This window comes from Cupressus sempervirens, chromosome 4 (assembly GCF_028749045.1).
Source record: "Cupressus sempervirens isolate cs-2001-9-10 chromosome 4, ASM2874904v1, whole genome shotgun sequence".
Taxonomy (NCBI): domain Eukaryota; kingdom Viridiplantae; phylum Streptophyta; class Pinopsida; order Cupressales; family Cupressaceae; genus Cupressus; species Cupressus sempervirens.
The window spans coordinates 335,013,074-335,157,252 of record NC_143121.1 but is presented as its reverse complement, the minus strand read 5'-3'; the positions used below and the strand labels follow the sequence as shown (position 1 = coordinate 335,157,252).

General features: G+C 36.0%; 1 long non-coding RNA gene and 1 pseudogene across 4 annotated transcripts; one reads left to right on the top strand and one right to left on the bottom strand.

The window, feature by feature from the left end:
- Positions 1 to 49,298: 49,298 nt before the first annotated feature.
- Positions 49,299 to 92,934, bottom strand: LOC149561389 (uncharacterized). Of its 4 annotated transcripts, none has more exons than XR_016363810.1 (3): positions 92,541 to 92,934; positions 91,279 to 91,376; positions 49,299 to 49,703 (listed from the first exon to the last, which is right to left on the bottom strand). It is a non-coding gene; the product is annotated as an uncharacterized LOC149561389 (long non-coding RNA). The 4 variants fall into 4 exon arrangements; XR_016363809.1 differs by lacking the exon at positions 49,299 to 49,703 and adding an exon at positions 59,424 to 59,701; XR_016363808.1 differs by lacking the exon at positions 49,299 to 49,703 and adding an exon at positions 88,562 to 89,717 and having other exon boundaries at positions 92,541 to 92,931.
- On the top strand, positions 74,934 to 81,933 carry LOC149561390 (uncharacterized; annotated as a pseudogene).
- Positions 92,935 to 144,179: the final 51,245 nt, after the last annotated feature.

The window sequence follows — 144,179 nt, the reverse complement described above, 5'->3', positions numbered from 1 at the left end:
AAGAGAACTATGTTTGTTATGTCTCTTACAATAGCAATTGATTCCAAATAATGGCACTCAAAGAGACTAAAGCTTCAATCCCATAAAATGGTAGTTAAACAATTATTAAATTGCATGAAAAAAAGAGTTTCCACTAGTTTCTTGAAAAAATGGACTATATATAGAGCATTTAGTTTCTTTCAATATTCCAAGTAGATTAATTTAAGCTTTTAAGAAAATTGGGAAAAGAGGATAGAGCGGCCTCCTATGAACAACATGAGAATATTAAAACTTGTGGAGGCAAGCCATGTAAAATAAGTGTGAAGCACTTTTAAAAATTGGTACTTGGGAGTTTGTTCGTCTTCTACTTGATTCTAAACCTACATGGCTACTATTGAATCTGAAGAAACAGACATAAAATATATGGTACATTAGAAAAAAAATAAATTGTGGCTTGTTTAAAACATTATGGTAAAATAGAGAGCATATATTATTATTGAACTTTTGAACCTATAATAAAATGGACTGCCCTTTGTGCTTTGTTGGTTCTTGTAGAAAAAAATGGGTAAAAAGTTAATCACATCAATACCAAATATCATTTGAATTGACACCACATAAAATATGGCAGTATATAACTTAAATATTATCCCTTAATATTTATGTGTAAATCACCAGAGCCCTTAATATTAGATTTTTTTCCTGTTTCTGTAAGTTTCTTTCAAAAAAATTGTCAATTGTTTTGTCGTTTCCTTTAATATCTAAGGGCTTGTTTGGTAGTAGGAATTGGGTGGGAATAGGAAAATTCGACCACTAGAATTCAAAAATTAAGTGTTGGGTTGTAAACATGAAAAGTAGAATTAGAATTAATTAATTTTAATTATAACCCAAAATGGGCATGGCAAATTTCCTACTTAAAAGGTGGAATAGGAATAGCCTATTCCTATTCCATTTTTTTAAAACCAAATTTTATATCTCATAGGGTTTGGCCCTGGACTCATAAGCCAAATTATTGGAGGGGGAAAAAAATCATGTTTGTGCTTGTGGGAGGAAGGGTTTTGGTCGAGCATAGCCAGACGTTATTCACAACCATTGTGCCTCACTTTGTAGCTACATTCTACAATAAAATAACCCACAAATATTTACTAGCTCCAACAATTTGAGCGGAACTATTCTAACATCTATGGGAGATTGCTTAAGATTAATAGAGCCAACTTTTTGGTCAAATTCATTCATCTTTGACAGGGTTGACATGTTTTATAAATTCAATTTTTTATTCAATCGGTTCATTGGCTAAATTCCTACTCTGAAAGCTTCCTTTGAGTGTGCAACAAGCACCTTTGATGGTAACGATGGTTTGTGCAACCCACCCCATTTTGGCTGAATAGGTTGCTATCATGATAAAGAACGAGGACCAAGCAATCAAGGATTTAATAGATCTAGAGATAGTACATATCTATATGGGTTATTTTATTGTAGAATACAACTATGGATTTAAAAAATCACACTTGGAATATGATTTTAAAATAATAGACAATATTGAATATGATTTTAAACAAAACATATTATTAAAAAATTTATTAAAAAAATCCAATGCTATTTTCAATTCTTGCAACCAAACACAGAATATGTAGCTTCTGACTCCTCTTCCAATTCAACCAAACAACTCCAAATGATATTCCAGAAATTACTATAAGAATGTGTGAATTCCGTTAGTGAGCTTATTCCAACATAACTGAATGTCACATTCGACATTATTAAAAAATTTATTTAAAAAATCCAATTCTATTTTCAATTCTTGCAACCAAACACAGAATATGTATCTTCCGACTCCTCTTCCAGGTCAGCCAAACAATTCCAAATGATATTCTAGAAATTATTGTAAGAATGTGTGAATTCCATAAGTGAGCTTATTCCAACATAACTAAATGTCACATTCGACAATTGTTGCAATCAAACGGGCCCTAATGGACTACAAGAGTACTTTCTATTAATGAGGTTAATATCATAATGGATTCAAAAGCAATTTTTGACAAAGAATATAAGGATATTAAAGTGTGGAAGAAAGCTACGCTCTTTTGAAAAATGGTATATTAGAATTAGTTGATCCTCTAGTTGGTTATAAACGTATTGGTTGTAAGTGGATCTTTACAAACAGACAATACATAAAATAATTCAATTGAAAAACAAAAGTCTAACTTTTTGCTAAGTATCATGTGAAAAAAGAAGACATAGATTATGATGAAACTTTTACACCTATAATGAAATAGACTATTGATTGTACTTTATTAACTCTTACAACAAAAAGAAAATCATTGAACCTAGTAATTCAGCTCCGAAGAGAGGAAATCATTGAAAAAACTTGAAACTATTCTATCTAGCTAGTTTCGATAGAAACTTAGTTTCTATCGAAACTATTTAGGAAACTTTTGATCGAAACTAAAATTCTTAGTTTCTATCAAAACTGTTAGCGGTTTACAGCCACGGCTAGCAAATCGCCTTCCTAGTTTCGATCGAAACTATGAAGATAGTTTCGATCGAAAGTAAGAAAGTGGGATAACCCATGTTCTTAGAGTTTTTGTAATGCCCTTGTAGATACTTAAAATTTTCCTAAAGACTATATTAATTTGTTTAATATTGCCCTTGATATTATAATTAATTAATTATATTCATCATATTCTTCTACCTATTTAATTAAATTTATTTAATTAAGTGGGTTCACTTTTCTAAGGTATTTAAATTTGATTTAAATACTTCCATCCTTAATGTGTTAAATTTATTTAATACATGATTCCCCATAATCCCCCTTTTAAAATAAATTCTATTTATTTAAATCCCTCCATCTCATTGATTCCTCTAAACTTATGATTAAATTAAATCTTATTTAATTTAATCTTAAACCTAACATAAAACCTAGTGTATACCCATCATTTTCATCCTCCTAAGCCTATCCTCCATTTAATCCCACTTAATTACCTTAATCATCTTGCTAAACCCTTCTTAAGCCTAAGTGTGTGCTCACACATGTGTGAGACCACTCCCACTTCTCAAATCTCTTGCAAGCTTTGTCCCCCACCCCTCTCTCTGAGTTTGCTCACACATGTGTGAGCAAACATTGAATGTTGACCACTTGCATGGCTTGCTTATGTGTCTCCTTGTGGCACTATGTGGATGCCACATAGATGCCACCTCACTAGGGCCTCTCTCAAGCCTATAAATAGAGCCCTTGTCTCAAGCATTTTTATCTCCTCCACATGCATTGTTATCATGTTAATTTGAGTTTTGAGCTTCCATAGTGATTTCATGCTAGTTTGAGTTTAAGGTTTTCATAGTGATTTTCATGTTGCATACTAACCCTTGGTAGCTGATTTTAGATTACATTTGCATTGTTAGATTTAGCTTATTTATGCATTTAGATATTCATTTCATTTGTATATTAGCTTAATTTTCTTTATTGCATTCCATCTCTACATCCTTGAATGCTTTCAAACATGGCTTCCTCCATAGCCATTGTTTGAGGTGTTCTTCATCTCATATAGCATAGTTTCATCAATCACACTTACACCTTCACATCAAGAAATTCAAACATAGTAGTGTTTGGGGGAGTACACCAAACATCCCTCCAATCTAAACACACAAATAAGGCCTCTCATGGGTGCCTTTGTTGAGCTGTTTCAGGTTGCTTGAGGACTTGAGTTGTGGGTTGCTTTGAGTTGCAAAACTCAAGCAAATGTATGTTAGTTTTCTTTCACTGTTGAATATTTAATGCATGCATATCAACTAATGTTTGTTTGTTAGCTCTTTCTTCCTATAGGTCAATTTCTTTAGCATACATTTTGGCATGCCCAGTGGGACCCACGTCCCTATTTTTCATTCAAAAATCTATTAAGAATTTGCAGTTTATCGCCAAAAAACCTCTCATTGTCATCTGTGCCGAACACCATGTCATCTGCATTTTGTTGTCTTCGCAGACTAGCATCTTCACAGACCAACATCTGCACATATCAGCGTCTACACACATTCCTACTTTTATTTACTCACATTGCATTTGGGAACTTAGTTTTAGCATCTGTGTAGGTTATTCTATCATCTACGTTGGGGGCAGGTTTTAAGTTTAAGAAATCAATCTGTTGTCTATGCGTAATATTCTGTCGTCTGCAATTTTCAAATTGTCGTTTGTGTTGTGTGCTAGCTATACTTTATCGTCTATGTGTTTCGACATCTCTGCACCAAGAAGTGTCATCTAAACCTGACAAATAGTACCATCTGACTGCAAAACCATACATTGTTGTCTTCTATCATCTTTGTTGTACATCGTTTGCAAGTTTTGGCATCTGCGCATTTCAACGTTTTCCCATATTGTTGTCTTCGCCTGTGAACTGTCATCTACATTTTTTGACAGAATTGTGAAACTTTAAAACATTATTATTTGCTAATTGGTGGTTTGCAGGGATTGCTAACGAATCTTCATGCATGAAACAAACCTTGAAAGACTTAAAACAAACCAATAGTGATTTTTATCACTAAAGAAATTTGTAGTGATTTTTATCACTTTAGGATTAAAGGTTAATTAACTTGCATGTTATAATCATTTGTTCTTTGAATGAATGTTGTAAATTAATGAGTAATCTCCAAACACACTCTTGAGTGCCTAAAGGAAGTTTTTTCATCCAATCTTGAATGCCTTAAATGAATTTATTCATATTTCATTAGAATGAATGTTTAGGTAGAAAACTCAATCTTGAATGCCTTTAAGGAATGAACCATCTTTTCATTGGAATGTATGTTTAGGGTAGAAAACATTTGGAACTGGTGCTTAAAATGAATTCACACACTCTTGAATTCTTTAAGGGAATTGACATGAATGTTTAGGCTAGCAAACATTTGGGCTTAGTGCTTAAAATGAATTCACATACTCTTGAATGCCTTAAAGGAAATTGATTTCATTTTCAGCAATTTGCTTATGTTCATGAACGATTTACTTTCTTGTTGATGAATCCACACTTTTATTTATGTTAATGAAAATTTCAAGTTGGAAAGAATATTGTATGCTTTAAATATGTGTGTCTTCAAAGTAGATTATAAAACTTAAAGCTTCATTGGGAAAGAATGTGTGTCTTTTAAACTCCGAGGCCACTTACGTATTCTCTCCCCTCGCACCTTGAGGTGATCTTGGGTGCACAAGAAATAAGTGGTCTTATTTTTTATTTTTTTAGGAGGTTTATCACCCCTTGGGAGGACCTCAACTCCAGTGTTCTGGCGCAGTATAAAAATTAGGAGGTGAATCGAAAGACACCTCTCTTGGAAGTAAAATCTTGTCACTCCTAGCTAAGCTCCAAAGGACTTTATACCTTTGGGAAGTGAAGGAGGAGATTTAGGTCACCGTCTCCCCCTAGCTATGTGGAATTATTTTCTTTCATCTACAGATTTGGGCCTCACGTACCTTGCGTATATCGAGGATGCCCTTTAGATAAGCCTTGTATATCCTAGTTGCATCCTTATTAGCATTGTTGGTATGTTTGCGTGCCTAATTGTTTAAACATTCAAAACCAACACTAAACATCAAACAAGTGCAAAATGAGTGAAATTGTGAGCTAAACTTCAAAGTGAGTGAAACAGTGGTAAGTGGGTCCTCTTGACTCATGGTTCTTTTCAAGAGTCTTAATTTGGTCTAGTGCTTGAAGTTGATTGAGTCATAGTTTGTGCTTGAAATTGAGTCTTATTTTGTTCCTGCCATGACCGACAAAGTCAAACATAAGAAGGTTAAATTGTCCAAACCATTTGTCTACAAGAAAGGAAGAACCTAACACATGGTGACAAGGAATTTTGATAGGCTATCAAAGACATCCAAAAAGAAGAAGCAAAACAAGACCGTTACAATAGAATTGAGTACAATGCAAAACTTTGAAATTGGTCTACCTTCCCAGAAGTAAACCCTAGGTTTTTGTTCCTAGTGAGTGAGCATTGAGTTAACCATATAAGTGACAACCACACCTGCATTTTCCACATATCATTTTTCTTTTTCCACATATAATTTTTCTTTTTCCACATTTCTAGCCTTCCATTTGCAAATTTCCTCTAGAGAACTTGATCGTTTGAACCTAAAAACTTTGGCATAAGGACACCTTCCAAGAGCACAACACTAGACCTTTTATCCACAAGAAAACACCTATCACTTATTTGGGATCACAAGTCCATCGCCAAATAGTAAGTAATCAATTTGGTATCCTATCTTGCCTAAAGATCACTTGACTATCTTTGGTAGGAGAAAGATATTTTCAGCCTATAATCACACTTTGTTTGCTAAACCAAGGTATTTTGTTTAAATTTAGGTTGTTGGTCCCTTTTATTGCATAAGGTTTAGCAATTGTCTCTCACATTTCTCTCTTTCTTCCATAGTCTTCCATCCATTGGTTTGGTCACTATTGTATGGTACATACATGATTCGACAGATTCACATTTAATCCAATGTCACACTTATTAGAGTCATTAAGGAAAAAAGAGATGGAGAATCCTTTTCTTCCACATGCAACATCATTAGGGGAGGATTTCCCTCTAGTTCAAACTTTGGCATACCTAGCTTAACATCCACACAAGAACTAGAGGATCCTTGTCGTAACACAACTTTGGGAAATGATGATGAGGAAGTATACCAAGAAGAAAACCCTATTGACAACAACAATATCCCTAATGATTTTTGAACATTCCTTGCAAATCCATACAATGTTGAAATGATTGAAAAATCTATTAGGGCAAACAAAACTGAGATCTTCTTAAACTTGGTTAAAGATGGTTTTAATGTCCCCACAAGCTTTGATGAGACCACCTTGTTTAGACAGATTACAAAGGGTGGTGGTCCCGTATTTCCAAACACAACCCAAGCATCTAGCCAAGGACCAACATTGACAACTAGTGCTACATCCACATCAAGTGGCAGCACACAACCAACATTCCAATTAAGTGCGAAACATATCCAACAAATCATTAGTGCCATACCCAACACTACTATGCATGCTAGTATTCCACAGTCCACCTTAACAGGTCCAACTATAGGATGCTTAAACATTGGGCAAATGTCTACTCAATAGATGGTTATTCCAACACAACCAATGTATTCTGCTTATTCGCAAATTCCAACAAGTATGGTAAAAACATCTATACCAATTCCAATGACCGTATATTAATACATTGGCCAAAGTGGAGCACTCCCACCACCTCATAATACATTTGGAACTCCTTATATCTTGGGAGGTGGATTTACAAATGCTCAACAATCACAAGTGCAACCAAACCAAGATTTAGTCCAACAATTGTATGAACTCCAAAGTTTGGTACATAGCACGACTAATAACGGGGTGAAAGATTTCTCTTTTAAGGAAGTTTTTCCCTTTCCATTTGATAGATCTATTAGCATGGTACCATTCCCCCCAAACTTTGAGATTCCTAAATTTGACAAATATACAGGAGAAACATGTCCTATCACACATCTCAAGGAATTCTCGATTTTATGTCAAGAAGTAGCCTATAATGAAGATTATCTTAAGAGGTTCTTCGCACAAAGTCTTGGAGGCCCAGTACTAGAGTGGTTAATGAACTTACCTCAAGGGTTCCATTATCTCTTTCAATGACTTAACAACAAAATTTGTAGCACAATACTCTTACAACATTGAACACCATGCCTCATTAAGTGATTTGTGCAACATAAAACAATGAAATGGTGAAACATTTGCCAACTTTCTACAACGGTAGAGACATCTTGCTAATCGTATGCCCTACAAAATTGAGGATTCCCACCTTGTGGATATATTTATCAAAAACTTGATACCAGAGATGTCCTTTCACATGAAGATGGCTAGCCTTGAAGATTTCGCTACATTACTCAAGAGGGGCAAAAGCATTGAAAATGGACTTTTAGACAAAGGTGTCATTAAACATTATAGCTCATCATCCTCAAACAATGACACAAACAATAATAGCAAACCTAAATTTTGGTCCAAAAATAAAGGTGTCACACATGATGCTGTCATTGATGTTAAAAATGTGCAAAACCTTCAAGGAAGAAACAACAACTACCATAACTGGAACAATGACAATCAGCAATCTCGCAATCAAACACAATTTTTCCCTCGCAACAACAACAATTACAATCATGACTATGATCGCAATAGAAAGTTCACTAACTTTTGTGAGCCCTTGGAGGCCATTTTCCAAAAACTAGTGGATCACAATTTGATGGTATTTCCTAACACACAACCCTTTGATGAGAATCAACCCAAATCAAAATGGTATAAAGAAATTGAATATTGCAAATACCATTGCATCAAAGGACATGACAAAAACAAGTGTATCAAACTCAAAGTCTTCATTCAAAATCTTGTCAATGATGGAGAAATTGAGGTAGGAGGGCCATCCTCTAAAAATGCTAAGCTGAAGATATTTCAAAAACCATTTCCTGATCACACCAATGACAATAACAACAACAGAAACAATAATACAAACAATGCAAATTGAGCTTCCACATCAAATGCATTACCCTATGACTATTCTACTAATCACATATTAGGGTTTGACTCCTTGTGTGGTAAAATAGAAACCAATGATATTTGTGGATTTGACTCCATGTGTGGTCACATTGAAGAGGTAGACACTCATGTGAATACCCTTGTCCTACAAGCAGCTAATTGTGATGCAACCACTTGACAGGGAAGACTTACTTTGCAAGATGCCACTCCCAACAACACTAATCCATCAGTTCCACATGCGCTTGCTATGCCATCCACTTCACAAAGGACCACTTCTAGCTATGATGTGTTGTCCTAGTTAGGCAAGACTCCTGCACAAATATCCATTCTTGAGCTCCTCTCCACATCACCCATCCACAAAGAAATTTTGGAAAAAGCTCTTTTAGAGTCTCATGTTCTTGAAAATATTAATGTCTCCCAATTCATTGCCATGATTGGAAACCTTGCCACACAGCAACACCTTGTCTTCATAGATAAAGATTTCCAAGGTCCTAATCTCCACCATAATTTGTCCCTCCACATTGAAGTCCTTATACAATGACATAAGATTAAAAGAGTCCTTATAGATAATGGATCTAGTTTGAACCTATGTACACTGAAGATGATTCATTTCTTGGGACTGCCAGAGGACCTCCTAGATGTCAATAAGAGGATAACAATCAAAGCATATGATGAAAGGGAAAGAGAATCAAAAGAAGTTATCATGTTACCACTAAAGGTTGGACCAACTGTCATAAATACTGAATTCGATGTCCTAAACTTGGATTTTCCATATAACATTTTGCTTGGCCGACCTTGGATACATACACTAAAGCCTGTACCATCTACCTATCATCAATGCCTAAAATTTCCTCACCAAGGAAGAGAGGTCACGATTCTAGGTGATCCCACACCTTTTGCTTTTTGCAAAAAATTGGAAGGTTCACCAGCAAATTTTTGTCCAATCATTGAGTTTGCTAAAGTTATACCTAAGCATCTCACAATAACAGAGTCACCTTCCACAAAAGTGCCATAGTTAGCCAATAATGATTCCAATTAATTAGCTAATAATGATTCCAATTCCCGCAAAGGAAAAGAAAAGGTGGAAGATACTAAGGTCAATACTACAGGAAAGAAGGTTACTTTTACTAATTTAGGAATGGGAGAGTATAAGTTTGAAAATGCCTTGTGTGTTGGATAGTTACCACTCTCCCCTCGTTCCTTTGGAAAACCTTCACAATTACCACCTCCTGCCAACAAAGAGACTGTGCATATTAACAAGACCACATTTGAATATTAGGGTTAACTTAGTGATGAGCATATGGAATCTAATATTCTAGATTGGCTATACTATTATGGAAAAGATGAACTTGTGGAATTCCCTAAGGATAAGAATGTTAAGGCCCCTCCCATTATCAAAAACATGGGATATCATGGTACCAGCCTTGGACCTAAAGAAGATGGAATTCAACAACCCCTTGAAGCTAATAGTTATCCTAAAGGATGTGGTTTGGGCTCCATTAAACCTAAGGTATCCTTTGCTAACAACTATTGTACGGTTGAATCTGATTCTGAGACTAAAGAGGAGGAATTCTTTCAAATACCCTTCCAATACATTGAGGATGACCTAGATAACCATATCCATAGCATTACCATAGCTAACCTTTCATCCACCAACCTACCTCTGACCAACCCTAACATGATAGACTGGGACCTTCAAGACACACCACCAACTCTCAATATCTGTAAGTCTAATGAAGTAGTGATGGCACTTTTTGGCCTTAAGAATCTCCAAGATTACGAACATGAGATCCAATACAATGAGGAAGCCTACTTTGGTAGCCAAGTCAACTCTCTTAGTCACAAAAGTGAAAAAGAAAATAAAAATGGAAAAATTAAAGAAACATCCTCTAGTGAAACCTCTTATAGGGCACTTTTGGATGAAGCAAAAGATAAAATAAAGGATGCATCTTCTGGTGAAAACCTCCTAGAGGCACCAGAAGAGGGAGAGCTTGACTTGCCATTCAGATCTTTACAACCAGAAAAGTCATTTATTTTGAATGAGGACACAATTCTAGTCAATTTGGATATAGAGGATAATCCACAAATTACCTACATTGCAACTACCTTAAATCTTAAAGAACAAAAGGCAATGACTAAATTTATGAAAGAGGGTAAAATCAATTTTGCATGGACATATAGAGATATGCCTAGTTTAGATATAGATTTGGTTGTGCATCACTTGATAGTAGATCCCAAGATTAAATCGGTGAAACAGAAGTTGCACAAAATGCATCCTAAGGTAGTAGTTTTAGACAAAGCAGAGTTGCAGAAAATGTTAGAGGCAAAGTTCATCTGCCCTATTGATTATCTTGAGTGGGTCTCCAACATTGTTCCTATAGGAAAAGCATCTGGGGGCATCCGTGTTTGTTCAGATTTTTGAGATTTAAATCTTGCATGTCCTAAGGATGATTTTCCACTTCCTAACATAGACATCATAGTGTATTTGATTGCTGGACATGAGATGTTGTCTTTAATGGATGGCTTCTCCGGTTATAATCAAAACAAAATTGCAAAAGATCAACATAAAATGACATTTACCACCCCATGGGGAACCTTTTGTTATCAAGTCATGCTTTTTGGCTTAAAAAATGCCAGCGCCACTTATCAACGTGCAATGACCACAATATTCCATGATCTTCTACATGTCATAATGGAGGACTATGTTGATGACATCTTAGGAAAATCAAAGACACGTAAGTCCCAAATTGATGTACTCACCACCATTTTTGAAAGATTGGAGAAATATAAAGTGCACCTAAATCCTAAGAAATGTGTGTTTGGGGTCAAATTAGGCAAGTTGTTAGGCTATATTGTGTCAAGAAGAGGTATTGAGGTAGATCCTGCCAAAGTAAAAGTCATCATGGAAATGCCTCCACCTACCACATTGAAGCAACTCCACAGTTTTCAAGGAAAGTTACAGTCTATCAGATGATTTGTGGCCTAGTTAGCAGATAAGGTCCATCCACTTCAACATTTGCTTTGCAAGGACACTAAGTTTCAGTGGGATTGTCTATGCCAAAAAACATTTTAAAAAATTAAGGCATACTTGGCTAATCCTCCAATTCTAGTCCCTCCAATTGTAGGATGACCATTGATCCTATACATTTCAACCACTTTAGTTGCCTTAGGTGCTCTTTTGGCACAACTAGATGACAATGGTCATGAGAAAGCTATATACTATCTTAGTAGAAGCTATGCCATTACATGCCTAATCATACTACACATCTCATTGCCAAGATAGATCCACTCAAATATTTATTGTCAAAATCCTCCCTCGCTAGTCGAGCTGCAAAATGGGTCTTGATATTGAGTGAGTTCGACATTGTTTATAAAAAACACAAGGCCATTAAAGGACAAGTAATTGCAGATCAGCTTGCTGAAGCTCCTCTCCCAGGAGACCATCCCATAGCAGTAGATTTTCTAGATTACACCATTATGACTGTTACCCCAAGTACACCATGGAAACTATTTTTTGATGGTTCCTTCACACAAAAGGGATCGGGGGCACGAATTTTGTTTGTCACACCTTAAGGAGATCTCATTCCTAAGTCTTATAAGATATCATTCCCTTGTACAAACAATATAGCCAAGTATGAAGGATTAGTCACAAGGTTGCGTCAAGCTATTAGATGGAATACCAAAAGCCTTTTTGACTTTGGAGACTCACAATTGGTCGTAAAATAAGTTACAGATGAATACCACACAAAGGATGAGAAGTTGTTTCCATACCATAGGATAGTTGAGGATCTTAAACAACACTTCACAGAGCTAGTATTTTAGTAGATCCCAAGGGCTAATAACAAAGTAGCAGATGCTATGGCTACTATTGCCTCCATGATTGCCATGCCAAAATATAGTCCTAAATGTGAGTTTCTTGTTGAGAAGCTTTTTACTCCTGCTTATGAGCAAACTGATTTAGAGTTGGTGTGTAAGATTGTTGGTCCTGAGTCTCCATGGTATGCCAAAATTTTTTCCTATTTACATCACAAAACCATTCCCATAGCCCTCACTCCAAATCAAAGTAAGACTTTCATCTGTCACACTGCTCGATATACCATCCTAGGTGACACACTTTTTCAAAAACATTTTGATGGAACACTCCTTTGATGTCTCAATTTAGATGAAGCTAGAACAACGTTAGAAGAGGTCCACCAAGGGATTTGTGGTGCCCATTCTAGTGGCCTTACATTAGTGAAAAATCTTCTTAGAATGGGTTATTATTGGCCTACTATAGAAGTAGATTCTTATCATTTTGTGAAGAGATGTGTTCCTTGTCAGCAGCATGGCGATTTGATACACACTCCCACCCAAGACCTCCAACCCACCATCACTCCATCGCCCTTTTCTCGCTAGAGATTCGATCTTGTTGGTCAAGTATACCCAAATTCTACAAATGGCCACAAGCACATTATTGCCGCCACTGAGTACTTCACAAAGTGGGTCAAGGCTATTCCATTAACCTACATCACCGAAAAATAGATTTCAAAGTTCACCTTGAACTACATTATCTGTCGTTACGACATACTTCAAGACATCATGATTGATAATGGAATGCCTTTTAAAAATTAGAAAGTTGCCACATTGTGTAGGAAATTTAGAATCACTCAGCATTTTTCCACTAGATACACCCCCAAGGCAATGGCCAAGCTGAAGCTACTAATAAAACCGTTTTGAAAATCCTAAAGAAAATTGTTGACGCAGCTGGCCATGATTGGCACCTCCATCTTGCTCCTGCCCTTTGGACCTACCGTACCTCCATCCATACCCCCATAGGAGCCACCCCATTTTCCCTTGTTTATGGTTCCGAGGTTGTCTTACCCATCAAAATTGAGCTCCCTTCGCTCAGAATCTCTCTCAAGAATCTGATGTCTGAAGAAGAATATAGAGTTGCTCGCTTGCAAGAGTTGCAACTCCTCGATGAGAAACACCTCAATGCCTTAAACCACCTCTGCATGTATCAAAATCACCTTTAGCTTTAGTATCACAAAAAATTCAAGCCATGGGAATTTGAGGTGAGTGACTTGGTTTTGTAGCATAACATGAAGAATCTCTAGAATTGTGAAAAAAAGGGAAAGTTTGAAGCTAACTGGCTTGGTCCATTTATCATCACTGCCAAATATGCTTCTGGGGCATATCAGATTGTCACTCTAGAGGGAGATCTGCTCCTTCAGCCTGTAAATATCCAACATCTCAAGCGGTTCTATGCTTGAATTTTTTAGGTCCTGTACATTGTTCTTATAGTCCCACAAAATCCAAAAAAATCAGAAAAATCCAAAAAATTTCATAAAATGTTCCCTCAAAAAGACTAGAAAGTAGAAAAAGTTCCTAAAAAAAAGTGTTTTGATCCATTATCTATAAGGCTCATTTTACTTCACTCCATTCCACCATTTCATCCTCCTATTTGTGCAAAGTCCTATCTAGCTTGTGCTTTTCCTGCATCCAATAAAAAGACCTCTTGTTTGTGAGGCTTCGTTTCACTCCCATTTTTCCAAAGACCTTTAGTCTGCGAGGCATTTTCTCATCAAGTGCTTGTTCAAATCCCACCACACTGAGCTTTTTCATAACAGTGACCACAATAGGACTTGAACAAAATCACCATTTGAGACTTAATGATTCGAGAAACTTGTTCGCTTCATAGCCCTTGCCAAAACAAACAAATGCTTTGTGATCAGTGATGATAAACAAAATAAACTTTCATAGGATGAATCCTTCCTATAGGTAGCATTATGACATTCACTTCTAGACCTAAGGTTCTTGGCAGGAACTGTGGACTGAATGACTACTTGGTCATGAGGTCTCTTTTTGGTAGATTTCATTTTGTGTGTTAGTGGAAGCCTTTTAGGGTGCACCTTGACCTTCCATATTTTGGTCGTACCTGAATGGCTCTCATTAACTGCACGTGTTGTTTGTGGTATGATCTATTTTTGAGGCTTTAATGCATATGTGTCGGTTTTAGATTATGTTATTGCATTGTTCATTGGGGGCAATGGGTTAGTAGATGTTCCACCAAAGATCCCTCAAAAGACTTTGGGTGTACCTAGACCTCTCTAGGGCATATATGACATTTGTTCCATCATGACTATATAAACTACACCAATTATTCTAAAAGTCTCTTGTCTACGCAAAAGGGTTGTGTCATTTATGCATCTATAGCATATAATGAATAAACTCATTTACAAAATCAAACTAAGGTGTGCTCTTCCATATAAACACAACTGAATCTCTTGATATCATGTAGTTAGGGTTCATGTAGTATAGGGTGTCATTGAACCATGCTTGAGAAAAGGGTCCTATTTATTTCCCCCCTCCTATGCTATGCTACTTGGTTTCTACGTGTGAAGAGTTTTGACAGATAATCATTCATTAGGTTCATTCATTTACATTTTAGGTTGCATTCATTAGTGTCTTATTAGGATACATTTCATTGTCATTTCATTAGCCATTTTGTTCATTTAGTTAGATTGCATAATTAGTTCATTATATTAATCCATTACATGCATCCATCCTATACATCACATCTAAGGCCATATACATCATAAAAACATCTCATAAATGCATCCATACATGTAAAATAACATAATGCATACATCTCATAATCGCTAGCAAACTTGCATCATCCACATGTTAGGCATCATATATATAAGAAACATCACATCACATCATGCATCACAAGCATCAGTATCCACATCATAGATATCATATGCATCAAATAATCCATACACATATAAAGCCATCGAATCATGTCATGTATATATCAAAATAATGTCTGTATAGTCCATCTACAAAATCATGTAGTACAAATGCATCATCAAAAACTTGTTGCATCTGCACATATTTGTCAAAACTGCTCGCTATACAAAATTTGGAAGCTGGCTATGAGGGCCTAGCCCCCACTATGTCCCCCCCTTAGGGAGGTCTTTGCTATCCTATTGACTGCTCTAATTTGGCCCCGCCCCCTATGGTCTATGAGCTAGCACCCCTCTCAAAATCTAGTTGCCGTCGGTCGACAGGCATGGCCTCATGATATAATGACCTGCAATAGACCACCTCTTGTATGGTCTATGCCTCTACTCAGCTAGTTGCAATGGCCTCCTGCATTACTGTGATGGTGGTCCCAGGCTGTAACATCTATCTAGCTATGTCCCTCTACCTACATACTCATCTAGCCATGCCTAATGGGTGCCTCACTCAGCTTGTAATGTGGCCACCTCTCCTCAGATTCTCTCTAACTCTGTGAGCTCCTTAGCATTTGCATGGACCTCCATATCAACAAACTCCTTGGAATCCACCTATACCTGTAAGGCTACTAAAGCCTCTTGCGCACTGTCTGCCCTCTCCCTCTGCACCTACAGCTCTGCCTATATGACCACCAAGGCCTACTGTGCACTGTCAGCTCGCACCTACTCTATCTGTGCTACACCCTACAATCAGGCTACATTTGCACAGAGAATATCTAGTTGAGCCCTAACTATGTTTGGATACTCTGCTGGCCCCTGTCTCTGTCCCTATACCTCTGGCCCCTGTACTTGCGCCTATGTTGGTACCTGTGTTGGTGCTAGTAGAGGTCCTGGTGCTGGTGCCTGTGCTAGCACTAGCCCTCAAGCTCTCCTCCTACAAGCTATGCGCCCTTGTGGCCCCTCCTGTGCCCCTTGTGCTAGTGGTGGCATCATTGCTGCTTGCCCATCCCATACTCCATCCCCCTCTTCCTGTGCCTGCTCCGCTAGTGGTGGTGCCCCAAGCACTGTCTATCTCATAGGCTAATGAACTGCCCACCACTGTGTGTATGTTGTTTTCATGCCTACATCCCCGCGATCCTGCCCATGTACCTAGGGCACTAGCTGCATCGCTAACCATGAGATTTGTGCTAGCTGCAAGGTGGTCCCATGACCCCAAAGTCTGTCGTACTCCCATGGAATGACAGGGTATAGAAATATGTCTGGCACAACATCCTAAACTCTCCCAAATTGCTATCGCGCTCTAGAAGACATGTAACGCATAACCACATGAACTGAGCATCCACTAATCTAGCAATTAGCCTGCATGAAACGGAGATACATTTGGTCCTCCAAGTCATCCTCTCTGCCTACAGCCAAAACTATACCCCTTCGCTCTACCCCATCATACGACGTCTAATCAAACATAATGATCTTGTCAAGACATCATCGCCAAAATCTCATAGGCTCTGTGGAGGTGTACTAGATAGGAGGCCGATATTTGCAGGCGAATGACTCACTGAGATGTCTGGTCTCTTGCCTGGTAATGGGTCACGTGACCACGATATGCTCACAGGACGATACCATTAGTAGGGTTAGCCTTGGCCCCATGGTCCTCTATGTCCGATCTGCACACATGTAAATCGTGGTAGAGCTCTGCTAGGATAGTCTAGCCCCAATAATAGACTGCTCCATCCTCCTATAGAAGGATGCTCAACACCTGTGCCTAGTCAATAGGAAAGCAATGCCCAGCATGGTCTAGTAGCATCCTCCAGATAAGTGACACCAAATACACTGCCAATCAAGGAAATCTCTACTCTAAGGCTCCTCTCCACATCAGCTATGATTTGTGGACCGTCAGTCTCTATCGTCACTTCCCAAAGTACTCCACAGATATGGGTTTGAACCCTCTAGCACATACTCTGGATAAGCCCCCTAGATGGGCACTCACAAAATCTTCAACACATCTAGCAGAGTGACTATGGCCTCCCCAATAGACAGATGGAAGCTCCCTATGGGTGTGTGTCATCGCTTAATAAGTGTCAATAGCTGTGCTGAATGTGCCCTCAGGTCTGGCCACTCATAGACATGCTCCAATCCACATAGTCAGATGTGTCCCTAGTCTGCATCTGTGAGCTTCTCCTCCAATACCATCATTGGGGGATAGTACTCCCTCAACCTAAAAAGCACTGTCTCCTCCTAAAACATAGACATGCAAAGGGTCAATCTCTTTAGCCTAAGCTGTCCCCAGAATGGGGCATCCTACCTTATCCTTTGTCAATTTGTCCCAATCAGCACATATGCTGATATGCATGGACGCTGATCGACATAGATGCTGATATGCATGGACGTTGATCGGTGCAAACATCGATCTATGGAGGCGCTGATCGACATAGATGTCGATTCGCATAGACGACAGTCTTCACAGATGCTGGTTTTCCCATCAACGATGATATTTTGTCATCTATAGAGACAACGAATCATTCATCATTGTCTCTACTTTCCTTTAGCCACTTTTATCATCTACACAGATGACAAGTTGAACCCTATCGTCTCTATGGACCCCCTTTCCCCAGTCTGTCATCTATGCAGACGAGAGGATAGGTCATGTCATCTCCGTGGATGACATGGTCTCCAGTTTGTCATCTCCATAGACGACAAGGTGGAGATTGTCATCTCTGTCGCGACCACATTTTTGCTTCATTTAGGGCATAATTAATGCACCTACCCTAGCCTAATTGACAAAATGACAAAGAGGATTAGATGACTTACAAGTGAGCCCATTTCGGCTACTCACTAGTACTCCCAAATGTGCTCACCAAGCTGTAAATGATCAATTGCATCCATCTTTGCTTTGGATGCTCTACTCTCTGGGTGTGCAAATGACCTTCTTTGAACCCCTTGGAGGCTTATATAGGCCCTCCAAAGCCCCCTTTTGAGCCCGTGTCTTCCCTGAGCTGTGCCCGTCTCCTGTCTGTCCGCAATTCATGCAATGTCTTCATTTATTTCCTTTTTCTCCTATTTCCTTTCTTCCAAAGATCTTTTTGCAAAAATTGCCCAAAATTTATTTTTTGCGCAATTTTTGCAAGGGGGCACCCTCCTCCTCTATCGTCGCTCCTAGGACTCCTTCCTTCTCTGGGGCAACCTATATATTTTTTTTCTTTGATATGATGTTGTCTCGACATCACATTAAAGAAGGGAAAAATGTAGACACTTAAAATTGTCCTAAAGACTATATCAATTTGTTTAATATGCCCTTGACATTATAATTAATTATTTATTAATTAATGATATTCTTCGTATTCTTCTACCTATTTAATTAAATTTATTTAATTAAGTGGGTTCACTTTTCTAAGGTATTTAAATTTGATTTAAATACTTCCATCCTTAATGTGTTAAATTTATTTAATACATGATTCCCCATAATCCCCCTTTTTAAATAAATTCTATTTATTTAAATCCCTCCATTTCATTAATTCCTCTAAACCTATGATTAAATTAAATCTTATTTAATTTAATCTTAAGCCTAGCCTAAAACCTAGTCTATACCCATCATTTTCATCCTCCTAAGACTATCCACCATTTCATCCTACTTAATTACCTTAATCATCTTGCTAAACCCTTCTTAAGCTTAAGTGTGTGCTCACACATGTGTGAGACCACTTCCACTTCTCACACCTCTTGCAAGTTTTGTCCCCCACTCCTCTCTCCAAGTTTGCTCACACGTGTGAGCAAACTTTGAATGTTGACAACTTGCATGACTTGCTTATGTGTCTCCTTGTGGCACTATGTGGATGTCACATAGATGCCACCTCACTAGAGCCTCTCTCAAGCCTATGAATAGAGTCCTTTTCTCAAGCATTTTCATCTCCTACACATGCATTTTTATCATGTTAGTTTGAGTTTTGAGCTTCCATAGTGATTTCATACTAGTTTGAGTTTAGGGTTTTCATAATGATTTTCATGTTGCATACTAACCCTTGGTAGCTAATTTTAGATTGCATTTACATTGTTAGATTTAGCTTATTTATGCATTTAGATCTTCATTTCATTTGTATACTAGCTTACTTTGCACATTGGCTTAGTTTTCTTTATTGCATTCCATCTCCACATCCTTGAATGCTTTCAAACATGGCTTCCTCCATAGCCATTGTTTGAGGTGTTCTTCATCTCATATAGCATAGTTTCGTAGTTTCATAAATCACACTTGCACCTTCACATCAAGAGATTCAAACATAGTTGTGTTTAAGAGAGCACACCAAACATCCCTCCAATCTAAACACACCAACAAGGCCTCTCATGGGTGCCTTTGTTGAGTTGTTTGAGGTTGCTTGAGGACTTGAGTTGTGAGTTGTTTTGAGTTGCAAAACTCAAGAAAATGTTAGTTTTCTTTCATTGTTGAATATTTAATGCATGCATATCAACTAATGTTTGTTTGTTAATGCTTGCTTCCAACAGGTCAATTTCTTTAGCATACAACCATACCAGGGAACCCATGAGAAAATAACCTAATATGATTCTAAGTTGATGAAATAATTTGTGTCTAAAATGTTTAAACAATAATGTAAGGAAGCAATCTAACAACATGAAGTAATACATTACACTTAAATACACAAATACAAATTTTTTTTTAAGGGTTTCAAGATGTAGTTACTTTTAAGTTAACTAATTACTATGAACCACCTTAAGCTAAATTGCATGCATATTGTAACTAAATCACATGATAAAATTTCATATTATACTAGCAAAGATACAAATGATACACCATGATGTACATAATAAACCATCTTCCATTGCACAAGTCAGAAGGATCACATTATTGAATCATAATACACAACATCTCCTAAATGGATGCCACAACTAATAGAAGATAGGGTATAATATACAACTTGATAACAATGGGAAAGTCTCCAATAATGAATATAGAAGATAAGAACAACTCTTAAACTAATTCTTGCTACTTTTTCAATGTGTACGCTCCTAACATCCAGCCTGGTAGATTGGGTTTGTGGAATGATCTTACCTCAAGCTTCCATGCGTTCTAAGGCAATAAAATTATGGTTGCAAGTGACTTTAATCCCCCTTGTTCCCCTTTAAGAGGACTGTGAATTAATGGACTACTCTGGTAGCATTGGGGACCTCTCAAATTCCATTTTCAACATTGCAACCCCTTCACCTAGTGTAATAAAAAAAATATAATAAAAATATATTTTGGTGGAAAAAGCCATGAGCGATGTGGCTCCACATTGTGGCTATTCCACTGACCAGTAGTGGAAACTCTTCGTGTTAAATATGAAGATCTTGAAATTTAAAATGATAACTATCAGAGATATACATTTGTGTTTTAGTGACAAGAAATATACAATCTAATTTTAAGAAAAATAATAGTCTTAAATGTATATGATTAAAAAAAATTAACAAGAGCACTAACTATAGTTGTATAATTCTGGTATTACTAATTATGTTAAATAAGATTTTCAATAAAACAAGTATGAAGTAACATAAATGGATCATCTGCTTGATCCTATTATGACTTAATGTGAATGCATCCAATCATTACTTGGATGATATTATGCATGAGATCTTTACTCAATCGCCAAGAGATAATATAATATGTAAGTACAAATTTCTGCATACTTGGTTTGGTATGAATAATTTTGATTGAATGCAAGGATAATTGCTTGTGTGAATTTGAGACATGATGAAGAATTTAATTTAGCATAAGTACTATGCAAGTGTATATATATGCATGTAAAGAAGTTCACATAGTGAATTGATATACATACATACATGCACATATGCATACAATCATCATAATCAGTTATCCTTGAATCTGACCAAAGCTATTATATATGAACAAGAGATACATGTTTAGAAGGGAAAAAAAAGGACAGTTACATAGGTACCTCTTCTCACCTTGAAGAAAATCATAGATGAAGGGCACGAAGATCACAAGGGAACGACAAAAAAATCCTATATCTCCATTGATCTCTGCCAACATTGAAAGCTCTTCACAATCAATCAAAATAATTGTGGAATGATTAATGTCATGTTTTCTTTTCTTTTTTATTTATAATCCATAATCCAAAATCCACAAGATCTCTCTGTATACATACATACATACACACATGAAAATAATAATACACTTTCTAAGAGTTTACAATTGTTCAACAAAATTAATGTCTTACAAGATAATGCACCTGAACAACTGTTACCTCAGAAGCAAGAACACGGTGTTGAAACAGTAAGTGCTTGATTTAACAAGAGGCAGATATTCAGAAGTTTGATAATCAAAATTTAAGGCAGGAGAGTGAAGGAGCAGAAGTAGCTTTAGAAAGAGACTGCATGACAGAAACAATAACTAGACAACATAGAGAATATTATGGGAGCCACTAGATAGAATGTAGGAAATTTTTGTGGTAGGTACTATGTCATTGGAAACACTGGTTAACTTTGGCTAGTTGCTGATTAGGTGGGTTGATTACTTCATTACAATATGGTCCAATGGTAATGTTAGTTATTATTTTGAGATACATGAAAATATTATTATTATTATTCATTATTATATATACATACATATATGGAAACAACAATGAACTTTCTAAGAGTTTACAATTGTTTAACAAAATTAATGTTTTACAAGAAAATACACTTGAAGAACTGTAAACTCAGAAGCAAGGACATGGTATTGAAATAGTACAGAAAGTGCTTGACACAAGAGGTCCGCAAGTGAGGGTGTTGACCTAATTTGATGATAGTTCTACAAGAGTTTTTAATCAACCTAGCTAATCAACAACTAGACCCATTTAACTGGGTTATGGCTGGTTTCTTTCTAAAAATATTTGCTATGATATGTTTTTGTAAAATTTCTTGCAAACTCAACCCATTTTTCCTAGTTTGCATTAGTTTTGTGGAGGATCTTGAGGTAAGCCACTTAACACGAATTGAGTAAGTTTTATTGTTTTATTATTTGGATTCTGGAATACGTATGTAGTTGAATGATTTTTTTTGTTGTGCTAAGATGTAATAAGCACCTTAAAAAAATCTCTAAATATACATGTTTAGAAGGAAAATGAACCAACATTTACATAGCTCCCTTGAAGAAAATTGTAGAGCAAGAGCACGACAACTAAATCACAGAGCAAGGGCACGACACATCAATGAAATCACAAAACAAGGGCACAAAGATCACAAGGTCACAACATAGCAACAAAATCGCAAAGCAAGGGCATGACAATAAAATTGTAGAGCAAGGGAATGGCAAAGAAATGCAAAGATCACAAGGGCACAACAACCAAATCACAGAGAAAGGGTACAAAAAAATGCATAGATACACAACAACCAAATTGCAGAGCAAGGACATGATAATGAAATGTAGAGATACACAACAACGAAATGCACCAATGACAAGGGAACACCAACATTCAGAGCTCTCCACTCTCTTTCGCGTGTAGCTCTCCACGATAGAAACAAATGAGAAATGATTTATGTCATTATTTTTTGTTTATACTCACATGGGCATTGCAATTATAATGTAGACATCAGTATTGCAACAGTATCAGGGACAATTGCAAAAAAAAAATGAAAATCACCACAAATTACACCGCTATTGCAAATTATCATTGCAATATAACCCCAAATGTTGTAGTGTTGGCATCTTTGATGTGGAGCTGACATGAAACCCCTTCACCTGGTCCAATTAAAAAAAGGGTGCCCACCTCATCCAAGCTAGATTTTACTAGTTCTTGATCTTGTCCTCCCGAGACTTGGGAAATGAGTCCTTAACTGTGTTCCCTATGACCACCTTAGACCATAACCTAATCCCTCTTAAGTGTTTTAACATCCATGCCTCTTGTCATACCCCCTTTAGATATGAGATTATGTGGGCCTCCCACCCCAACTTTTGTGAGTTGGTTAAAGATCTAGTGGCCCACTCTAGTTAGAGGTCTTGTTGTATTTAGAGTTGATAAAAAGCCTGCAATCATCAAAGGAGCGATCAAAGATTGGAGAAAAATAAAATTTGGGGATATTTTTAAGACCAAAAGGGACCTCATGAGAAAAATTGACACCCTTCAAAAAAAAAAGGTCTCAAGGTGCCTCTCCCCTGAACTACAGAAGGAGGAAGAGGCAACCAAGAATAATTGGAAAGAAATATTGACTAGTGAAAAAGTTTTCTAGAAGTAAAGATCTTGGGTTCAATAGCTTAAGGTTGGAGATCACACCAATTATTTCTTCCACAAATATTAATGTAAAAACAAGAAAATGAATTCTATACACAACCTAAGGAACAACTCAAGACTTCTAGCTTCAGACCCTACACTATTCAGAATACTAGCCAATCATTATTTTACTCTCATATTCTCAAAATCTAACATTGGGAATTTGGATGTGTTGTAGAACCAAATTATCTCTATCCTCCCTTAATCTATTACTAAAGATGAAAATTATTTTATCCTCTCCAAGGTCTTAGATGATGAGGTAAAAAGGGTTATTTTTTCCATGAGAGCCTACAAATCCCTTGGCCTCGATGGGTGCCCCTGATGTTTTTTCAAATTTTTTGGAATGTTGTTGTTTTGTACTTAACCATGGTTCCTAGAGACTTCCTCAAGATGAGAACATTATTAAGGAAATTCAATGATACTTATATTATCCGCATCCCCAAATATGAGGACCCAACCACCATGGAGGACTCATAAGCCTCTGCAACATCGTCTACAAAATCCTCTCTAAGATTCTAGTGAGTAGAATTAAACCTATGCTTGATAAGATTATCAATCCCAACCAAAAGGGATTTGTCCCTGGTTGAAAAATCATGGATGTGGCCATCAGAAAACATTAAATCCTTAATTATATTGATCACATAAAAAATGTAGGAATTACCCTTAAGATTGACATCTCAAAATCTTATGAAAAAGTCAATTGGTTCTTCTTGAAAAAAATGCTCTCTTCCTTGAGGTTTAGCCAAACTCTTATCAATATTATTGAGGAGAATTTTGAGACAATTAGGCTCTCTATACTTATGAATGGCAAATCGGGGAGGGAATTCTTCCCAGAAAAAGGGATAAGGCAGGAAGACCCTCTTTCCTCTCCCTCTTTATCCTTTTGGCTAAGGTCCTTGGACACACTATGATATATTTAGCAGAAAATGGAACTATATAGCGAATCAAACTAGCTTCCACCCAACCTCCTCAATTATTTAATAGTTTGTTGATAATGCTTTCTTCTTTGGTGCATCCTTGATTATTAAAGATAGGGTGTGGAAGGTCCTCTTTGATGACTACACCTTTTCTTCTAGTTAAAATATGAACTATCACAAAAGAGTAATTTTCTTCTTCAATACCAACTTAAAGTTGCAGATGAAAATTATGGACATCCTTGGTTTTCACTAAGAATTACTACCAACCATCTACCTAGGGCTCCCCCTCATAATGAAGGATGTTGAGAATGGCTTCTGGAATTCTATTTTGGAGCATAGCTAAAGAAATATTTTTGGATGGAAGGGAAAATCCTTATTAGCACATGGAAGATCCAATATCTCTTTGCTTCCCTCCAAGGAATCCCAATTTATTTTCTATCCATCTTCATGACCAGAGTTTTTATGGATGACAAGTTGGAAAAAATTTAGAAAACTTTCCTCTAGTCTAACTACAAGGAAAAGAAGAGACTATCCCCAGTGAGATGGGATCAAGTGTGCATTCCCAAGTCTTTTGGAGGCCTTGGCTTGTAGAATATCTACAATCTCAATAGAGTTATGTTATCTAAGGTTACCTAGAATCTATTTAAGGGGTCTTCTAGATAATGAGAAATCATGGAGGCCAAATACCTAGATAGAGGATGCTTCTACAAAAATTTAACTGAAAGTGGAAAACCATAGGGTTCCAAGATTTGGAATAATGTTATGAAATGTAGAAGTATTCTAGATAAATAGATAACTTGGAAAATTGGAAATGGGAGGTACACCTGATTAAGGGAAGATGTATGGCTTAATAACCTCACCCTTAGCACTAGTATATTCTTCCCCCCTCTAGAACATCCTCTCTCTGGATTGGTACTTTGGTAGATAGATACATCTCTAATGGTTGTTGGATGAATTTTTTATCTTGGTTAACAGGGTAGACCTGGCCTCATTAGCTACTGACCTCACTTATTGATGCAAGAGCATCCTAGGTTGATATTTTATCTTGCTCATTTGTGTTCATTCTACCAGTTGTTGTTGAGTTGCAGTCATTGTCGAGTTGTAACAATTGTCGAGTGCCAGTAATTCCTTAGTATCTTCCAAGTTGAAGTTTTCCCATGTCACGTTAACATTTGGATTAGCATGTTATCCCATCTCACTTTGTAATGTGTGCCGAGCTATCTAGTGGGTACCAAGTTACCCAGTATTTGTCGAGCGTTCCTTCATGTGCTAAGTGTTCCTGTTGATGTTGACTGTTAGCATTTTGGATGAGTTTTTCGTGTTTTGATTCTTAATGGGAGCTAGCTTATGGGATTAATTTCGATTGCAACTTTTATGATAAGATCTTGTCTTGGAATATGTGTAGACCATTTTAGGGTCAACCTTTCTATTTTATAATGTTCTAGAATCTTCTATAAGCCATTTGTGGCAAGCATAAATAAGGTGTTTAGGCTTAGAGTTAGGAGAGAGATTTTGGGGAGTAGAACTTAGAGATTTAGAAGAACTGAGAAAGTATGTTGATGTGTCTGGAAGTGTGAATGTGAAGCTAGATCTTGGATCTTGAATCTATTTTTTATTTGGCTATAACCTAGAAGGCCTTATAGCTAGGCATGCATGTTGATTATTTGATGAATCAATAAAAGTGTTTATTTCTCTCTCTCTCTCTTGTTGTTGTTCTCTTTGTGTGTTTTCTTTTGTTGTGTTAGCTCTACAAGGTGGTTTGGATTGCTAGGTGTTCCTTTGGCCCTAGTTCTTCTTACCCTCCTTACTTCAGGTGGTATCAAAGCTTGAGGTTCATCCTTGTGGAGATTAGATCATGTAGAACCTTGATTCAAATTTGGTTGTAGGGTTGTAGATCTGAGGATTTGACCTATAACTTGCAAAGGGATGATCTTGCAGGAACTTGATTTGTAAAGATGGTTCGAGGAAGAGGAAATTTTGATAATACAATATTGGATACATTGAGACAAATTGCAGCCAGATTAGATGTTGTAGAGACAACCTAGAGGAGAGGAGCACATCATGATGATGAAGTAGTAGCACCAAATCTTAATCCAGAATTGAAAGAAGATCAAAATGAGGAAAGATTACAGAGAGTATTATTTAGGGCACATTCGAAGCTTGTTGTTGAAGTTGTTCCTTATGATGGAAAATTGGATACCAATGTTATGTTGGATTGGATCTCAGATATGGAGAAGTTCTTTAAGTATGAAAACACTCCTGATAATAGGAAGGTGAAACTTGTAGTTACTAGGTTGAAAGGTCATGCTTCATTGTGGTGGGAGCATTTGCAAATTGATAGACAAAGAAGAGGAAAGGAGAAGATCAGAACTTGGGTGAAGATGGTGAACAAGGTAAAGAACAAATTCCTTCATGCTAATTACCAAGTTAGCTTGTTGAGAAAGATGAAAAATTTGAGACAAAGAGATATGACTGTGAAGGCGTATATTGAGGAATTCTATAGATTGGACATCAGATCTGGACATGTGGATAATGATGTTGAGAAAATTGTAAGATATCTAAATGGATCAAGATCTGGAATTCAAGATGAAATAAGTTTTTTGAAATTGAAAAGTGTAGAAGAAGCATATCAATATGCCTTCAAAGCTGAGGAGATCTTGACAAAGAAGCATGAACAAAGACAAAGAGGTAGAGGTGGTAGATTCCAAAGTGGCAAAGGTAGATCTTATGGTGAAAGTGGTAGATCTAAGAATTCTATGCAGGATGAGGGAAAATTTGAATGGAAGAATGATGACAAAGACAATACCGAGTGGAAAGGTGGTAGTTCATACTGAGGAGGTATAGGTTCTTATCGAGGAAGAGGTAATTCTTATTCTAGAGGTGGTTTCCATGGTAATTGTTTCAGATGTGGTAGAGAAGGGCATAGATCTTTTGAATGTAGATCCTCTAAAAGTGGGAAAGGTAATAGAAATGTTGTGATTCAAGGAGACATTAAGAGTTCACTGAGTGGACCTGAGGCTGGAGAAAATCTAATGGTGAGAAGAACCTTATGTAATAAGTGAAGTGATGAGGAAATTGTCCTTAAAAGAAGCCTTTTCAAGACTAGATGTAAGATGGATGGAAAATCTTGCAAGGTGACCATTTATAGTGGAATTTCTACAAATTTGGCATCAGAAGAGTTGGTTACAAAGTTTTAGTTGTAGAGGCTAAAGCCCAAACCCTATCATGTTTCATGGATCAAAGATGAGCATAAGATATTGGTAAGTGAGCAATGCATTGTGAAGTTTAAGATTGGACATTACTTTGATGAAGTGTTGTGTGATATTATGCCTATGGATTGTTGTCATATTTTGTTGGGTAGACCTTGGCAATATGATAGATATGTTGTACCTGATGGAAGATTGAATCAATATACTCTTTGGGTGAATAGGAAGAAACAAATATTGCTACCTTTGATTGAAAGTCCATATGAGATTAAGTGTATTATTGTGAGATTTTTCATGGTTAATGGAAAGAAATTTGAAAAAGAAGTGAAGAAGAATCAAGTTTGTTTGCTATAGTTCCTAGAGGACCTAGTGTTGGTAGTAATGATCGAGTAGCAGAAACTGGTGATATTGATCGAGTACCAATAGAAATTATAGAATTATTGAATGAGTATAACGAGATTGTTACAAAGGATATTCTTAATGGCTTACTGCTAGTGAGAAGCATAAGTCATTGTATGGATCTAATTCCTAGAGCTAGTTTGCTGAATAAAGCAACATATAGATTGACACCTACAAAGAATGAAGAACTTAACAGAAAAGCACATGAATTGCTGCAGAAGGGATTAATCAGAGAAATTTTGAGTCCATGTGTTGTATCTACTATATTAACACCTAAGAAGAATGAAGAATGGAGGATGTGTACTAATTCTAGAGCTATTGACAAGATCACAGTGAAATATAGGTTTCCAATGCTGAGGATGGATGACATAATGGATTGTTTGAGTGGAGAAAATTATTTTACCAAGATCGATTTGAAGAGTGGCTATCACCATATTAGAATCAGAGAAAGAGATGAATGGAAGACTACTTTCAAGAAAAAAGATGGTTTGTATGAATGGTTGGTTATGCCTTTTGGTTTGACTAATGACCTAGTACTTTCATGAGGTTGATGAATGAAGTTTTGAAAATATTCTTGGGTAAGTTTATGATTACTTATAAGGATGATATTTTGATATTTAGTAAGACTAAGGAAGAACATCTTGTGCATGTTAGACAAGCATTGTAGATATTGAAATAGGAGAAGTTGATGATTAATCTGAAAAGGTGTTCTTTTATACAAGAGGAGATTGTGTATTTTGGGTCTGTGATTTCAGCTAATGGTTTGAGAATGGATCCTGAGAAGGTTAAAACAATTTTGGAATGGCCTACACTTGAGAATGTATGTGAGATAAGATCATTTCATGGTTTGGCTAGTTTGTACAGGAAGTTTATAAAGGATTTCAATTTTGTTTGTAATGCTATGACTAAGAAAATGAGAGGAGATAAAAAGAAATTCAAGTGGACACATGGAGTTGATAAGAGTTTTGAAATTTTGAAACAAAAGTTTGTTGAGTTACCTGTATTAGCTTTGCCTGATTTCAATAAGGTACTTCAAGTTGAATGCAATGCAAGTGGTAGTGCAATAGGAGTTGTATTAAGTCAGGAAGGTAAACTTATTGCTTTCTTTAATGAGAAGTTGAATGATGCTAAAAGGAAGTATTTTGTGTATGATCAAGAGTTTTATGCTATTGTTCAAGCATTGAAGAAGTGGAGACATTATTTGATTCCTAAGGAATTTGTGTTGTATACTGATCATAAAGCTTTATAGTACTTGGGAAGTCAACATAAATTGAATCAAAGACATATGAAGTGGGTTGAGTATTTGCATAGTTTTACATTTGTGATTAAGCATAAGAGTGGAGTTAGTAATAAAGTTGTTGATGCACTAAGCAGAAGACATTCTTTGTTGACTGAGATGAAGATTGAAGTTCTTGGTTTTGATGAGATGAAAGAATTGTATGAGATTGATCCTCATTCTTCTGAGGTGTGGAGAGAGTGCAAAGCACCAGATCTAGCAGATCACATCAGTAAGTATGATGAATATTTTATTCAAGAAGGTATGTTGTTCAAAGGTATTCATTTGTGTATCCCTAGAAGCTCTATGAGAGTGAATTTGATTAAGGAGAAACATAGTGGTGGATTGGCTGGACATTTTGGAATTGATAAGACATTGAGTTTGTTGCAGGAAAAGTATTATTGGCCACATATATAAGGATGTTTAGAAGTTTGTGAAGAGTTGTGGAATTTGCCAAATTGCAAAAGGAGTAAGTTAAAATACTGGATTGTATACACCTATTTTTATTCTTGAGAACCCTTGGAGTGACATTAGTATGGATTTTGTTCTTGGATTGCCTAAAACAAAAAATGGGTATGAATCTATATTTGTTGTTGTGGATAGATTTTCTAAGATGGCTCATTTTATACCATGTAAGAAGACATTAGATGTTGAGCAAGTTGCTGAAATTTTCTTCAAAGAGATTGTTAGATTGCATGGATTACAAAGAAGTATTATTTTTGACAGAGATAGTAAGTTTGTTGGTTATTTTTGGAGAAATTTGTAGAAGAAGATGGGTAGTGAGTTGAAGTTTAGTTCTACAATCAATCCGCAGACTAATGGATAGACAAAGGTTGTGAATAGAAGCTTTGGTAATTTGCTGAGATGCACAGTTGGAGATGAACCACATAATTAAGAGATGGTATTGGCACAAGTTGAGTTTGCATATAATAATTCTATGAATAGAAGTACATGGAAGACACCTTTTGAGATTGTTACTAGAATGAAACCTAGAAGAGTATCTAATTTAAGAGATGTTGCTAGTGAAGAGAAGAGAAGTGTTGTAAGAGAAGAATTTGTTGATTTTATATATGGAGTCTTTGCATAAGGAAGTGAAGTTGAAGTTGGAATAGAGTAATTAGAAGTACAAGGAGAATGCTGATGAGTCTAAAAGACATCATACTTTTGAAGTTGGTGATAAGGTGATGATTCATTTGAAGAAAGGTAGATTTTCGGTTGGAACATACAGTAAACTAAAGATGAAGAAGTTTGGACCTTGTGAGATCTTGAAAAAATTTGACAGTGGAAATGCTTATGAAGTTGAGGTACTTGATGACATGGATATATCTCTTATATTTAATGTTGCTAATTTATATAAGTATCATGAGTCAGATGATGAAGTTGTTGTACCTAATGATTATCCTAAGAAGTAGATTGAAGAGGTTGAATAAATATTGGATTAGAGAGTTGGTAAAAGTAGAAGAGGAAAAGACTACTATGAATATTTGGTAAAGTGGAAGAATGGACCAACTGAAGATGCTACATGGATTTCTCAATCTGAGTTAGATTTAGCTCAGGTTGTGACACTTGCATGATTCAATAGAATTATTTCTTTCTACCCTAGTTGTTTGATGTAGGAGCATTCTGGGTTGACATGTTATCCTACTCATTTGTGTTCATTCGGTCAATTGCTAGTGAGTTTGCCGAGTTATAACAATTGTCAAGTGCCAGTAATTTTGTAGTATCTGCCAAGTTGAAGTTTTCCCACATCATGTTAACATTTGGATTAGCATGTTATCCCATCTTACTTTGTAGTGTGTGTTGAGTTCCATAGTGTGTGTCAAGCTATCCAATGGGTGTCAAATTACACAGTATTTGTTGAGCATTCCTTCATGTGTCGAGTGTTCTTGTTGATGTCGAGTGCCATCATTTTGGATGAGTTTTTTGTGTTTTAATTCTTAATAGGAGCTGACTTGCAGGATTAATTATGATTGTGACTTTTATGATAAGATATTGTCTTGGAATGTGTGCATACCATTTTAGGGTCAACCTTTCTATTTTGTAATGTTCTAGAATCTTCTGTAAGCTATTTTTGGCAAGCGCAAATAGGGGGTTTAGGCTTAGAGTTAGGAGAGAGATTTTGGGTCGTACAACTTAGAGATTTATAAGGACTAAGAAAGTATATTGCATGTGTCTAGAAGTGTGAATGTGAATTTGGATCTTGGATCTTGAATGTATTTTGTATCTGGTCATAACCTAGAAGGCCTTACAGCTGGGCATGTATGCTGATTATTTGACGAATCAATAAAAGTGTGTTGTTCTCTCTCTCCCTCTCTCTCTCTCTCTCTCTTGGTGTTGTTCTCTTTATGTGTTTGCTTCTATTGTGTTAACTTTGCAAAGTGGTTTAGATTGTTAGGTGTGCCTTTAGCCCTAGTTCTTCTTACCCTCCTTGTGTCACTTATCTACTGCACATGACAAGACTTCCTATTTTTGATTGACCAAATAGAATCCTTTGGTCCCTCACATACAATGGTAATTTTAGTGCCAAGTTGGCCTACAACTCACTCATAAAGGTTATTATTGATACCACCTATTAATAGAAGCTATGGGAAAACTAGCTCATCCCTAAAGTGAATTTTGGTGGATTATACTTCATGGTAAAATCCTTACTTTAGTCAACCTCACCAAGAATGTGTCAGCCCTATTTTTCATAGGATAGAAGTTTTTTTATATCTTAGGAATAATCCTCACTTTGTCTTGTAGAGTGTTTGTATTGGTTTTATCATTGACACATTTTTGCCCTGAAAAATAGAACCCTAAGTCTATTATACATCTTGTATTAAATTTTCAAAAAAAAATCATCCTGACCCTTTCCTTAACACTCTTCCACTTTGGGTTTGCAAATTCGCACAATATGTAAAGTTTTATATTTTCTAGGTCACGAAGATGCAATATCATTTCATCACAACATCTCTAGTCTCATCTCAGGGTTTAAGAATTACTATTGCAATCTAGCAATGTGAAGAATTTTGTGACTTCACAAGATGTATTTGGTGTTATGAATTTTAAGTGACCAAACCACGATTAATAGTTGGTTGTAACATTTCATGTTTCTTCTAGACATTGATCTTTATGGTTGCAAAGTTATGGTCAACATAACCCAAGCTAGGAGCACTACATTGTAATAGGTTTCATAGCTATGATTTAAGGGTAGTGATGTTGTAATGTTTCCATTTTTTTATAACATCATAACTTCTCCATGGGTAAATGTGAAATGAACTAAGCAATTGCAAAGTAGCCACAGGTAGGTTGGAAGTCTATCACAACATCTCTACAATTAGCTCTATGATGCATTTGTAGCTTGCAAGGTTTCAATGGTCTATAAAAAGACTATGGTTATTACTTCTCTATTGTTTTCTTAGACTAGAAGTTTCAAGTCACAAAGTGAAAATGAAGGATTGTGTGTGACTTTGCAAAGATGATTGTAAATTATATGTTGCCACATGGAAAATCAGAGGGATCCAGACTGAAAGATCTAATGTAACACTAGGTTGAATTGATTCCAAATCCTTACCTTTCTAAGGATTCACTTAGGCTTGTCACTAGCCTATTAGGGTTCCCTTGGTGCCCTAATCCCTAGAGGACCTCCATACTATCCTCTATCCGCTCTCCACCTAGTTACACCAATAGTTATGGTTCTCTCCTTTCACAAATACCATTTCACACAACTTTCTTTCTAACCTCAATCCTATGGTTTTCTACCCAAATTATTCCTTCATGTAGAGTGAGGACTAACACAAGTGGTGTGGGACCACCCTTGGACTTGTGAACAACAATCTTTCAAGAGAACACCAAGTTCTTTGCTTCTAGGTGAAAACTAACACAAATAGGGCAACTAGAATTAGCCCTCCAAGTTGGGTTTTTAGGCTTTAGTTCTAAATTTATCCAAAGGAGGTGACAAAAAAAACTTGATATCTAAATACCCTTTTGGAAAATCTTGAAGATTTTGTGGGTCACAGATCTCTGAGGTGTTCGTACACAATAAATAAACTTTTTAGCCTATTTTTAAGGGTTTCATATCAATGCTGACTGGTCTGGTTAGGGTATGTTCTTTCTGCCTTCAAAACTTATCATGGAATATTTTACATTGATAGGATATGACCTTACTTAACTCTCCTCATTTTGCATCACTTGGTTTGAAGTATCAAACACTTCCAAACCCCAAAACTTCTCCCTTAAATATGTGATTTGATTAAACAAGTACAACAGACTTGCCTAGGACATCACCTTAAAATTTCTTGCCATGATTTCTATGGCCCCAAATATTATATACAATATGTACATAGGCTCTACTTCCATATCCCCTGAAACCATGAAGAACTCACAACGAGAATTCACAGGAGATCCATTATTGCTCAAAAACCCAAAATTAAAACAACACACTGTCTAATTAGAAAATAATTTCAAAACTTAATTAGACAGACACTTACAGCTTAAAAACTTGAAGAAAAAGTTATTGTACAAAAATAAGAAACACAAATCCAACACCAGATTGGACTACTCATTCCATCTATCTATACTGGTAATTCAAATGCCACAAATTGTCTTAGTTTCAACTGGAAAAATGTGCATTCACTTGCTCAATCTTGCTTCTTACAATTTCCAACCCTTGGGATGTGTTTGAATGGTGTTTTTATAGGTTCTAAAAAAGGTTTTAGATGGTTGGCATAACCACCAAGCTCTCCTTTGTGCTTTGCAATTTTCCTACTAAAAATTTGTCAAGCAAGTTTTCAAAAAGTTACACAATCTTGACAACTCTTCCCTTCTTTGAGCAACTTTGCTCTCTCTCAGTTGAGAACCTCCTAACATGTCTAGATTGAATAAAAAATGATCTGTAAACATGTTTGTGCCCCTACAACATCAATATGCATGGTTTAGGCTATTTTTTTTCCTGCTTGACAACTTTTGTCAATTGTTGCTCAACTTGACATCTTTTTACATGTATTTACTTCCTACTTGCTAAATGACATGCTAGGAGTCCTTAGCCATACAAGAGAGTGAAATCACACCTTAAAGGCACAGCTTCTAAAAAAATTATCAAGGTCATCGACCTATGCCCCTTAACACATATTAAGACTCATCAACACACGAAAAACATCTACTTAACAATTCCTAACTCACTCACACCCTTGACTTGGCTAGAGTCAGTACAAGCCCAAAATCTAAACCAACTATGAAACATAAATAATATAAATATTATTGTAATCCTTTATAAATTTATTTTTATAATAATGTTTTTTTGAGTCACAATATTTATTTATTTATTATAATTGAAGATAATCTTAATTATAATTATAATGTTTATTATAATGATATATTACAATAATATTTATGTTATTTTCTCTAATATTTACAGTAACATTTATCCAACTATTTATTTTTTATTTACTATCGAAGATCATTTTAATTAAATTCACAAAGGATAGATTTATTATTGCTAAAGTCACTCGATAAAATAGATATAGTATTTAAGTTTGTTTCAAATGTTTTACCTTGATTTTGGGGTCATTACATTATGCATTCCCATGGTCTACTAGGTATTAGAAGTGGTTGGTAAAGACCAACATTTGAGGATGTCCCCTTGCCTTTTTGACATACTATGCAACTCTCAACATACTGCTTAATGCCCCTAGTCATCCTAGGCCAAAAATAGGACCTAGTGACTAACTCTTGAGTCTTGTTGACTCCATAGTGACCACTAAGTGCCCCATTATGCTTCTCTTGGATCAAATTCTCCCTCATTGACCCTCTAGGAACACAAAGTTCATTGTCTTTAAACAATAGATCATTCTGCAATGTATAATCAAAAACTCACCATGAAAGTTGTTTTTAAACTCCTTGCATACCTTGTAAATATGAGCAAAGTCCTCATCATAAGCATAGAGATCTTTGAAGCTATCTATACCTATGCTTTGAAGTTGAATTTCTTGGGTTCTAAGGAGCCTTCTACTGAAAGTATTAACTACTTATTTTGTACTCCCTTCTTGTGCTTGATTGTGAATGTGTAGGATTGCAAATATTCCACCCACTTCATATGCTTACTGCTTAATTTGTCTTGACAATTTAGGAGTTTGAGTGGTTGGTTGTCTAAATACACAAAAAATTCCTTTGGGAGCACATAGTGTCTCCGCTTCTTGAGAGCCTAGACTAAAGCATACAACTATAGGTCGTAAAAGGAGTACTTTCTCTTGGCATCATTGAGTTTCCCATTGTGAAAGGTCACTGGTTTCCCTTCTTGGCTTAGGATAGCTCCAATGGCTACATTACTAGCATCACACTCCACATGGAAGAGTTTATCAAAACTAGGAAGTACTAGAGTAGACGGCTCTACTATTTTCTTCTTGAATGTTTCAAAACTATGATCTCTCGAGGGGTCCAAAGGAACTTTGTCTTCATTCCTCCCTTGATTGTGTTCAACTTAGGATCACATCTGCCACTAAAATGTCTAATAAACTTCCTATAATACTAAGCTAGTCCATGGAAACTTCTCACTTTTGATGCAGTCTTAGGAGTAGGCCAACTTAGGATGGCATCCACCTTCTCTTGGTCCATTATTAGGTTACCTTAATATAGAACAAAGCCAAGATATACTAACTCTTACTTCATGAAGTCACACTTCTCCAAATTGATCATTAGTTTTTCATCATGCAATCTCTTAAAAATAATCTATAGATGCCTAAGATGTTCCTCTTTATTTTTGCTAAAAATTAATATGTCATATAAATTGACAACAAACTTACCAATGTAATCTGCCAACACCTCATTCGTTAGCCTCGTGAATGTAGATGGAGCATTGGATAAACCAAATGGCATCACAAGCCATTCATACAAACCTTAATTAATTTTGAAGGTTGTTTTCCATACATCCCCTTTATTTATCCTAATTTGATGATAGCCACTTTTCAAGTCTATCTTGGTGAAATACTTGGCTTCCCCTAAACAATCCATTAGGTCTTCAATTCTAGGTATTGGGAACCTATACCTAATGGTGATCCTATTTATGGATGTAGAATGCCTACAAAGCCTCCAAGTTTCTCCCTTCTTGGGTGCTAAAATAGTAGGGACTACACATGGGCTAATGCTCTTTCTAATTAAGCCCTGGTTTAGGAGCTCTTGGATCTGTTTGGCAATTTCCTCATTTTGTTGAGGAATCATCTTATACGAAGCCTTATTAGGTAGGGTATCTCTTGGGATAAAGTATATTTGGTGGCTAACAAGTCTTTTTGGAGGTAAGGTGGCAGGTTGTCCATCACTAACAATGGCCTTATATTCCTCAAGTAATTCTTGCACTTCATTTGATATCTCTATTTTCTTGGCAACATTCCCATTGTTAGGTTTTAAAACTAGTGAAAATCCAACTCCATCTCCTTCCTCTAGAGTTTCCACGAACTCCTTTTCACTGACCATAAGCACACTTGGTCCAGAGGTCTTCAAATCTCCTTCTTGTAGCAAGGATTGGATCTTAAAAGTTACTCCATCCTTCTTGAATGAATGAGTTTTTAGTCCCATCATGTATAGTCTGATTATCAAATTGCCATGGCCTTCTAAGTAGAAGGTGGCATGCATCTATGGGTAGAATGTCACATAGTACTCTATCTTTATATATCCCTATAGTGAACTCCACCCATGCTTTTTCTCCAACAAGTATAGGTTTCCCTTTATTGAGCCATGTGACCTTGTATGGATTTGTGCGAGAGATTATTTTTACTTTCAATTTGTTGACTACCTCTTCACTAACTATATTATCAGTTTATCTTGAATCAATGATAAATATACATAACTTTCCCATGATCTTACATCTAATCCTAAAGAGTGCTCTTCTATGACTTTGTTCTTCTCTAATTGGCTCCTTAATCAATGTCCTCCTTATCATTAGATTTTCCCCTTCCTATGATTCTAGGGGTACCTCATAGTGCTTATTTTTGCTGCTAGATTCCTTTTGAGCACAATTGACTCTTTTTATGGTTCCTTGGGAATTTGAGCCTTTTTTAGGGCACCTATATGTAGAATGCCCCAGTTGATGATAATGATAACACTTCATGGTGGAAAAAGTAAGAGCCTCTTCCTTGATTGTTGCTCCTTCCTCTCCAACTTGTGTTAGAGCCTCTACCCTTGCTAAAACCTCCTCTCCCTAAACTTTCTTCTTGCTATTCAGTTACTTTATTATCTCCTTGTGACCTGTACTATGATCCTCTTCCACCATAGCTTCTACTTCTTCCATCTCTACCCTCACCTCTTCCTCTAAAGTATGAGTTTATCTTCTTTTTCTTCCACTTTCAAAGCAAGTTGGAAGCATTGATGGACTATTGTAGGAGTCCATAAATTGATCTCTTCTTGAATGCTCTGTTTCAAACTTCCTAGATACCTAGCTACCTTGATGGCCTCATCCTCTTGTACTCTTGATCTTAAACACAATTTTTGGAACTCTTTAGTGTAAGTTGTTATATCCATGTCTTTTTGCTTCAAACTTTTCCTCTTCTTATGAAGTTGAACCTCATAGTCTTCTGGTAAATACTACTCTTTCATTTTTGTTACCATAGCATTCTAGTTTGCTATGGGCTACTTTCCCATATTTTCTCTCTCTTCTTGGAGGTACTTACACCATGTTAGGGCTGATCCCCTTAGCTTAGACTTGGCTACTTTAACTTTTTGTGCTTCACTCACACCTTCACATTCAAAGAGATTCTCCATTCCTTCCACCCATTCTATCATCAACTCAAGGTCCATCTTCCAATTGAATAGAGGAACTCCTTGTAGGGCCTTTCCACCTAGGGCTTTTATGTCTTCTAGGAATGACTCTTCATTTATAGGAGGGTAAGGTTCAGGGATAAGGTCTTCTTCATCAACCTTTTCCTTGCCCTTGCTACTACTTTCACCTTCTTCATCCTTCTTCTTAGTTGCCTCAAAAACTTCTTCCAAATTGGTCTTCATTGCTTCCAGATCTTCCTCAAGGATCTTGTTCCTCTCCTTTTGCTCACCCATCTCCTTCGCCAATTTTGCATTGGTTGCCATATTAGAATCTCCAACTAATTTTGTAGGTTGAAACATCTACCCACAAACCAGAATCTTTTTGCTCTAATACCACCCTGGTGTAACACTAGGTTGAATTGCTTCCAAATCCTTACCTTTCTAAGGATTCAATTAGGCTTGTCACTATCCTATTAGGGTTCCCTTATTGCCCTAATCCATAGAGGACCTCCATACTATCCTCTATCCACTCTCCACCTAGTTACACCAATAGTTATGGTTCTCTCCTTTCACTAATACCATTTCACAACTTTCTTGCTGACCTCAATCATATGGTTTTCTAACCAAATTATTCCTTCATGTAGAGTGAGGAATAACAAAAGTAGTCTGGGACCACCCTTGGACTTCTAAACAACAATCTTTCAAGAGAACACCAAGTTCTTTTCTTCTAGGTCAAAACTGCCACAAACAAGGCTACTAGAATTAGCCCTCCAACTTGGGATTTTGGGCTTTAGTTATAAATTTCTCCAAAGGAGGTGACAAACAAAATTATATTCAAATACCCTTTTCGAAAACCTTGAAGATTTTGCAGGTCTCTAATCTCAAAGGTGTCTGTACATAAGAAGGCAACTTTTTTGCCAAATTTTAAGGGTTTCATATCAATGCTGATTGATCTGGTTAGGGTATGTTCTTTCCACCTTCAAAACTTATCATGAAATATTTTCCCTTTGTATGAGTTGACCTTACTCAACTCTCCTCATTCTGCATCACTTGGTTTGAAGTATCAAACACTTCCAAACCCCAAAACTTCTCCCTCAAATATGTGATCTGCTTAAACAAGTACAACAAACTTGCCTAGGACATCACCTTAAAATTTCTTGCCATGATTCTATGGCCCCAAATATTATATACAATATGTACATGGGCTCTACTTCCATATCCCCTGAAACCATGAAGAACTCACAACAGGAATTCACAGGAGAGCCATTATTGCTCAAAAAGCCAAAACTAAAACAACACATTGTCTAATTAGAAAAAAAAAATTCAAAACTTAATTAGATGGACACTTATGACCTAACAACTTGAAGAGAAAATTATTGTACAAACATAAGAAACACAAATCCAAATCCAAATTGGACAGCTCAATCTATCTATCCGTACTAGTAATTCAAATGACACAAGTTGTCTTAGTTTCAACTAGAAAAATGTGCATTCACTTGCTCAATCTTGCTTCTTACAATTCCCAACCCTTGGGATGTGTTTGAATGGAATATTTATAGGTTCTCAAAGTGGTTGTAGGTGGTTTTCATAACCATCAAGTTCTCCTTTGCACTTTGCAACTTTCTTGCTAAAAGTTACACAATCTTGATAACTTTTGGCTTCTTTGAGAAACTTTGCTCTCTCTCTCTCTCTCTCTCTCTCTCTCTCACACACACACACACACACACACACACACACACACACACTTGGGAACATCCTGACCTATCTAGATTTAACAAGAAATTATGTCTAAACATGTTTGTGCCCCTAGAACATCAACATGCATTGTTTAGGCCATTTTTGCCTGCTTGACAACTTTTGCCAATTGTTGCTCAACTTGACATATTTTTACATCTATTTACTTCCTACTTCCCAAATGACATGCTAGGAGTCCTTAGCCATACAAGAGAGTGAAATCAAACCATAGATGACAAGGTGGGTTAAAGGAACACCTTCTTCAATAACTTCTCAAGGTCCTAAACTTATTCCCCTTGACACATATTAAGACTCGCCAACACACCAAAGACATCTACTTAACAATTCCTAACTAACTCACACCCTTGACTTGGCTAGAGTTAGTACAAGCCCAAAATCTAAACCAACTATGAAACCAAAAATGAAAACTTAGGTTCTCTTACACCAAGATCAAATGGTGAAAATGATACTCGATGAATCATGTGGCCATTAACCTTGGTAACCTTATGTGTTCGTAATCTTACAAGTAGGGGTAAGGTTTTATGATGCAAAATGGCAATCTGAGCAATATGTATTAAAGCATAGTGTCTCTAGTCAAGGTTCATTGTTATAAGTAAAGGTTGTAATTTTATGATAAACAAAGTAAAAGGGGCCAGTGTAAAATCGCTAGTGTAAAGTGTTTCAACTTCTTAACTATCATGTCATGATGAAGGTTAAAGGGTGCTAAGTGTAACATTGCAGGTGCAAGTTTCTAATGCTAAGACAAGCTTGCAAAGTGATGATAAAGGGTAAGTGTGACATCACAATATGATCTACACAGTTAAGGTATTGAGTAGTAATGATGTGAAATGAAAGAAGAAAGTTGGAAGTGTCTTCACAACCTCTTTCCATAGTTTGAAGATAATTGTTGTGAAGCTTTGACTAGGTTCAAATGTTGAGGGTAAAAACTTAGTGCTACATCGCAATAGTCAAATTTTTTTCTTAAAACTTGGTTGCAAAGTAGAGATAAACATGAAAAGAGAACATTGTAAGTTCACAAGCCTTTAAGAGGTATGAAAATAAACTATTGTGAAGGAACGACAAGGGTTATGAGAATGGTTGAGCACAACATCGTAACTTTTAGTTTAAAAAGTCTTAACAAGTCTATGAGGAAGGAAAAGGTGTGTCCAACCAATTGGTTTAACGTCATTGCTGAAAAAAACAAAACTTGTATCCAGTTGTGCAATGAAGCCAAAATATTTCACTGAACTAATTTTCAGGATTTCAAAATTAAATTCATGTATGTAGAGTTGAAAGTCATAAATGCTTGTTCTAGCTTTTAAGGGTATTATTGAATAACCTATAGAAAATCACCATTACATAAGTTTTTAGAGCCGAGGGAACTTGTAGAGATAAGATTTTAGTGATAATTGCAAGGTTGATTTCTGGTTCAAGATGACAGAGCAAGAAGGAAATTTGATTGCACAAGTGGAAGTCAAAGAAGTTTCAGCAAGTCCGACTCACACAAGAACTAAAAATCCAAGTCCTTTCACAAAAGAATGGGTAAAACTTATTTCTGGTTCTTCAAATGCACATTCTTCAATTGATCATGAAATAAGAGACCCATACAATTTTTGTAGAGATTCCATAGTCCTTGATACCAATCAAGCAGAACTCTTCTAGTTTTTTTATGAAAACAGATTGAAGAACCCTCTAGCCTCTAACCATTGGTATAGAAATTTGGGTAAGTTGATTATTCTAGAGGTCTTTTTGATGTAAATTTGGTGAAGGCTTTAATTAAGGCTTATAGACATGTCACTCAATAGTTTCATAGACTGGATATGAGTGGTTTGTGTATATTAGATAGGGTATCATTCATTGGAGCATTTAGTCTTGAAGGACCTATAGGTGTAGAAATTGATTTGGAGAAATTTGAGGGAACCTTTTAGTCACAAATAAATTTCCTCACTAGTAAGGTTATGATACATCACATTCCCATGAGAAAGAAGCAAATGAGAGAAATACCAAAGGTCAATAAGCTCAATCCTCTTGAGTATTTGTGTGGTTATTTCCAAAAGATAGTATTTGGTTTGAACAAGGTACTAGGGGTTGATGGAACCATGAATAAACTGGTGCCATGTATACAATATTCATAAATATTCAAGATTTATAGAAAAATGTGGGTTATGATAATGTCAGACACATAATCATAATTTTACAAAATGATATTATAGCTACACAACAACAAAAAATGGGAAATTTTAAATTTAACCATTATTCAATTCTCATGCATCTAATTTTGTACAAGAACATTGGTCACATCAATCTAGACTTCATTGAGCAAACCAAGGAGTATGGAGAAGCCCTCCATGTACAACAGTGGACCAAGGTATGGAATAAAGTTTACCCTTATGTAAACTCTATCTCATTTTATAATGATTTTTTGTTCCCAACCATGAACATGATAGAAGGTAATTTAGAAAGAGCGCCAAGAACAATTAGGAAATTAATTAGGCCTACTTAATGTTTTTATGATGATGTTGAGTTGGAACACAATTGGGGAGACATCATTTTTTTAGAACTATACTATAATGAGGGTTTATGGGTGCCCACAACCACCCCATGTTTTATCCAGATTTGTCCATGAGAGAATAGGCATCATGGAATTATTTTGGCAACTGATTTTGATGTACAAAGAGCACTTAGGCCTAACAAGAAGAAGGGAGACATTTTTGTGCAAAAACTTTAAGGTGGGGGATTTTAATATTGGTAAAGATGCAATTGATGAGATTAATTCATTTCTTAGACATTTCAAATTCCCTCATTTAGTTTTTAGGACCTACAATCCTAAGGATATAGTAAGGGTGACATTAAGGCAATGAGGGGATATGATATGCCCCCAAGTAAACAATTATGGGAAAAGGGTTTTATTATAAATTGTTTATTTGAAGATCAATGTAAAGACATAACATTAAAATGGAGGGATATTAGCAGGGTTGAGGATGAAGTGAGAAGAAATGACCCAACATTTCCAAGCTTCTATAGTGAGGTCAAATATTTAGACAAATTTAATAAGTGTTGGAAATTATCAAGAAATCATGTCCAAAATGATTGATCAAGTCCAAGAACAAGAGGAAGAGAGAGTGAACCTTGTGTCTACTGAACTTGATATTTTCCTTTAAGTAGAAGATGAAGAGGAACAACCTAAAATATCAACATGGGCACATGGGGGAAAGAAAAAAAGAAAAAGAAATTGAAACTCCTCATAAAGCTAGAGAGAAATCTCTACAAATTTTGCCTGGGAAAAGTCAATACTTTGTTGACTTAAGGAAAAAAAAATTCATAGATAAAGCCAATGAAATTGAGAAAGCCCTTGGATAGCTGGAAATGAATGCCAAAATATTAGATGACAGGATCATTCAAGCACAAGAATTTTTAGAGGATGATGATTTCGTGAAAAGTGATGAATTTAAAAGTTTTATGTATAAATTGAAGAAAAATGAATTGACTTTGACTCTACAATCTGGAGACTCATATGAAAAGGTTGTTGAATTAGTAGAAAAATTATAGGCATATGATCCTAATAGTGAGACTCTTACTGTAGAGGAGGTCTGAGAATTGGAGAAGAGAACTAGAATGCTATTGCTCCCTAGGTGTGATTTGAGTTCTTCTTTCATGTTAGATCAAATTAGGAAAAAAAAAAAGTTAATTTTGTTTGAGGTTTTTGGCCCAGGAGATTTAAAAAGAGGGCTTGGTTATAATATAGATGATCAGATTATGGTTATATGGAGTATAGCTCCTCAATTAGACAAACCAAAACTAATGGAGGTAAGGGATACTCATTAGGGACGTGCAATTTTTTGGAGTACACATTCTACATTTGGTGGTGAGGTTTCTAGTTTCTGAAGTTTTGTAAGAGCCTTGACCAAAAATAAAATGGAATAGATAGAGTATGGTCTTGCTCAGACATTCAGAAATTATGTTTCTACAAGAAAGCAATATGAAAAAGAAATGAAAAATACATACGTGATGGAGCAAAAGATAATTGAATTAGAAATAGAAATAAGGACTTTGAAAAATGCTACTACACCTATAACAAAGGTCAGTGACAAAGAGATCTAGATAGAAGCAGAGGGATTGGTTCCCATTGTGATGATTGATCAGCCATCAAGAATGAATATTGATGAAAAGGATATAGAAAAGGAGCTAGAGGTAAAAACAATGAAAGGCATACAATGTCACAGGATAAATGTGTCACAAAATGTTCATTGTGTTTACATTTCTTTACAAGGTGCAAAACACCTATGTTCTAAGGCACTTTCATTGTTAACTCCTTTGTTTAGGAAGTGGGGCCCATATGGATAGTTTTTAAATGGGCTAATTCCAATCATAACCCAGAAAAAGGAGTTTCCAAAGGAAATTATCATTCCTACCAGAAAAATGATTGGGAAGGTTAAGGAATTAGATGGATTTTTCTTTGGTAAAATATAATTAATACTAAATAAGATGAAAACTATTGTAGATGGCTCACATGGATGTATACCTCATATTGTCGGTGGTGATGGAAATTTGAGGAATTGGCAGGAGTGGGCCATGTCTTTTGAGAATATTATGAATCATGAGAAGGTTACAAATTATTGTGATGGTGATGTTGATGTGTCAAGTTTCTATGAGGTTATTGACACTTTATATAAAATTGAAATGGATATGAATAAAGTGGTTGTAGATGCAAACTCTATAATAAATGCAAGGTGGATCAAGTGCTTAAATGAACTAAATATGGTTAGGGATGCCACATGGTCGGACTTAGACATTGATATCACTATCTGGGTGGAGATAGTGTCATGGTGAGACAATAGAGGGATGACAGTCATTAGAATAGGGTATCTAACTTTAGCGGTTCACTTGCTATGGATACGCCTACACTATAAATAGAGAATTAGTCCTGAATACAAATTTTGCCATTTGTTTATTTTTGGAACTATCTCCAATATTGTCTCTTGTTATTTTTGTCTTATTTGTAGCAAGTACGATTGCCAACTAAATATTTGACATGTGTCTTTTCTCTCTGATGTCTAAATCTTTTTGCAATCCTTGTTTATAAAAGGATTTCCAATACTAGGATTGAGGGTACAAATTTTGAGAAAAAATGTTATTTTCATGTTCTGAGTCAGTCCAATATTGTATAGTGTTATTTTTTTGATATTGTTCACATGAAAGGAGAATAGAAATATAGTGTGTTAAGTCTGTTTCAAGTTATCTAATTTCACAAGATATGATACTTCAAATATATTCTTTCAAGTTAATTAATACAAATGGAGAAGTATTCTGAGTTGCCCAATTTGGATCTTGTCTTTTTTTTTATGTTGTCTTTAGTTTTATGTGATTCAATGACAAAATGTATTGAGTTCCAGTTGTAATTCATTTTGAAATATATCTTATTTCATCTTTTGTTGTTGACCAAATTGATTGAGTAAATGCATAATGTGACATGAGAGAATTAAAGGGTTTCATAGGGAGATTGTGATAAGAATGAGATCAGAGATTGAGTATTGATTTTCTTCATAAAGTGAGGAAGTGGATTTGAAATGGTGGTGTCAAATTTTATGAGTAGATAACCCAATGGATAAAACACTAGTCATTTATTGAATTTGAGAAAATCATTGAAAACTACATAGTGTAAAACTCATAAATCAAAATCTTTATAAATTTCAATTCTTGTTGTGGATCTGAAAAGGATTAGCCTATACTTGGTTTAGAGATCTTTAGGATCTTGAGAATTAGCTATCTTATAGTTCTTTAGTTATCTTTGAATTAGAATAATTAGAGGCTATTGTCCGTTGTAATATAATTTATGATAAAATATTGTTAGAGAAGGAATTGATAATAAATTCCATGGTATACTAGCCTAAATCTTACATAATTTAAAAGGAAGATGATTAAATGACTTGTTAGTTGGTCCTAATGACATGTCTAGGAGTACTAATAATGGTCTGCAACTAATTCTTAGGTATTTTGTACATCTTAAAGGGTTGTTAAAATCTTACCAAATTAGGAGCCAAAAAAATGGTGACTTTATTGGGGAAATATGACATGAGTTATATGTAAAAAAGTGTTGCATATGTCATAACAGTTTCCTTACCTATGTTGTAGAGTTGGATCTATTTTTTATTAGGAGCTTTTATGCTTTATTGATGTTTTAAGTATTCTTCTTGGAGTAGTATGCTTTATTTTATGTGGTAAGTGGGTCAGTCACGTTTTATATCTTTCACTGGACCATGTTTCACACCTTGTTTGATTGGATTAGCCTATTCTAGATTCTCAAGGTTTTTCATTAAGAAAAATATCATTTCTCTTGATGGGTGCCATCTTGGTCAAGGTTTCTTAAATAATGTTTTAAAATTCGCATTTCATTAATATCTTAATGGCTGACAAGAGAAAAAATATGAGGGCCTACTCAAAAGCACATCCTGACGTCCCACTACAAATTGATTTACCCAAGGGTAATAGAAAGTTCTGGCCTAAGAAAAGGGGAGAATCCAGTCATGCTCGACAACCTAGAAATAATGTCAAGATAAACCTTCATCCTCAAATTGTAGAAGAGAAAGCTTTCTCCTCTAAGATTTCTGACTCTGATAATACTAACATCTTAGGATATTTTTTCAACACCCCTTTTCAAGGATAAGAAATATGTTAGGATAAAGTAGTCTCATTTGTTGGATATGCCAAATATTGAATAGCCAGCTTAAGAAGTACATACAGACATGAGAACTCAACAAACTCCCAAATTGGTGGATCTCACCCATAACATGTCCCTTTCAATGAGAGAAACCTCATAGGTCTTAGTGAGATCACAGAGTCGAAGACTACTACTATTAATACCACTGATATGGATGCTGAGTCAGAGGTCCTTAAAAGACAAGTTGCAGAAGAAGATGTCAAATGTAAACATTTGGAGAAAGACAAAGAAATAGAAACCATGAATTCCCTCATGAAAGGGATAATTTTATTAGGAGAATACCTTTGTTGAAAGAACAAAACAAAATATTAGAGGAAAAACCTACATCCTTACATGCGATATATCTGAAGACTTGGGAAGTTTGAGATTTGAGTGTATAACATGAGAACAAGCTTTACATGACAATTTTGAGTTTTTGAAGGAGGGACAAATTATTAGTCTAATCCATTAGTATGAACCCACTGAGAAGCCTAAAGACACAGTGAATACATCTAAACCTACAACTAAGATTGTAGATAAGGGTAAACAAAAGGCAATTGGTATTCACATAAATGAACCTATTGCAGCTCCAAAAGATGTCCCTATCATGTTACAAATTGACATAGAGTTGGAAAGCATGAGGAATAAATGTGAGAACCTTGATAAGGAGTTTGAGAAGGTTGAAAATAAAGCACAAGTTGCTGAAATAAAGAAGAAGCTTCAATTCCTTAAGTCTAACTCAAGTCTAACTACTAGACAAGTTGTATCTTCATTAGGTATATCTTCTAGCTTTTCTTGTGGTCCCCTAATGGGTAGTGTTGGAATATCTCAGTTTGGTCACCTAATGGGTAATGTTGGAATTTCTCAGTGTGGTCCAACTTTTTCTTCTACTACAATAGGTTAGAAAGCCACTAGACAACAAGTACAAACTAATTTAATTAAAAATGTTGTTGGACCTAGTATTAGTGGTGGTGGAGGATTTCAAAAAAGGCCTATATACATGGAAAGGTACAAGAAGGTATCCTTTGTAGGAATCCCCGGCCATGCCAAACCTATTCCAAATGAGCTAAGGGATAAGGTCACTGGAAATAATGTAGCTAATGGAGAGAAACATCTCAAAAAACTTATAGGTATGATGAATGATTATGAAGTTGAATCTAAGGATGTTGACATGAAGGTGTTTGTGCATTCTCTTATTGAGGATGCTAAGAATTGGTTCATAAGACTCCCATGAGATGAAAGTATTGTTTCTTGGCATTATCTAGAGAAGTGTTTCAAGGAACAAGATGGGGACAATACAAATGTTGGTTTCATATTAAATGAATTCAATGATATCAAGAAAAATCGGAATGAGCCTACTTTTAATTTTAATGTGAGATTTCAGAAGGGGATGTACAAACAATTCCAAGTAATGAGACTAGATGAAAATGTGTGTCTCACAACCTATTTTAATGCTTTTGATACTAAGATGGACTATATCCTAAGAGACAAAGATCTTGAAACCTTGAAAAGTACTTTCAGAGTAAATATAGAGAATAATGGGAGAGCATCCAAAAAGCTACAGAGAAGGGATGATCCAATTTTTTTGGGTCTAGAAGTAATAAAAGAGAAAATGAGAGGCTTGCTGCAAACAAGAAACATGAAAAGATAAGATGGATCAGATGTTTAACTTGTTGAAGAACATTAAGCCACTGGTAGGACATGTAAATTAAGAAAATGTTGGAGACAAGCTACAATTCAACAATAATTTTAATAGACAAAATAGGTTGCAAAATTACCCCTACAATACTTAAGGGAAAGATGGGAAGCCTATTGCAAATGTGGCTAAGAGGAACAATGAGAAAACCACTCGAGATCCATTACAAAGAAATACTATGAATATGGTAGAGGATACTACTCGGTGCATGGCCTATCAATCACCATACCTTTGAGAGAATTGTGCAATTGCCTAGTCAATAGCTGCCTCACAAGAGCCTGAGCTGGAAGAAATTAGTGAAGAAGAAAATCTAGATAATGTAGTCTGTAACCTAGTACACTCTTGTTGTGAAGATGATAATGATTGTGATCATGAAACATGTGAAATGGATGTATACTCATAGAGATATAATTGTAAAAGGTTCCTTCAGTAGATTTTTTCTAACGATGATGAAGAAGTTGATTATAAAGCTTGTAATATGATATCTGATGTGGGACAGTAATTTGAGGAAGCCATAAAAAATAAGAGATTGACAAAATCATGACAGATATGGTGGCTCATGTCCAAAGAAATTAAAATTTAAGTAATAGAGCTGTGAACAATGATTCTAGAAAAATATCAGGAATATTCATCAAAGATATAACTCATAAGATGATTGATGGTAATAAGGTCAAGGACTAGCTAGTAATAAAAGTGAAATATGTAAAGATAAAGAAATGGGAACTGGTTGGCCAGATAATGATAATAGAAACCTACAACAATGGACTACCTATTTAGGATTGGATACCCTAATTGGTTTCTAAATGAATTATTTGGTCTCATTTAATCATCGACTAGGGACATAAACTTGGAATGAAATTTGCAAAGTATATGCTTTAAAATTTATCTAACTTAAGACTAACCTATGGAATTCAAATGCTTGAGCTTCAAGAAAACTAAACTAGAACTAGTAAATGGAATTACTCTAACAAAGCATGTAATCATGGATAGAAGTTACTCTAACCACCTATGCTGCAGGAACAACCCACCAATTCTATTATTAATGGTTGTAGGAGCAATAGAGTTCTACCTTAGAAATAAACAAGGAAATGAAATCTACTCTAATATAACAGTTCACTCACCAAGTGGGCCCCCTTGGATGAGTAAGTAGGAAATACAATGAAGATAAGAGATATAAACTTGAACTATGTATTCTATTCATTCATGGAGAAAGATTACACTTGATTGAAAAATAGTATCACAATAAAACTGCTATGAAAATCAACTCATTCTACTTTTTCAACCACTCTCAAAGTTACAACAATCGTTATTTGAAGGGAAAATACAACTACCTCCTAAATCTAAAATCACTCCATTAATGAGGATCAATTACAGACTCATAAAGTTCAAAACAAAAACAACATTAACCATGAATAAATCTTCTAGGAATATAGCAAGTTGTGGAAGCTACATCCATGTTGTATACACAACAGAAAGTAATTTAAATAACTTTCCTTGCTTGTGAAGGTCTAGCAACCCATGGTTGGCTTTGACTACTCCAACGCTGAAATGTTGGTCCTTGAATACTCGCAATAAACACCTGCAAAATAATCAATGCACACAAAAGCTTCCATATATATATATATATTCTCATCATCAATATTAGAGAAAAGATTTATATTTCTAGTTAACAGTCTTGCAAGTCCAATGGCTATAGGAGGAAAAATACTCAAAACATAGCATAGACGGAGAAACATTTATCAGCATGCATAACTACTTCATTATACCATTTTTGTCCATGAATTCAAGAAAATATTGTGCCTTTAAACTATTCATATTTCTACCTCATGTCTTCACACACACACACACACACACACACACACACACACACACACACACACACACACACACATAAAAACCATAAGTTCATATGCTTGAAACCATAAAGTCATGACTATTTGCAAAATAATAGTTTGAAAGTAAGATAAAAAGAACTCGGGAAGATGGCCTCTTGGAGGCGTATCATTTCCCCCAACTGAACTATTACTAGTCCCCAACAACCATGAAATTTTGGATTCTGGCATGAACTCTCCAATCACTAGCTGTCCTTTCCCTAGGCTCATTCTTAACATAATCAAAGTATCCATACTTTTCTCTAAGCCTTCTCCATTGTTGAACTTCTGTAGACATATCCTGATCCTCTACATTATCATTCAGTTCTAGCAATGGTTGAAGGAGTATGGGAGGCTGAAACCTTAATGGAAGCCAGTAATGGCGCAAAATCCTTCCCAAATTGATATAACATGGGACTCTTATAATGGCAAGAGTTAAATTCTATGGAGATTTTGGGGTTCCCTTATCTTCAGATCATGTGTTGTTCGTGTCCATCTTTGTCTTGAAGCAATGATTGTTGTTTCAATATCACAAGATGAATGTTATTACCAATCTATAAAGGCTTGCTCTCTTACTGGGTATAGATTATTAGCTCCGTTTGGTTTCCTAGAATAAAAATCAAATCCAAAAATGTTCGTTAGGAATGTTGAACTTTAGGCCTCATAAGCAAAGGAGCTCTCATCTCATTATCCCTGTATGGTGCAACTCGATATTCCCTGCTTATTTCATTTTACATCCAAGACATAACTGCCCTCAATTGCACATCTCCTACATAAAGTAGTGAGTTGCATTCTATATCATTTGGCACTGCCAAGTTATGTAGGTATATTTCACACAAAAAATTCTTCAAAGTCATTAGAACGAACTGGAATGCATCATAAAACTCATGAGGAGTTTAAATAGAGGGACTGAGCCCTTCTACAATTCTTGTCAATTTGAAATTAACAAGTTGTTCCTTGAGGAATAATGCATACATCAGAGATGGTGATCTGCATGCCATAAGCTTGGGAATCAACCCTATGATTTGTCCAATCCATCTCTTCAAAATTTCAATTTGGCTTGAGTTTTGCTTTACTTGATGGCCTTGCTCATCAATGACACATTTCAATTTGTCTTTTTCTAACTTCCATTGTGCTCTTTCCCCCAACAATTGTTGATATAAATTTATCCCTGCAGACAAGGGTGTAGACAAATCAAGCGGTGGCAAGGGTTCTTGACTGAGAATATCTACCTAGTCAAGTGCCAGGTGAGGAACTTTTATGGTATCTTGTGGCATGGAGGATTCTCCCTTCTATAGAAAAAGTGTTGTCACTACATTTTCCTTCTTACTAGACTCAACTATTGCTTTAGCCAACGTCTCTAATCCATCTCAATTAAGCTTTTCTAGCACTTCCTCAACAATTTCTTGTCTAAATTCTAGGTATTCCTTAGAAGAAAGGTCTTCTAAATTCTCACATGTGTCCTACATAACAAGATTTTCTTCAAATTCTTTAGACTCTTCAAAATCCTCATCACTATTAACAAGTACATAGTTAACACTAAGGTCAACTTCTGTTTGTGGATTCTGGTTGTTGAATTCAATGTCACTAGCTATATTTTGTTGAAGTTTTCCCTCCAAAGAGTACTTCTTCACAAATTCAGAGGTCTCTAGGTTAACCATTGGAATAGAAGCCTCAACAACCCTATTACTTTCAGATAGCCTTGTACTTCTTATAGGGGGTGTAGACAAGCATGGAGGATTCTTTCTCCTACTAGTGGTCATTTCCTTTGTAGCTACTTCAGAAGTTTTTTTTTGAAGTTTCTTCCCCATAGGAATGTAAGGTTTCATTGACATTTTTATCACTATTAGGTTGCTGCTATGAGATTTCCTCTTTTGTTTCCATAGTTTTACCCTTGTCTCCCTTAATGGTGGACCTGGTCTTTACAGACAAATTGGGTTTTTGGTGCACTAGTAGTTTCTTTATGTTTACTTCTCTTCTTTTTAGAAATGGAGACATCAACTTTGTAAATTCTTTTCCTAGATGGTCTAGAACTAGAAGGAGAAGCTTCAGGAACATTTTCTATCCTTGGGATGACTTTGCAAAATCTAGTGGATGTTCATTCCCTACGCCCAACATCCTGGCCTCTAGGGCCAACCAATCTAGGTTCTACCTCATTTATTTGTAGAAATTCTTCCCATGTCCCAATTCATTGTTTGTTTAATTCCCTTTCCACAATTAATTTTATCAAATAATGATGGGAGACAGACTAGTCTTTTCCTAACTAAACTGAGGAAGCTTTCTTTTTCCAGCAAATGTAGGCCATGCAAATACTTGTAGTTCCCTTCACAAGTGAAATATTGGATGATGAATGCAGCTAGCTCAATAAATTCCAAGGAAAAAGATAATCTAGAAGTGCCTTGCTTCTTATCTATGTCTAGCGGAGGGTCATCGTGCAAAGTGAACTATGCCCTAGCTGAATGTAAATTGAAATCCTTCACCCACCTTTCACCTTCTTGTGGAAATCTAGTTACTTTAGTCACAATATCCTTTATAAATTCATTTTTTAGACCTTTGACCACTGTAAATTCATCCTTCAAAGTGCCTAGAAATTGAAGAGCAATTTCTTCATCAAACCCCCTCAAACTCAGATAGTAATCTAACCATCCTTTCCTTTTGAACATTTCACAATTAGACAAATCGCCCAACAAAACCCTATGATCCACCGGCTCATATCTCTAAAGAACTCCTCCCATTGTTATGAACAATATATTTTTGTAGAATCTTGATGTTCACAAAATACAACAATGGTGAATCAATCAAAATTCATAGTGTTACGACACAAGATTTTATAGATAGAAAAAATAGCGTACAATTACTACACGCTTCTTGGAATTAAAGGTTTTTAATGCAACAAATCTAATGATATCTTCACTTGCATCAAATCTCATAATATTTTTCTCATGTCAAGGCTTGCCACCTATAACACATTGCTAACATATCATTAAAAATTAAACTTTGACTTTAAATGTCTTTAATTTCCTTTATAATGCAATTACGGAAGGACAGGTCATTAAACATGTGATGGCAATCATCTTATAAAGAAAAAAACTCAAAGTTTACATGCAATTTGGAAGTTTTAAAAAATGAATATCCCCCCCTACCAAGTAAGAGCGTGGGTCCCACCAGGCTAGGATATGCAATAGTAGAAAATTAAAATGACACAAATTCCTAATAAAGAATGAATAAAATAAAATATGTACAAGATTGTGTTGCATGAACCTAGCAAGTACTGCAGGAAAAGTGCTCTAAAAAAGATCACTTGTATTGATGGAGTGATGGGATGGTATAGAAAGATGGTGGAGAGAGAGGGTGAGGTGGAGTGTATGGAGGAGAAATTATTTCATAAGATGTGAAATGTTTATTATGGATATCTTGAATGGAATCAAGAATCAACAGAAGTTGGGGTAGAAGACCTAGACTCTTTGGCTATAGGAACGAATATGTCTTCACTATGTTGGAACTACTGCAGGAACTCCTCGAAACTGAGTGGTTTGTTGTAGAGTTTAAGTCTATGTCCATTGACAAGTAATTTGAACTGTATAGGATCAATGGTTGAGAGTCAAACTAAGCCATTATCAAATACTGAGACTATCTCATAGGGACCAAGCCATATGGTTTGAAATTTACTAGGCATGTGTTGGTATCAAGAATCATATAGCAATGCCTAATCTCCCACAAAAAAATTCTTTTTTCAGATGAATTTGTCATGCCATTTCTTTCTCTACTATTGGATCAATTCAATATTGTGGAGTGTAGATTTCTTGTATTCATCTAATCCATTCAATTGCAATAACTGGTCTTCTTAGGCTCTAGTAAGATCAATGTTGAGGTCCTGAGTTGTTCTAAGTGTCTTATGCTAAAATTCAATAGGCATGGATGCAGATTTCCCATATACCAGCACAAAAGGGGTAAATCTAGTTGTGCTTTTCCATGTTGTATGGTAAGCCCAAATGGCTTCAGGAAGATGGGTAGCCCAATATTATTTGTGAACATCAACTGGCTAGGTTAAAATGGACTCCATCTCCTGGTTAGTTATTTTAGCCTAACCATTGGCTTGAGGATGATATGGTGAAGATTTACCATGGCATACCATGTATTCCTTCATCAACTTTGAGATGAGATTGGAAGTAAATTGTGCCCCTTGATCCATAACTATCACCTATGGTACTCCAAATCTAGTGAATATACATTCATAGAGAAATTCAAAAACTTTATGATCCCTAGCATGTTTCATTACTTTAGCATCGACCACCCACTTCGTTGCATAGTTAGTATATACTAAGATATGAGACTTCCCATGAGAAGAGGTTTCAATAGGTCCAACAAAGTCAATACCCCACTTGTCAAATGAAGTGACCACTTTCTAAGGTTGCAAGGGCATTTCATCATATTTTGTTGGATGCCCTATGTGTTGGCATTTATCATAGTGCCTGGTATGTTAAGTTGCATCTTTATGCAAAGTAGGCCAGTAGTATCCAATTGTCAAAATTTTATAGAATGTCCTCTTTGCTACAAAATGGACTCCACACGGTTCATCTTGACATGCCCGTAAAATGTCCTAAGTCTCATCCTCTCACACACATCTTTAGGTAACCTGGTCTAGATCAGTGTAGAACATAAAGCTTGAGATCCATGAGAAGTTAAAAGTCTTTTCAACCAAAAGTCTATGTTGCTTGGGCGAGAAGTGAGGTGGTGTTTTCTTGTAGCAAGGTAGTTGGCAATGTCTGCATACCATGGATTGGAAGTATCAATAGAAAAAAGATGCTCATCAAGGAAGCTATCATCAATTGTTGTAGGATCATATGGCACTCACAATCTTGATAAAAAACCAGCCACCACATTAGCTTTGCCTGGTTTATCAATTATCTTCACATAAAATTCCTACATGAGGAGTAACCAATGTGCTAATCTACCACTGATGGTAGGTTTGTTCATTAAGTATTTGATGGTGGAATGATCAGTATAAATGAATACTTCATAAATTGTGATGTAGTGTTTGAATTTGTTTAGTGCATAGATTACTGCTAACATCTTTTAAGTAACATTATAATTTAGCTCAACACCTTGCAAGTTTTTACTAATATAGTAAATAACATATTCAACAACACCTTCCTTCTGTCCTATAACTACTCCAATGGCATAGTCAGATGCATCAGTGTGGATGTGGAATGGCAGCTTCCAATCAGGTCCTCTCAGAATAGGTATTTTTGTCAAGACATCTTTTAGCTACTGGAATGTTGCTTCACAGTCTTTTGTCCATTCGAACTTGGCCCCCTTTTTTAGTAAATTATACAAAGGTGCAACAAGTTGGCTAAAATCCTTTATGAACCTTCTGTAGTAACCAACATGGCCAAGGAAACTCCTGACATCTTTTTGCTTGACCGATATGGGGAGTGTGTTGATGACTGCGATTTTTGCAAGATCTACTAGAATTCCAAAAGATGAAATGTAATGTCCCAAGACAACTCCTTCCATCATTATATAACACTTCTCACTATTAAGAGATAGGTTATATTCTTAACATCTCTTAAGAACCTTCTCTAAGTTACCTTGTGCCTCTTCAAATGTGGTTCCATAAGTAGTGAAGTCATCTATGTATATTTCAACACAGTCAGCAACAATGTTAGAGAATATACCAAGCACTACTCTCTGGAAGGTAGAAGGTGCATTGCATAATCCAAATGATAAGACTAAGTACGAAAATGTTCCCCATGGATAGGTGAACACTATCTTATCTTGATCTTTTGGTGATATTTGGATTTGGTTATATCCACTAAAGCCATCTAGAAATGAAAAGTACTTTTTACCAGCAAGATTATCAAGCACTTGATCGATGAAGGGTACTGGAAAGTGATCCATTTTAGTGGCCTTGTTAAGCTCCCTATACTCTACACAAACTTGCCATTTTCCCCCTTTCTTTGGGACAATTACCAGAAGTGAGACCCATTAGCTGCAAGAAATAATGTAAATGAAACCTACACTAAGGAGCTTCTGCAATTCTGTCTTCACTATATCTTTCAAAGCAGGATTAATTCTCCTTTGGGCTTGTCTTACTAGCTTACATTCAGGGATTATGTAAATTCTACGGGTGTAATGTTTAGGGTCTAACCCTTACATATCAATGTAGTTCCATGCAAAGGCTTGCTGACTTTCTTGCAAAAATTTGAGAAGACTAGACATCTTAGGTGTATTGAGATTCTTATTAACATTCAACTCCTTCCCTAACAAAATTTCATCTCTTTTGACTTTATCCAGCATCAAAACTTCTACAAATGATGGTGACTTTATTTCATGAGGCAACAAGGTATGAAGATAATCAAATATTGCAGGAGATTGAGGTGAGGTTTGCTTGAGCAACAATGTTTGGAATGAACAATTAAGGACATCACAAGAAGATTCCTCATAACCATGTTGGTTGGTGAGGATGGCCGCCAATATATCATTTTCTTCTTGTGACACCAAAAATGGGTTTCTTTCAATGACCATGGGTTGTTGCACTGAGTTTTCTTCAAGGGCAGCATCGCCTAACTTTGATCAAACAACTTGGTCAAGTTCTACTTGGGGGTTTGATGGAGAATATAGGGTTAGCTTCTTGGTGTTTATCCCATCTAATATGGTCATTTTTCTTGAGCGACATGCAATGCAAGCATCAGTTGTGGCTAGCCAAGGTCATCCTAGGATTAATGGATATCCTTGTAGAGTGGCTTTGGGTGACATGATTATGAAATCTGAAGGATAACCTAATGAATCCAACATTATAACAACATCTTCAACCATGCCACCTAGATTAACAGTGGAGTTACCAACTAATTGTAGTATTGTAGGTGTATCTCTTAAACAAATAATGCTAAGCCTCAACAAAACTTCCCTAGTCATGAAATTGATTGATACCCCTAGATCTATCAGGACATTCTGTATTTGGGCGTCATTAATATGAATAGTAACTAGCAGACTCCCTAGATCAAAGTACTTGGGCATTAAGACTTTTCTTAGCATGAGATCAGAAAGTTGTCCCAAAACATGAACAGTGTCGAGATCTTTTTTCTTCCTTCTAGACTGCTTGATACAAGCTTCTTTTATAGCTTTGTTATAAATTGGGACTTCTTTAAGGGCATCCAACAAGGGAATTTGCACTGTCATTTGCTTCAGTAGATCTATTAGATCCACTACTATATGATTTTCTTTGGGTGGAGTTGATTGAGCTAATCTTTGTGGATAAGGGGGTTTATAAGTACTGGTGCAGATTGAGGAATAGGTGGAGCAATAGTAGGTTGGTTCATAGGTATATCCTCAGTATCAATGACTTCGGTTATTATGGGCTCTTTCGGTGTAGGCAAGGTAGTTCTTGATCTAAGATGGATATCATTTACTTGCAAGAAGTAAGCTTGCTACTTATTATTATGATTTGGAGTTGGTTGTGTAGGAAGTTGTGTTGGCTTTTAAGGGTTATTAGTGGCTACAGGAGGTGGAGAAATGAGAGCTTGTTGACTAGGTTGGTTAGTTCAATTCTGAGGTTGTTTCCAACCCTACTGGGGTTTTTGCCAACCTTTCTAGGGTTGTTGCCAATTATTATTCCCACTAAAACCAATATTCTAATTATTTTGCCATTGACTGTTACTATTATAATTTGGAGAGTATCTTGTGGCATACCTTGTCTTTTAGCCCATGGCTTTCATTGAGCAACATAGAACACCTCTCCATTTTCATTGATGGCTTTAAATTCAGTAGGTGTTGGTTGTGTCTCCAGGCTTGCAACAAACTTGCATCTACAATTCCTTTTCTTCTCTCTGCAGTGAGAGTGAAATTTGGCTAGCATAGCATCTACATCCTCCTTCTTTCTTCTTGCTTGCATACTATTTAGCTGAGTGGTGACATCATTGATGATGTGTTGCTTGAAGTTTGACAAAAGATTGGATAGCTCCATTTTTTATACTCTTGAACCACCATTAGACTTATGTGGTAGGTCTCTAAGTCCCCTACCTTTCTTCATAGTAGCCCTTGAATAATGCAGACATATATTCTTTATGTTAGCCCAATTTTTCTGAGTAATGTCTCCTCCCACCATAAGGTCTAAACCCTCAATACTTCCATCTGTTACACCTTTTAAAAAAATATGTTTTTGTGATTCCTCCCTCAGCTAGTGCTGTGTATAACACTGCAAGTTGAACATGAAACTTGAGACATAGTCCTCCAAGGTTTCATCATCCTTTTGGGACATTTTGAAAATGTCATCTCCTTTCAAATCTCAACCCCTACAACATTCTTTATACTTTGAAAGAAATAGATTGCTCATTGTAGGCTAGTCTTGTATGGTGTTCGCACCCAATCCCATGAACCATCTTAGAACAACTTCCTTTAGAGTAGATGGAAAAAATTTCAGCTTGTGAGCGTCAGTTGTATAATTATAACTCTTGCAAAGGATGTCAAACTCAAAGAGGAAGGTTTCAGGATCTTTTGTAATTAGGCTGTCGAATTTGGGAAGTGCAATAGAAGGTATGTTCTTAAAATTTTGATTACCCTACTAAGCAGGAATAGGAAAAGGAAAAGGAAATGTAGGTTGAGGTTGAGCCATTCTTGGAGGAGGACCTATCGGTGGTAGTTGATAGATAACAAGGGCAAGTGGGTTGTCTTAGTATTCAAGTTCAACAAAACGGTCATTCAAATGCAAGGATTCTTCATAGGATGAGGGTATTAATTCTTGAGCAACATCAAATGGATTTTCAAAGGGTTCTTCTTCTTCATTCTCGTTGTGAGGTTCTTTAGGCTCAGGATTAAAAATGTCTTCTTGATCATTATGAGGAAGAAATCTCCCAAGGAGGTCTCTCCTTCTACGCATAGTATGCTTTAAGACTAAGGTCTAGAATATTAGAATTTGAAATGCAACTACTAAGATAAGTTTAAATTAACACCATCCGTGACAACGACGCCAAAATGCTTGGCCAAATAATGGTACTAGAAACCTACAACAATGGACTGCCTATTCAGGATTGGATACCGTAATTGGTTTCTAAATGAATTATTCGGTCTCATTTAATTATTGACCAAGGACATAAACTTGGAATGGCATTCGCAAAGTATATGCTTTGAACTTTCTCAAACTTAAGACTAAACTATGGAATTCAAATGCTTGATCTTCAAGAAAACTAAACTAGAACCAATAAATGAAATTACTCTAACAAAGCATGTAATCACGGATAGAAGTTAATGTAACATCCTATGCTGCAGGAACAGTCCACCAATTCTATTATTAATGGCTATAGGAGCAACATAGTTCTACCTTACTTAGAAATAAATAAAGAAATGAAATCTACTCTAACAGAATAGTTCACTCACCAAGTGGGCCCCCTTGGATGAGTGAACAAGAAACAAAATCAAGATAAGAGATATAAACTTGAATGGTGCATTCTATTCATTCATGGAGAAAGATTACACTTGATTGAAAAACAATATCACAATAAAAATACTACGAAAATAAACTCATTCTACTTCTTCAACTGCTCTCAAAGTTACAACAATCATTATTTGAAGGGAAACTACAACTACTTCCTAAATCTAAGATCATTCCATTAATGAGCATAGATTATAGACTCATAAAGTTCAAAATAGAAATAACATTAACCACGAATAAATCTTCCAGGAATATAGCAAGTTGTGGACGCTACATCTGTGTGTTGTATACAACATAAAGCAATATTAGAGAAAAGTTGTAACGTTCCAATTAACACTCTTGCAAGTCTTGTGGCTACAGGAGGAAAACTACCCAAAACATAACATAGATGGGGAAACATTTATCAACATGTATAACTACTTCATTATACCATTTCTATCAATGAATTGAAGCAAATATAGTGTCTTTAAACTATTCATATTTCTACTTCATGTCTTCACATATATGTATAACATATACATAAAAACCATAAGTTCATATGCTTGAAACCATAAAGTCATGACTGTTTGCAAAATAACTGTTTGAAAGCAAGATAAAAAGAACTTAGAAAGATGGCCTTTTGGAGGCCCATCAGGAACCAAAGAAAGTGACAACATCCCAAATTATTGAGACAAAGATGCATACTACAGAGGTGAAGGTACCAAAAGTGAAAGTCAACAAACAACTTGAAAACATTGTTATTCAACCAAAGGAAGAAAAATGTATGCTAGTTGAAATCCCTTTGCGTATCCCTGTAGACATGTTTTCCATGCCTTCTTAGATTACTATAAAGGTCCATTTGTTTGAATTGTTTAGGATAGAAGAGCATAAGAGTAAGGTGTTAGCTTGGTTAGGGGATATAGGAACACCTAATGATATTAAGGATAGCGAACCTTTAATAAGCATGAAGGAAGTGTTATATAAAATTAGGGAAGAAGAGGGGATGGTATCACAAATTTCCCCTATGTATCTTGACAATTCTACAACAACATATATTGAGAATATAGACCCTTTCTACACTCATTTCACTTCTCTAGCCTTTGTTGAAAATCTATACATTATCATAGTTGGATTTTAAGTTTTGCAACCTTATAATATATACATAATGTGCATGTTTGAGATATGACTCAATGTTAATAATATTCATTGTATTTTAGTAAATTTAAGTTCCTATATTATGTTCAAACTTTTATTAAAAATAAATAAATTTAAATATAATAAATTGGACCCAATGATTGTGTTCAACATAGATGGAGTATATGTAGCTAATCAACATATTGGTTTAAACATAAGATTTCACAAGCATTCTTTGCATGCCCACATGTATTTATTATGATGCTTTGATTTAACTGCACCATACTTTCATTCTTTTATTTTATTTTTGTTTAGATATAATCTCTGTACAAAACAAATTTCTAGATGCCTTCGCATTTTGAAATTGAACATAATGATTTGTGACTAGATTAGTAATATCTTGTATAGATTTGAGTGTGATTCCATGTTATATGTTGCATCATACTTTCATTTCTAATTGTGTAGAAGTTGCTTTATTATATAAAGCATTTTTCACTTTCATATCAATTTGAAATTCACTTCTAATTTTAAAAGGAAATGTACAATGTAAACTATAATCACGCGATGAAAAAAATGGCTATGGGGAAATTCCATTAAAAATACCATTGCATCCAATGAGGGGCTTGATATTGGTTGGTTGACGAGGATAGGGAGGTCAAATGTTCATTTTGATTTTGATGAAAATTTTGTGATCTATTTTAGGATTTTTTTGCCCTAGGACATAGCCAAGGATATATGCTCATATAAAACATTAATATATTTTACAAAACCATTGATAAATCCATTTAGAAGTTAGTGGTATTCCTCATCTATGAAATTGTATGTTGAGAGGGAAAATGTGAAATTTATGGATCTTATTTGACATAATCAGCAGAGAGAATATTTTATTTGGGTTATAGAATTGAAAAAAAAGACATTGTGGAAAATATTTTGGAGGATGGCACTTGTTTATCTCAGGTGAACTTCTCTATCTTTTCCATGAAGCATATAAGACATTAATCATTCTATGTACTATGTACCATGCAAGATGGTGTATTACTCATTGTAGTGTCTCTCATTGTGCATCTTAAAATGTATTTCATCATGGGACACACATGTTGCAATATATACACTTATAATCAAATATGTATTTTATATCGATGTGACACATCCATCTACCTATAGACTTGTGCATATGTAAGAAAGTGTCATAAAATGATAGTTGTACATAGATATTCGCGCGTCTAAGCTTAGCATAAAAAACAAGATGCTCACAATTATCATAATGCATAGAGAAGTCAAAAAGAAAATATAATTAAATGTCATAATGATTATTAATAATTAACACGTCTTATAAGATTTAGGATATGTCATGCCCAAAAATCTAGAGCAAAACATAACAACTATTTTTTTTTTGAAAGGTAAACCTAGGTTACTTACACTTTGGCATTAATATAACTCAATTAGGTTATCGATCAATTAAGTGTGCAAGAAGTATCTACTCAATGTCTTTGAGGTAATTGTTACCTTTGTTTCTTGTGTAGAGCATCTTGATTCTTACTCCTTAGTAAAGGGGTTGAAGATTTGCTAATGTCCTAACTGTGGTGTTCAAATACTAAGCTAGGGTAGATTTCGAAAGTGGTTGTACTAGATCGTAAGCATGTCGTCTTAGCACATACTACTCCAATGTCACTATCTTAATTGAGGGTATCATGTTAATGGTTAAATTAGAAGGACTAACATTCCTAGCCATATTCAATATCAAGTATTAAATCAATATTACTTCTAGGTTTGCATTGATATAAATAACAACACCTTAGGTACTATGAATGTATTAGAACTTAATGATGTTCAATGTCTCTATAAGTCTTGTTGGATAGGTTTCAAGGTCAAGAGTGATACTCAATTCATACTCCTATAATTAATGTTTGCACGGTACAGGTACTAGCTAAATTATCCTACCAATGTTTTGCATTTGAGTTATTTAGTTAAATGAAGTTTAAGTCTTTAAAAAATATATGTGATACAAGGATTAAGAGAGGGTATGTGCATTGTAGATGTATTAGCCATGATAAAACTTATACAACATCATTTGATATTGCAATGTATCTACATAGAGATCTTATATACAAATACTAAGTTATCCAAGTATATCATTTTAGAGTGGGCTTGCCATTGAAACAAAAGACCGATCTATGAATGCTCGATACAACTACTCAAGTTATAGTACATAGGAGGCAGTTAAGCCCTTGCCACAAATCCCGAGGGGAGTGCTGAACAAATTTCCAACATGTCATACATTAAATAACAACCTTGACACATTTATTTCCCACGTCAATTCTAAGTTCATATACGAAAAAGAAAAATAATATACATTGCATAATACATGATAGGTAACAATCAACATATATATATATATATATATATATATAAACCACTAAATGTTTTAATTGCTAAGAGATATTCCTACCACTAAATAATAATAATTATATAGATCTTAGCTGTTGTTAATAACTTATGTATTATTAACTATACACTAATACCAATATATAAATGTTAATTAACTATTACTTGACCTATACTAACATCCAACCTGGAATAATATTAACTAACAACTAGTAAGAAAACTTACCTATACTAACTACTTTTTTTACCTACCCATCTAATTTCCCTTCTAACCTCCTACCCCATCGCCTACTCCTTTCTCTCCTATTCCTTATTCCCTAAACCTACATGCTAAGTCCCAATCGACAATTGCAGGGGGAGAAGGGGCAATCAGATGGTATGATGGAGGACGAGGACAATGTAGCAGAGGGTGGGTAGGGGCGTGGATATAGGGAGGCCGCCACTCATGGTGTTGGGAGTGCGGTTGCGAGCCAAAGGGGCTCACTCCCACCCATTTAAGTTATATATATATATATATAGAATTAGAATAATGTGTAGTCCTCCCCGTCACCGTGATTCAACAATAAGTATTTGTGTGTGTGTGGGTGTGTGTGTGTGTGTGTGCAGAATTAGAATAATGTCTAGTCCTCCCCGTCACCGTGATTCAATGATAAGTGTTTGTGTGTGTGTGTGTGTAGAATTAGAATAGTGTCTAGTCCTCCCTGTCACCGTGATTCAACAATAAATGTGTGTGTGTGTGTGTGTGGAATTAGAATAATGTCTAGTCCTCCCCGTCACCGTGATTCAACGATGTGTGTGTGTGTGTGTGGAATTAGAATAATGTCTAGTCCTCCCCGTCACCATGATTCAACGATAAAAGTGTGTGTGTGTGTGAGTGTGAGTGTGAGTGTGAGTGTGTGTGTGAGTGTGTGTGTGTGTGTGTGTGTGTGTGGAATTAGAATAATGTCTAGTCCTCCTTGTCACCGTGATTCAATGATAAGTGTGTGAGTGTGTGAGTGTGTGTGCATGCGTGTGCGTGTAATGCAGTTTTATGGACTTATTTTTTACAACCATTTTATATTCTATTGCTTTATGTTGACACCTAGTTTTAGAGTATTTTCACGAGTTTGAATGCAAGGTGTTAGTTAAATGTTAGAACTAACTTCCTATCAAATGTTATTGTCATACATTATTGAAACCTATTGGAATCTTTTGAGGAAATATCTCTATGAGTCATAACATACTATTTACTTGTAACCAAAATCTATGTCATGTATTATTCTTGAATAAGAACTAATTCATTCCTTCGTAACTACAAATGAACTATGAAGTTAATTGCATATTGTACTAATTACATTATGAAAATTATTTACAAGATAAAGCATAATTGAATGCAATTTTCTCATAACATTTTATAAATCAAAATGGTCAGAATCCCAAACATATACTTATTTATTTCAAATGAACATTGAGTACAATTGATTATCTACTTGGAGTGATTGCTTGAAATATTTCAACTATACCTTTAATAATATTTTAACTTTTCATTTCATTACATACAAATGCATTTCAATGAAACAATGATACATTGCATATGATCCTTTCACAATCTTTCATTGCTACCATGCAAACATGCATCACAACAAGATGAATAAGATGGAGAGTTCTCCATTACAAGTACAATGCACAAATGACTAGTTTCTCCTTCATGCTATACCAGCATGGAGACCAAATCCAAGCTTCTCCTATTTATCTCTTGAGCACAACACTTGCAATTACATTTAAACAAGAACCGTGGAGGTTCACCTCCTACCCTAGGCCTCATGGAAGCCACCCAACGATCTAGGAGAACCAAGACTCAAATAGGTTACAACCATACAAGCTCACAAATACATAAGACATCACAATTACAACATTGAACTTTCCCAACCATAGCTTCACAATGACTCCCAAATGGAATCATAAACATAGGGTCAAGGTGGGCTCTTCAAGAGGAGAATTTCCATAGCTTTACAAATAACATAACATGAAGATTCCCATGCCTCTAGAAGGATTTCATAATACATTCTTCTCTCCACAAAACTTTCCTTATCACCCCCAAAGCTCAATATCAATACTATGGCTTCAATGAAGCCCATACTCCATGAAATTCCTCTTTTCTCCATGAGAAGAGGCTCTCAACTACACTGTCAAGCCCAACTAACCTCTTCACCCAAGGCTTCTCTTCCCTCCCAAGGGTGAGTGAAGCCTTCACACCCAAAACAAAACTAAAAACCAAAACAAAAGAAAACCAAGAAGGAAGGAAAATGCAACAATTCCTCATACTTTCAACACAACATAACAACAATCTACTTACAATATGCATTCACAATCCTACATGATCATAATTACAAGTCCATTATTCAAGATTCAAATGAAGAGTAAATTCATGGCAAGAAGCACCAACCTTGGTCCAATGCAAATGGCAATTAATGTTGAGAAAAGTTCCCTTTTTCCTTAGCTTCCAATCTCCAAAACCCTAGGTGTCTCTAAAATTAGAGAGTGGGCGAACATTCAACTAGTTTGTCCCAAGTCCTCTAAAAAGGCTTAAAAACCACTAACTCACCCACTATCTCAATATGACAAAGACAAAACCCTCCTTTTTCTTACACTATTGTCCCTTACAAAAATATAAGCTTGGGCAAGTACGAGGATGAGGAAAATGTTATGAGACAACTCTATTTTTGAAATGCTTAGAGAATGATCTATTTAGAGGATCTCTAACGTTTTCTAGACCCTTAAATGGTGAAATTTAGACCCCTAACTTGTAATACTATCATGTGGGTACCTACTTTCCACTAAAGTGACACTTTACGACTATGTTTGAATTCAAAATTCAACTTGATGAAGACTTCTCCTAAGAACCCTTTCAAGTGGGGTTAACTTGGGTACTTCATTGGAGTTAGTTTTAGGTTAAGTGACTTCTTGACAAAAACCCTAATTGATATGTCATCCACACATGGACATTACAAGTGCCAAGTGACACCTTAAAGCACATTACACATCATAATGACATGTCTATAGTTACAACATGGATTTAAATCTATTACACACATATAACTCACGTATACAAATTTAAAACACATAACAACAAGGTTTGAATCTTTCCAATAGATTTAACCTTGGCTTTACCATGTTCACATAAGTTTTGACTTTGGTTCTCTGATTAAATTCCATTGTTAAATTCCTTGCACACTAAACTCGAGCATGAGTAGTCCAAGGAAAATTCACACACACACACACACACATATAGACAATAGATCAATATTACATAATGACATTCAACATTAAACATGCATATTAATTAATTTCAATTAACTTTTCCTTTCTAAACAATATCATATGAAATACTTGCAACAATAAAATATCATGATCTACACGTCAACATTAATTCGCACTTTAAACATAACCAATTTAATATTTTGATTATCATCATGGGTCAATTTCTATCATAACAATGGAACACTAAAACATATCCATTAAATCATTAAAACATATATGATAGGTCCTAGTACACAACATGAGTAAAGATCACCATGATGCATACATTAGAGGTAAACGTACATCTGTCTAGCAAATCAAGTGTGTCAAAACATGAGTCATAAGATATCAAAATGTGAATAAATCATCTATACTATGATGGGCGGGATGAGGGCTCATAGAATAATTGTAATTAAAGTCATTCTAAATTTCCTCCAACGCTTCAATGGATTGCGTTTAAATATATCTTCTAATGCTATCAACCATTGCACCTCCATTGCACCTTGTTGGAGGTGCAATTGCTAGTGTAAATTTTCCTCGTATTAAGTTAGTGTCTGCATTACTACCAAATCCCAAGATGATACAGGCTTTAGTTTTTGCTATAGGGGAGAAGACCCAGTAGTCGTACACCCTAACTTCGTGCTTCTCAAAGTTGGTTGTAACGATGATAAAAAATTTCAAATTTTTTATGAAATCTTCTTTCACTAGTCAAGTGCTTATAACTAAGGTTTTAGCTCTTCACCATTAAAATTAATATCAATTCGAATGACCGTAGTAAAATGTGTTCAATTTGTCAATTTTTAGAGTGCCTACCCATAATAGTCGATCACCACCCCTGATCATCACTTCACCACGTCCCAATAGTTGCGCATTTTATCATATTAAAATTTCAAAATATATGATTAATATTTACTCTTTATTTTTATTGCTTAAACGATTCTACATTTATATTAACACAAATATGTACTAGCATTATTTACTAATAAGTTAATATTATACTAAAATGTTCCTATCCTAAGTAATTTTAAACCTCAAAATTAATAATTAAACCACATTATGTCATTCAACGCTGAATGGAACCCTAACCCTATTTTCCTATTATTTGACAAACGAAAGCCCTCGTTCCCATCTTGGCCGCCGCTTGTTTTGGGGTTATGGCCGCCGCTTGTTGCAGGGTAATACTACCACGTGGCATAGGAAGACAGATGAACGAGTAGGGAAGAGACCACGTTGCTAGTAATTTGTAATTTGTAAGTTTTGGGTTTGATATATTTTATTGTAATTGTGCAACCCCTCCAATGGTCGATACTTCTGAGCAAGCTAGCGGCTAGGGTAGACGGTCCAGTCGAAAATCCCGTTCCTTCTCTTTGACACCCATAAGTTGCGTAATTTTACATTCTACATAAATGCATCATCAGAAGAAAAAGTAATTGTATCATTAGATTCGATAGCACCTTGTAATAATTGTTGATCTGCCAGAGACCCTTCTACATCGCCATTCAAAATGGATGATTTGGAATCAGCATCCTTCATAGGAGGACCAACCTTGCAGTTAGTCGAGGACGAACTTTCAACAAAGGGATGAAACCCCAACTTTGAGACTTGGTCATCATCAAACTCCCACCATATTCCATTCTGTTCATCTTTAATGTGAGTTATTTGATTAAGACACATTACTTTATTTTACCAGTAATTTATGTTCTTACAGCCTCTTTTACAACACAAACGAGTACTTGCAGGGGTCTTTTTGTCAACAGAATGTATGAGATGGCCAAGGGAATTGTCAACAATCTAATTTCTCTTATACAAACATATGGATTTGTTCTAAATGGTTCCATTACACTAATAGGAGGTAACCTTTTTTCTTCTCGATTTTATTGATGACTTGATATTATCGATATTGGATATTTCTGAGCAATAACAGGAATTATTAGACTGCTAAAAGGGTTGGTTTGCTTTGCAATTTCAAAATAACTTGATATTGCAGATATTTGGTTGAGCATACGATTCCTTTCAATTTAGTGAAACCCTTGCTGGCCATTAAATATTTTTCCATCCCTTGAATGAGAAATTTATTAATAAAAACAATGAAGTTGCAGAGACAAGCCAAAAGATAATACAATATCTGGGATAAGAATAAAAAATCCCAATAGAGGCATGCAAATGGAGGAAAAAGCCAAAGAGAATTTTGACAACCTGTAAAACTAGCCAGCTAAATGTAACAAAAAGAAACTAAAAGGTTCAAGTGATTAAATCACCAAATTGAACATGGTAAAATGTCTAGCAAGATAGAATTATATCGTTTCTATCTTTTTAGCATTAGTAGCTGGATTATAATAATCTTTGTTGTAACTTATTATAATTTAATTTACAGGTAATAGGTAACTCTGGGCTAGTGAATTTGATGTCAGATTGGCAGGGCATGAAATGAATCCAATGTGACTAGCAGGTTGGGAAAAGAGGCTTTCAACTATGTGGAAAATGTGTCTGTTGACACAGCTACATTAAAGAATTTGAGATTTTTCGAGCAGGTAAGGTCTTTTTAGACCTTACTGGGCAATGACCCATCTATCCATTTTCTTCTTTTTTGTTTTCGTAACTTTTTTTGAAATGGATTTTATTTGATATTTTCATTGAGTTCTGTATTTTAGTCTACAGTATGAATTTTGTTGTTCTCAATAACTAAATGAAAATAAATTTATATTAGCAAAGGACTCCTGTAGAATAGTTTATTTTGACTCCTGTAGAATAGTTTTTTTTTTTAATGGAAGGAGTCTTTGTTTTGATAGTACAGATTTCATTCAAAATTAGGATCATATACTTACAAATCTAATCTATAAATTGCCTTTGTAAAATACATAATTCTTCTTTAGGTTGGAGTATACATTTTATCAAATCACATATATTGACATAGGCAAACCTTCAAAGTAAGATTGGCATTTGTGTCTGGGAGAAAATAGATGTATTGAAATAACTATAATGACAGTCAATAGAACATTACAAAATGACAAACTTGTCATTGGGAAATCAGCATGGTGTACCCAACAAAATGACTAGCTTGTATAGAATAGGTATTGTAGAAGGACCAGTCTATAGGACATAACAAAATGACCAACTTGTATATAACAGGTATTGTCCAAGGACCAGTCTATAGGATATAACAAAATGGCCAACTAGACACAATAAATTTTGTGCAAATATTCCTCTAAAACATCAAAATGATATACTCCTCATTGTATTGTTTATCTGTTCAAAATAATCAAGTCTTCATTGCAGCATTAGTCTTCACTGCAGTATCATTAGTTCACCATGAAGCCAGGGAAGGGTTATGGTTGCTCCTCAACATTATCTATTGTAGGATTTTTTGGACTATCTAAAACAACCTGTTGGGTGATGGGAGTCATTCTACCAAATATATTTTCATCCAACATTCTACCAATTTGGAATTGTTTGATTGGAGAATGAGGGGGGCTTTGGCTACAAGTAGTATGAATGTTGTGAAGGGCAACATAGCTAGGGGATAGAATGTTGTACATATCCCTTAAAATTTGATGATGCTTAGGTAAGGGGGTTGTTGGAGTACTATGTTGGCCTGCTCTATTTTCATCTGATTCAAGAGAAGCTGCCAAAGAACTCCCCTCCCCAATATTTGCAAGTCCCTTATTGACTTTCTCTTTTGCTAGCTTACCTCTTCTACAAGTCATCTTTTCTTTCTTTCTCAACTCCCTCTCCTTTTGCTGTTGCACCTTTTCCTCTTGCTTCCTTTGTCTTATTATTTGTCTTTCAAGTTTCTGTTGATCTTTCCTTTTTCTTGTCTCAGTTTGACGAATTTTCTTCTCCTATAGCTATTTTTTCTTCCTTTCTTTCAATTTTATAAGTTCAACCTTCCTCTCTTCTTGTCTCTCCTGCAATATTATGTACTCATTAGATGTAAGTATTTGAGATTTTCTTCCCAATCTAAGAGAAGTATTATCAGATAGATTGAGTCTCTTTGAAACTCTTTCAATTGGTAGCTTCAAAAAACTTCTTAATGATCCTTGACTGCACAAAATTTGTCCATCATCTGTCTGCAAAGCTACATATCTCTTCAATGCATCTAGATTATGTTCAGCCTGTCCATCCTCATCTATTGATGTTTTCAATGCATCTAGATTATGTTTATCTTGTCCATCTTCATCTTCAGTTTATTCTAGTTTTGAACCATCTTGATTATGTTTAGTGTGACTATCTTCATCTTCATTGCATTCCAAATATGGAGTCTCCCAATTTTCTGTTTCAGCATAATAATGAACCACCTCTTCTCTTGGCATTAGAGGTGGAGAAGGAATAGATAATGAAATGTCTTCATCTAGAAAATCAATATGCACTCCCAATTCCTTTGCTCCTTCTTTAACCCAATTAGGTGGATCAAACTGTGTTGGCAAGCTCATTTCATCATGTAGGTCATTTTCAAATTGTGTTTGGCTGATATGTGTTGGTGAGGACACAACATCTGTTGGTGAACATGTGCTTTCATTTGCATCATCTTTCTTCTGTTTTTCCATTTCTGCCACACAATTCTTAATAGCAACATCATCATCATAACCAGCTAACCTTAAAATAATTTCAATTCCTGCAACAACATTTTCATCTTCAACAGTGAATGCATTACTTGGCTTCATGTCATTACATAGAGCATCTCTATTCAATGGCCAAATTCCAGTCCTTTGGAAGCCAGCTATAATATTATCAGGCACAAGGGCAAGTTTGAAAGCTTTGCTTGCAAGTTCAGCCAATTTTCTTCTCCTTATTTCTATGTGTGGATGTTTGGCCATCCATTTTGACCTTTGAGATTTGAAATATGCCTTAAATGGAGAAAATACACTTACATCTAAAGGTTGTAGTCAATGACTAGTGTGGGCAGGCAATGTAAGAAGATCTATGCCTAGAGATCTTGCCTCTTGAATTGTGGCAAAGGCAACATGGCTTCCACGTCCATAAAGAATGAGCAGATGCTTATTTTTGGATGAAGCACCACCTGGAACTGATCTAGCAAAATGATGCAACCAATTTAAGAACAATTCTTTTGTCATCCAAGCATGTGGTTGTGCTACCATGAAAGCTCCTGCTTCACAGTTAGCAATGTAATTTTGAAGTCTTCTTTTTGCTTTGAAAAGGTAGAAGCTTGGTATGCTTTGACCTGCTGTATTGACACAACATAGTACGGTGATCCATTCTCTACTTTTAGATAATATTTGAGGCACACTTTTACTTCCCAACTTTGCAATCACTTGCATCCCACAATTTCTACCTGCTTGCACTCCTGTTTCATCACAATTCCATATGTGAGTTGGTTCATAATGATTAGAATCATAAAATGTTGTCAAATTATTATAAAAATCTGCCACAATACTTGATCACAGCATGAATGCTCTATCCCTATCTAGACCCTTTGTAGTCCGTATTATCAAATCTGGATGGCATTTGCGGAATCTAGCCCACCATGATCTACCCGGTAAGCCATTTTTGAATGGGTTTGGCCTTGTTTGGAAAATGTAGGCCACATGTCACTTAAGATGAATTACCTCCAATCCACGACCAAGTTGAGCTAAATCTTTACACCACTCAACAACTTCTAGCTCTTCTTCCAAGGATAGAATTGTTGGTGGTCCCCTGGTTTTTCTTGCTGTGAGTCCTGATAGCCAGTAGGATAAGCTGCTAACAGGGATTCCCCACTTCTTTGCTAATCCTCTTATTGAAAAACAATTATCTTCAACATCTTCAATGACATTTTCCATATCCTCTTTTGTCCATTGATTGCCTGGGAACCTTCTCTTATTTTTTTTATGTTTAGAAGATTTAACAACTCCATATGGACTATTTGTATTGTTGGCAACGAGATTGTGATTTGTATTATTAGGAGTTAGCTTGGCTGAATTGTCCCCATCATCAGAGTCAACAACATGTAATTTAACACCTCGAGGACAACGAGATGTCAATTTTTGGGTAGTTCTTTTGCTCCTTCTCTTTCTTGTTGTCATAATGCCTAAATAGAAAACATCATATATTAACCACCATAAAACATAGTCTCTCTTAGAAATAAAAATTTCACCTATCTATCATTTTCCATCATATAATGTGCTCTTATCTTTTTAAGGATTATTGTGTTTTCTCCCATAAATGACTTCATATTGTATGTTGGTTTATTTGTTCAATATCTCTATTAGAAAAGAAATTTTTGTCACAACATTTTAACAAATAACTTCATGCCATACAATGGATTTGACAGAAATATTTGTTATATTCCATCATATAATATATGTTATATTCGTTCATATAATATTTGTTATATTCCATCATCTGTTATACTCCATCATATAATATTTGTTATATTCCATCATATGGATGAAATGCTATTATTTTTGGCAATGAATTCATACTTTACAAATAATTTGCCAAGAGGAACTAGAAGATTTACCAAACAAATAACAGCATACATCATATGGACTATGGACAATAACGTCTACAAATAACAACATATATTATATGGACTATAACATATTTATATAGTGGATAAAAAAATACATTATATGATGGACTATAACATATTTATATAATGGATTATAATAGAAATTATATAAAATAGTGTTATTTTTTGGGAGAAAATTTAATAATTCCTATAAATAACATACTATATTATCCATTGTGGAGAAGAATTGACAACATAACAGCATACATTGCTGAAAAAAGTAACAACATGCATTATATGATGGAAAATAACAGATTTATATATTGGATTACGGTAGAAAAGTATAGTGTGTTGTTATTTTTTGGAGAAAATTCAATCATTTCTATAAATAACATCATATTGTAATATATCAATGATAAATTACCTAGATAGATTGCTGGGCCCTCTAATATCTTGAGTAGAAGATGATATACATAGTCCCTCTAACTGCTCAAAGAGAAGTCATATTCTACAATGTTAGCACAAAGAATATAGAGAGTTAATGCATTCAACTTAAATCGTTCTTTTACTAATTTGCAGGGTAAAACAACATTGAATTTGAAATAGTTATTTTACTAATTTGCAGAAAATTTATAACTATACCAATTAGCACAATATATATTACTGGTAAAATACTTGGTTTATTGGGCCCTCTGATATCCTGAGCAGCAGATGTTGTATGCAGTCCCTTTGAATCCTCTGATATCCTGAGCAGCAGGTGTTGTATGCAATCCCTCTAGGTCCTCTGATATCCTGAGCAGCAGATGTTATATGCAGTCCCTTTGAATCCTCTGATATCCTGAGCAAAAAATGTTGTATGCAGTCCCTCTGAATCCTCTGATATCCTGAGCAACAAATGTTATATGCACTCCTTCTGAATGCTCACAGAGAAGTATGATATTCTACAATGTTAGCATAGAGATGTTGATAGATTATGTGCTGAGGGATAATTTTAATTCAAAGTAGTCTTTGAGCTGATAGAGAAGTATTAATAAATAGTTTTTCCCTCCAACAATTTGAATTTGAAATTGACAAAGCCTATCGTTTGTGGCTTTCCTTTCAAATCTAGGCTTGATTGATCCATGGCTTTCAACTTCTCTAATTTGATTGGTTGGCATTGATTCTGTTGTTTCCAAGAGAGGATTTTGAATTTTGAATTTTGCTGTATTCATTGTTTGATTTTCCAATAGCAGATTTTGAATTGCATTAATTGTTTGATTTGGATGAATCGGGGAGCTCAAACATATCCATGTTATTCATTGTTTGATTTTCCAACAGCAGATTTTGAAATGATGTTGCATTAATTGTTAGATTTGGATGAATTGGGGAGCTCAAATATATCCATGTTTATGATGCAAGTACTCGAGCTTGCTTGTTGAAGACTCCAATTCCACTAGTTGGGTTCAAAATCTGTCAGATATGGGCTGAGTTGTTGAAGTAATGTGTATTTATTTATGGCTGGATATGCATTGGATGTTGAACAATGGTACAACAATAGTTAATTGGGAATAAAGTTATGAGTTGATGTGTTGTCTATGAGTTTGGACAACTTTCCTTAAAAAGTGTACAATTAGAAATACAATGTTTTATATATCTTTCTTTATATTGTATAAAGAGTAAGTTGGATAATGAAAGCTAACATTTTATGTTGGTTAATATGAAACATACAATGAATGTTATTTGTCTACAAGTGATATCAGTTTTAGTGAATGAATGATATATAAAGATAAACTTGTAATGATTTAGTTTTAAATAATTATTAATAAATAAAAACATCAAAATCAGTATCTTATTCTTCAGTCAATAGGGTATATTGATACCATAACTGGCTCAGAAAATCTTAACCACCCTCACAACAATTGGTACATGTTCAACTACCGGGTCCTCTCCCCTACCTGACTCTAGCTCTGTTCTCTCAGTCTGACCTATCAGTATGTTTTCCTCAACTACCATTTCAACTAGCAGAGACTCAACTCTTGGAAAGTCTGACATGAAATTCTCACACTGAAAGCTCCTTGTCCTGTTAGACTTTCGTAATCTGTACAACGACAGGCTCCTAATTTTCACCCACCCCAAAAGTTATCTGCATTGTTTGACTGTTAAATAATCATGCTTTGCCGTACTTCTCATCGCGGGAATGCTAAAGCGATGAAAAATTACAGGCGCTTCATGTTATGGACATATTTTCTTAATTTATATGAGAATTTATTATGACCCATTTAAACTATTTCATTTTAGCTAAGAATGAAGATGCTAATTATGTTGCTTTCTCTGTTACTCCTTTTCTGTCTCTCTGGTCTGCCTCCTCACATGGCATTGCCTTCTAATTATTCTGATCAGCAGGCTCTCCTGGCTTTCAAGGCTTCTCTGCTTCTCGATCCATACAACTCTTTGCTCGACTGGTCACCCAATCATACCTTCTGCAATTGGACTGGCGTTATCTGCTCTTCTCGTCGACAGCATGTGGTTTCCTTGAATCTCACTGGTGTGACATTATATGGCCCCATCTCTCCCTTTCTGGGAAACCTTTCCTTCCTTAGAGTACTCGCTCTCAGAAATAATAGCTTCGAGGGCAATATTCCATATCAGTTTGGAAGGTTGTTTCGCGTGAGAGTCCTGCGGTTGTCTCGCAACAATTTGGAAGGTAATATTCCATCCTCTCTGGGAGGCTGTCATTCTTTACAATATCTCTTTGTCTTATAATAATTTAAGCGGAAGCATTCCCTCTGAATTAGGTCTTCTTTCAAATTTAGAAACCATGGCATTAGCAAGAAACAAATTGGCAGCTATTATCCCACCTTTTTTTCTTTTTTTTTTGATGAATAGTCCTTTTCAATTAATAAAATTTACTAAAATTACAATTCACAAAAAAGGGTCGGGGGATACAGGATCACACCGCGAATGAGTTCAATCGGCCAAAGCCGGAGCAAACAACATGGCCGCAACTAGCAACTATAAACTATTCATCAAAAAAATAATAACAATCCTCATGCTGCCAAGGCAGTACCAGTAGAGGGAGGAGGATCATCTTTATCTGGAAATCCCCACACATCAGTGGGATTGTAAGGCGGACTAGGAACAGTCCAGCCGTCAGCAGCATCTGCAGGATCTGGGGTATTTGCAGTCTCCGCATCCTTCTTGTCTGGCCACGGAGGAGAAATTGCCAAGGCTAGTCGGGGAAACTTGCTAGGGTGCGCTCGTCCAGGGGGAGGAGCCGGAGACCAGCCAGAAGCTCGCCCAGGGGGGGGAGCTGGGGACCAGCCAGCACCACCACGTGGTGGGGAAGTGGAGCGGCGCCTCCAACTGCCATGACCACCGCTGGGAGAGCGATGGCGGGGACCCTGGGAGCTCGGCGTGTGAGAATGGCGCCCAGAGGACTGGCATCTGGAACGGCGACCGCGGGATGAGGAAGCATCAGCTGAGGCCTCCGGAGGCACTCTGGCAATGGTACAAGGAGCATTGCCCCAGTGGTTTAACAATTCTTGTAAGCGGGCAACCTCCAGTGCAACTTTATTAGCTTGCACCTGTATCTGCATAATGACATTGTTACAAATGCATGCCTTTGTGTACATTGCAATGTTAACATCCAAAAAATTATGAGTGAATAAAACTGCATTCCTATCTTTCCATAGAGAAAACAAAATTTCCATCCTGAAGGTATGCCAAATCTGGGAAAACTTTCGAGGAAATCTGAGGGAATCACCCAGAAGGATCATGTGCCATGAAAAAGGTTCGGGCCTGAAAGGCTTGAAAAAATCATGGATCCAGTGCCAGTAATCCTGAGCACGTTTGCAAAACCAAAAAATATGCAAAAAGGACTCAGGTTGGCCACAAAAGGGGCATCTGGGGTCAGGAACCCCAATGTGCTTGAGCCGAGGCCCCAGGGGAAGACCTTGGAAAGCAAGGCACCAAGCAAAGTGAGCAATCTTAGGTTCTGTAATGGCACTCCAAATGGTGTCGAACCGTTTTCTCCATTGAGAAAGCGAAGAATGCAAATGCCACCGTTGATTAAGCGTGTCTACCATCGAAAGGTGGGGCGAAAGCCATCTATATCCCATATTGGGCTTATAATTGGTAAATGGAGTGGTAGGAAACCACTTCCAATCATACCACCAAGGTCGAACAGATTGAATCCCCACTTTATGAAGTAAGTGCACAGGGATGGAAGACAACAGAAGCTCATAAGTCTGACGATCGGCACGAACAAGGCGGTATTGAACTTGCATATCCTCCCAAGACCTGAAATTCATGGTGACCCTTGAAAAGATATCCTTAGTAGTGTGAATGCTTGGTTTATAGAAATGCAGAGCACTGGCACCTTGAGTCTTGGCAAGAGGAATACCCTGGAAGGCAAACAGGGGAGACCACCAAATGTTCTGCTGATTTAAGGATAGCCCATTGCGGAACTCATTACCAGCCCAATGAAGCCAAGGTTTAACAGCTTCCCAGGCTTTCCAGATGCTCTTTATAACGAAGGAGCCTTGTATGACCACTGGTTCTCGCATAGTGAGAAGAGTCTAAAAACCAATTCCCTTCTAGGCCGATTTGTTAGCAGGAAGCCTGAAGAGATGCAATGTCTGACAAGAATTTTCCAGGCTTCATCTCTAGAAATAGCTGTGATAATCCATTTAGCATAGAGGGCAAGGCCCTGCTTTCGAGTGGAAAGCAGGCCGAGACCCCCAGATTCCCTCGGGAGACAACAAAAATCCCAAGCAACTCTATGAAAACCATGATGGTCAGAACCAGAGGCCCAAAGAAAATCTCTGAGCAAACGTTCTAATTTGAGGTATGAAGCTTTGGAGGGAGCCCAACAAGAAGAATAAAACACATGGGTGGCAGCCAAAATCTTAAAACAAATCTGGAATTTACCAGCAAGAGAAAGCGGCTTAGTGATCCAATAATCAAGCTTTTTGGTAATCTTTGTAAGCATAGCATTCCAAAGTTCCACAGGGGAAGCCTGGAAAGCAAAGGGAATGCCAAGAAAGCGGAAAATTTCTCATGAGTAACCCATTTCCATTGGAATTGGCTGAGCCAAGGTGGAGCTGGCAAAATAGATTGTCGGTAACAGAGCATTTTATGCCATTGAATGGCAGATCCAGAGGCTTGACAAAAAGTGTCAAGACAATCTAACGCATTTTTGATGTTTTCTTCATCCTCAAGAAGAGTGAGAAAAGAATCATCAGCAAAATGACCATTGACTAACTGGGAGGAAGAATCAGGCAAGGCAATGCCATGGACCAGCCCATAAGACACAGAATGAGCAAGTAAATAACCAAAGCCTTCGGCAGCAAGGACATAAAGCGCAGGAGCTAACGGACAACCTTGTCTGATGGAACGAAAAAGTCCAAAAGCTTCAGATTGCGAATTATTGATGGTGATGCAAGCATTAATGTCACCAAAGAGCATCTCCACAGATTGAAGGAAACTGGGACCAAAACCCAGAGACTGAAGCATAGCCAAAATGAAAGGCCATTCAATACGATCATAGGCTTTAGCAAAATCTATCTTTAAAATGATAGCCTGCTACTTGGACTTACGGGCCCATTCCATACCTTCCCAGACAACAATGATGTTGTCAAGAATATACCTGGATTTGATGAAGCCAGTTTGTTCAGGCCACACAATTAGAGGAAGCATATGGTGGATTTTGAGAGAGAGCGTCTTAGCAATGATCTTATAAGACACATTGAGGAGGGTGATGGGCCTCCAGTTGTAGATGTCCTCAGGATCGCCAGCTTTAGGTATGAACTTAATATTGCCTTTATTTATGATCATTCCTAAGCTTTTAGAATGGTATGCTTCAAGATAGACTTTGTGCAGATCAGGACCAATTTGCTCCCAAAGATGTTTGTAAAATTCACAGGGAAATCCATCACACCCAGGGGATTTGTCATCCGCCATGGAGTAAGCTGCCTCTTTAAGGTCTCGGAGGGAAAGAAGTTGCTCACAGAAAGCGCGTTGCTCAACCGCGAGGTGGTTTGGAGTAACAGAAATACACTTTCTGAGAGCTTCCTCCTGAGCAACCGAATGGCCCTGCAAAGCAAAAACGTTCTCATAGTGAAGAACAAAAGCTTGCAGGATGTCTGGCAGATTGGAAAGAACCTCAGTTCCCTGTTTTATCTTTTTAATCCCAATATTGGTATGACAAGCTCGTAGAGCCTAAAAGAACTCCTTCGAGGCTTTGTCACCAACCTCCAACCAGTGGAGACGGGCTTTGATTTGAGCTCCTTGGGTAGCATAGTTATCAGCAATTTGCTTTTCATGGCGAAGCTTGGCAAGCTGAAGTTGCAGATCCACATCAAAAGGGTTGAAGGTGAGCGCTTCAGAGGCTTTTTTGAGGGCAAGGGTGTTGGCATGTCCTCTTTAAATATTCTTGATTTTCCCGACAATAGACTCCAAGGTGGAATTCCTGCTGAGTTGGGTACGCTTACTCAGCTAAACTGGCTTGGTCTTGGCAACAACAACTTGATAGGATCGATCCCCAATGCCCTGTCGAATTGCACTCATATCCAACTATTACGGCTAGCTTTAAACCACTTAAATGGTCCAATTCCATGGGAGTTTGGAAGGTTGTCACAGTTAGAAGAATTGTACTTGGGGGCTAACGAATTTACTGGAGAAATACCCAGCTCATTGAGTAATTGTACTCATCTGCAAGAGCTGGCTCTGTGACAAAACCAAGTGGCACTGTGCCCCTGGAATTAGGGAAATGCAGTAGCTGAGAAAGCTATTTTTGGAGCATAACCATCTTGTGAGCAGAAGCAATGGTTTGTCCATTCTAACAGTCTTAACAAATTGCACCAGCTTGGAACTTCTTGATTTGGGAGTTAATTGTCTCACTAGCATCTTGCTCTCTTCAATTGGCTCCATTTAGGATCGATCCCCAATGCCCTGTTGAATTGCACTCATATCCAACTATTGCAGCTAGCTTTAAACCACTTAAATGGTCCAATTCCATGGGAGTTTGGAATGTTGTCAAAGTTAGAAGAATTGTACTTGGGGGCTAACGAATTTACTGGAGAAATACCCAGCTCATTGAGTAATTGTACTCATCTGCAAGAGCTGGCTTTGTGACAAAACCGAGTGGCACTGTGCCCATGGAATTAGCTAAATGCAGCAGCTGAGAAAGTTATTTTTGGAGCATAACCATTTTGTGAGTGGAAGCAAAGGTTTGTCCATTCTAACAGTCTTAACAAATTGCACCAGCTCGGAACTTCTTGATTTGGGAGTTAATTGTCTCACTGGCATCTTGCTCTCTTCAATTGGCTCCATTTCAAATTCACTCACATATTTAGCACTGAATAAAATTCAAATAGGGGGAAGCATACCAGAGGAGATTGGTAATCTCAAAAACTTGACAAAATATTATTAGGTGAAAACCGATTCAATGGAACCATCCCATCTGCATTTTTTAGACTTCCAAATCTTGAAAGATTATCTCTAAGCAGAAATAACTTAGTGGGAAGAATTCTAGGAAGTTTTGGCCAATCAAAAAGGCTTGGACTGTTGGATCTTAGTGAGAACATGCTTTTAGGGCAAATTCCAGATAGTCTTGGTAACCTTCCACAACTAAGAGACATTTATCTTCATCACAATTAACTGTCAAGAAAAATACTTGCTAGTTTAGGGAGGTGTAAGACTTTGGAAACAATGGATTTGGTACACAACAAACTAACAGGAAATATACCTCCTGAAGTTGCAGGTCTTCAGAATCTCCAGTTCTATTTTAATGTTATTGTTGCAAGGTTCTATTTTGGAAATGAGCAAAATTGTTATGGTTTTAGCTATAGATGTTTCCTGGAACAATTTCTCTGGTGGTGTTCTGAGTGCATTGGAGAGTTGCAAGGTATTGGAATATCTAAATCTTTCTTGGAATGCATTTGAGGGGTGAATCCCTCCATCACTGGCAAATCTGTAAAATCTAAAGTACATGGATCTTTCTTGCGATAATTTGTTAGGTATGATACCAGTGGCCTTCAAAATTATGAAAATGCTCTGACATCTCAATCTATTTTCAAACAGGTTGACTGGGGAGGTCCCAAAAGGAGGAGCTTTTCAACGCTTGATACCTCAGAAATTATGGGAAATCTTGGCCTCTGTGGTGGATGGTTAAACTTATCGCCATGTTATTCCAATCACAAACAACCATCAGTCCTCAAAAGGGTGATTATTCCTGTTGTAATACGCATTGCAATTTTAATAATGTCTCTTTTATTGTTTGCATTTTCTTATAGATCATGCAAAGATTCCAATATCTCTACTCTCAAAGTATGGCCTCCAAAAATTTCATATATAGAACTTATAGATGCAACTGGTGGGTTCAATGATGAAAATCTTTTAGGAACTGGCAGTTTTGGGTCGGTTTATAAAGGGATTCTAAAGAATAGTACAAATATTGCTGTTAAAGTTCTCAAGTTGCAAAATGAATGTGGTCAACGAAGTTTCACTACAGAATGCAATGCATTAAAGAGAGTTAGACATCGCAATGTAATTAAAATTATTTCAGTGTACTCTAACCTTGATTTTAAAGCTTTAATTCTTCCATTCATCTCAAATGGAAGTTTAGAGAGATGGTTGTATCCCTTGGAAGTGGGTAGATGCAGACTATATTTGAGTGATCGAATAAGGATAGCAATGGAGATAGCACAAGGAATGGCATATCTTCACCATTATTGCTTTGCTCAAGTGATTCACCATGACCTGAAGCCTAGCAATGTCCTCTTAGGAGATGATATGACTTCATATATAGCAGATTTTGGCCTTTCCAGTCTTATTTTTGACGATTCTGTGGATTCTTTGACTTCTACAGATGCACTAAAAGGATCTACTGGATACATCGCACCGGGTGCAAATTCCTTATTATTGAACTATGTATTTTACTATATTTTTTAGATCTTATAAACTATTGGATGTCTCAAATGACTTGGGACTAATTTATCATTGTTAATTTGTTATTATAGAGTATGGAATAAGTGGAAATCTTACTAAGAAGGGAGATGTATACGGTTATGGAATTTTAATTTTAGAGTTGTTGACAAGGAAGAAGCCAACAGATGATATGTTCATTGAAGGAATGAATCTACAAAAGTGGATAGAAATGCATTTTCCTAATAGAATTTCAGATGTGGTGGATAAATGTCTTCTTATAGATGCTCATGAATCTGAGACGTCAATGGTAATTGAATGCCTTACTCAACTTATACAAGTAGGACTATTTTGCACAAGGGAGTCAAATCAAGAGTGACCGAATGACTGAGGTAGCTGACAGATTAAATACAATTAGAGGTAGATTTCTTGGTACGCCTATCATTCCTCAATTATGTAGTGCCTCTCCCATTTGACTTTTGTAAGTCGTCCTGATGGATGCAACCTTGCTGATCTTTTGTTGTGATGGATCATGATTGTGACCCTGAGTGGTCTACACCGTTGAGGTGTTTGGATTTATGTTTCTTTATCAGTTGTGTTGATTATGCTTTTGACTGATCTTTGAGATTATGATGTGATTTTTGGTTCACTGAGGTTTGTGCCAGTGGTTACCAGGATCGATGTGGTATCATGAAGTTGTTCCGTGATTACCCTCTGATGTTTGTAGAGATTGCACTATGTTCTTTTACCATGCTACACTGGACTAGGTTCCTGTAGCAGTGGTTAGTCATGTTTATGACTGTGTTTGCTTATGTGTTTTAATGCCTTTTTAATGCAGAGTAATCAATCATTATTAAATGCTTAAGTAATTAGAATGGATTGTTCTTGTTGGATTATTTGGTTATGTGCTGCAGACATTTACCTTGTTTTATTTTGATCTGAGAGATATCTGTTCTTATGTGATGTTTTACATTTGAGATGACCTGAGGGTCAAATGTTACTCTTTGATTCCAGTATCATAGATATTAGACTACTATGTTGTTTAGTTAATCATATTGCATGATGATGCCATTTTAAGATGACAGTGTGTTTTATGATGATATCTATTATCTGGTATTTGGACATACCTCTGATTATGTTATGTGATGGATTTAATGCTATGGTTATTTACTTCATTCTTGCGTTTTTATGCTTTATGCGAACGTGCGTGATGTAAATATATTATTTTAATATAATTAAATAAATGGTTAAATTAGGCGATTTAATGCATTTATTACTTCGGCTATGTTATTATATGCAATTGCACTTGATCGTGTTGTTTAGTGTGCAGGATTTATATCTTTGGCAGTGGCACGTGGAGTTAGTGATTTAGCCTTTCATATTTTACCAATGTCGTCCTTGTATGGTCGACGTATCCTTTATTAAAATGTTTAATTTAAACCTTTCAGTGATTATTAAATTCGAACTCATTTACATTATGTGATTAGACCAGTAAGCATGTCTGTGCATTTAGAGTTTCGCTTTGTCGCGAAAGTTGTTAAGGAGATTTATGTGTTTTGGGTTTTCAGGCTTTTTAATTGATTTATTTTAATTTCTGGCAGCTTTGCCATAGATGAATTCCTATTTATAGGAATAGCCTGTTTTCTTTTGGGTCGATTCGGGGTTTAACTAGATTGGCTGGTTAAATGCCCTAATCGATTATTCACCCGAAAAGTGAATAAATATCCAAAGAGGAATTTAATTCCTCACTTCTCACTTTCAAATTGGAAAGTTAGAGAGTAAAACCCAAAATCCTCTTCATGAGGATTTACTATTTTATTCGTTGTGGGAGCTACGGGCGTGGGATCATCACGAGGTTGAGCTCGTTGGATCTAGCTCGGAAAAACTTTGGATTGCCGCAATTTTCAGCTACTTCTGCGGGATATTTATTTTATGGTTCAGATTCCCGTTTTGCCCTTTTGGCTGTGAGGTAGGGCTTTCCCGTTTTATTGTTTCTGCTCCTATTTTTGGTAGCCGTTTGTTTGGAGGCTGAGAACTAGTGTTCCCCTCCGTTTCTGTACGTTAGTTCTACCCGGTTGGGCGGGTATGAACATTGGCCTATTTTTTGGGATGAGGGTTTGGGATTTTACGCCGTTATGCTGGCCGTTTTTGCATACGGTGTCCGATTCCATTTATTTTTGAATTTTTGGAGTTTTTGAACCCAAAGGCCAAATGGGTTTTAATTTTGAAAGTTTTCCAAAATTTGAGATTTTCACCTCGTTTTACATCCTGCCCTATTTTTTCGGATTTTCTTGGCACATTGTGGTTCGTGGACCTGGATGATCCGTTTGGATATCAGTCAGACCACTATTGCACTTTTATGTTGCATTGGGATGCGTGTTGCATCCATACTCCCGACGTTGTGATCGGTTGAGTGATTTTCTTCTTGTTATGGTTTTGTTGGACCTTTGCTTTTGTTTCGTGAATGCTAGGATTTGTGTAGAATCCATACTCTCGGATTGAGGCCGATTGAGTGAGTTCACGATGTTTGGTCTTGTTACATCATTGGGATTCATGTAGAATTTATACTCTCAGATTGCGGCCAGTTGAGTGGTTTTATTATGTATGGTTTTATCAGCTTTGGGATTCGTGTAGAATCTATCCTTCCCGTGTTGCTTTCAATTGGGTGTTTTCTTTGCATTATGTTCTCATTCCTGTCCTTGTGTTATGATCTTCGTGATGGTGGTGCGCCACACACGAGTACGTGCGCGTACATTTGTTGGGTGACTTGCGAGGCCCGATCTTCCGTGGATTTGCCGAAAGTTATGATCATTGGGGTTGGGATGGGAGTATGCATGCCCATGGGCACTTGTTGTAGGATGAGCATGGGTAGGGTAGGGTAGCATCTGGAGGGGGCTTCTATCTCGCAGCTCGGCGTTCATGGCGCCGAAGGTTGATGGAGAATAAGAAGTTTTAAGCAAGTGATAACTAAATAAAATGTGTGATTGTTAATAAAACTTAAGATAAGTAAAATGTGTGAGCACCCGATTAAGTTCGAAGACACAATGTGTGAGCACCCGTTTAAGTTTGAGGACACATGATCCAAGCTTGGGCTTTTTGATGCCAAGCGACTCTCCACGATGTTAGCCCCTACATAGTAGCCTATTGAGTGTCTAACCAGGACCTTTACTCCTTGCATTGTCTTAGGTTCTTAGTTCAGCCATCATACTGTTTGGCGTGAGTGTTAGCCTTGGATGTTGTGCTTTATGTGTGTTTATGGTTGGATCATTATCTCCATCAGCACGGCGGGTGTGGACCTACGGGTGCCACGTGGTTGGAAGGCATAGCTACCTTTACCACTGCTAGGGATCGGTGTACAGAGACGATCTTTTGTCCTAGTGCGACCGTTGTTGGATGTCTTCACTTGGTACTTCGAGTTCTGGAGTATGCTTTCATTGGGATGCTTGTATATCATGTTTAGATGATGTTATTTTATTTGGCGCATTCCCTTATTATGATGTTTAGCATATGATTAGATGCTTTGAATTATTGTATTAGCATATCTGTTGCTTATTGTTGTTTAGCATGTGATAGGTGATGTTATCTACTGTAGGATTATCTTATGCTTTTCTACTAGCATGTTAGATTTCCTTATGCTTATATTGTTGCATGTTTTTAGTAGTGACGTCCCTATTCCGACAGTACCGACGACCTGGTTGGTGGCTTGGGATGTTACACGCGGGGGATGGCTAGGATCCACGATGGTCTTATGATGCTATTGACGGTTGGGAGGAACCGCGTACTTAGTTTGGTTGTTTTGTTCCTGAGATGTATTTATGTACATTGCAATGTTGCTTTTGTTCAACTCTCTGCGATGTTGATTTCAGTGTGTTCTTTGATGCTGTAGTTTAGATGGATAGATGTTTTCCTTTCTGTGATTGTTCTTGCACTCGAGTGTTCATTCCTCGAGCCTTTGTGGATCCGGTACTCCCCGGTGTGGAGGTTCTTTGCTGTAATTTTGGTCCTTTTTGCTTCTGAGAGTGTTTTCGTGTTTCTATGGGCGACATTTGTTCAGCATGGTGCGACACTTTAAAAAGTATCGCACGCCCATGCAAACTATGTCGTACGACACTGTAAAGTATCGCACGACTTCTTGAGAAATGTCGTACGACACTGGAAGAGTGTCGCACGCCTTCTTAAGAAATGTCATACGATGCTGAAAAGTGTCGCATGCCTTCTTGGGAAATGTCATACGACACCGGAAGAGTGTCGCACGCCTTAAGGAGAAGTATCACCCTCCCTTAGTAAAAAGTGTCGCACAGTTTTTGTGAAAAAACTTTGTGGTCCGATCTTTTTGAGAGTGGTTTTGGATACCCTTCTGGGCGTTCTTCGACCCTATGTTGTTGCGTTTTGAATTCTGTTGGTTTATCTTGAATGCAGTTTTCGTGGTTCTGTTGTTGTCTCTTGGGGTTTAAAATATATCCTTAAGATATATTTTAATATATGCGACAAATCGTTTGAGATAGGTTTCAGACCTCTCAGAGATAAGTTATGGATTCTAGGAAATTTCAGGGCTTCAGAAATCCAGACTTAGCCAATTTTCTGGGCTTCAGGATTTCAGGCTTAGCCAAATTTCAAGATTCTACATTTTACCCCAGCTTGGTGTTTTGTTGATGAGTGGTCATTTCTTGTGCCCTCATCTTGTTGTGGTGGTTGTTGGCTTTTGTTTGGGTGTGTCAGTTGGGTAGTGGCGTTCGAAGATTCATTGGTTGCCGAGATTGTGTTGAAGTCTTCCGTTGTGATCTTTGTGATCCCTGTATGATGTTGTCTTGTGCATTCATACTTGTAAAAAAATATAAAAAAATCTTGGCTTGATTTGAATCCTTGTTTCCAAGGATCTTCGGGCGGGGCATTACAAATTACCAATAGATATCTCACCAATTATTAAAAATGAAAGAAATATAAAGACCATCGGATTAGGGTGTAGGGGAAATTCAACTACATCTACATCTACATCCTAAGCCCAAACAATTTGTCGTGGTCCAAAGAATAATTGGACAATAACTATATGTTATTGTATTATTTTGGATACTATAGTCTATTTTGAGCAGATTAATTAAAATTCAACTTTGTGCTACCTAGATGTCAATGAAAAAGAGAAGTGGATGTGATGGAACAATCTCATAAAGAGATTTATGATTTTTTTATTATTGAATATGAAATATTTTGAAGTATTACTTTTATATCTTTGAATTTATGTATGCTATTTCAAATTTATTATATGTCACTTCAATTTTCCATTGTTGAAAAATTGTTAAAGTTATATTATTTTTTTAACAATTATTCATAAAAAAACTATTTTGAAATCAGCTATTTCTTCTATATTGAATTAAATAATTTTTTATTATAAATAACTTAAACTAGTTTGTTTCATTGTCTTTCTATAAATGATAACTATTAAACATATAATTTTAATTTTTATCACATTGAAATTGTTCAGGATTTTACTGATATTTATGAATGAAGCTAGCAAAAATCTGTTATTGTGATATTTATTATAATATTCTAAATATGTTTTTAAATATATATAATTTGTAAAATAAGATAAAAATAATAAAACCGCAAAGAACAAATAGACAATTAAAAAAATAGAAACAAGAGGTCAGATACAACCAACTCTTTTTCCTTTTACTTTTAGGAAAATTATGAAACAAGGGCTGCCGACAGCTGGTGTCCCTGCTTGAGGTAGGGGAATAGCAGGAAATGTTTATTTGGCTTAGTATTGCGCAGAGATACTTTCAGAAACAAGAACAAAGCTGAAGGAAAAATCTTTATATGTTAATAGAAAGCCATCTATTCATGGAAATCCACTACCATGGCTGAAGAATGTAATGCAAACACGGACCTAACTTCCAACTTTCGTTGAAAGACTTCGAATTCGGATATTTTAATTGTAACAATTACAAAGTTATCAAGGTTGATGGAAAATCTGATATTTCTATAGCAATATATGTGGGTTCTATTTTGACACCTTAATTTCAAGATTTTGGCTAGGATTGGGATTTTTAAAGTGCCATTCTTGGCACTCAATTCATTTTTTTAGGATGAGGAAAAGATCAGTAGTTTTTGAGGCCCCTTAAAGAGAAGCCATGGAACAGCTTTGGTTGCAGGACACCCAATGCTTACATTTTCATAATTGGGACTCATCTCATCTGGAAAGATCTTCAGAGTACTCTTTGTTTCGATGAGCACTGCATGCTTTATAAGCAGAAGAAGAAAGTATGACCAGCTATAAACTCTAATTTTTGTGGGAACTTGTAATGTGACATTTTGTTGCCAAGGTAGAAAGAACCCCATATGTGATCGCAGCTATGAAAACCCATCTAGTGGTCCAGGTTTTTTCTAGTGTATATTTCAAAAAGGGTGAGGTTTAAAGTGAGCATCACCAGTGCCAAATCAATGTACCAGTATAGTTACATTTCATTTTAAACAATTAAACATGCCATATGAAATGCCTATACATTAGTGATAACAGATTTCCACAATTCAGCACGCAATGTTTAAGAAAATACAATTCCATTAGCATGAAAAGAGGGAGATGAGAAATACAATTTACATCCTTATTCCTGTCAATAAACATTGATGCCATTAGATGGCAGTTTGCTCCACAAGAAAACACAAAGCTGCTAGGATTAGAAGACAGGTAAAATGGATTGTAGAATGCAAAGCTAGGGAAGGGAGAAGATGAAAGAGGAGTATTGGGAAGAGAGAGTCAACTTGTGAGTTGATTCACCATGGAGAATATGGCTAAGAACAATTCCAAGGAAGTAAATTCTTGTTTCCCTCCTTCCTTTTCCCTTTTCGTCCAGTCTAGGGCCTCTAGTTTTCCTTTCTCGCTACACTTGTTTTTATGCTATTTTTTCTTATTTATCCCCATGTTTCTTGTTCCCATATCCTTTTCCTGTCCGAGTTCTCAGTTCTCTTTTCTATTCTACATTCTATCACGTTATGAAGTTATAAGTTAACAGTTCTCAAAAAATAAGTAAAGTTCAATTTTAGCACTTGTAGAACTAGAAACAACAGCTTGCTTTCTGAGTTCCCCAATTGAGATGATACATTCTGCCACCTAAGAAAATTCAAGATTTTCAATACATTCTTCAATTGCTTTACACAACCCAGAAAATATATTAGCTTACATCAGATGGTGTGATATGACCAGATTGATATGCATCAGCATAGTCATGAAATGTCCAATACAAAATTGAACTGCTGTCTGCTGCACATGAGGCCTTAAATGAATCATAGAAAGGCAAGCATTTCAATGCATGATCCACACGTAAGGTTGGCACAGTATCTTCATCCACAAAGTCCACTGCAATCTCTCGTTCTATTAAATACCCGAAACAATACGAGTAGAAAAAGTATACACTTCAAAGCCTGTCCGTCCAAGCATATGGCCGTACACCTACTATGAAGAATCCGGGTAAAAAAAGTTTTGATTTGCAAATTTTAATAGTATTATAAATATATTAGCAGACATCATGCATTTGAATGCGTCCCAGTGTTGGGTCAATTACACCCACAATGTTCACATGCAACCAAATTTTAGTTTCAAAGAGTACCTTGTGGTGTAAACTCTAGAAAAAAACATGGGTTCCTCTAGAATAATTGTATGTCATAAAATCTACCAAAAACAAGAATGTAAGAATTAAATTAAATCATGAGCTTAACTCATCAATCGGAATGTATATGCTGATGAAACTCATCAACCAGAATGTATATGCCGATGAAACTGAACTATCTATTACATGGTTATATTATTTGAAATTCTAGAGAAGATTCTCTGTAAGAGCTTACCAAATGACACAAAACTAAATATTTCACAAAATTTGATATTATCCTAATTCAGATATTTCACAAATTAACTTGTAAAGGCTCATATAACTAAATATTTTACAAAATTTGATACTATCCTAATTCAGATATTTCACAAATTAACTTGTAAAGGCTCATATAAACCACACCACAGGTAACATTCACAAGGATAAAAATAATAAATCAGTTATAACGTTAACGTTGATAAACTTAACCTTTGTCATTTTATTTTGGCACTTCAAAAATGAGAGATTGTGTAGCCAAATAATCGAGATTCCACAAGCCAGACAAAAAGCTTCAGAAGGAACCCTGTAAGATGTGGAGTTGTACATGTAAACATGTTCAGTAGTTGATGCAGTTCTATGATTACATGTTACATATTTAAACAACTTGTTCTAAATTGATCTCCATACAAAAAGAATCAAGCATTTGTCTATGCCTTCTGAAACTAAATATCACAGAACCATGGAAAAATTAGCTTTGCATATGATTGAGAGTTTGTTCAGCCAAAACCATTACCAGCTAAGTCACAAGGTTCGAATTCGAATTCGAGTTCGTCGATCATAAAATTCGAATGAAATCCGGCAAGGGTAAAAGTTCGGAAAAAAATTCGACATTAAAATTTAGTTATATATATTTATATATTTTTAAATATTACTAATATATCCACAGAGTTGTTAAAATAGTTGAACATTGTTAAATAGTTTAACTAAATAACTCAATATCAGTTTAAAATTAAATAATATTATATTAAATTACAGTATTATGTTAAAATTCATAAAATTCGGATGACATTCGGAAAGAGTTGAAATTCGCTGAAATTCGAATCAAAAGGATGAAATTCGGCGAATCCTGTGACTTAGATTACCAGTACCCTCACCAATAGATTAAGAATCAATAGTGAGCCTAAGGCAATATAACATTGACAAAGAAGACAAGCTTGTGAACAATGCAGTAGTTCCTGTTGCCTTAAGTTATCTGTAGAATATTTTCAATAATGTATGCAACACAACTCTTGACTTGTATAAACTGCAGTCAGGCTTAATTTTGTTCCATCACAAAACTTCATTATAAATATGAGAACGTTCAACACTCCTCTTTAAGTCTTCCCTCCTAAAGTTTGAACTCAAATGACTTCAATTTGGTAAGTTTGCCAGTGGTACTATTTTTCGAATTTATTAGGTATCTACTAATTTTTCCAAAAATGAGCTAAATAGAAAACGTTGACCAATGCAATTTTCCTCCAATGCATTCTTGTCTTAATAATGTTGATTATGAACATGCATGATTGCATAATCATATAGACACTATAACAAAACTTTATCAGACTTGAGACAATATATAAACTACAGATCACTTGTTATCTTTTTCCCTTCCCTTCATCAAATAAATTTCCCCGTCAACTTATGTTTTCCACCAACTATTGTCTGCTCCAGGACAAACTCCTAAAAACATAACTTTCTACCTAAGCTCTTATTTCCATTCTTATGATTTCCTTATGAGAATGGGCTCATTTGGACCCTGAACCTTACCAGCTCGTAGAAAATAAATGAAAAATCTGTACCAGCCATCCTTGTTTTACTTAGCAGTTTTAAACCTATCTTTGTTTCTACATGTGTATTCGTTTCTGCTTACTGAATAATTCAACTAAACAGTTTTTAACCGATCCTTTTTAGATTATGTTGACTATAATCTACAATTTGCAGACAATGCACACATCCCATTGCCAAAAGTGATAGATGCTATGAAGTTACAGAGAACCAACGCCTAGAAATATTAGCAAAATAGAAATACCATGTTCCTAATATTCCTAACCAATGCTTAATTGGCTTATTGGTGTTATTGACAAAAGTAATAAAACAATGCTTACCCTTAATACGTTCCTGGACATACTGCGCATTTCCTGAGCTGCAATCAACATTTACTTGCCTATTTCGATCTCCAAATTGAAATATATTCTGCAAATATCTAAACCACAGGTTTACAAAACAGAATCAATACCCCTCATCAAGGTTTGCCAGTGATAACAATAATCAATTTTTTGCAGGTAAGATTCTGTAAGTAAATGAAGAATATAAAATTGTCCTATACAAGCCATTTCAAATATTCCTCAAATTAAAAATCTAGTAATAGAGACCAACATATTTGCCTATAGTAGGGGGAAAAAAAAAGGATAAATTTGATAAACACCACCACACTCTTTCCTTGAAATGATTAGGAAAAAAAGGCCTCTAAAGAAGAAATGCATCTATATTTTGTGGAGATATTCAGGAATGCATAGTTAGATAGGTCAAAGACTCCTTTGTCCAGTGAATGTAGGATCTTGAATGTTGAACTCATTTTTGGCCTCGTGACAATGCAATGTTGAAATCTTTAGTATTTGTCATTTGATTGCCTGCAAAATTGAAATCCCTCTCCATACCAAAAGCGTAAACAGGGATTTCATATTCGGTATTATCTCAGCAATGAAACATCTATGCCAATGGGAAAAAATGGAAGTTTGGGGGATAATTTTATGGAACCCTAGCAAAGGAGACTTTTTTTGAACTCTCCCAACAGGTGAATTGTAGCAGAAGGAAAACTGATCTGAAAATATAGGAGTTTTAGGGCTACTCTATACCTATTTCGAGACATGATTTTTCGCCAATGTTTTGGACAAAGATATTGGTTTTATATAAAAGTCTATTTTTAGGCAGGGGGCTGAGGAATGTATCAGTTTCCAACTACCCAAAAATTGTTTTTCGTTGGCAATTATCAGCAACTGAGCTGTTTTAGGACGAAATACAACACATGGCACAAATTGTATGGCTTTGTCATCTATGAGGAAAAAAGGGCAGAATTAGCAGGAAAGAACTACAAGCCCTACCGCAGCAGATTTTTCCTTTTAAAATGAGTTAAAACCAAACAAATCTCCAAGCATATGTTGCTTGAATCTAGTCATAGTAATGGGAAAGTGGATATGAAAAAACTAGGGCTTTAGGCCTAATTATTTTGAGCTTGAGACAAGATTTTCTTTTAAGGTGACTGCATGGGAAAAATATTGAGTTGCTCGAAAAGAAAATTCAAATGTGAGAATTATTGTAAAGTCCGAGGAGCAAAGCCCACACCATAAGATGGAAAAGAAATACATACTTGTAAATGCAATACAGAAATCGAAGGCAAAGACTCTGTTTTGTCGCTGCAGTGACACCTTTGTTTAATGCAAACGAGAATAAAGAGATACATGTCGATGCCGTCGATGAAAAGATCTCATGCATAATTATTAATACACTAGCCTACACAGGAAACCCAGCAACAAAAACCTCACCATACACTGCCACATCTTTCCATGACTCCTCGAGCCTTTTTTTTGCCCAAATTTTCTGAGCAGAAAAATAAAAAGACCTCTCCTAGGAAAAATAAGCTACACCACTCGGAAAACAAAAATTTTATACCCAAAAATTCATTTAATAAGCATTAATCAGTCAACCATGGTATAAAGGCAATATTTATCAAATTGCATAATTACCGAAGCAGGATGTATTGCAAAATAAGCGCTGGAAAACAGTAGTCCCCGGTATTAGAAGGCAGGGCTAAAAACTATCTGATTTTTAAAAAAGTTTTTAAATTTTTTTAGAACAGTAAAATAAACTATAATATTATTGCATACACTCTAATTGAGCACTCAAATCTGACAAGATATGTCTTACACTAGATCAATTGCATCAAGGTTGTGCACCTACTATACGTTTGGACACGCTTTCCGAAATATTAGCCTTTGGACTTTGTAAAGTGGTATTCAAAGACAGTCGTGATTGCAATGTAATACAAATCTAAAATCTGACTTTGTAAAATCTGAAGTGTAAGCTGGGTTTAAGGTCAGCTAGCTCTGAAGATTTCTTATATAGACAATTAGGTTTTCTGTAGCTACATGCTGCAGAGACTAATTATAATATATCATTTTGGCTTTGGGGTAAACATTTTAATTTTCTATAATGGATTAGGAATTTTAATGAATTGAATCAAAGCTCAGGAAGAAGAAATTTGTTATATAGTTTATCATGATGTGTGTAAGATTTTGAGTTTTGTATAAACATCCCTGTTGGAATTTATTGAGCTACAAAGTTGATACTACACAGATGTTGTAGACAATACAAAATTCTATTATAAGATGTTAGACATTATAAACTATAGACAAAAGCATAAAAAATAGCTTTCACTTGCACAAATTAATGGGTAAGAATCACAGTAATGAAAGGTGATTGAATGATAGTCACCTTGTGTTTGAGAAGCTGGCAATATTCGGATATGAAAATTGGGAACATCATGAAGGAGGATTGGTCCATATTGGATATCATTTTGTATTTTACCATTCAACATTGTTCAAGCAATGGTAGTATGGTGTTTTTATTAAACTTTGGCATTGATCAACAACTTGTGATAAAGGTGATTGATGATACATTAAGGTGGCCAAAGCTGCATATCTTAATTGGTAATGATTTATATTTTTTTTGTTAACAATTTCAAACATAGTGACAACAGTTTATGTGTTGTTATGAGTTCTAGGCATATACTTGTAAATAGTAAAAACATGCAAAGAAAAAGATGAACACTAAAATCTAGAAGACAAAACAGAACACAGTATTTATGGTGGTTCGGCAAATCTTGCTTACGTTCACACTCAAGAAGGGAATCACTATATTAAACAATATTTGAATACATCCAAAACATAGACTATACATGCATTATAGAGTCATAAACAATCACCAAGGAAGAGACAGGGGAAGACATATAGTCATATGATGGTTGAGCTTGACATTCCCAACAATCTCCCCCCCTAAGACCAACCGGCCTAGTCATGCACTGACATTCCCTGCATTTCTATTTAAGATCTTAGATGACAATTAAACCTTGAGAGATCTCAAGGTTGCTAGATTTTGTTCCAACACACTCCGAAAGAGTCTTCTCCACATCAAATTAGAATCATAAACATCTTCTTTTGCAAACACAAAATTTGCCCATAACTTTATGATCTGAAACACCATCTTGTATAGATTCAAAATACATTCTTTTATAACAACAAGAATACACAACATTGTGCTCTAATGATTCTAAATAATCCAGCTGGTCATATTTGCATAGCATCCAAACCATCTTGACAAAATTGTCTTTTAAGTGTTCCCTTTCTTTACTTTGGTTTTCCAAAATGGCCATTAATTCTTCCTTCACCATTTTAGAAAACTCTGATTTAAAAATTACTCCTACCCATGAAGCCACCAAGTCCATGCCAATATTTGGATCTTGGGAAACAAACAATGGTTTGGAAAACTCATATTGTCAAAATGCTGAAGTATGAATCATCTGAACCACATTCTGAAGACATTCTTGAGCTTCAATTACATAAGCCAACTCAAAAGATGCATCTGCATGCCTCGTTAATTCAAGAGAATGTGTTGTACAATGCACCACATCCTTCTCAATAACACCTTCAATATTGGTCTCACTGGTCAAATAACTTGCCAAGACAACCTTGTGGACCCTAACAGGTTCTTTGTACTAAACCCCCTAATAAGGTGACACATTAACTTGTGTTATGAAGTCCTTTAACCAAGCTGCTCCTAATAGGGCAAGATCTTCATAGGTCCTATTCAAATCCCTTAACCCAGTAACACCTAATAACGTCTTTGTAATCTTTTAACAGAGATAAGCTCTTGACCAGGTGCACTTCATGAGACTGCAAGCTTTGTGAGGACCGACTCACATATTGTGATTTTCACCATAGCTGGGTTTCCACGAGATAAATTATGTGTTATGTGATGCTACATTTGTCTTTGCTAATTTTTGCTTAATGCCGACTGATTAATTGTAGCTAGCATTAACCTGTAGAGTGTGTGAAGTTAGATAAACAAGAAAAGTTGAAGTTTTCTAGGATATACTGTGTTACATCCCAAAATTTTGACTTAATTAGAATAAGTTATAGCTGTTGAGATGATCAGTTAAAAATGTTATTATCTTAATCATGTGAAGAGAGGAAGTTATAATTAACTGTTTATTTCATGTAGAAGTGGTTGCTATAATGGAATTGATTATCAGTTATCATGTTTACTTGTTTATGGAAAATGGTAGTTAATTGTTTTTATTAGTATATTTACTTGTTATCGATAACGGTAGTTAACTGTTGCTACAATTATTTTGTGATGTATTCTAATATTGATTTAAATGGGAGAACTTGTTATTATTGTGGAAATGTTGCACTGGTGGTTGCAGGAGTAGACAAAGGGGAGAAAGCATTGCTAAATGGGATTTAAGAAATGGGGCACTATTCTAGTCCATTTGTTGGATCGCCAGGTATGACCTCTAACTACCTTCGTAAGGATTTAGCAATTTCACAATAGAGTACACACATTGGACACACATGAGCTACTTGGACAAACATATAATATATATATATAACTAATCATTATCAAAATTCATGTTCAAAACCATTACCTTTGTTGTTTTGTGATGTCGCCTCCATTGTCTTTTATCAAGAGGATACATTAAAATAAACCATATTTCTTCGAACTACACATGTATATAGATATACATATTTTAATAAGTGTGACCTTAGATGTAATAATAGCATGATGGAACCATATATACTTGGCTCCACCTTTTTCTTTTAAATTCAATGATCTTGTAACCAGTGTTCTTGGAATGAAACTACTACCTTGAGCCATGACTTGTTTGAGCCCATGGGAGATTATAAACATTTCACATCTAACTATAGACGATATTCTATTCTCTTTATCTTCTCTTTCTATTTCTCTGCTTTGTGCACAATATCTCTTGATTCAAGCGTGGGTCTTCCCACAACAATTTTCGCATTCCATTCATAGCAAGAGTCGGCTCTAAGCCGTACGGTGGAGGCATCATTCAAATCCCACAAAGGCTTTTGTACAGGTTATGTTTAGTATTTACATGCCCATTCTTTATGAATTTGAAACAATGCAACAATTTTTAAGTTCAGTATGATTTTAAGTTCGTTATCTATGCGCTCGAATCATTATGATTCTAAATTGATGCAACATTTTTTAGATGAATTATATATACATCCAACCTTTATGATTTATGCATAAGCTATATGATCAATGTCTATGTGTTCACCTCATGTTCTTGTCAACCTTTCTATTCAAGATCGATGAAAACTGTTAATTTCAAAAGGGGGCCAACATACAAAATGAGAAATTATCACTAAGATCAAAGTTCATCCTCTTTGTGTTTACATTTATAATCTTGTCTTTTACTTTACCATGTGTGGTACTGAAATATAAGATCGACATGTTGCCAAAATTGAATTACATCTTTACACAAGTTTGTTACTCACGGTGTACCTGCCAATGGATAGGAATCCATGAATATTCAAGATGATCTATACCAAAATGAGAAATCACTCTCTCCAAGGATTCACCCTGGCTGGAATAGCCAATGAAAGGGGGTGAAGAGGAAAAGAAATCCCTACAAGGGAAAGAACAGAAATTAGAACTTCCATATATGAATTCATGATAAATTTTATAATAAATTCCAATAGAATATCCAAGTAAACTCATGTTTGTCTAGTATGTACCCTGTTGTCAAGTTGAGCGACAGTGATCGGGTATTGGAAACCCATCTAAATCCTTGGCCAAGGTCATTTAGAGGCATGCTTGCCTTTTATTGATCACAAGATGTTAGTGGTGCCAGTTAATCAAGCATGCCTGCCTATTACTAAGCGAACATTCTAAACACTAGTATGCTCAGATGACTGGTCTATGGTGCCCCAAGCCTAACCCTGGGGTAGGGAGGGCCTTTCTTGTTAAAAGATTGTGTGGAGATTAATAAGGATCGTGGTTGGGAGGTTAAGCCTTTGTTAATGCTTCTTGCCAGAAAGTCGAGGCTTGCACAATGTCTTCAGATACCTCAGCTAGATTTTGTATGTTTCTTTTTGGACTCTATCTTGCAAGTTCATTTCTTGAAATTATTATATAATTCATGGAATATATGGAAATGATTTAGTTTCTCTTGAATTGTTATTGATATTTGTTAGTTAGTTATTTTAGTTATGATAGATTTATGTAGTTACTTTCACATGAAATGGATTGTAAGGTGTAAAAGATGTCTATTTTAGCAATATGGTAATATGATTTACTTTCCTAACTATTTTAACATTTCTTCGGATGTATGTTTCAAGATATGAATCTCAGAATTTAGTATATATGTTTCAGCCTAGTAATTTGATATGGTATGTATGGTATCAGAGTGCTAGGTTCAACATTGAAACTTGGGCACATCACCTAGCAAACTAGTTAAACTGAGATGTTCTTTAGATTTAAATGAAACAAGATGTATACACGAGAGACTCCTTGCAAGAAGGCGCGACATTCCATATTTCCATACTTGATTAAGAACATGCCAATGTATGATTATTCCTGTTGTCCCATGCCTCAGGATGACGAAACTTTAAAACAAGCTTTGCAACAAATGAGGAATGAAAGGGTTAGATAGATTCCTACTAGGAAGGCAACTTATAGAAACAAACTCATTCATGTTTGGAATGCCTGCTAGGCTAACCCTCTTATGCACCTCCATAGAGCTTGGATGGTGCAAGATATGTATAAAATTGAACAAGAACTCAAAAATAAAATTTCAGAGTGATTGAATCTATAATCTAAATGTAGCACCCTCAAAGGAAGGAATTTTGTAAATAAAGGCTTTTGTAAATGTAGCTGAAAGTTTTATTGTTGAGTAAATAAAGTAGTTAGAATCCTGTCTATTCTTGTGTAATTCCTTATTCTCTTCAAGCTTGGTGCCTCCATTCTGGGCCCCTATCTCTCCATACTATTTAATAAGGTGATTTGTATTGGGTTTCCAATTTCTTGGTCTAGACATTTGATTTATCCAATCCATAAGACTGGTCCCGCATCTGATCCTATAAATTATAGGACTATTATGATTGGGCACACATTTGCCAAATTATATGCTACAACACTCAATGCTATGTTATCTAGAGAGCTTGACAGGAAGGGTTGTAGAGCTAGAGTTTAGGCTGGTTCTAGCATTGACTATCAAAATATGGATCATATTTTCACTTTACGAGCTATTATTGAGGAGGCTAGACATAGATCAGAGAAAGCTTAATGTTGCTTTGTTGATTTTCACAAGGCTTTTGATTTTGTTCTTAGGATGGCTTTATTTCAGAGGCTTTAGGAGATCGAGAATTTAGAGATGTTTCTAACGACTATCATGAGACTCTATGAAACTGTTGTGGGTAGATTTAGGACTCCTAATGGTTTCTTAGTCCCCATCCATAGCATTATTGGGGTTAAACAAGGTTGTCCTCTCTCTACCACTTTGTTCGGTTTGTATATTGATGAGCTTGAGGACTTCCTTTTGAAGTCTTCGCTCCCTAATGATAGTTGCTACTTACACTAGGTTTTGATCTCCATTCTTCTTTTTGCGGACGATGTGATTCTTCTCGCTTCTTCTCTAGAGTGTTTACAGAGGCTTCTGGATGGTCTGGCTTCCTTTTGTGTTCAAAGATAGCTAGCAGTTAACCTAGGTAAGACTTGGGTTATGATCTTTAATTGCCTTAAGACTTCTCATCTTCATTTCTTTTTTCAAGGATAGGAAATTGAGATCACTTCTTCCTATATGTAACTAGGATTCAATTTTTCTGGGCCTCATTTTAGTATGATACCAACGATACAATCTAGAGTTATCAAGGGTATGGGTTCTCTTGCTATTCTTGAGAAATAGTGTTTTAGACACCATTTTCAGGATACCTCATCCAAGTTATCCCTCTTGGACTCCCTTGTTCGGACGACTATTCTTTATGGCTTAGTGGTTTGGGAGCCTTCTCTCTTTAGCTCTAATTGGGCATCAATCAAGTGAGTTTAGACATTTCTTTTATGATGCATCATTAGATGTCACAGATTCATTCCTCACAGTATCATTCTTATCGATTTTGGTGCTCATCCCTTTAGTCTTGCAGCTATATTTGATATGGTTTGGTTCCTTCATCGTCTACATGGTTTTGTGGATTCGGTTGGTGAGTGTGATAGATATTCCTACCTGACATATTACTCTTCGGTTGCTATTGCACATTTTGATACTAGCCCTCGGGCTCGCTGTTGGTATGCATAGGCATCTTCTCTATTGAGCTCGATTGGGATTGATATTGATCGTTTCCCTCCTTATTAGTTCTCTTTGAATGCCCCTACTCATCTCCTCCCATCTAGACAGGAGTTAAATGAGCATGTCAGACTTGATATTTACAGATAGTATATTATTACTACTTGGACTAACCCTTACGGTGGCTTACGTCCGAGAATGGCCTTCTATGCAGAGCACTTTCTGCAGATCAGTGATGGGATTATTGTCCATCCTAGCTACCTTTCTTGATGATGGAGTCATGCCCTTCGTATCTCTCTGGGGTCTTTCAAAGTTGGTTCTCACTGTCTTTATACTTAGACAGATCATCATACTAACAGAGGAAAATGAATCTGTAAGTTGTGTACTTTAGCTGAGGTTGAGATAGAGACTCACTTAATTTTTTGATGCCCTATCTTTTGAGAGATCAGAGGGAGATTTTATTGTCTATTTCGGAATTTCTTTTCTCTTTCTGCTTTCTTTAGTTATTATGACTAGCAGTGTCTTGCGCTCTATCTTCAGGAAGCCACTTTGCTTCGAGATAGTACTCTACAGTCACTACTTCCTCACCAACATTTCTCTAATGAACCTATTATTGCCTTTTTTGCACCCTTACCTTCTTTACGGGGTGTGAAAAGGCCAGCTACTTCTACTAGTTTTGCTGGTCATTCCAGATCTGTTAGATCTTGCAGCGGTTACTTACGTTAGTGGCACTCCTCTAGGAGTTCACAAAAACAGTTTAGGGCTCCTATACACTTACAGTCTTATCCTTCTATTACAGATTTCTTTTTGCCAAGTAAAGAGTCCTAGTCTTCTCCTTGTCCTCTCTCTTCTTGTTTCTTGCTATTTCTTGGTGTTGTTTGCTTTTGTTGGACACCCTTTGGTGCTTCTGCTATTGTCAGCTGTCTAATTGTAAACTCTTAGTCCCATAGACCTTTTGTGGTCTTTTGTTGGACATTAATAATCTTATCTATAAAAAAATTGTATATTAATATATGCATATAAACCAGAAAAATTGACTTAAAGAACTTGTATTTACTTTCAGGCCAAAATAATTAAGAAACATGAACAATGGGAATGTTGCAGACCACAAAATGGGCCATGAGAACATTCCACACCCTCCCACTGATCTGCGACTTCAGTTTTTGCAAGACACACAAACAAAGTTAGACAATATGAAGAAGAGAATAAACGAATTGGCAGCCTAGATTGGGCAAGGTCAAGAGGAAATGCAATCCTCGCCCCCTCCTAGAATAGAACCTAAAATTTCTAAGCTTAGTGAGAGAAATGCTCAAGCCTCACTTACCCAAATTGAGAAACAGAAGAAACTTGAAATAGTTAGTGACTTATCTGCATACATTAAAATGATCAAACTACCCAAATTCTCTAGTTTCGAATTTGGAGAGGATGTAGAGGCTTGGTTAACGGAAATGGAACACTATTTTGAGATTAGGAATTTCTTGGAAACCTCAAAGGTAGTTTGGGGAATATACCACTTTTCAGGGGAAGCTGCTACTTGGTGGAGAAACACCAAATTTGAACTAAATATTAAGACAACTGAAATTACATGGGAAAAGTTCGTGGCCATCTTTAAGAATTGTTGGTTACCCTAGACTTTCTATGACCAAAAGTTGTTGGACTTCTAGAACCTTAGGCAAGGGGATATGTTTGTACACAAATATTGGGAGAAATTCATTTGTTTGCTGAAATACGTACCTCCATATCAGCAAGATAAGAATCAGAAGGTGAGAAAATTTTTCATGGGACTAAATAATAGGATCAGGGGAGTAGTTGATGTTCTCACTCCTCGAACCATGGAAGAAGCTCTCGAAAAGGCTATTCGACAGAAACATAAAATTAGAAGAGATGATTCTATTCGAGATAATAAAAGGAAAATGAGTTGGAATGTAGAAGGGACAAATATCGGATCCCACAAGAAACATTTTAAGGACTAAAAACCCAACAAACTAGAACCAAGAGGAAATGGTAATAAGGATTTCGAAAGTAGCCTCAATACAAATAAGAATGGCAAGGGAAATGAAAGGAAGGGGCCATCGATAGGATGCTGCAAGTGTGGTGGGGATCACTATGGTAACAAAAGTCCTAGTAAAGAAAACACCAACCAACCACTTGAACCACCACTACCACTACAACATGTCTACTAGCAAAGGCTACACACAACACTAGACAATCAATAGGCAGAACAACTAGTCCAATCGAAACTCGGGGTAAGATCTACAGAAACCTTGTTTCTATATTGATTGATACCGGAGCCTCAGAATGTTGTATATCTCCAAAATTATTAAGTAGATTTCCAAAGAGGTCTAGTTACATGGAAAAACCATGGACGGTCAATTATGCAAACCAATCAAGGGCTAAGGTAGAGCAGTGTTTGTTTGAGGCACAAGTTGACTTTCCAAAATTATCAAGAGAATTAATTCTATATGTAGAACCTCTTGGGTCCTATGACATCGTCATAGGCATTAATTAACTTAGTGAGCACAAGGCCAAGGTTGACTATTTTTCCAAAACTGTATAATTTTTGGACCATCAAGGCAATCTTATAAGTATTAAGGGAGTTCTACATGAAATCAAACTGCATCAAATATCTGCCATGCAACTCAAGAGATGTGAAAGGAAAGGATGTGAGATTTTTGTAGTTAAAATTGAAGATATAGGAAGAAATAGGAAAATGGAGAAATAAGGGATGAACTAGAAAGATCATTTGTAGACAAGTATCCATATCTCGAGAAATTTTAGTATGTGTTTTCAGAAGAACTTCCCGGACTACCTCCATCTAGAGCTTTTGATTTTACAATAGATTTAGTACTTGGGGTAGAACCTATATCTCGAGCTCCTTACCGGATGACCACCACTGAATTGATGGAACTACAATTGCAATTACAAGATATGTTAGATAAGAAACTTATTCGATCCAATGTTTCACATTGGGTAGCCTTGATATTATTTGTTAGGAAGAAAAATGGAACTATGAGATTGTGTATAGACTGTAGGATGCTCAATAAGGTCACCATCAAGAACCGATACCCACTTCCTAGAATCGACGATCTATTTGATCAAATGAAAGGTGTTACAATATTCTCAAAAATTGACTTAAGGTTAGGATACCAACAACTCCACATCAAGCATGACGATATCCACAAGACTGTGTTCAAGACTAGATAGGGGCATTATGAGTTTACAATATTACCCTTTGGGTTAACTAATGCTTTCACAGCCTTCATGAACTTGATGAATAGTATTTCTCAAGACTGTTAAGATAAGTTTGTATTGGTCTTTATAGATGATATTCTGATCTACTCAAAAAACAAAAAAGAACATCAAGAACATCTAGAAAAAGTTCTACAGAGGTTGAGAGAATATAAGCTATACAGGAAGTTGTCTAAGTGTGCCTTTTATCAAAAGAAGATCCGGTATCTAGGACATATTATATTAGCTAAAGGGATGGTTGTAGATCCTTCAAAAATCAAAGCAATCAAGGATTGACCCATACCTAAGAATGTGATAGAAGTATGAAGCTTCATGGGGTTAGTAAGATTCTATAGGAAGTTTGTTAGAGATTTTTCCAAGATAGCTTACCCGATCACTTCACTACGAAAGAAGAGGAAGAAGTTTATTTGGACAGAGAAATGTTAGACAACCTTTGAGTACCTGAAGGAGAAGTTAACTACTGCACATATACTAAGAGTACCAGACCCCCAAAAGGAGTTTGTGGTCATAATCAATGCATCCGGGGAAGGATTAGAAGGTGTACTAATGCAAGAGGAGTAAGTTGTTGCATATGAGTCAAGGAAGTTAAAGAACTACAAACAAAACTATGCTCCTCATGATCTGAAACTAGCCGCCATTGTGCATGCCCTCCAAATTTGGAGGCACTACTTGATAGGGAAGCCTTTTGAACTTCGATCAGATTACCACGGCCTAAAGAACATCTTTACTCAACCCAACCTTAATGCTAGCTAGAGGAGATAGTTGGAATTTCTAGAAAATTACAACTTTGACATTAGCTACATTAAAGGTAAAGAGAACAAGGTAGCAGATGCTTTGAGCTGATGAAAGCATGTTTATGCTATGGCCGTCATAAATATTAGATTAAGGGATCAAGTATTGCATCATTTAAAGCAAGATGAATTCTATGTAGAGATCAGTCACACACTTCTCATTGACCCATAGGACCCTAAGTACAGGGGCTTTAGAATGGAAGAAGATGGATTGTTGAGGTATGGTGGTAGGATGTTCATACCCAAAGCATCGGAAATCTAAAGATTGATTTTAGAAGAGTTCCACTCAACTCCATATTCTGGACAAGCTAGAGTGACCAAAATGATGATAGATATAAAACCATTATATTTTATAAAGTGGATGAAAAGAGAAATAAGAAATTATGTGGTAGGATGTCTAGAGTGCCAAAGAGTCAAGACAAAACACAGCTATCCAACTGGCCTCCCACACCCAAACGAAGTACCAGAATGGAAGTGGCAGATAGTTACCATGGATTTCATACAAGGACTACCCATGACTCGAAGCAGACACAACACCATTCTAGTAGTGGTAGATAGACTAACCAAGGTGGTTCACTTCATACCTAGTAAACCTAACCGATGGAGCACCAAAAATTGCTCACAAATTCATGAGAGAGATTTTCATACTTTATGGAGTTCTGGAGAAGATTATTTCAGGCAGGGATGCCAGGATGACCTCCAAATTTTGGCAAACACTATTCTCGGCATTAGGGACTAAGCTAAATATTAGTTTGGCTTATCATGTCAAGACTGATGGACAAATATAGAGGGTAAACTAGCTTTTGGAAGACCTAAGAGTTTATTGTATGGATTGACAATACCAATGGGAAATGTATCTACCCTTGGTGGAATTTTCTTATAATAATTCCTATCAATCCACCATTAAGATGGCACCCTTTGAGGCCCTATATGGTCGCAAATATAGAACCCTTGTAAGTTGGAACCATGTCGAGGACAAAATTGTCATTGGATTGGAAATGCTGAAGAATTGGAGCAAGTAATCCAAATTCATCAGAGATTGAAGGAAGCAAACGATAGACATAAAACTTATGTAGATGCAAAAAGAATACCTAGGGAATTCTTAGTAGGAGAAAAGGTGCTACTAAAAGTACAACCCCAAAAAAGTACTGTCAAGTTTGGCAAGAATGTCATGCTAGCCACAAGATATGTGGGACCATTTTAGGTGTTGGAAGATGTGAACCCAATAGCCTATAGAATCACACTACCTCCAACCCTTCCCAGGATGCATGACATCTTTCATGTGTCATATCTTAAGAAATACATCACTCATCATGAGCATATAATTGATTGGAACCTATTGCAGGTGTGAGACCTAGGGGTGGTGGAAATAGAACCACTTAGAATAATGAAGGTGTGTAAGCTTCACTTACGAAATCAAGACATAACTCAATGTAAGGTCCACTAGGACAAGTATGTAGAAGACAATGCTACTTGGGAGGACTATGATGACATCTTTTGGAAATACCCTCATATTTTCTCCAGGACCGGAGCGTGATCCTTTTTTTTTTGTTTTTCTCTTGTTTTACAATGATAAAAACATTATGCATTTGCATAAATACTACTAAATTTTATTTGTGAATTTCATCAAGACAATGAAAACATAAGGGGGAGGTATGTTACATCCCAAAATTTTGACTTGATTAAAACAAGTTATAGCCATTGAGATGATTAGTTAAAACTCATTTTCTTAATCATGTGAAGAGAGGAAGTTATAATTAACTATTTATTTCATGTAGAAGTGGTTGATATAATGGAATTGATTATCAATTATCGTGTTTACCTGTTTATGGAAAATGATAGTTAACTGTTGTTTTTATTATGTTTACTTGTTATTGATAATGGTAATTAACCATTGCTACAATTATTTTGTGATGTATTCTAATATCAATTTAAATGGGAGAACTTGTTATTATCGTGGAAATGTTGCACTAGTGGTTGCAGGAGCAGACAAAGGGGAGAAAGTATTGCCAAACAAAATTTAATGGGACACTATTCTAGTCCATTTTTTCGATCGCTAGGTATGACCTTTAACTACCTTGGTAAGGATTTAGCAACTTCACAATAGAGTACAACATATTGGACACACATGAGCTACTTGGACAAACATATAAAATATATATATAACTAATCATTATCAAAATTCATTTTCAGAACCATTACCTTTGTTGTTTTGTGATGTCACCTCCATTGTCTTTTATCATCACCTATATATATATATATAAATGTATGATATCACCATGATATTAAAATAATATCTATAGTTTGTACTTATTAATATATGTATATATATATATATACATGTGCGTATATCAAGAGGATATGTTGTTAAAATAAAACATATTTCTTCGAACTACACTTGTATATAAATATACGTATTTTAATAGGTGCAACCTTAGATATAATAATATCATGATGAACTCATTTAAAGATAATATATATGCCTACATATATATTTAAATAAAGTTTTTTTCAAAAGGAACTCTTTAATAATTCAAACTTATAATTCTCCTTGACAGGTGCCCATATACACTTGCCGCCACCTTTTTCTTTTAAATTCAGTGACCTTGTAACTGATGGTCTTGGAATGAAACTACCACCTTGAGCTACTACATCTAACTGTAGACGATATTCTACTCTATTTATCTTCTCTTTCTATTTCTCTATTTTGTGCACAATACCTCTTGATTCAAGTGCAAGTCTTCACACAATAGTTTTCAAAATCCATTCATAGCAAGAGTCAGTTCTGAACCGTATGGTGGAGGTGTCATTCAAATCCCACAGAGGCTTTCGTTCAGGTTATGTTCAGTATTTACATACCCATTCTTTATGAATTTGAAACAATGCAATAGATTTTAAGTTCAGTATCTATACACTCAAATCATTATGATTCTAAATCGATGCAATAGTTTTTAGATGAATTATCTATGGATCCAACCTTAATGATTTATGCATCAGTTGTATGATCAATGTATGTGTGCTCAGCTCATGTTCTTGTTGACCTTTCTATTCAAGATCGCTGAAAACTATTAATTTCAAAAGGGGGCCGACATATAGAATGAGAAATTATGACTAAGATCAAAGTTCATTCCTCTTTGTATTTACGTTTATAATCTTGTCTTTTACTTTACCATGTGTGGTATTGAAATGTAAGACTGACATGTTGCTAGAATTGAATTACATCTTTACACAAGTTTGCTACTCGCGATGTACCCGCCAATGGATAGGAATCCATGAATATCCAAGATGATCTATACCAAATTGAGAAATCACTCTCTCCAAGGACTCACCCTGGCTGGACTAGCCAATGAAAGGGGGTGAAGAGGAAAAGAAATCCTTGCAAAGGAAAGAAAAAAAATTAGAACTTCCATATATGAATTCATTATAAACTTTATAATAAATTCTAATAGAATATCCAAGTAAGCTCATGTTTGTTTAGTATGTACCCTATTATCAAGTTGAGCGGTGGTGATCGGGTATTGGAAACCCATCTAAATCCTTGGCCAAGGTTGTTTAGAGGCATGCTTTTCTTTTATTGATCACAAGATGTCAGTGGTGCCAGATAATTAGGCATGCCCACCTATTACTGAGTAGACATTCTAAACACTGGTATGCTCAGATGGCTAGATTATGGTGCCCCAAGCCTAACCCCAAGGTAGGGAGGGCCTTTCTTGTTAAAATATTGTCTGGGGATTAATAAGGGCCGTGGTTCGGAGGTTAAGCCTTTGTCAATGCTTCTCCTCTTGCTAGAAAGCCAAGGCTTGCACAACGTCTTTAGATACCTCTGGTAGATTCTATATGTTTCTTTTTGGACTCTATCTTGGAAGTTCATTTCTTGTAATTATTATATAATTCTATAAATATATGTAAATGATTTAGTTTCTCTTGAACTGTTATGGATATTTGTTAGTTAGTTATTTCATTTATGATAGATTTATGCAGTTACTTTCACTTGAAATGGATTGTACGGTGTAAAAGATGTTTGTTTTGGTAATATGATTATATGATTTACTTTCCTAACTGTTTTTACATTTCTTCAGATTTCTTTTTTAAGATATGAATTTCAGAATTTAGTATTTATTTTTCAGTCTAGTAATTTGATATGTTACATACTAATACAACCCCCTCTTAGTATATCTACTTGTGTGTGGACAAACAATTGGTATTCGAGCTTAGGTCCTTTGAAGTGAACAGTCTAACAACTCGAGGAAGAACAAAATATTGAAAAGAGAAGCACCAAAGTTTGCGAAAGAAAACTATAGCTCATGGTGTAGAAAGATGAGGTTGCATCTAATCATTCTTAGACATGTATATTGGAGTCTTATGGAGACAAAATATGTGGAATTGGTGCTCCACTTAGTGCTAACCAGACAAAGGAGAAGGAAACTCACACAACCACAATGGATGCTCTAGTCAACATCCAGTCTTATGTTGAATATAAGGATGTAGAGGAGCTGGAAAAAACTTATGATATGTGGGAAGATCTTAAAATTATCTATGGCGGTGATAAGCATGTTCAGAAGGCTAAAGGTGAAAGCCTGAGAGGGAAGTACGACGAGATGAGAATACAGAGAGGAGAAGATATCAAAACCCATTGCAAATTGGTGAAAGATGTAATGCTAGCCATCAGAGTTGCAGGAGGCACGTTGCATGAAGATGATGTGGTGAGAAAGATACTAAGAACCTTGCTATCCAAATATGCTATAAGAGTCTCAGCCATTCAAGAAGTGAGATCAATAGAGAAAATGGAGGTATCTCTCGATGCCTTGATAGGAAAGTTCATTGCATTTGAGATAAGAAACTATGAAACTAGTCAACCTAAGTTTGAAACTACATTCTAAGGCTTAGTTGCACCTACTGCAACCTAAAGAGGACAAGAGGCAAGCAACTCTAGGTATAGGAAAGAACTAGAGAGTCTCTATATTGAAGAAGCCGAACAAGAAGTACTGGAAGCTCTGTTCGCAAAAAGAATAGTTAGAAGAACAGGAAGTACAAAGGTAAGCTTTCTTTCAAATATTTTAACTGCAAGAAGGTAAGACACTATGTTGCTAGATGTCCAGAGCCTATCAAGAAGAAGATCAATAGAAGGTTACAAAACTCCAAAGAAAAGGAGAAGAAGTGATGCTACATTGCCAAGAAGGGTGTACCTGATGAGGAGTCAACCAATTCAGATGATGAAGATGAGGATGAAATATTCTTTGTCGCCATAACAAAAGAAAAGGTGGGAAGAGCCTTGATATCAAACATCAATATCCACAAGAATTGGATAATTGATAGTGGTTTCTCACACCACATGTTTGGTGACAGGAGAAAATTTCATGAGATGGAGGCCTACAATGGAGGAATGGTGAAGTTTGGAAACAACTCACCATGTATGGTGATAGGTAAGGGTAGTGTAGCCCTAAATTAGCTCACTAACTGTGAAGATGTTTATTTAGTGGAATGTCTCAAATATAATCTGCTGAGTGTAGCTTAGTTAATGGATAAAGGTTATAGGTTTGAATTTAACAAAGGGTCTTGCAAAATATTTGACAAGACAGGTAAACTTTTAGCTATGAAAAACCAAAGCAGAGGTAATCTCTTCTATTTCATTATTTTTGTGAACAAATGCTTGGTGGCTAAGAATGATGATAGTTAGTTGTGGCATAGGAGATTATGTCATACAAATTTTGAAAGCATTGTTAAGGCAGGGAAGAAAAAATGTGTAAGGGGTTTACCTCCTATTACTAAACCTAACAATGTCATGTGTAAAGACTGCCAACTAGGAAAGTTGGCTGACTCTAGTTTTTCAAGTAAGTCGTTTACCTCTAAACAAGTTTTAGAGTTAGTTCATACTAACTTGTGTAATCCAATAAGGACTAAGAGTGTATTTAGTGACAAATACTTCATGTTGTTTATTGAGGATTTCTCTAGAATATTGTCAACTATTTATTTGAAGGAAAAGTCAAAAGCCTTCCACATGTTCGAGGCCTAATTGGAAAAGGTGGAAAGGGAGACTGGTAAAGCATTGAAATGCTTGAGACAGACCAAGGAGGTGAGTTCACCTCACAAGAGTTTGAGAGCTACTGTTAAGAGCATGGAATCAGAACTGAGATGTTAGCTTTGAGAACACCACAAAAAAATGGTGTTGCTAGAAGAAAGAATAGAACAATCATAGATTGTTCTAGAACATTGTTGCACAGATCTATTGGAGAGAAGTTGTGAGCACAATTGTCTACACCTTGAATAGGGTACAAGTCAAGACAGGAAGGATGAAAACTCTCGATGAACTATGGTTCTGTTACTCATCATCGGTGAGTTACTTCAATGTATTTTGAAGCAAGTGTTACATTAAGTGGGATGAATACCAAGGAAAGTTTGAGCCAAAGAGTGATGAGGGTATCTATCTGGGATACTCTACTAATAGAAAAGTGTACTGGTGTTTGAAACTCCAGACAAATAAGATTGTGGAATCTACTAATGTAAAGGTAGATGAGTTCTCTAAGAAGAATGAAGAAGAAAGTAAGGAGCCAAATGCCTACAAACAATTTGAATATATTAATAAATGACTTAGTGGAAGTGGTACTGGTAGAAGCTGTACAAGTTGTACCAGCATAGGCAGAAGCTTCTCAACTTAAGGAACCAAGAGTAGAAGCACTTGAAGGAGAATCGATGCTAGTCAACTATGTTAGAAGAAATTGCTTAGTCAATTAGATCATTGAAGATAAAATAATGGAGTGATGACAAGAAGAAAAGCAAGAGAGACAGTGTGTCTTCTCTCGCACATGGAACCCAAGGCTACAAGGAAAGAACTCAAAGAAAAAGACTAGAGAAAGGCCATGGAGGAAGAGATAGACCAGATAACAAAGATTGACACATGGACCCTAGTAACCCAACCAAAATATAAGAAGGTTACTAGCACAAAATTGTTGTTCAAAAACAAGATGAAGGAAGATGGAGAAGTGGTTAGAAACAAGGCCAAGCTTCTCTGAAAAGTATATGTACAAGAGGAAGGCATAGATTATGGGGAGACCTTAGCATTGGTGGCCCAACTAGGAGTCAGGATACTTCTAGCCTCGCGACATATAAGAACTTCAAGGTATACTAGATGGATGTAAAATTAGCATTTTTGAATGGAGTTTTGTAAGAAGTCTATATTGAACAACTAGAAGGATTTGAAAATGAAGAGGGTAAAAACCAAGTGTGCAAGTTGAAGAAAGCCTTGTAGGGATTGAAACAGGCACTGAGAGCATGGTATGAGAGACTACACTCATACTTGATAAAAATTGGCTTTGTGAGGACAAGTGAGAACAACATATACCTGAAAAAGGAAAATGGAGGTGGATTGTTGATTGTTGATTGTTGAGATATTTGTGTATGATATCATCTTTGGAAGAGATGATAAGATGAGCATAAAATTTGCTGAAGTAATGAAGAGAGAATTTGAAATGTCCATGATAAGTGAGATCAAATTCCTCATTGGACTTTAAGTGTCCCAATTGAAAGGAGGAACCTTCATAAGTCAAATAAGGTATGTGAAGGAGATTTTGAAGACATTCGGTATCGAGGAAGCCAAACTAGTAGGCACCAATGGTGATTGGTTTCAAATTATCAAAGAAAGATGAGAGCTTGAAAGTGAATGAAACACTTTACTGATCTATGATTGGTAAAATCCAGTATGTTGTGAACAACATACCAAATATTGCATAGACATGTGGTATAGTGGCCAGCTTGCTAGCCAACCAAAAGGAATCACACATGGTAGCTATGAAAAGGATCTTCAAATATCTAAAGGGTACTGAAAAGTATGGCCTACGAAATCCTCTTAAGGCAAAACTTTGAGCTTGATGTCTTTACTAATGCTAACTGGGTGGGAAACATAGATGACAGAAAGAGCATAAAAAAGATGGTGCATTCTTTCTTGGTGGAAGACTGGTCGCATGGGCTAACAAGAAGAAAAACTACATATTGCAGTCAAAAAGAAAAGTAGAGTACATAGTTGCAACAATGAACTGCACTTAGGTTGTTTGGATCAAACGACTATTTGAAGGGATTCAAGAGAAGATGGAAGAATTGATGGTTTTCAATTATGATAACACAAGTGCAATCAACATACCAAAGAACTTAGTTATGCACTCAAAGACAAAGCACATATCAATAAAGTATCATTTTCTAAGGGAGCAAGTGCAAGAGAAAGAGGTAAGGTTGGAATATGTACCAACCAAGGAGCAATTGGTTGATATATTCATGAAACCTCTTCAGAAGGATACCTTTGACTATTTGGGAGAGAAGTTAGAGGTACTATCCATATCAAGCTTGAAGTAAAACAACAAGGCAGGCATCAATCTATGATCAACAAGTGACGAAATCACAAGTATGGGTTGATGAGAAAAGGGGACTACTCTACAAGGGGAGAAGTCACAAATTTAAATTGGGCAACTTTGGTATTGTTGTTGAAGGGGGAGAAGTTAAGAAGCTAAGAAAAGTAATAAAAGGAGAAGTTGAGAAGTCATGAAGAGACAAGAAGAGCTAAAGGAGAGAAGTTCAATAGAGTTAACCCATAGAGACGACTTAGAGTGGTCAAAGGATGTGGATACATCATCTCATGAGGAAATGTTGAGAGAAGATGAAAACAAAAAGGTAAAGTCATGATGTTATCTACTAAGCATGAAGTAGTGATGAAACAGGGCATAATCAAGCAAGGGCAAAAGTGTTTCCATCAATGCTAAAGGGGGAGATTGTCAGCATAACTCACTAAAAGCTATTAAGTTTGTAGTTATAGTCAGTTTGATATGATCATAAGTTTATTATTGATGGTAAATCATAATTAGATAAATATTATTTATATACATATATTATTATATATATAATATATAATATAGATATTACATATATTATTATATATATATATAATAATGCATATGTTATACATATGGTTATTTAAGTTATTAATATACTAACTAATGATGTTTGAACCTTGGAGACAAGAGACATGTCTCCTCTCATACTTATATGAGATCCAAATCTATCATGGTCACTGAACATCCTTAACTCTTAAATGAAAATGCTACATTTGACAAGAATGAGGCATGATAGCAATAGGAGGACAAGCTAGAAGTAGGTTTGAGAATTTAAATTTTGAATTCGCAGTTTAGGGTTTTGAAGCAAAGCATGCAAAGACTACAAAAGAGAATGTTGGTTTAAGGGAAAAGGTCAGATTGCAGAGTGATTAGCAACAGAGCCAAAAGAGTTGAGCTAAGTTGTAACCTCAAAAAGAGAAGTGTGATAGTGCAAAATCATGAACAGAGTGTGCATTGTTAGTGTGTTGTGGAGAAGCCAATGTGGTTGATCAACACAAGAGATGAAGCACACAAGAGCTAGCAGTGCCAAGCGCGTAAGTATCGTGTTTGAGATTGCAGAGCTAGAGGAAGGGCAAAGCAAGGTTATAGACATGACCAAGTAGCATCAACATGATCTATAGTAAAGCTTAGTGAAGTAGCTATTTGTTTAGATCATCACCACCATTGTTTTCTAACCACTAAAACAACAAATCCTATCAAGGGTGAACCCTAACAGGTTCTTTGTACTAAATCCTCTAATAGGATGACACATTAACTTGTGTTCATAAGTCCTTTAACTAGGCTTCTCCTAATAGGGAAAGATCTTCATAGGTTTTATTCAAATCCCTCAACCAGGTGACGCCTAACAATTTTTTGTAATCTTTTAATAGAGATAAGTTGTTGACTAGTTGCACTTCAAGAAAATGCAAGCTTTGTGAGGATCAACTCACACACCAAGTTTTTTACCCTAGTTAGTTTTCCAAAAGATAAATACTATGTTATGTGATGCTACATTTCTCTTTACTATTTTTTGCATTTTCTTAATCATGATCGGTTAAGTTGTAGCTAGCATTAACCAGTAGATCGGTGTGAAGTTAGACAAACAAGAAAAGTTGAACTTTTCTAGGATATACTAATTCACCCCATCTTTTAGTATATCTACTTGTGTGTACAAACAGGGTGGGCGTTGAATCTTGAAACTTGTGATTCGTTGCAATTCACACCTTTGCATATGTGGCGAGCATGGTGGTATCCAAGAAACCATTGTGGTAACTACATTCTACAAGTACATATGACTGCTATTAGTTTTGAATGGGCAAATGTTGAGAAGAATTTTTCTCTTCTACCACACGATGTGATGGAGACACAACCAAAGACCAAAATGAACACAGGAAAAAGGAAATATTATTATCAATGAAAATGCCCTATGGGCTTACAATAGTATGATTTTGGAGAAAAAAATCCTCCGCACAATACCTTCTCTCAAACTCCACTAAGAACTGCTTTTACAATGCCAGAAATGTTCTTAAATAGACCCTAATTCGTTTAGGGTTAGAAATACATTCTAGAATATGCTAGTTGGCATCCACCGCCAGAACAAAAGGTTCTAGAAATCTCGTTAGAGGTCGGTGTAAAATTAGAAGAATCCAGAAATGGTAGTCCAACTTCTGGAAGGCATAACTTTTGAACCGGGACTCCGATTGATGAACTGTTTACATTTTTGGAAAGCTCTCAAAGTGCTCTAAAGCTCTCGAAGTGCTCTAAAGCTCTATAGGCAAGCTTTTCTTGTACCCCAATTTTCAGTCCCGTACAAGGCCATTTAGTGCCTCAAATCTAACTTTGAAGCACTCTTAGGAGGTCTCGAGGAAATTTAAAACTGAGATAACTTTCTAACCGTAAAGCCTTTTGACCTGATTCTTTTTTTAGAGCATTTTAAATTACAAGTATAATCATCCCTCCAACTTACACCCTCTAAATCATCATAATTTTGGCTCAATTACAAAATAACTCATTTTTTGCATTTACATGTATCCCAAGGTGCATAAGGTGCTTAAAAACTCTAACCCAGAAAACTAATAGTGGAACTGTGAGAGTTGGAACCTTTATTTGACCCAAATGGGTATCTAGAAATGAAAACACATTAAACAGAAGCTATCTCTAAGCATATTTTTTGGGTGATACAAGATTTCTCTTACACCACTAGATCCTTCTGCATCAGACACCCAGGGTAGATTGAAAAGTGACCCTGCCACTTTATGGCTGGTAGAGGAAAACCCAAATGGGAAACCTCAACTGTTGATATCTAAGTTGAGTCTTCTATTGGTCATCCTTTCCACTTAACTAGGTACTCTTCATACTGCCTATTTCTAGTGCTCTTTCCCACATGACTATCCAGAATCTCTTCGATCTCCTCCTTCTTAGAAGTAGGAATTGGACATGGTTCCAGCATCAACCCCTCATCTGTACCATCATCATGATACTTTGTTAAGTCTGTAATGTTGAAGATAGGAGATATGTGAATCCCACCTGGCAACTCCACCTCATATGCATTTCTCGTGTCATGTTTCTTCAAAATTTTGCAGGGGCCAAATTTCTTCATCTTCATCTTGTTGTAAGTACCCACTGGAAACTGTTCCTTTCGTAAGTGTACCATAACCAGATACCTTACTCGAAATTCCTTATGTCTCCTCCTTTGATCTACCCTAGCTTTATACTATTGATTCATCTTGGTAATGTGTGCATGGACCTCCTCGTGTAGGCTCTTGACATGTTTAGTAAATTCTTCTACCTCGACACTTGTCCTCTCCTCTTGCTCCATCTTCCTTAATTCTAGTGCAGTCCTTGGGCTACTACCATACACAATTTGGAATTGTGATCTACCAGTACTCCTGCTTACAGATTTATTGTAAGAAATTTTTTCTTGTGGTAGAATCAAATCCCATCCCTTGGGCTTATCTCCCACTAAACACCTCAGCAAATTGCTTGGACTTCTATTGACCACTTTTGTCTATCTGTCAGTCTGCAGATGATGTGTAGAACTGAACTTCAATTCTATCCTCAACTTCTTCCATAAAGTCCTCTAAACATACCCCACAAATTTAGTATCTCTGTCAGAAACAATACTCTTTGGGAGGCCATGTAGTCTCACCACTTCTTTGAAAAAAAAATCTACAATATGTACAACATCATGAGTCTTGTGGCATGGAATGAAATGTGCCATCTTGGAGAACCTATCAACCACCAAAAACATCGAGTCATTACCCCTTTGTGTCCTCGGCAATCCAAGAACAAAATCCATACTTATGTCCTCCCATGGCTTCGATGGAATAGGCAATGGCTGATAGAGTCCAGTATTGTGACTAAATCCTTTGGCTATTGGACATACTTGAAAACTCTGTACAAACTTCTTCACATCCTGTGACATTTGAGGCCAAAAATAATGTTCTCTAAGAATGGAAATGGTCTTATCTTGACCAAAATGTCCTACCATCCCCCCACTCTATTTCTCCTTGATCAAATTTTCCCTCATGGAACTCCTTGGAATGCATAATTGACTGCCCTTGAACAATAGACCATCTTGAATCAAATAATCTAGCCACCTGGTCCCTGTCTACAGTAACAGGTTCTTTACAAGCCTTCCATGCTTTAGCAAAATCAGGATCCTCAGGATAAAAATTATTAAGTTCATCAAACCCAACCACTTCAACCTGCATTACTACCAGCAACAATTGTCTCCTACTCAATGCATCTGCAACCCTATTAGACCTTCTACTTCTATGTTTCAACACAAATGTATAGCTCTACATGAACTCTACCCACTTCAAATGTCTCTGGTTCAATTTACCTTGGCTATTTAGGTACTGCAATGCCTCGTGATCAGTATACAAAAAAAATTCTTTTGGAAATAAATAATGCCTCCATTTCTTTAATGCACGAATGATTGCATAGACCTCCTTATCATAAACATAATACTTCTTGTTTGCATCATTTAATTTTTCACTAAAATATGCAATAGGCTTACCTTCTTGGCTCAATACAACCCCAATAGCACTGCCACTAGCATCACAATCTACCTGGGACACTTTACTAAAATCAAGAAGTGCCAACATAGGTTGTTCTATTACTTTCTTCTTCAATAGTTCAAAACTCCTTGCAGCTGCTGTAGTCCATTTGAACTCTTTTCTATCCCCCCTTAGTGTTTCAGTCAAGGGTGCACATATGCCACTAAAATTCTTAATGAACTTCCTGTAAAAACTAATTAAACCATGAAATAATGTCACCTCAGTAGCAGACCTTGGAGTAGGCCATTCCAAGATGGCCTTACCTTCTCTAGATCTATTTTGAGACCTTTAGATGATACAACAAACCCCAAGTAGACTAACTCTTTTTTTACAAAGCTACACTTCTTTAAATTAATCAACATTTTCTCTTCCCTCAACCTTTCAAGGACTCTACGAATGTGCAATAAATGTTCATCCAAAGTCTTGCTGAAAATTAAAATATCATCCAAATAGTCAATAAAAAATTTTCCCAAGAATTTCTTTAGTACTTAATTCATAAGCCGCATGAAGGTGCTTGGCGCATTGGTTAGTCCAAAGGGCATGACTAACCACTCATATAGACCCTCCTTGGTCTTGAATGTAGTCTTCCACTCATCTCCCTCTCATATCCATATCTGGTGATAGCCACTCTTGAGATCTATATTTGTGAAGTACTCAACTCCACTCAAACAGTCCATAAGATCATCCATTCTTGGCAAAGGGAATTGATACTTGATGGTTATTCTATTTATAGCTTGAGAGTCTGTACACATCCTCCACTCTCCATCCTTCTTTGGTGTTGGTATTGCAGGTACTGCACATGGACTCAAGCTCTCTCGAATCAACCCCTTTCTCAATAGATCTTGAACTTGTCTGTTTAGCTCCTCAATTTCAACGAGAGTCATCCTATGAGTAGCCTTGTTAGGAAAACTAAGTCCAAGGATTAAATCTATTTGATGACTGATTTGCCTGATTAGTGGCAACCCTTCTGGAACATTATCAGAGATGACATCTTATACTCACTTAATAGGCCTAAAATTTCAGGTGGAATTTCACTTTTACCTTCCTTATCTTCTCTAGGAATTAAAGAATAACACATATGCTGATGTTTCATACCATCCAAAAAATTTCTTCCATCAACAAGACATATCCTCACACTACTGCATACCTTTTCACCTTCCTTTATCAAGGGCTTTAGTTTGTGGCGAACTCCATCCTTTGTCAGAGAGTATGTATTTGCATGACCATCATTTACAACATGCCTATCAAATTTCCATGGTCTTCCCAATAATAAATGGCTGACATCCATTGGAATAATTTCATAGAGAACTTCATCATGGTAACTTCCAATCTTGATCTTCAGCAAACATTGTTCACTGACTAGGACCTTATGATCATCCTTCATCCAAGAAATCTGATAGGGTTGGGGGTGTTTCTCCCTTTTGAGCTTTAGCTTAGAGACCATTTCTTCAGACACCAAGTTGTTAGTACTACCACCATCAATGATCACATCACAACACTTATCCTTGCACTTGCACCTAGTACAAAACAAACTCCTCCTTTGTCCAGGTTTCATTTCACCGCTTAGTAAGACCCTTTCATTTACAAGAACCTCTCCTCTTTTTGCATCCTCATCCACATGAGCAACCCTTGCTTGAGCATCAGCTCTCCTATCTGTCCTTCCTTGTCATTGAGGGCATTCAAAGGCACGATGACCTTCTTCATTACAATGAAAATAGGTACCATAGAAGCCTCATCTTCCTGATCCTTGTCCACATCCTCTACCTCTTCCTCTCTGATCTTCAAAGTTTTGATCATGGGAGCGGTTGAAACCCTCATTCCTTTGGTTTCTACTAGTACCCACATCTTCGTTTTTCTTTTGGGTCTCATTTCAGCCTCCAAATGACCTACCACCCCTTCCTCCTTGACCGTGCCCTCTTTTCCTTCCATCAAACCTTTTGTTTAGCTTCTCTTAAACTCACATGGAAAACTAGTATGCCTCTTCAATGCCAGTCATTCTAACCAGACTTAACTCCTCCTGAATGCTAGGTCGTAACCCGCTGAGGTAATAGGCAACCTTCTCCTCATTAGCTTCTGCATGACCTATCCTAATAAGAAGTTGATAAAATTCCTTTGTATATTCCTGAACAGATTTTCGTGCTTACTTTAACCCTTGCATTTTCTTGAACAAATCAAGCTCATAATCAAAAGGAACGAACTGCTTCTTTAGTTTGTCCATCATGCGATCCCACCTTGTGATTTTCTCCTTTCCTCTTCTATTCCTTTCTAGATGAATCTCTTGCCACTAGATTTTGGCATGGCCTTTCATTTTGGTCTTCACAAACTTAACCCTCTCTGGGTCCCTGATATCCTCATACTCAAAATACTCCTCTAGTTCATTGATCCAATCGATCAACTCATCCGAGTTTAGAGTTCCTGAAAATATACCCACATCAATTTTAGGCCTTTTTCCAAGCTTAGAAATGACCCTAAAAAGCCTCTCCTCTACTTGATTTAGGACTTCCCCTTTGTCTTCCCCTTCCTGTCCAATATTTTCTTCTTCATTTTCTTTCTCACTTTCGTTGCCTGCGTCAACATTTAGTCCTCTACAGATCTCCTCCTGTAACGCTTGAACTTGTCTTTGGAGGGCTCTAATCTTAGGAGTAACAACTCCAGCCCTTCCACCGCATTCTCTTCATGGAGGCATCGTCTTGTCTCAAACCTACAACCACATAGTCCTGGTGCAAACTGCCTCACAGTTGGCACTCTGTCTACACACTTAGGAAAACCTGCTCTGATACCACTTGATGGAGACACAACCAAAGACTAGAATGAACACACAAGAAAAAGGAAATATTATTATCAATAAAAATCCCCTATGGGCTTACAACAGTATGATTTTGGAGAAAGAAATCCTCTACAGAGTACCTTCTCTCAAACTCCACTGACAGTTGCTTTTACAATGCTAGAAATGTTCTTAAATAGACCCCAATTCGTTTAGGATTAGGAATTCATTCTAGAATATGCTAGTTGGCATCCACCGCCAAAATAGAAGGTTCCAAAAATCTCATTAGAGGTCGCTGTAAAATTAGAAGAATCCACAAAATTTAAAACTGCGATAACTTTCTAACTGTAAAGCCTTTTGACTTGATTCTTTTTCTGAAGTGTTTTAAATTACAAGTATAATCATCCCTCCAACTTACACCCTCTAAATCATCATAATTTTAGCTCAATTACAAAATAACTCATTTTCTAAATTTACATGTATCTCAAGGTGCATAAGGTGCTTAAAAACTCTAACCTAGAAAACTAATAGTGGAACTGTGAGATTTGAAACCTTTATTTGACCCAAATGGGTATCAGAAATGAAAACACATTAAACAGAAACTATCTCTGAGCATTTTTTTGGGTGATATAGGATTCCCCTTACACCATTAGATGCTCCTGCATCACCATGATTTGGTGAATTTTATAATATATATATATATACCCATGAATAATCACCCACATTGGGTTGTCGATTCTCCTCTACAACTTGTGAAGGATCGACTTTCTATAATGAGTTGTAGCTTGTTACCACAGATGACTGTATGTCAACCAAGTTCGTAATCTCCTTGTGCTGATGATGAAGGCTTTGCTCATGTGGCTCTCACCATAAATATCCCTTATAATGTCCCCTTCCATGAAATATTTTGTACACTCTATGTCTTTGAAAAGTCATGCTACTACTTTTTCTACACTAGACTCACCATTTAGCATTCCAACTATAAATGCTTCTCTAGATTTTCCATTAATACATGGTGCAATATTATCGAGGGTTCCCATAACAAAAAATGATTCTCTATTTCCATACAATAATTTGTGTTTTCCCTTCTCAGATGGGTGAGAGCTATTTGCTACTCTTCCTAACCCAACATTGTCTATTTCGTCTTCACCTTCATATGCCCTTTCACCTTATTCCATAGCAAACTTCTTGTTTTCCCCTTAACCTTCTTCTACAACAAACTTCTCATACACCCCTTTATCTTCTTTCACATGGAACTTTACGTTCTTTACAGAGTAATCCAGCTACAACATCCTATAGGCTTTGGAAGAAAAATTAATTCGATCATTGAGGCTGAAACTAGAAACAAGAGAAATCATTTCAAAAATAGCCAACACTAAGTCTTTTATAGACTTTCTTGTCTTTCTTGTCTTTTTCCTCTTCCATAATTCTTCCATGATGCCTTTCCTATGGTGTACATCACCTATGCATTCAAGAATTTTACTAAGCTGAAATTTGAGAGCTTCAAAGTCTTCTTTTGGTTTAGTTTTTGGCTTAGTTTCCCAGCCATCCCACCAATGCACATGGTGAATACTTGCTCTTTGCAAGCACAATATTGCAAATTACCAAGTTTAAGTTTCCAAGGAATTCATCGATGCAAAAATAAATTTCATCTTCTTCCATCTCTTCTCTAGCCTCACCTTGGCTCTAATACCAATTGTAAATATTAAAAATGAGCAAAGAAAAAAAATGAACACAAAAACCTAGAATGCAAAACACAACACAGTATTTATGGTGGTTTGACAAATCTTGTCTACATCCACACTCAAGTAGAGAATCACCATTTAAACAATATCTGAATACATCCAATACATAGATTGCACATGCACTTATAGAGTTATATACAACCATCAAGGAAGATATTGGGGAAGATGAATAGTCATATGGTAGTTGGGCTTCACATTTCCAACAATATTGACATTTATTATCACTTGAGAAAACTCTATAATAAGATAGGGTTACTTTTTCTAGACTCATTTTCTCAAAGCTCTCTACAATATTGTTTAGTGTGTCATGGATCCCTCTCAACCACTTCACTCTATTGCAAGATAGATGGATTTCTATAGAGAATTATAATGAAGTCAAAGAAAGTATTCATTTTTCAAGAAGATAATGTGAAGGATATTGTGGAGCTCCTAAGGAAAGATTTTGTCCTTAATTTCAAGCATGGTGACAATAGTTTTTGTGTTGCTATGTTTTCTAGGTATATACTTACATTCATTATCGCCTGAGTAGAATCTATTGTAATATAGGGTTGGCTTTTCTAGACTTGTTTTAGTGGATTCCTCCCTACTACCTCACTCTATTGTAAGACAAATGGCTTTTTGAAGAGAGATAACAATTTTTAGGCTAAAGAAGATATTTCAAGAAGATAAGGTGATGTAGCCTATTGTGGAGGTTTTAGGGAAATATTCTATTGAAGGACCACCATGCCCCAAGCAAATTCCAAAATTTCTTCAATGTTTGTTGAAAATTTCTTAGTTACTAGTTTAAGTTCGATTCAAAATATAGGCTCGAAGAACCAGTTCACTAGTATGGCAAAAATTTGGAAAGGGTTTAGGGTTCATTTGGGTTCGTTCATACAAAAACATCTAAAAGATATGAAAAATTATATATACATATTTATGAAGCCTAGAAGCATAGAATATCATAAAATCACATGATTTAATCATGTCAACAACAAAAATACCATAGGCATAAACTTTAAACTTGTAAGTTGTAATCATAGCATCATTAATCAAGATCATGCCATCGTATTTTCAATTTTCAAGTTCAACATCAAAGATTCAAAACATTAAAATTAAATCATGATCCATGAATCATAACAGCAAGTTCAAGTATCATTGTTTCATGTTCAAGTTTCAACTAATCATAATTAATTAAATTTTAATATTCGTCATATTCATCTTCTTCTTCTTCGTCATCATCATCATCTTCTTCTTCTTTTCCCAGTCCTTACGCATTAGTTGACTTAGAGATAGAGCTAAGGCAAATGGGATCAACACCAACAACAATAGTATGGGCACCAAAATCTTTGAAGTCTTCAATTTTAAGCCTAGAAGTAGATACATTCAAGTTTGCCAACTCTCCATCTACATCCCACCTCTTTGTCTCACCTTCTTTGTATCCTTTAGTCTTGTACAAGAGGAGACATAAGTTGTAATGCACAAATACCAAGTTCTCTGCTCTTTTTGATTGTAACCTATTATGCTTCACTGAGTGGATGAAAGAATATGTGCTCCAATTTCTCTTTGAAGAGGATGAACTAGCAATCTATAAAGACATAACCATGTAAAAAATTAAAGTAAAATTTAAATTATGTATCTTGAATCTTAGAATTTCGAGTAATTTATGAAGACAAAGGAAACTAATAACAAGTTTTTAAAAATTAAACTTACTTGTGATATCACTTTGATTGCAAGGGGGTGCAAAATTTGGAATCTTTGGCCATGGAGGTACCACCAACTATGATCATTCTTCCTAAACCAATGACAAAGAGCATCACTATTTAAATTGTTTGCATCCACAAACTGTATGAACTCATCTGTAATCAAATCTCACATTTCATCATTAGGAAAGAGTCTTTGAAATTTTGCATTGTGTCCATTAGACACTTCTATTCTCTATAGGGTGGTAGCCTTCTTGGTAGATCAATATATTGGGTGCTATAGTGTTTGGGTGTCAATGGATAGGCAAGAAAATGTTGAGGAGTGCTCATTTTGTTCCATCTTTCTACAACAACTGCTTGCAATTGTTTGAAGAAGGTCTCTTCAAGATCTTGCTCCTTTTCACTTGCACTTTGCTTGATCTTCTCAAGCATTGAGTCTATTTCATTTTTAGATCTCTCTAAGACAAGGCCTATCCATGTTTGTGTACCTAAGCATGATCATAATGGGCTTGCTGAGCTTAATGAAATATTCCACAAGTTCCCACCATTGGCCATTCAATATCCTCTTCCATATTTTGGTTGCCCTCTCACTGTTGCTTTGCTCCATATAGCCCAATTTTTGCTAATTACCATTTTGGTAAATGCCTCTTTCACTTGCATAAGTCATCTCAAGGCAATTACATTTGATGCAAAACATGTGTCAGCAATCTATAACATAAAATAGGGCAAGAATAATACAATTATTAGATACATACTTGATAAAAGAATACACATAACATAATAAAAAAATCAAAAATCATAAGATACTATTTAATTTTTTTTTAACTAACTTGAGTTCAGGTTTACTTACCTTCAACAACTCCAAACCTGAGAACATTCTGAATATGCCTCAAGTCATGCGGTGGTTTGTGATGAACATCTAGATGTTGTCAACTTCTACATAAACCTCCTTGATCCATTAAATACTCTTCCCAATCTTTTGTAGCATAAGATTGAGTGAATGAACTGCAAAAGATTGAGTGAATGAACTGCAAAAGGTGTCCAAAAAATATGTTGGTATCTCTCTTCAACCAATCTTTTGTAGCATAAGATTGAGTGAATGAACTGCAAAAGGTGTCCAAAAAATATGTTGGTATCTCTTCAACCAATCTTTTGTAGCATAAGATTGAGTGAATGAACTGCAAAAGGTGTCCAAAAAATATGTTGGTATCTCTCTTCAACCAATCTTTTGTAGCATAAGATTGAGTGAATGAACTGCAAAAGGTGTCCAAAAAATATGTTGGTATCTCTCTTCAACCAACAAACTAGCACCTCTACGATTCTTTGCATTGTCCATTACAACTTGGACAATGTTTCTAGCACCCACCTCTTCAATGGCAAAGATGAGAATATTAGCAATAAATTGCCTATCTTTTACTTGCTCCTCACAATCCACTAGGGGACATTGCCAAAACATTGATCAATGGATGATTTCTAGCATCTTTCCACATGTCTAAAACAAATGTTACCCTTGTTTCAATCCATGAATCCTTGATGGGCCTCAATTGCTCCTCAATCAACTTGACCTTGTCATCCAACAAGGTGGTTCATACTCTCTCAAAATTGGGACCTAAATAGCCTGCAAGTGTTGCATTAGCACTTCTCAACATTTGCTTGAAATATGGAGAATGAACAAGATTAAAAGACCACCCATTTGCATACAAGCATCTTGTTGCATTAATGACAAAAATTTCCCTACTTTGATTTTGAAATGCAGTTTCAAGTGGTCCCCTTCTTTTGTGTGGAATGGGTGCTTCATTTTGAGAATCATAAGCAGTTGAGGCAGTATAGAAGGAGTCATTTTCTATCAAAACACTGAGGGTGGATTTCATTCCTTTTGCTCTTTTCTTATTTTTATTTCCATCAATGACATTTTTTCTAAGTTTATCTCTCTCTTTTGCTTGCTCATGCTCTTCAATATATTTTAATACTAATGAATTTAGCCTAGGTGCATTTTTTTTCTAGGACATGTCTTCACTCCTCTACTAGGGTATCCACACAAATGGCCCACCACATGATAATATGAACTATTTCTTTCTACATCACAACCCCGACATTTCCAATAGAAACCACCACCTCTTGAGAGATGTTTAATATCCACATACTTCCACAAAAGGAGAATTAGATGGGGGTTTTATTCTTTGTGGGGTATTTGCATTACCTACTGAGCAAGATGTAGATCCCTTTGGAGCTCCTTTTCCTATGATAAGGAATTGTATACATATTGACATATTGTTATTGAGAATAAAATTTTAGGGAATATAATAGCTAGATCTTATTGGCAATGAAAGATAATTGAAAAAAATAAAAAGCTTAAACAAAACATTGAAACAAAAGAAAAATAGAACAAGAATTGTTTCAATGAAAAATAGAACAAGAACTTACCTCTTCCTACCATGGTATGCTTGCAAAGATGTAGCAATGAGACACAAACACTTCTATATAGCTCACAATGCAATCTTCCAATTCCTTGCACAAACTTACTTTTTCTCAATCGCCTATTTGCTCAACAAAATCACCTATTTGCACGCTACAAATGATGTTAAAGGCCAAAATAACCTATTTACATTCACTTTATAGGGCTACAAAGCTCAAAAAAGTAAAATCAAATCTGTTATAAAAAATCACTTAACCGTTGCACATTGCCAGGAATTCACTTAGGTTTGATGCAAACTCGACTTGGAATCATCAAATTTGGTTGGGTTCAAACTTCCTACCTAAGGGTTCAAACCTTGCCTGAATTTTGGTCAAACTAGACTAGAACTTTGTACTTGTTCAAACCCAGATGTGGTTTTAAGGGCAGTTTGGGGAACCTAGGTAACTAAGGAAAATTTTCTATTGGATGCACATGACAAGGAGTTCTCCAATGCATTTGATCATTATTGTATTCATAAAAAAATTAGGGCTTGAATGGATGAAGTGGTTGTTGAAGTCTCAGTGAAGCATCTAACATCTCTTTTAGTCATGGGTTTCAAATTCTGCAGCCTTGCTTTTGTCATCTTGGAGAGAATCATTTAAAGGTGTTTGGAATTGTTCATTTAAGGGGTGGTTTTTATACATAAGTTTCTCATCTCTAATAGTAGGTGCTTGTCCTACCAACTGGGTTTGAAACTTTGAATATGTTTGAGCTCCTTGAGCTAGAGAAATCCTATCCATGTTAGGATAGATTCAATGTTGCAAAAGAAAAATAAGAAGCTAGGTTCGCAATCAAATAGGTAGGTTGCACTGCTTAAATTGGAAGAGGATATTATAGCATGGACTGTGGGGGTACTATATAGTTTCTTTTTGGGAGTTTTTGTTATTAGTTTCCCATGTCTTTGGAATTGATTCTATTGGTATGTACACTCTATTTCTAGTCCCCTTTTTATTTCACAATTGTTTAGGTTTTGTCACCTCTAGCATACACACTTGGCATAGTCTCCTTGATTGGTTGGTAATTTTTTCAGCAGCAATTGGTTAATCTACATGATCTTTTTGTTTATATATATATATATATATATATATATATATATGAAAGAGGGCCTTGACCATCACTTGATTGACTAAAAAAATAGTAATTCTATTTTTTGTATTGATTAATCTTCACTTTATCTAGATTTTATACTAATTAAACTTCTTTTTTAACTTTTAATTATGATCTCTATAGAGGAAACTCATTTTAAATAATGATGATGATGAAAAGAAGAATTGAGTTTAGAAAAACAAATATACTTCATTAAACTTCATTTGCATATAGCACTAATAATCTGAAAGTATGCATGAAATGTCAATTCTTTTTCCTTTTATGTTCTTTAACTTTTGTGAATTTTCAGAGCATGATAGAAAGGAACCTTGGAAAACAGTATTTTAAATAAAATGTGATCCTAGCATGTGAAGTTAATAGAGATGAAATTTTGAAGTATAGTTCAAAAAAATAAAGAAAAATTATCACATCACTTATGGATTGATGTAAATTGTTTCCATTTTGCAAGTAGAGGCTAACAACATAAGCAAAATCTTTCGCAAATTTACATTGTTAGATACACAATGTATATACTACTATGCCCTTAATATTAGTGTATATAGGGTTATGAATAGTCAACTTGTGGCTATCTTAATCCTTAATTAAGTCATCATTATTATATTATTATTTAGGTACGTAGGTCGGCTTAGGTGTTATGTAGGGTTGTGCCTATTCAACCTAAGCATAATTAGGTATATATAGGAGTTTGTGAGTCTTATTTCAAGATCATATTGTGAAGTGTGTTCTCATTGGAGATATTTAGAGGTTGGCCCCTCGAAGTGGCCTATTAATATTAGTTATTATCAAGTATTTATATAATATTTTATATTATTTCTTCTATTGTGCAAGTTATTTCATTACAAGTGGTATTAGAGCATGATTTTGGCACCATAGAGGCAAGATTTTTTCTCAACATTGGGGCGATTTTGGGAAGAGCATAACTTTCAGATTTTAGCAAATATTCCAAATATTTTTAAAGGGTTTTTGAAGACCATATTAAAGAAGCTATAGTCCAAAATTTAGAATAATTGGAGCAAATTAGAGAAAATTATTGCAGAATTACTATTTTTGCACAATTTATTGAGATCTTCATATCTCTCACATCTTGCCAAATCAGAGTATAACTCATTTTGGGTTTTTGAATACATAGTAGAGGAGCCTAAATTTCAAATCTTGGAGAAATTGAAGAAAAAATAAGCAAGATATTGCAAAATTAGGAAAATTCTCTCTCAAGGGAGCAAATTTGCTATAAAAAAAAATTTGGATTTTTTTTGAGTAAGGGTATCTTGGCCCTACAAGTTATAGTAAAAAATCAATAAATAAATTAGAGAATTTACATTTCATTTGTTTGATTTATTTAAAAAAGATTGGTTTCCATCATGATGGGGCCTTCAACAAAAGGCAAAAAGAATGCTACCACACTGGGGAAATCCTCTGATCAAGATTGAGAAACAATAGAGGATAATAATCCCAATGAGGAACTAAGTAAGTTCAAGGAAGAGGTTAAGAGGGATATGTGTGACCTACGATGAGATATATTAGATATACAAAGCATGTTAAGCACCTTTATGAATGAAACAAGGAAGGAGCTCTCAAGCAATCAAGGTGAAACATTCAAGTTGACTAATAATGACACAAATTTTAATACTCCTACGGGATCTAGGGATTTTTTTCCAAAGGTGGATATAAACAAATTTGATAGAAAAGATCCTCTAACATGGATAAATCAAATAGAGAATTTTTTTGAAGTACATCAAACCCCATATGGACAAAAGGTCACGATGGCTTCCTTATATCTAGAACCAGATCAATTGATTTGGTATCGTTGGCTTTGTACTCATAGGAGGAAAGACGGTTTGATCGTATCATGGTCAATTTTTATAAAGAACTCCAAGCATAATATAGCAATAGTGTGATAGAAAACTTCTTTGGCCAACTTGCTAAGCTTCAACAAATAGGATCAGTTAAGGATTATATTCAAAAATTCCAAAATCTATCCTTAAGAGTGGATACAATTAAAGAGGAGAACTTGAATAATTTGTTCTTGGGTGGTCTCAAGGATCACATTCAACATGAGGTACGTATATTTTGTCCTAGCTTAGTAAATGAGTCTTTTATATTGGAACGCAGGGTAGACAAGTTCTTGATTCTTAGAAAGCAAGGGGCTAATGTGACAAGAGAAAAAGGATATTCAACACCTTCTCTTCCTCAACCTACTAGGTTGACTCCACAACAAATTGTGGGGAAAAGAGCAAAAGGATTATGTTTCAATTGTGATAGCAAATATAGTCGAGGACATAAATGTAGTGAAAATAAATTGTTCTATATTGAAGGTCCAAGTGAGGAAGAAGAGGATGAACCCATATTAGAGGAGGATAGGGAGTCAGGTGAGGAATCACATGATTCTCAACCAATCATTTCTTGTCATGCACTTTTAGGTTTTAGTGCACCACAAACTCTCAAGGTAGTGGGTTTCTTAAAGAAGCAAAAAGCAATAGTGTTGATCAACTCAGGTAGTACTCATAATTTCATCAACAAAAAGTTGACAACTCTTCTAAATTGTTTTACATATCTAGCCCTAGAGTTTCAGGTTTTGATTGTAGATGGGGGCATAGTTAGTTGTTTAGGGAAGTGGCATAGCATCAAATTATCCATGGGAGATTATCGACTTGATACCCCAATGTATGCAATATCCATGGGTGCAACAGATATTGTTTTGGGAGTATAATGGCTTACTACATTGGGAACAATTAAGATGAACTTCCAAGAACTATTTATGAGATTTCAATCAAAAGGAAAGGTAGTGGAGCTAAGGGGATTGAAGGAAAAATCCCCAAGATGGTAAGCTCTCATTAAATGCAAATTTCTTAAGAAAGGAGTGGATGGGTTTGTGGCCCAGTTATGTTCATTAGAAGTCTCTCAATATAATGCTCTTACTCATTTAGATTTACAAGCAATAATTGATCATCACTCAGTGATTCTTGGAGATATGCCTAAAGGACTTCCTCCTAAGAGGGATCATGACCATGCCATTGAACTAGTTGAGCCAGCCACCAAACATCAGGCCTTATAGGTACCCACACATACAAAGAAGTGAGATAGAAAAAATTGTAGAGGAAATGCTAGAGGCAGGAATTATCAGGCATAGCCAAAGTGCTTACTCCTCACCTATTGTGATGGTGCGTAAGAAGGATGAAACTTGGCGCATGTATCCAAATTATAGAGTGCTCAAAAAGTACACCATTAAAGATAAGTTACCTATTCCAGTCATCGATGATCTTCTAGATGAATTAAATGGAGCTATGTATTTTACCAAGTTAGATCTTTGATTGGGTTATCACAAAATTCGCATTAAGGAGGAAGATATTTTCAAGACAACATTTCAAACTCATGAGGGTCATTATGATTTTTCTAGTGATGCCATTTGGTCTTACCAATGCACCATCTAGATTCCAGAGTTTGATGAATTCCATTTTTAAGTTCTTGAGAAAGTTTGTGTTAGTGTTTTTTGATGATATATTAATTTATAGCAAGACTTGGGCAGAAAATTTGCAGCATGTAGATCAAGCATTAAAATTACTTGAAGATCATCAACTCTATGCTAAGCCATCCAAGTGTGCTTTTGGTCTTAAGGAGGTGGAGCATTTGGGATACATAGTTTCACATGAAAGAGTAAAGATGGACCTTAACAAAATTAAGGCTATCATGGAATGGCCTATTCCAAAAACCATTAAAAAGATGAGGGGTTTCTTGGGATTGATAGGGTACTATAGAGGATTTGTGAAGAATTATGGTCGTATATCAGCACCCCTTACCACTCTGTTGAAGAAGGATTCTTTTCATTGGAATGAATCTACTAATGTAGCATTTGAGAAATTGAAGAAGCCTTTGTGTACAACTCCAGTGCTTGCCACTCTGGACTTCACCAAGGAATTCATCGTGGAATGTGATGCTTCTGGAAATGGGATAGGAGCAGTTCTCATGCAAGAAGGTCGACCAATTACTTTCTAGAGTCGCCAATTAAAAGGTAAAAATCAACTCAAACCTATTTATGAGAAGGAAATGCTAGCAATCCTTCATGCAATTAACAAATGGAGGCCTTATTTAATGGGTCAACACTTCAAGGTTAAGACAGATCATGATAGCCTAAAATATTTTTTGGAACAAAGACTATCTTCAGAAGAGCAACAAAAATGGGTCACTAAGATGTTGGGATATGACTTTGAAAATGTATACAAGAAAGGGAAGGAAAATATTGTGGCCGATGCAGTTTCTAGGAAGGATGAAAAAGATGAAGCCTTATTGTGTGCCCTTTCAATATTACAAGAAAATTGGGTGGTAGAAGCCAAAGAAGAGTGGAAAAATGATGTTGCAACAAGTAATCTCATCCAACAAATAAAAAGTGACCCTAGTAATTTAGATAAGTTTTGTTTAAAGGGGGATATTCTTTGGTATAAAGAGCACTTGTATCTCTGCAAGAATTCCACTCTTAAACACACGATTCTCAAAGAACTACATGAGTCCCCAATTGGTGGTCATTTAGGATTTTTGAAGACATCATCGGGTCGAGACATATTTTTTTTGGGAAGGGCTAAAAGGTGATGTTCAAAAATTTGTGGCTAAATGTTTGGTTTGTCAAAGAAATAAGGGGGAAACAATTAAGACACTAGGTCTCTTGCAGCCTTTATCTATTCCTAGCCAACATTGGGAAGAGGTATCCATGGACTTCATCATAGGGTTTCCCAAATCTAAAGGTCATAATGTCATCATGGTAGTAGTTGATCGCCTCACTAAATATGCACATTTCATTGCATTATCACATCCTTTGACAAAAAGTATAGTGGCAAAAGTTTTCTTGGAGAATATCCAAAAGCTACATGGTACACCTAAGGTTACTGTTGGTGATCGTGATCCTATCTTTACTAGTCACTTTTGGAAATATTTATTCTCATGTTTGGGTACTCAATTGGCTCATAGTTCTTCATACCATCCTCAATCAGATGGGCAAACTGAGGTTGTTACTAAATGTTTGGAAGGATATCTATGTTGTTTCAGTTCAAAAAAATAATCTTAATGGGTAGATTGGCTACCTCTTGCAGAATGGTGGTACAATACTTCTTTTCAAAGCTCATAAAAAATGTCTCCATTTTTTGGCACTTTATGGATATCATCCTCCTTCCATCACATCATCATTAAAGGTGTCACCAAGAGTTTAGGCAGTAGAGGACCACTTGCTTCATCAACAATAGGTACTTTTAGGACTCAAGGAGAATTTAGCTACAACATAGAATCAAATGAAACAAGAAGCGGACCAACATCGTAGTGAAAGAAATTTTGAAGTTGGGGACTGAGTCTTCTTGAGATTGCAACCTTATAAAAAAATTTCAATGAAGCAACAAAAAAAGAATAATAAGTTGTCTCCAAGATATTATGGACCATACCAAATCATGAAAAAGATTTGCAGTGTTGCCTACAAGCTTGAGTTGCCATCAACAACAAAGATACATCCAGTTTTTCATGTTTCTTTTTTGAAGAAGGCAATTGGGCAGAATATTCCTACTCAAACAATACTATGAGAGCTTGATGAAGGAGGAAGAATGATTTTGGAACCATAGTGTATTCTTCAAACACACATGAAGAAGATGAGGAATAGAACCCTCACTCAGTATCTCATCCAATGGAAGAACTTACTAGTTGAAGAGGCCACATGGGAGGATGAGGAGTTCATTCAAAAGAATCCACACTTGGTTAACATTGAGGACAATGATTCTTTCAAGAGAGGGGGCATGCTACACCCTTAATATTGGTGTATATAGTGTTATGAATAGTCAACTTGTGGCTATTTTAATCCTTAATTATGTCAACTTGTGGCTATATTAATTCTTAATTAAGTAATTTTATCATTATTATATTATTATTTAGGTAGGTAGGTCAGCCTAGGTGTTATGTAGGATTGTGTCTATTCAACCTAAGCATAATTAGGTATATATAGGAGGTTTTGAGTCTTATTTCAAAATCATATTGTGAAGTGTGTTCTCGTTGGAGATATTTGGAGGTTGCCCCCTCGAAGTGGCCTATTACTTTCAGTTAATATCAAGTATTTATATAATATTTTATATTATTTCTTCTATTGTGCAAGTTATTTCATTACATATACCATGTATTGAAAGATTTGAAGAACATAATAATTAAGAGAAAGAGATTGTTCTCAATTATCTATCCAAGCATGTTTAGGACGATTATTTTAAGGAATACATAATCTTCTTTAAGGCGGGGACCTTCAATTCCTAGGAAACATAGGAGAAAAAAGAAAACCCAACTCCTACTACTCCAATAATGTAACTATTCATTGGCATTGAATGAAAGGCAAATAGAAAATGAATAAAACCAAGAACTAGGAAACCCTAGAATATAGAAACAAGTGAATGCTGGAAAGAACAAAAAAATTGTATACATACTAGAGGGAATGAAAATGATCCATGTAAAGAGTGCTAGTGGAAATCCTTTGAGGCTAAAATGGGCAAAAGAAAACCTGTTCCAAGGAAAGAAAGGTTAGGCAATGTGCACCTTTGTCCTTCCATCTATGTGAAATGTGGAAGCACAAAAAATGTTTATAGAATGCCATGTCTTAAAACTTGTTGAATATGCTTGAAGGAGATGACTAGGAACCTGCCTTCTAGAAAAGTTTTCTGATAGGTGCACTGTGGACACATAGAAGACATGTACAAAAGAATGTGGAAGAAGATGCCATCTACATTAGCTATTTGGAAATTACGACTTGCAACTGATCTAATTTTTTCTAAAATTTTGGAATTAACAAAATAAAAACAACACTGAGAAAAATGATGACAGCCAATGGAAAAGAAGAAAATAAAAATGTTAAGTTCACTTTAGTAGAAAATTTTCTTAAGAGTATAGGATAAATGGGAATTGCACAATTTTTTGGGAGCAAATTAATGTCCAAATGCTACCCAAAAACATTAGTTATAAATATATATTCATGTTTAAATGCCACTTGAATTTCTAGTGTGCACATTTTATATATTCGTTATCATTGCTATAGTTTGCATAGTTAAATATAGAAGAAATAATTTTCACTTTCAATTTCCATGCAATATTGTTGTGAATTTCTAGTGTGTGGATTTTATATATTTTCCATCATTGCTATTGTTTGCATAGTTAAATATAGAATAAATAAGTTTCACTTTCAATTTCCATGCATTGTTATGTTCTTTAACTTCTGTGAATTTTTAGAGCATGACAGAAAGGAACCTTGGAAAATAGTAATAAATAAAAAAAGGATCCTAGCATGTTGAGTTAATAAAGATGAATTTTTGAAGTATAGTTTAGAAGAATAAAGAAAAAATATCATGTTACTTATGCATTGATGTAAATTGTTTCCATCTTCCAAGTAAAGGCCAACAACATTAGCACAATCTTTTGCAAATTTACATTGTCAGATATGTTGGTCAATAGTTTGTCTTCCTTGATATTTTGGTTTATACCTTGACTCTTAGACTGCCCAGTGGCTTATGGAAAACAAAAAAGTTAACAACATAATGGGTTAGTGTAGTAATCTATCAAAGACCCTTGAATTGAAAGGTACAACTCCCTTATGAATGCAAGATATGCAATGAATTTGTCTTTTGGGTTTTGGGGGGTATTCTCTCAACCAGAGAGTAGAAGAGGCAAAATCCAAGTCACTCAACACTTTATACAACCTAGGCAAATGAAGGGGGACTAACTCACAAAATGCAATTTATTCAAACTTACAATACAATGAATGGAAACATGCATTACTAGTTACGACAAGAAGAAGGAAGAAAGAGATGGTGAAATAAGTAATTCCTGGAGTAGACAGTTAGCTAATATTTTGACAATACCCAGATTGTCTATCTCTCAACTACCCCACACACTAGCTTTTGAATTCCCTATACAAAAAACTATCCTTAACATACAAACAACAATGTACAACATAGAGAACAAACAAGATGCTTATGCTAAAGAAAGTAAGACATAAATTCTATTATACGAAGGAAACAAAGTCAAGTTCATTCACATTCATTCAACTTTCAACATTACCACATTCATTCCATATACTATACTCTAAACTAAAATGAACAAAAAAACTTAAAATGAACTTAGCATCTCACACAATAGTCCCAGCTACAGGGGTTTGGCCAAAGTAAATTTTGCCAATCTTACTAACTCCATAAAAGGTTACATTTATAGGCCTTCTCAAAATGGCTAGTTACATAGATGATTGCTTTGTAGAGCATCTTTAAATAGAAAGACTAAAAAAAGGACAAGCTTGAATCATTGTCCATCACAGAGACTAACAAAATTCCAAGAATGGGTAAAATTAGGAAAGAGAAAAAGGAGAACTACAGATGTCTGGAAAAGCATCAGAATCATCATGCCATTTTAAAAGTAACTAATTTGGCTCTATAATCTTTCATGGCTTTAGTTTTAGATTAAGGTAAAAATAGGTTTTGAGGGGGCCTGAAACCCCTAACAATAGTAAAAAAGATGTTCAAACATAGCATAACTAGGAAACAAGATCCTAAGACCAAAAAAAAAACACAAGATCAGCTTTTACAGGGACCTAAAACCATAGAATGTATCTAGAAAACATAACCAGGTTTTACAAGGACCTGGAACCTACAAGTTAAACAAAGCTTATCGAATAGAAAACTAAAACCAAAACAGAAAAAAATAGACCACTACTGCAGCTCCTTGATCATCTTAACAACCTCCTTCCCCACTTCAGCTATAGTAAGAGTAGTATTAGTAGGGTAAAAGCTAGTACCAGCTGTAACTTCAGCAGCCTTCTTCCACGAACTCAATCTAGTCCTTTTCCTTGGTCCTCTAGGAGACATAATATCCTCATTGGTCTTCTTCCCTAAACTTTCCACAACCACACACAAACTAGAAGTCATTTGTTCCTTATTATTGTCACTTTCCTTGATCATATGCCAAAGACCTTGTTCATATTCTTTCAGTTTATCAGGTATAATTTCCACCTGAGTTTTCAGCATGGTCATTCTCCTGATCCTTCTGCACTTTACCCAATTTTTTATTAAGTTTCATAATTTCATTATAAGTCCAGGAATCTCCATGGAAAGAGGAGTCAACTTTAATCTTTACAATATTAAGGAAGGAGAGAAAAATCCCCAAACTCGGGTCATCTTCCTCTTTCTCCCTAGGGATCTCCGTGCCCTTCTCATCCTCTTTATCTAAACCTTTCTCCCTTCCCATCTCCTCCAAATTATCCTCTTCAAATCTTTGGGTTACTCCATCTTGGTTATCTTCATTACCAGTATTTTCTGACCCTTCATTTTTTCCCAGACTTTCCTCCACATCATTCTTCCTGATCTCATTTTTACTGCTAGGATAACCCTCTAAATTTGAACTAATATCCCCCATCTCTGTGTCTTCCTCTATCTCTACATTTTTATCTTCATCTTTATCAGAGGAATCAATAATTTCCTCAACATTTTTTTGGGGAGTATCCTTAATCATTAATTTCTTCTTCACATTCCGTCCTTCATCACTGTTGCTCTGTCTAGACTGGGATTCACTCATTGACCCCCTTTTCTTCTTTGAAATAGGGGAAACAACAATCACTTTAGTCTTGTAGTAATTCTCAATTAAGAGAATGAGGCCTTCATGAAGGACAGAGTGAGAGTCTTTCTTCCTATGGGCCTAGAGGCTTTGTAATAATGAAAACCTTAGGTAGAAAGGAAAAGAAATCCTATCTTTATACTGGAAATGGTTCAAAAAAACAAAATGGAACTTGTGGACTCTTTTGGATCTTCCATCTAAAATAAAATATTCACATAGACAAGGTAACACGTCCCTCCATATTACCTTTATCTGGTTAAGCTCATAAAAGTGCCCATTCTTCTCCAACTTTTGCTCTTCCTCCTTAGTTCTCAGAAACTTCTTGAAGGCAGTGTTAGAGATGGTCATTTCCTTGTTGTATTTCAATCCATCCATCGGGAGACTAGTCACTTCAGCAATGAAGTCCTCTTTAAGATGAATCATGACACCATGCAAAGTTACCCTATCCTCGAACTAGTTCTTAAAGAAAGCTTCAGTAACATGCGGTTTGAAACCATGCAATCACTCTAGGTAAGGAGTCACATTTCCTTTCTCAAGAATTTGATAGACAGTGGCTTTTTCCTTCCAATTTTTTGCAATTTTTGGGCTCTTGTTTCCTCGACTCTCCCCCTATTTTCAAACAATGTATATCTCTAAGAACGAACAGAGTAGCTAAACCCAGAAAAAGAGATAGAATGAAGCAAGCCAAAATACTCTCAAAAATTAATAAGGATTTCACTAATCTTCCTTCATGCCAAGCCCAAATAATAATAGCAATGAAGTACATCCTCGGGATTGTAACACACCCCTCCATAGACCCTCTTTCAATTATCATTAAATTACTAATCTTGGAGGATCTTTCCCTCCTTCGCATATGTACCATCATACTTAATGAGCAATTTTAAATCCACATTTTTCCTGAGGTCATTGCGCCACCTCAGCATTCTATCCCCTTGCACAGCCCTGTTGGCAAGCCAATCAGCGATGGTGCTACCTTCTGGACAAGAATGGGAAAAGGTGACTTTTTCAAAATTAGTCGTTGGGGCTTTAATTTCCATTATACTATCCTCTATAGTCCATGTACTTGGGGCTTTATCATTGAGCATATTTATGATATTTAGGGAATCACCATCCATCCAAAGGTACCTGCTTCCAATTTCCATAGCCATTCTCATGGTATAAAGGGCAGTAGTGGTTTCAACTCTATGGCTGGTTGATATGCCAATAGGAATTGCAATAGCATCAATAATATTACTTGTATGATCCCTTATAATTCCTCCATACCTTGCTTTTCCAGGGTTGCCCTTAGTAGCCCCATCAAAATTCCCCTTAATCCACCCCCTCGGAGGAGCCTTCCATTTAACACTTGATCTTTGATCCTCCACCTTCTTTTTGGGTCCTGTATTATGCATAGGATTGTCAATCAAGAAACCATCAGGAACAACTTTTTGAGATTTGAGATTTCCTTTATTGCTTTGATGATGTTATGACCTAGAACCCATTTAGGTGTTTCTTTCTCTCTAAAAATTCTATTATTTCTTTCTTTCCAGATTCCCCACCACAAGTGAGGAAGGGTGATTTTCCATAGATAATCCACATTACTGTCCTTAGTTGGGCAAGTCCAACTCTAAAAATAGTACTCAATTTTATTGTGATGAACCCAAGATATATTCTAGAAGATGAAGATGTAGCTCCACACATTTTGGCTATAATTACAGTTTAAAAACAAGTGATCCTTGCTCTCCAAGTCTTTCTTGCATAGACAACAACAGTTGACCACATTTATCCCTCCTTTTTACAAATTATCCTAGGTTAGAATTTTATTCTGTAATAGAATCCAATAAAAAATATTGATTTTGGGAATTAGACCTTTAATCCAGGCTTTAGACAATAATGAACCAAGTCCTTTTTCTTTAGATGTAAATATAGAGCAGACTTTGAAACTCCCATTAGCATCATTCCTGCATATCATTTTGTCCTCCTTATAGGGATATAAGCAATAAGCATTCAACATTATCTGAGCATTATTGAAGTCTTGGCTAATGTTAGTAAGACTAACCCAGTAATTGTTGACCCAATAATTTTCCACATGAATACCATATAAGTGCTTGCATTGATCAATGTAGGTCTTGTCCTCAAAATCATCTATTAACAGATGGTCCAAAATCCAGGAATCTTCCCAAAATTGGATCTTCTACCCATTTCCAACTTTCCATGAGCACCCTTCACTTAAGATATTCTTTGTACCTTGCACAACCCCCCAAATAGCAGAAGGGGAAATAACATTGGGATGCAAGAAGAAATCAGAAAGAGAAGGGGCATTATACAAATATTTATGTTTCCATATAGAGCTTCACTCCTTATCATCATGGTACACTCTCCATCCTTGCTTAGCAAGTAGAGCATTATTCATACTTCGGGTAGTCCTCAATTCCAAGCCTCCATCTCTGATCGGTTTATAAATTTGGTCCCAAGCAATCAGAGCCATTCTCTTCTTCTCCTCAGTACCAGACCAAAGAAAGTTCCTTTGGATTTTTTCAAGGGAATCAACATATTTAGAGGGAATTTTGAAAAGGCTCAAAGCATACATAGGTATACTTTGTAAGCAGGCTTTCAAAAGAGTGACTTTACCAGCTTGGCTCAATAGGTTTCCTTTCCATCCAGCAAGTTAGCAAATAAGGGGCTGAGACGAGGGTTGCAAGCCTTTATTATCACCATCCCAAGCCAATTTCCCAATATACCTTCCCAAGAAATCAACCATAATGGTGAAAAGAATAGGAGATAAAGGGTCTCCCTATCTCAGACCTTTGGAGGGATTAAAGAAAGCAGAAGAACACCCATTAACCAAAACAACAATCAAAGAGGTAGAGATGAGTTGAAGAACAATCTGCACAATATTATTATTGAAACCAAAAGCCAATAACACCTTTTCAAGGAAAGCCCACTCCACTTTATCATAGACTTTAGCAATATCAACTTTCATAATGAAACCCTGATTGTTAGAATAGAATAAAGAGTGGATATTCTCATGCATAGCTATGAAAGAGTTCAGAATTTTTCTATCTCGAACGAAGCCATTTTGTTGTTCAACAATTATCTCCGAAAGCACCAAGAGTAGTCTAGAAGTGAGAACCTTAGAAATGATCTTATATAAAGAACTGCATAAACTTATAAGCCTGAATTGGTTTGGGGAATCAGCACCCACCTTTTTAGGAATAAGGTAGAGAAAGGTAGAATTAATCTCTTTCAACATTATTTTAGCCCCAAAGAATTCTTTGACAGCACAACAAACATCTTTCCCAACCAGATTCCACTCTTTCTGAAAAAAGAACATAGGAAATCCATTCGGGTGAGGAGATTTATCCCCACCTAAGGAGCAAACAGCTTGATAAATTTCCTTATCATGAGGAATAGATCCCAACATCTTGTTTTAATCTCTAGTAACCAAAGGGGGAATGATGCTAAGGATTTCCTCTTGGTTAAGAAGATCAATATTAGGATCAGTTGTCATAAGGTAAGCAAATAAAGAAACCAGTTCTTTTGAAATATCCTTTTCCTTAGTGATATTCCTATCACCTATTCTAAGATTAGAGATGTGAGTGTTGGACCTATGCTTCATTGTAGAAAGGTGAAAAAACCTAGTGTTTTTATCCCCTTCCTTCAACCAAACATTTCTTGACCTTTTCTTCCAATAAATTTCTTCTTTAGTGACAATATCATGATATTCAGTTATTTTACCATTTTCTTCTCTAACTAGATTAGGAGTATACCCTTTCTTCTGTATCTTATCCTGGATAATTTTCAACTCTTCCTTAATTTTAGGTTTGATCTCAAAAATGTTCCCAAAACATCTTTTATTCCATAATTTAGCCTCTTTTTAAACATTTTTGAGTTTGGTAGCCACTTTATAAAGAGAAAACCCTTCAACTTCAATGTTCCACCATTCCTCCAATTTACTTTTAAAATGTGGGTATTGCATCCACATTGTTTCAAATTTGAATAGATAGATTTTCTTAGAATAAGCCTTAACAGTAGTAAAAATCAAAGTAAAATGATCTGATCCCATTTTCTGGAAAGCTTCCAATTTACAAACAAAATCATTGGTCCAATCCGGAGATATCAAGGCCCTATCCAGATGAGCTTGAATACATTCATTGCCGATCCTTTTATTAGGCCAAGTGAATTCTATACCATGGAGATCCATATCCATAAGCCCTTCATTATTAATGAATTCCATTAAGTCCAACCTCCCATTAAGCTGACTAATATTTCCTCCTTTTTTCTCTTGATCATAAAGGGGAACATTAAAATCATCCATAAATATCCATCTACCATTTTGTTCTTTGCTCTTAATATTAGATAGAGTTTTCCAAACTTTTTTCCTGGAATTCTTAGTATTAGGAGCATACATGTTGACTAGGAACCACTCAGAGTTCTGGTATAAGCTAATCATTTTAACCACCATTAAGTGCTTACTTTCATTTATAACAAGGCCAGAAAACAATTATTTTTTCCAAAGTATTAGAGTTCCTCCTGAAGCCCCTTCCGAACTACTTGCCTTAAAATAATATTCCTTGAAAGAGTTGATCTTTTTAGCTCTTTCCTTTGCCATCTTCTTTTCTTGAAGCAGAAAGATATCTAGTTTACGCTCCCTAACAAAGTCATGAACAATATCCAACTTATGATTACTATTCATCCCCATAATATTCCAAGTAATGATTTCATGGTTATTTTTTAGGGCTAATTTCATGGATTTAGTTACTTTGCCTAGCTCTTCGACATCTGGAATGATGATATTGTCAGCTTGGACCATCCAGTAGTCATGCATCTCTGTCAGTTCATCTATTCTGGCCACCCTTGATTGGAATTTCTCCATTTCCCTCTTTATGATTGCATCTGCTGCTAAGAGTTCCAGGATCTTGGACACTTGGAAGTTGAGCGGGTCAACGACTCCATCGACAAATTCCAAGAACTTTGATTTTATTCTCTCAATGTCCACAAGCTTGCCATTAGTGGACATGAAGAACTTTGTGTGAAAGATTCTCAAATATTGAAACAACTTTTCAATGACCTTTTGCACCAAGTTGTGCAAATCCTTGAGCTCATTTGCAGATCTCATGGAGCTTTCTACAAAAAATTCCAAGGATTGCTTCCAGTGAAATAGTGACTCCTTGCCAGTCTTTAGAATCCTGTGAGCAATGGCCACATTTATCTTCATGTCTATTACTTTTTGTAGAAGGGCCAATTGCTCTGTCAGATTTTCTTCTACCTTCTATATAGTTGTATGATGATTTGAAGCCGTTGCCCTGAGCTTATGAGCATACAATACTAGGCTTCCCACGTTTTCAACCAGTGGAGAACCTTGAGCCTTCATCTGATCCACCCATGCTTGGCCTACCTGCCCAAATTGCCTTTCTTGTTGTAGATTTAGGAGTAAGTTCTTGTTCTCCTCTGCATTCAAGGAAAATTGACTCAAAGAAGTGCTCCTGAGTGCACACCTTATGTATTCCACTAACTCTTTGTTCAAGGCCTTCAATATCTCCTCTACTCTAAGCTCTTCCAGCTTGTCCTTGATTTTCTCATTAGTAGATTTCCACATGTTCACCATGGAGTTGTGAATTGGGATGCCATGATCCACTGTCCTAATTTGAAAATCATCCTTTGAGAGCTCATGAAATCTTCCTTCTTTCTGTAGCTCAACAATCTCAACTCGCATATGGCCAGTTGTTGAATCCGTAGCCAATGCAACAATCATCTTCTGCTTCTTTGTCTTCTTGGATGGCTGAGAGGAGTTGAATTATGTGATCAAGTCCTTTGATGGGGCTGCACCCTCATATCTCCTCTTCTTCCTATCAATGATCTCTTTGAGTCATGACTTCGTAGAGAGCACATTGATAGTAGAAACAACTTCCTTAGGATTAATGGGGCTGGCTTGCTTTGAGAAGCAATAGGGAAGGCAATGACCTTAGTTTTGAAAGGGCTAAGGTATCCCCTTGTTGAGATGCATCTTGTTCTTGGCCATCCATAGGGTTAGTGTCACAATGCAAATTGATGATTTGAATAGGGGAAGATGGCTTGGGCACTAATTTTTCTTGTTCTTTCCCCTTATCCTTGTCATCCTCCTCCCCAACTTTTTCAGTGTTTGGAAGGGAGCCAGCTCTATAGGTTGGAGTATGTGGCACGTTCTTTTCTGGAGGTTGGTCTCCACCTTGGCCAATGGACTATAATGGCCCTGTAGATGTTGACGTAGTGGTTGTTGCTATGGTTGGCTGGGCAGTGCCAATAGATACTCCACCTATAGAACTAGTACTTCCAGTCCTCTTCTTCCTCGCTCAGGTCCATTCCACCCATTTGTCTATTCTCTTGATTATCCCCTACATGAGAACCTCCATAGTGTTAATGACTGGATCTGCAAGTGGGGTAGACAAAAATGGGGTGCCTTTGATCTTCTTGTAAGATGTGGGGTGCATGTAGGCTCCATCATTTGCAAAGTCAAAAACATCAACAAAATCATTATATAATTTTATCTCATCAATGGTTAGTCGTGACCAAAATCTCTCCTGTGTTTGGTACTCATTGAGACACTTGGACCAAAAGTCCTCAATATTCGAGACATGCCTTTAGGCATAACCCAACTTTAGATGATCCCTTACAAAGTTAATTGTATCATATTGGGGCTTGAGTACCTCATAGTCTAACAACTTAATTTTGCTCTCAAAGCTCTTTACCGAATTCCAAGCATCTGATATGAAGGCACATGAATACGTGCCAACCACTATAGGGAAGGGAATCTTGGCAATCTTCTTCACATTAGAACACAAGGTGTTCACTTCAAGGATTTGTTGACATAGTTCAACTAGAACCACCTTATATTTTGGATATTTGGGTTAGGAAATCCATCATAAGCTCCTATTTGCAAATAGTAGAAACTCAAAAACTGGATGAATGAGCATCTGAATTGGCTTATGGCCGAAATTGCCTCTAGTGAGAATTTCCTTTCAGGGCATCCTTGCAATTCTTGACATAGCCTCATTGTGAAGGCATCGTTGACAACTACGTACTCCTCATAGATCCTTTGCAGCTGCAGATGTGGGAAAAATTCATAAACTTTGGTGCGCTCATCATAATTTGAGATGCTAGGGAGGTTGGGCCATAAGTGGTGAGTTGCTAATGCATAGATTAGATAAGAGGACATGTAGAATTGCTTGAATCCTTTGGCTAAATTCAACATGAGGTAATCTCATCATAGATTATATGTGCCCAGTCGATCTACATATCCTTAGCACATATTCTTTGTACTAGGAAGAAATGGTGCTCGATGAACTCCAAAATCTCCACTTTTTCTTTCAGTTTGAGGAGTGTGAGGATATCCATGATCTCTTGTTTCAGATTTTTGCCAAAAAGGGTCTTTGGCATTTTTCTCTTTTTGGAGTGAAGAGTTTGGAACCACATCCTCTACATGTTTTCTCGTCTGAAGGTCTTCTTCTCATTGAACATGGATGTAGAAGACTCAAAATCGACATCACAATACCACTCCTTCACAGGGATGCCGAATGCGGACTGCATCAGTGCTTTGTTGATTGATAAGAGAATATATTGGTCAAGAAAAAAAAATTTCTTTATTTTTGGGTTGTATCTTTTGATGCATTCCCTTATGAGCTCAGGTGCATGCACTACCATAGGAAAACCAGCTGCTTCAACTAGTCCACTCTCTTTAAGTTTCTGAGTGATTGAGTGAATGGGTTGAGAATTAAGTCTTCTATGAAGATCACCCAAATCATAGAATTTGAAGGATGTGTCTGTAAGCTCTTTTAACTCACTCTCTAGGCCAATTAACTTATTGTAACCAACAACCTTGATTTCCATTCACTATGATTGCACAAGATGCAATTCTCAATAAATAGTTGTTTAAATATACTTGAAGAAACCAATTGCATGCATTTCCAATGAAATAGCTTTAGGAATTAGAATGTTGGCACCACATGAATGAAATTAAGTTCAGCCAATGATTATAATGATAGGACTTGCATTCAATTCCATGATAATGACTATTTAAACTTTCTGTTCATTTGCATATAAAATATTAAGTTCCCAAAATCTCTCTTAATTTACTTAAAGTAAAGTGATATGACTAATAATCACTTAACGACACAAATGCTTTAGCTTCATGGGAAGTGCCTTACTCTGCTTTAGAATCTAGAATGTAGATATACTTGATAAAGTTAACATAAGTGGGAGAGAGGGAGAAACTTAGCTTTTTTGCAAACCCATTTTCCTTCAATTTGGGATGGCAGCACAGGGAGTGATTCTTTGTTAGCTTGCGCACCTCGTTCTTTCACTTTTTGCCTA